This window comes from Loxodonta africana, chromosome 4, assembly GCF_030014295.1.
Source record: "Loxodonta africana isolate mLoxAfr1 chromosome 4, mLoxAfr1.hap2, whole genome shotgun sequence".
Classification (NCBI taxonomy): Eukaryota; Metazoa; Chordata; class Mammalia; order Proboscidea; family Elephantidae; genus Loxodonta; species Loxodonta africana.
The window spans coordinates 25,347,343-25,482,544 of record NC_087345.1 but is presented as its reverse complement, the minus strand read 5'-3'; the positions used below and the strand labels follow the sequence as shown (position 1 = coordinate 25,482,544).

The following is a 135,202-nucleotide window of genomic DNA, read 5'->3' as shown; positions in this document are numbered from 1 at the left end:
GGCGCGCGAGAGAGGAGGAACGGGGTTATTTTCAGGGGAGCCGCCGCAGGAGAGAAGGGCTGCGGTTTTTAAGCAGTCCTCCTCATCCTGGTAGGCAGCATACTCCACCCTGCGCCCACGCACAGCCACGCTTCCCGCTTCGCATGAGTCCGAGCCCCCAAATCTGTGACTCACGATTTCTGTTCTCAGACCAAGGACCTCCTTTTGGCTAGGCTTGTGTTCTCTTCTCTCAGACTGAAATTAAAACCGAGGCACAGACTGTGGGCGTGCACCGACCGAGGTCTGAGGGACGGGCTGGACCACTACGTCCAGGAGATCTGGGACAGCTGGTTGCACCTTCCCCGTGGGAAGAGCGGTTTACGTGCGCTGTGCAGGTGGCTGGAGTGTCGGGCTTTTCAAGTTTTTCCACAGTTGCTCTTAAATTTAGGTAAAAGTAAGCCATATTTGCAATGTGAAGCCTAGACATCATTTATTTAATATTTATTGAGCATCTATTTACAGTAGCCCTGGTGGTGCAGTGGTTAAAGCAATCAACTGCTAACCGAAAGGTCAGTGGTTTGAAACCACCAGCGCCTCCGCGGGAGAAAGATGTGGCAGTCTGCTTCGGTACAGATTTGCAGCCTTGGAAACTCTGTGGGGTCACTATAAGTCAGAATCTACCCCCAGCAGTGAGTTTTTTGGGTTTATTGTATATAGTTTGGGTAATGAACAATACCGAGGGATCCACTAGTGATGAAAAGAGGAGTGTCAGTCCTCAGACAACTTATTCTATGCAGGAGACGTCTAATTACACTCTTTGCTCAGGTCAAAGCTTCCACCAATATCTAAGTCACACCAGTGACTTAGCCGCAGTTTTCAGGTGCTGGAGCCCTGGTGGCACAGTGGTTAAAGCACTCGTCTGCTAACCAAAAGGTCAGCCTTCAAACCCACCAGCCGCTCAGCAAGATAAAAATGTGGCAGCCTGCTTCTGTAAATATTTACAGCCTTGGAAATCCTATGGGGTGCCCTGTAGGGTCCCTATGAGTCAGAATTGCCAGGAAGGCAGTTGGTTTGTTTGGTTTGTTTTTTTTTAGGTGCTAAAGGACACCAAACCAAAACCAGTGCCATCGAGTCGATTCCAATTCATAGCGACCCTATAGGACAGAGTAGAACTGCCCCCATAGAGTTTCCAAGGAGCGCCTGGCAGATTCGAACTGCCAAACTTTTTGTTAGCAGTTGTAGCACTTAACCACTATGCTACCAGGGTTTCCTAAAGGACACCAGCATACTTTTGTCTACAGTGTCCCCCCCCCCCCATTTGCCTCACAATCAAACTTTGAGTTTTAAACTTCATCTTCAGGGTGAAGGGTGCTTCTGTATCACTTTTGGCCGTCGGTAGTAACATTTTTTTATAGTAGCCCGTGCTGGTGTTCTTCACAGCCTTATCACGTTTAAAAATGAAAGTACAATATTAAAAAAAAATGTGTTCTGACTACATTTGCAGCTGCTTTTTGTTCTTGTTTTGAATTACATGATAACTAAGGAGCCCTGGTGCACTGGGTTTTTTTTTTTTTTTTAAGGAGCCCTCGTGGCACAATGGTTAAGCACTGGGCTGCTAACCGAAAGGTTGGCAGTTCCAATACACCCAGCCACTCTGTGAGAGACTTCGCTAACTGCTCCCCTAAAGATCACAGCCTAGAAAACCCTATGGGGCAGTTGTACTATGTCACATGGGTCACAGTCGAGTCCATGGCACCTAACAACAACAGAAGGTAATTAGCTACTCTTGAAAATTTGCCAGAAGTTCCAACTGATAGGTGTTCCTCACCTGGCTCAGACAGTCTTTCAAGAATTCTAAGCAGAGAATGTGTAGGAGAGGCCAGCCACTCCAGGTTTTGAAAATTCTACCAGTTTTTTTCATTTGAGAGGCCTGATGGTTTCAACAGCCTTTGATTTCATTAGTTGGCACATGGCTGTGGAAGGCGACTTTCACACGGTGGTTTTTACTCTATGGCACAATGCATGTATATTTTTGAGGCGTTTTAAGATTCAAGTTGGATCTTAATTAAGTCCCAACCCTGAAAATAACTAACTCTAAGTGGAATTGGATGAAGAGATAAAACCAAAACCTACTGCCGTCAAGTTGATTCCAACTTATGGTAACCCCATGTGTTACAGTGTACCATTGCTCCCTGAGTATCTAGCTTGAGTTTGTGCCATTCCATGAGGTAAGGAACCTGAAGGAGGAGACCTGAAGGGGACAATTTAAAGTTGTCTTGATATGTGCAACTGGATGCCCCTATGAGACATCCAGGTGAAGATGTAGAGTATATGTGTGGAATTTAAATCTGCAGCTCGAAGTAGAGATCTGGCCTGAAGATGAAATCAAACCTAAATTTTAAGACAATGAGTAATGTGACTTGTTCGTAAGAATTAACCTCTAAACTTTAGAGAAAACTCGAGCAGAAGCAAAGGGAGCCTAATTTTTGCTATGTGTGAGACGCTTCACAGAGATTATTTAATCCTTACACCCTGTATCAATCAGGATTCTCCACTGAAACAGAACAAATAAATATATATTTTGGACATGTTATCAGGAAGGACCAGCCCCTGGAGAAAGATGTTATGGTTTGGTAAAGTAGAGGGTCAGCAAAAAAGAGAAAGATCCTCAATGAGATGGATTGACACAGTGGCTACAACAACGGGCTCAAACATAGTAACTATGGTGACAACGGCGCAGAACCAGGCAGTGTTTCATTCTGTTGTACATAGGATCTATGAGTCAGAATCGACTTGGTGGCACACAACAACATAATTATATATCTTTTTTTTTTTTTCCTTTTTAACCAGTTATAGTCAAGATGATTCAGACTCATGGCAACCCCATGTGTGTAAGAGTACAACCATGTTTCATAGAGTTTTCAGAAGTAGAGTGCCAATCCTTTCATCCCAGATGACTCTGGTGGACTTGAGCCTCCAAATATTCACTTAGCAGCCAAGCACTTAACTGTCATATAAAGGTACACACACATGTACATGGAGATATAGAGAGATAGTGATATATAAAGAGATTAACTCATGTGTTTATGAGGGCTGGCAACTCTGAAATTGGTAGAGCAGTCTGGCAGGATGGAAACTCAGGCAGTAATTGTTGCAGTCAGAAATCCTTCTTCTCCAAGAAACCTCAGTTTTTTTGCTCTTAAAGCCTTCAACTGACTGGATAAGGCCCACCCGCATTATCAAGAGTAATCTCCGTTACTTAAAGTCAACTAACTGATTGTAACGTAGTGTTGATCGCCTCTAGAAAATGCCTTCACAGCAACATCCAGACTAGGGTTTGACCAAACAACTGGGCATTGTAACCTAGCCAATTTGACACATAAAATTAACCATCACATGCCCTGTGAAAACGGTATTATAAACCCATTTTTCATATGAGAAAATGGAGGGTGAAATACCAAGCTCTACCTCAGGCAGTGGGTTTTTTTTTTTTTTTTTGGTACCTCAGACTAATTAAATTGGAATCTCTGTGGATAATTCCGATGATCACGGAGGTCAAGAACAACTGTGTAGATTACTTAAAAGTGGTCCCACAAACCATATAAAATGCACAAAAAGAGAAAGGATTAGAGGAAGCCAGAGACCATGCGGCCCATGCAGCAAATGTTGGAGATACATGTCCCAGATTCTGCCTCCAGCTCCCCATTATCAACACCCTTCCTGGGAATTTCCCGACCAATCATTTATTCATTCAGTCACTAAGTCATTATTGTGAGCCTACTGTGTGCCAAATAATAGTCATTCATTCATTTATAAAGGAGCCCTGGTGGTGCAGTGGTTAAATCTATCAACTGCTAACCAAAAGGTCGGCGGTTCGAAACCACTAGAGGCTCTGAGGCAAAAAGATGTGGCAGTCTGCTGTCACAGAGATTTACACCCTTGGAAATCCTATGGGGTCACTACCAGTCAGAATCAACTCTATGGCAGTGGGTGGGTAATGGTGATAACTACTATGAAGACAAATGAAATGGAATAAGGAGTTGGAGAGTGCTGGGGCAGGGGTGGGAAGGGTGTGGAGAGGAGGAGGGACACTGTTTTATAGAAGGTGATCCAGGGAGGCCTTGCTGGTTTGAGCAGAAAGAGTGAGGGAGCAGCTATATCTGGGGGGAAGGTTGTTCCAGGCAATAGCAACAAGTGCAGAGGAAACAGCAAATGCAAAGATTCTGAGACACAGTATGTATGTTATGTTTAAGGGGCAGCAAGGCATCCTCTGTGCCTGGAGTGCAGTCAAGAAGAGGAGCATGGTAGCAGGTGCAGTCAGGGGTTCCGAAGGGGCAGGTCCTGAAGTTTGTGGGTCATTGTAAGTTCCTGGACTTTCGCTCTGGGTGAGATGGAGGCCACTGAAAGGATGAGTGGAGAAGGGCCCCACTCTGACTTAGGTTTCAGTGGAATAACCATGGAGAACTGACTGGAGGGAGAAGGTAAGAGTGGAAGCAAGAAGACCAGTAAAGACACAGTAATCCAGGTGAGAGGGGATGGTGGCTTAGACCAGTGCAACTGGTGAGAGGGGTTTAGACTCTGGATACATGTGTTTAAGAAGAAAGCTGAAAAATAGGATTTGCTAATGGATTGAATGTAGGATTTGAGAGACAAAGTTAAAGATGCTGTCAGGGTTTCTGGGTGGAGGAATGGGAAGAATGGAGTTGCCGTTTGCTAAAATAGAAGAACTATGAGAAGAAAGTCAGGAGATTGTAAGAGATCAGCCAGCGAGTATTTCCAGGTCTAACTAGTGTTTCAGGTCAAATTTATTGCTGAGTAGTATTCCATTGTATGCACGTATCACAATTAGTTTTGCCATTCTCTTGATCAACTTTTGGGTTATTTCCAGTTTGGACTATTATAAATAAAGCTGTTATGAACAGTCCTATACAAGTCTTTCTACGGACGTATGAGCATCCTTTGAAGGGAATAGTTACAAATGTTGAGTTTGCCTGGGCCTTAAACCAAGCAGCATCAGCAAGATCATAGCCTCATCCCCAGAAGAGTAGTCAGTGCCCCCCGCCAAAAAAAAAATTCAACTGCCATCAAGCCAATTCTGACTCATAATGACCCCATAGGACAGAGTAGAACTGCCCCATAGGTTTTCCAAGGCTGTAAATCTTTAAGGAAGCAGAACCCCACATTTTTCCCCCAAGTCAATGCCCAGGTGTCTCGAAACAATATCTCAGCTGTCAGCCTTCCAGTGTTGCAGAAAGCCTGTCTCCCAGCAAACCCAACGAAGCCAGATTAAGGAAGCCAGAATGATGCAACATATAATTTTTTAAAAAATTATAAAATAATTCTGCTAGGGGCGGAACCAGAATGAGGAATCAAAATACCAGTAGCAGCTCCTCTAAAAGTAAAGAAAGATAAATTAAAACATATGTATTCATTCATTTCAGGGAAAAAAATTGAGCACTAAGGGCTAAGAACATAGTACTAGCCTGGGATACAAGCAACCTGTTGACAACCTAGTTGAGAGATGGCCATGTTCACATGTATATGTTTACAATTTGGTATTTTTAAGTGCTATGATCATGCTATTCACTGACTGTCACAGCAGCAAAAAGGAGAGACCCTTAAGTCTATGTGGTGGGTGTGGATTCAGGAAGGTTTCTGAGAGGATGGAGTGTCCTAGTTAAATCAAACACCAGGTTCAAAGCCCAGAGGCAGGAACTCGTGGGCATGTCTGAGGAACAGCTAGGACCGGATGAGTATTCAAGTGTAGCAGACCGCAGCCTTCTCAGAGACACAAACTAAAGGCACCAGAAACAGGGAAACCTTGAAACATTACCATGTGTTTATAGAGAAAAGGCATTCAAATAGGGGCCAATCTATAAGGTGCTCTAAAAAAGACACAAACATCAAACTGAAATTCTTTCAATTCCTCCAAATTGTCTCCTCCCGTAACCCCCCAAGTAGTTCTCTCTATTGGAATATCCTTTCCTTCCTTTCCTATTGCCCCTCCTAAAATTCTTTGTAGAGTGCCTGTTGATCCTTTGGAGCTCTGGTGGAGCAGTGGTTAAGAGTTCACCTGCTAGCCAAAAGGTCTGCAGTTTGAATCCACCAGCCACTCCTTGGAAACCGTAAGGGGCAGTTCTACTCTGTCCTAAGGGTTACTATGAGTTGGAATCGACAGGATGGCAACGGGGTTGTTTTTTTCTTTTATCGATCCTTTGGGAGTAACTGAGCAGTACAGCCGATTAAGGGCTCTGCTACTAACTGAAAGATTGGTGATTCGGGTCCACTCAGGGGCATCTCAGTAGAAAGCAGACCTGGTGGTCTGCTTCCAAAAAGTTCATAACCTTGAAAATCCTATGGAGTGTAGCTCTACTCTGCACACACGGAGTTGCCACGAGGCGGAATCAACTCGACAGCAACTGGTTGGATTTTTTTTTTCTTGGTTTATTTTTCCTTTACAGTTCACCTTAAGTCACTTCCTCCAAAAATCTTCCCTGAACTCTCCCGGTCTCCGCTACCCTCAAACTTCTTTGATGCTTCTGCTTTGTACAGATATAGCCCCTCAGACTCTCCTAACTGTAGCTTTATATATTGCCACAATTATTTATTTAATTACCTGTCTCCCCTGAGAGACAACACAGTGATAAACCCAGGAGTGTTATTATACCCGTTTTACAGATACAGAATCTGAGTCACATTGTAGAGTAAGGCTTCAGTCCCTCATCTATAAAATGGGATTAATAACAGTGCCTACCTTAGAGAGCTGTAAAGAGGACTGAATAAGTTCATACGGACAATGAGGAACTAGGTGAATTACTGGGCAGTAAAATGAAACAAATTATTAATATGCTCAGCAAAATGGATGAGTCTCACTGACATTATGCTGTGAGAGTACTCTGACAGAAAATAAAATAAACATATTATTTGTAGTAGTTTCCCATTGTTGCTGTAACAAATTACCACACACTTAGTGATTTAAAACAACACAACCTTGTTATCTTACAGTTTTGTAGGTTAGAAGTTCAACTTGGGTCTTGCTGGCTAAAATCAAGGTATCAGCATGGCTGCTGTGTCCCTTCTGGAGACTCTAGGGGAGAGTCCATTTCCTTGACTTTTCCAGCTTCTAGAGGCTGCCCATATTTCTTGGTTCGTGGCCACCATCCTCCATTTTCAAGGACAACAACATAGCACCTCTGACCCTGGTTCCAACACCGCATCGTTTTCCCTTACCCATTTCTTCTGCCTCCCTCTTCCACTTTTAAAGATCTTTGTAATTCCATTGATCACATCTGATGACCCAGGATAATGTCTGTATTTTAAAGTCAACTGATTAGCAACCTTAATTCCAACCGCAAGGCTAATTCCTTTTTGCCTAACATGTGTAACTTGACATATACATGAAACAACAGCAACAACAAAAAACCAACCCAGTTACCCTCAAGTTGACTTCAACTGATGCGGATATCATATTTGCCAGAGTACAGCTGTAATCCACAGAATTTTCTTTTTTTTTAATAATTTTTATTGTGCTTTAATTGAAAGTTTACAAATCAAGTCAGTCTCTCACACAAAAACGTATATACACCTTGCTACATACTCCCAGGAAAACCTAGTGGCATAATGGTTAAGTGCCACCGCTGCTAACCAAAGGGCAGCAGCTGAAATCCTTCAGGTGCTCCTTGGAAACTCTATGGGGCAGTTCTACTCTGTCCTATACGGTCGCTTTGAGTCGGAACCGACTCAACGGCACTGGGTTTGGCTTTTTTTGGTACACACTTCCGATTACTCTTCCCCTAATGAGACAGCCCACTCCCTCCCTCCACTCTCTCTTTTTGTGTCCATTTTGCTAGCTTCTAACCCCCTCTACCTTCTCATCTCCCCTCCAGGCAGGAGATGCCAACATAGTCTCAAGGGTCCACCTGATCCAAGAAGCTCACTCCTCACCAAGCATCCCTCTCCAGCCCATCGTCCAGTCCAATCCATGTCTGAAGAGTTGACTTCGGGAATGGTTCCTGTCCTGGGGCAACAGAAGGTCTGGGGGCCATGACCACCAGGGTCCTTCCAGTCTCAGTCAGACCATTAAGTCTGGTCTTTTTATGAGAATTTGGGGTCTGCATCCCACTGCTCTCCTGCTCCCTCAGGGGTTCTCTGTTGTGTTCCCTGTCAGGGCAGTCATCGGTTGTAGCCAGGCACCATCTAGTTCTTCTGGTCTCAGGATGATGTAGTCTCTGGTTCATGTGGCCCTTTCTATCTCTTGGGCTTGTAATTACCTTGTGTCCTTGGTGTTTATCATTCTCCTTTGATCCAGGTGTGTTGAGACCAATTGATGCATCTTAGATGGCCGCTTGCTAGCGTTTAAGACCCTACACGCCCTTCTCCAAGGTGGGATGCAGAATGTTTTCTAATAGATTTTATTATGCCAATTGACTTAGATGTCCCCTGAAACCATGGTCCCCAATCCCTGCCCCTGCTACGCTGGCCTTCAAAGCATTCAGTTTATTCAGGAAACTTCTTTGCTTTTGGTTTAGTCCAATTGTGCTGACCTCCCCTGTATTGTGTGTTGTCTATTCCCTTCACCTAAAGTAGTTCTTATCTACTATCTAATTAGTGAATACCCCTCTCCCACCCTCTCTCCCTCCCCTCTCTCGTAACCACAAAAGAATGTTTTCTTTTCAGTTTAAACTATTTCTCAAGTTCTTATAATAGTGGCCTTATACAATATTTGTCCTTTGGCAACTGACTAATTTCACTCAGCATAGTGCCTTCCAGGTTCCTCCATGTTATGAAATGTTTCACAGATGCCCCACTGTTCTCTATCGATGCCTAGTAGTCCACTGTGTGAATATACCGTAATGTATTTATCCGTTCATCCGTTGATAGGCACCTTGGTTGCTTCCCTCTTTTTGCTGTTGTTAACAGTGCTGCAGTGAACATGGGTGTGCGTATATCTGTTCAGATCCACAGAATTTTCAATGGAGGTTTTTTTGTTTGTTTTTTAAGTAGATCACCAGGTCTTTCTCCTGAGGCACCTCTGAGTGGACTCAAACCTCCAAACTTAGTTAGCAGCTGAGCCTGTTAAATGTTTGCACCACCCAGTGACTTCAGCATATACCTAGACTCTAGGAATTGATATGGACATGTTTAGGGGGCCAGTATTCTGCCTACTACACTGTGATTTCATTTATATGAAGTTCTAGAAAAGGCAAAATCATCTATTGATTAAAAAAAAAAAAAAAGAAGAAAGAAAAGAGAAGTGAGTGCCTTTAGGTTACATGCAGATCGACTAGGAGGAAGCATGAGAGAACTTTCTGGGGCACTGGAAAAGCAAAAGCAGGGGCTGTTATAATTTATATTGTTTTCCTGGTTTCCTTTTCCAAGTTCTTTTTGTTATTGTATAGAAATTCCACTGATTTCTGTATGTTGATCTTGTATCTTGCTTCTCTGCTGAATCTTTCTATTAGTTCCAGTAGTTTTCTTGTGGAATTTTTGTGGTTCTCTTCACGTATACTTTTATATCATCTGCAAATAGGGATAGTTCTCTTCCTTGGCTGCCCTTACTTTTTTTTTTTTTTGCCTTATTGCTCTAGGTAGGACTTCTAGAATAATGTTAAGTAGGAGTGGTCATAAAGGGCATCCTTGTCTAGTTCTTGTTCTCAGGGATGATAAAGGGCATCTTTGTCTTGTTCTTGTTCTCAGGGGAAATGCTTTCAGCCTCTCTTCTTTGAGAATTATGTTGGCTGTTGGTTTTGTATAAAAAATCCTTTGCCGTCCATCAAATTCCAACTCATAGTGACCCTATAGGACAGAGTAGAACTGCCCCATAGGGTTTCTAAAGAGCAGTTGGTGGATTCAAACTGTCAACCTTTTGGTTGGCAGCCACAGCTCTTAACCACTGTGACACCAGAGCCCCAGTTTTGTAGGTTTTATTCTTGTCAGGTGCCGTAAAACTCATAGCGACCCATGCACAACAGGATGAAACACTGCCCAGTCCTGCGCCATTCTCACAATTGTTGCTATGCTTGAGCCCATTGTTGCAGCCACTGTGTCAATCCATCTCATACAGGGTCTTCCTCTTCTTTGCTGACCCTCTACTTTACCAAGCATGATGTCCTTCTCCAGGGACCGATCCCTCCTGACAACATGTCCAAAGTACACAGTCTCGCCATCCTTGCTTTCAAGGAACATTCTGGCTGTACTTCTTCCAAGACAGATTTGTTCATTCTTTTGTCAATCCATAGTATATTCGATATTTTTTGCCAACACCACAAGTTAAAGGCATCAACTCTTCTTTGGCCTTCCTTATTCATTGTCCAGCTTTCACATGCATGTGAGGCAACCAAAAAAGCCATGGCTTGGGTCAGGTGCACCTTAGTCCTCAAGGTGACATCCTTGCTTTCTAACAATTTAAAGAGATCTTTTGTGGCAGATTTGCACAATGCAATGTGTCTTTTGATTTCTTGACTGTTGCTTCCATGAGTGTTGATTGTGGATCCAAGTAAAATGAAATCCTTGACAACTTCAGTCTTTTCTCCATTTATCATGATGTTGCTTATTGGTCCAGTTGTAAGGATTTTTGTTTTCTTTATGTTGAGATGTAACCCATACTGAAACCTGTGGTCTTTGATCTTCATCAGAAAGTGCTTCAAGTCCTCTTCACTTTCAGCAAGCAAGGTTGTGTCATCTGCATAACGCAGGTTGTTAATGAGTCTTCTTCCAATCCTGATGCCCTGTTCTTCTTTATATAGTCCAGCTTTTCAGATTGTTTGCTCAGTTTGCAGGTTGAATAGGTATGGTGAAAGGATACGACGCTGATGCACACCTTTCATGCCTTTAAACCACGCAGTATCCACTTGTTGTGTTCAAATGACTGCCTCTTGGTACATGTAGAGATTCCTCATAAGCACAATTAACTGTTCCAGAATTCCCATTCTCCGCAATGTTATACATAATTTGTTATGATCTGCACGGTCGAATGCCTTTGCATAGTCAATAAAACACAGGTAAACATCTTCCCGGTATTCTCTGCTTTCGGCCAACGTCCATCTGACATCAGCAATGACATCCCTGGTTCCACATCCTCTTCTATATTCGGCTTGAACTTCTGGCAGTTCTCTGTTGATATACTGCTGCAGCTGCTTTTGAATGATCTTTGGCAAAATTTTGCTTCTATGTGATATTAATGATATTGTGTGATAATTTCTGCATCTGGTTGGATCATTTTTCTCGGCAAAAGGCATAAATATGGATCTTTTCCAGTTGGCTGGCCAGGTAACTCTCTTCTAAATTTCTTGGCAAATACAAGTGAGCACTTCCAGTACTACATCTGTTTGTTGAAACATCTCAGTTGGTATTCCATCAATTCCTGGAGCCTTGTTTTTCACCAATGTCTTCAGTGCAACTTGGACTTCTTCCTTTAGTACCATTGGTTCCTGATCATATATTGCCTCCTGAAATAGTTGAACGCCGACCAATTCTTTTTGGTATAGTGATGCTGTGTATTCTGTCCATCTTCTTTTGATGCTTCCTGTGTCATTTAATATTTTCCCCCATGGAATCCTTCAGTATTGCAACTTGAGGCTTGAATTCTTCAGTTCTTTCAGCTTGAAAAATGGTAAGCACATTCTTCCTGTTTGTTTTTGCATCTCTAGCTCTTTGCACATGTCATTATAATACTTGGTCTTCTCCAGCTGCCCTTCGAAATCTTCTGTTCAGTTCTTTTACTTCATCATTGTTTTCCTTTTGCTTTAGCTACTCGATGTTCAAAAGCAAGTTTCAGTCTCTTCTGACATCCATTTAGGTCTTTTCTTTCTCTCCTGTCTTTTTAATGACCTCTTGTTTTCTTCATGTATGATGTCCTTTATGTCATTCCACAACTTGTCTGGTCTTAGATCATTAGTGTTCAACGTGTCAAATCTATTCTTGAGATGGTCTCTAAACTCAGGTGGGATATACTCAACGTCGTACTTTGGCTCTCATGGACTTGTTCTAATTTTCTTCATTTTCAACTTGAACTTGCATATGAGTAATTGGTGGTCTGATCTGTAGTTGGCCCCTGGCCTTGTTCTGACTGATATTGAGCTTTTCCATCATCTCTTTCCACAAATGTAGTCAATTTGATTTCCACGTATTCCATCTGGTGAGGTCCCTTGTAGAGTTAACATTTATGTTGGTGAAAAAAGGTATTTGCAATGAAGAAGTCATTGGTCTTGAAAAATTCAAACATGCAATCTCCAGCATGGTTTCTATCACCAAGGCCACATTTTCCAACTACCAATCCTTCTTTATTTCCAACTTCTGCATCCCAATCACCAGTAATTATCTGCATCCTGACTGCATGTTTGATCAATTTCAGGCTGTAGAAGTTGGTAAAAATCTTCAATTTCTTCATCTTTGGCCTTAGTGGTTGGGGCATAAACTTGAATAATAGTTGCATTAACTGGTCTTCCTTGTACGAGTATGGATATTATCCTATCACTGACAGTGTTGTTCTTCAGAATAGATCTTGAAGTGTTCTTCTTGATGATGAATGCAATGCCATTCCCTTCAAGTTGTCATTCCCGGCATAGTAAGCCATATGATCGTCCAATTCAGAATGACCAATACCAGTCCATTTCAGCTCACTAATGCCTAGGATATTGATCTTTATGCATTCATTTCATTTTTTACTATTTCCGATTTTCCTAGATTCATACTTCGTACATTCCATGTTCCGATTATTAATGGATGTTTGCCGCTGTTTCTTTTCATTTCAAGTTGTACCACATCAGCAAATGAAGGTCCCAAAAGCTTGTCTCCCTCTACCTTGTTTAAGTTGACTCTACTTTGTGGAGGCAGCTCTTCCCCAGTTGTATTTTGAGGGCCTTCCAATCTGAGGGGCTCATCTTCTGACACTATATCAGACAATGTTCCGCTGCCATTCATAAGGTTTTCACCGGCTAATTCTTTTCAGAAGTAGACTGCTGGGTCCTTCTTCCTGGTCTGTCTTAGTCTGGAAGCTCAGGTGAAACCTGAGTGGGTGATTCATGGGTGACCCTGCTGGTATTTGAATACTGGTGGCATAGCTTCCGTCATCACAACAACACACGAGCCCCCAGAGTACGACAAACTGACAGATATGTGGGGAGATGCTCTTGGAGAGCCCTAAATATTAGTCTTTTAAATTCCATATCAGGTAGTTCCAATGCCTTTTCTTTTACTGAAAGTTTGTCTGATAATTTTTGTCGCTTGCTGGAGACACCTTGTTCTGCTTTTTTATGTTTCAATATTGTCTTCTGTCTTCGAGACATTAAGTTATTACTTTATTTATTGATTGATTTTATGTTCGTTTGTTTCATCCTGCTTTTGTTTTGTTCTGATATGTCAGTGCAGACAGGCCAGTGGTGCTTTGCTGCTTGCTTGTCTGTGGGCAGATGGCTCTCACTACCTCATTCGGGTGGGCAGGTCAGCAGCAGGCAGGGTAAGCCTGCTTCACTGTACATTGGCTTGGTGAGGTGGCTGCGGGCAAACTGGATGGATTCTCTCTGCCTCTTGATGTTGGTTCAGCAGTGTGGGAGTGTTCACAACTCCTCACCAGATGGCGAAGGGTGTCAGCTGCAGCATGGTATAAGCTCACTTCCTACTGTTCAGCAGCTGGTTGACTGGCAGAATGTGAAGGGCAGTGTGGACTCAGTGCAGTGGCATGCCTGAGCACTGGAGGCTCTGTAGCCATGGGAACACATTGGGGGTTTGGGGAGGGAGGTGGCATATGGGGCTAGGTGTGAGAGAGAAAGAAAATAGAAAGGAAGAAAAAAGAAAAGGGCAAAGTGGCAGGAGCTGGCATGTGAAGATGCAGCAGATCCAGAGTCAGGCAGGAAGCAGGGGAGGTGGCATGTGGGCCTAAGTGCAAAGTAGATAGAAAAGAAGGAAAGAAAAAGAAAAACAATAAAAATGAATAAATTTAAAAAATAGTGGCGTATTGGGGGCTGGTGGGTGAGGGCTGGGCAGCAGCAAGCTGATGCTCCAGTGGCATTTTATCCACCGTGGTACTCTAGGGGTTGGTGGGAAGAGGAGGAAGTGGCATGTGTTGGTAGGCGGGAGGGAGGGAAAAAAAAAAGGAAGAGAGGAAAAAATGGCAGCACAGTGAAGGCTGGTGAGTAAGGGTGGGGCAGATCCAGGGACCGGTGGGAAGGAAGGGAAGTGGATTATGGGGTTAGGAGGGAAGGAGAAGGAAAAAAAAGAGAAAAAAAATGGCAGTTAGGCAGGAGCCAGCAGGTGGGGGCAGGGTGGGCCTGGGGCAGGGGTGGGCCAGTGGCAACTTGGCCATGGTGCCCTGGCAGGGGCTGGTGGGAAGGGAGAGGAAGGTGACCTATAGATGTATTTGGGAAGAGTCCTGTTGCCATGGAGTGGATTCTGACTCGTAGAGACCCTGTAGGACAGAGTAGAACTGCCCCATAGAGTTTCCAAGGACTGCCTGGTGGATTCAAACTATAGACCTTTTGGTTAGCAGCTATAGCACTTAACCACCACCAGGGTTTCCTGGGAGGGAGTAAAAAAGAGAGAAAAAAATGTCAGTGTACTGGGGGCCAGCAATTGAGGGCAGGTAGACCTGGGGACTGGTGGGAAGGGTGGGGAGTTATGGTCATATGGGACTAGGTGGGAGAGAGAAAGAACAGAAGAAAGAAAAAAAAAAATGGCAGTGAGGTGGATCCCAGCAGGAATTGGGGAAGGTGGCCTATGGGGCTAGGTGAAAGGGAAATAGAAAAGACAGAAAATTTTTTTAAAAGGCCATGCCTCTTGAGGGAGTGGAGTGGGCCTGGTGGTATGGCAGGCTTGTGTTGTAGACCCCAACAGTGCGGGGCTGCTGGGGTTAGGGAGTTCTTGTTTCTGTTCATCAGAAGGCTGATGGGTAGGAAAGCGTGTTTCTGTGTTTACTGGATGCGCTGTTTCCTGTGGGAGTTCCTTGAAGTTGCCTTCCTGTATTCCCTGGCCGGGGTGTTGCTAGCTGTGTCTCAAGATGGTGATGCTGTGCTGTTTTAGTTGCCAGGGTACCTCCACTCTGAATCCCTCCTCTTTCTCTGTTTTCTGTCAGTTTCTTCTTCCAATGATGTTAGATGTAGTTCTTTGTTCCCTCATTTGATGCGCAGTTTCTAGGATTGACATTTATATCTTTTACTTAGTTTTATGGATCTTTGCTGAGAGGGACAGCATGGTGCATCTGTCTAGGATGCCATGTTGGCTCCGCCTCCTCAGATAATTGAAATTTGATTACTGACAATGGATTGCTGTTGTTAGGTGCCATGGAGTCCGTTCCAACTCATAGTGACCCTATGTACAACTGAATGAAATGCTGCCTGGTCCTGTGCCATTCTCAGAATCTTTGCTATGCTTGAGCCCATTGTGGTGCCACTGTGTCAATCCATCTCACTGAGGGTCTTCCTCTTTTTTGCTAACCCTCTACTTTACCAAGGATGATGTCCTTCTCCAGGGACTGGTTCCTCCTGATAACATGTCCAAAGTAAGTGAGATAAAGTCTCACCATCCTTGTTTCCAAGGAGCAGTGTGTATGTATTTCTTCCAAGACATACTTATTCATTCTTCTGGAAGTCCATGATATATTCAGTATTCTTCACCAACACTATAACTCAAAGACATCAATTCTTCTGTCTTTCTTATTCATTGTCCGGCTTTCACATGCATATAAGGCTACTGAAAACACCATAGCTTGGGTCAGGTGCACCTTAGTCCTCAAAGTGAAATCTTTGCTTTTTAACACTTTAAAGGGTCTTTTGCAGCAGATTTTCCCAAATGCAATATGTTTTGGATTACATACTGTGGATTAGATGTTGTTATTGTTAGGTGCCATCGAGTCAATTCCGACTCATAGCGACCCTATGCACAACAGAACGAAACACTGCCTGGTCCTGCGCCATCCTTACAATCGTTGTTATGCTTGAGCTCATTGTTGCAGCCACTGTGTCAGTCCACCTCGTTGAGGGTCTTCCTCTTTTCCGCTGACCCTGTACTCTGCCAAGCATGATGTCCTTCTCCAGGGACTGATCCCTCCTGACAACATGTCCAAAGTATGCAAGATGCAGCCTCACCATCCTTGCCTCTAAGGAGCATTCTGGTTGTACTTCTTGCAAGACAGATTTGTTTGTTCTTTTGGTAGTCCATGGTGTATTCAATATTCTTTGCCAACACCACAATTCAAAGGCGTCAACTCTTCTTTGGCCTTCCTTATTCATTGTCCAGCTTTCACGTGTATATGATGTGATTGAAAATACCATGGCTTGGGTCAGGCGCACCTTAGTCTTCAGGGTGGATTAGATAGGAAAATTGTATTCATGTTAAAATTTCTGATTTTGATACTTGTACTCTGGTTATATATGAGAATATGCTTGTTCTTAGGAATTACACATTGAAGTATTTAGGAGTAAAAAGGCACAAAGTTTACAACTTACTCTCAAATGGTTAAAAAAAAGTGCATGTGTGTAGAGAGAGATACAGATGGAGAGAGAGAGAATATGATAAAACAAAAAGCAAATGGGACAAAATATATTAAATCAAACTACTCTGGCAGGATCCCAGCAGTGCAGAGAAAAACCACACAAAGATGTGTCGTTTCTGCTCCTGTTCTCTGTAGCCATCTGTCCTCTGCTACGGTCTCCATCTTTTGGTAAATAAGCCAGCAACTCACAGCAGATGTGTATATGGTCTGTTTTAGCATCTTCAAAAGGGAAGACAGCTTTGTGACCACATTAAGGTATTCACTTAAAAATAATTGAAATCTCCCTGTCCTGGGTAGCAATTTGGGGGCCATGGTAACAGTTTGTTATCAGAATGTATAAACTTGCAAAACGTGTTTTACATGAGATAGATAGAAGAGGCAGTGTAGGACAAGAAAAAGAACAGAACAAACTGTACTTGCTTTACCAATGTGAAAAAAAAAATAGTGTTTCCTTCCAGCTCTTTCCCATGATTTAAGCCTTTATGTAGTCCCTCTTCTGAGAGTTTCTAACACTTTTCCCATCATCAGTATGGTTATCACTGTGCAGAACACTATCATTATAATGCAGTTATTGGCTTGTTGTTGTTGCTATTAGGTGCCGTTGAGTTGATTTTGAGTCATAGTGACCCCATGTGACAGAGTAGAACTGTCCTATAGGGAATTCTTGGCTACAATCTTTACAAAAGCAGATTGTCAGGTCTTTGTCTCACAGAGCTACTGGGTGGGTTTGAACCACCAACATTTTGGTGACAGCTGATCACTTGACCATTGAGCCACCAGATTTCCTTACTTACTGGCCTAAACCAAAAACCAAACCCACAGCCATCCAGTCGGTTCCCACTCATAGCGACCCTACAGGAAAGAGTAGAACTGCCCCATGGGGTTTCCAAGGCTCTAATCTTTAAAAAGCAGACTGCTATATCTTTCTCCCCCTGAACAGATTTTGTGTTCAAATCACCAACCTTTTGGTTAGCAACTGAGTGCTTAACCACTGAGCAACTTCTTGGCCTAATTATGTATATATCTTCTTAAATATTTTGGGGATGACACCAGCACCCTAGCCATACCTGTTACCGGTTGTGGTTGAGTCAACTCCAACTCCTGGGGCCCCAGGCCCATGGGTGTCAGAGTAGAACTGTGCTTCATAAGGTTGTCAAAGGCTGACTTTTCAGATGTAGATTGCCAGGCCTTTCTTCCGAGGAGTCTCTGGGTAAACTTGACTCTCTAAACTCTCAGTTAGCAAACAAGTGACCGTTTGCACCACAGGGACTCCTAACCTGACTCTAGATGCCCTTTTTTCGCTTGAGCAAGAACCTCGATGGCACTAGTTTTTTAAGAACCTAGAGACTTGATCCAGGTAAAGAATTAAAATATCTAAAATTGGAAAAGTCCTTTAGCATAAAAACCAATGAATTATATAATGTGAAATAGCTTTTTCTCATGAACATTTTCACCCCTTATTAAATTGCTATGCTATCACTTCTGATTCATTGATATTTAGTAGAATTTGACACAGATCTTTTTAGTGCCATGCTGCAGGTAGTACTTTGAGGAAGATAAGGTGCCTTGCATTATTTACAAAATCCTACTCTCTAAAAAATTAATAACAAAATTTTCAGCAAATGAAGCACAGAATCAAGGTAACTCCTGTTTAAGATGAATATTCTTCAGGCAACTAATCTACCAGAAAATCCGATTTCTCCTCTCTCTCTGAGTGAAAATCTTATGTTGCTAGAAAATAAAGTATTTCTTTTGACACAAATGTTTAGTTTTATCCATACAATTAAAATAGATGAATTAAAAGGCTAACCAAAATAAGTTATATGCAATATAATTATACCATATTTTTCAACATTAAGTATGAACGTCTCTAGAGATAAAATAGTTCTGATGTGCAAAATTGGGCAATTAAATTAAGTAGATAATTGTTGCTAAGGGCCTTGGAGCCAGGTAAAAGCACTTGATTTGAAAACTTACAGTATAAGTAATCAGTTGAGTTAGTCTGCTGAAGATAAAAATGAACCTAAGAGAATAAAATTACATTGTAGAAAAATTTTATAATTATATCAAAAACTCAAAACTGTTGCCGCTGAGTTGATTCCATAGGACAGAGCAGAACTGCCCCACAGTTTCCAAGGCTATAATCTTTATGGAAGCAAACTGCCATATCTTTCTCCCACAGAGCAGCTGGTGAATTCAAACAGCTGACCTTTCAGTTAGCAGCCTAGCCCTTAAGCATTGTGCCATCAGGGCTCCTTTTTGTAATTATAAATCCCAGTTGTTACTTACTGTAGTAGACATTGTGGGTGTCTTTCTAATTTTCTTTCCCCCTTCCTTCCAGCTTACCAGTTCTGCCTTCTAGGCAACTATAAAAAACCCAGTACCCAGTGCCGTCGAAGCGATGCTTAAGCCATTTAGTATAACTCCATTCCCCTTGTCATAGCAGGAGCCGTGGTGGCACAGTGGTTAAGAGCTCAGCTGCTAACCAAAAGATCGGCAGTTCAAATCTACCAGCCGCTCCTTGGAAACCCCATGGGACAGTTCTACTCGGTCCTATAGGGTTGCTATGAGTCGGAATCAACTCAACGGCAACAGGTTTGTCACAGCTAGTTCAAGGGAGGGCTCATGACACAAGTTGGTTAATATTACGTTTAACTTTTGTGTGGCAATCTTACTTCCTTCATTTCCAATTTCTTGAAAAATGTTTCAATTAGCAAATAAAATTGAGATCAGCACTCACATGCTGCTTTAGTTCTCTCATGAATGTTGTTGTTAGGTGCTATAAAGTCAGTTCTAACTCATAGCGGCTCTATGTACAACAGAATGAAACACTGTCCACTCCTGTGCCATTCCCACAACCTTTGGTATACTTGAGCCCATTGTTGAAGCCACTGTGTCAATCCATCTCATTGAGGGTCTTCCTCTCCTTTACTGACCCTCTACTTTACCAACCATGATGTCCTTCTCCAGGGACTGATCCCTCCTAATAGAATGTCCAAAGTATGTGAGACATAGCCTAGCCATTCTTGCTTCCAAGGAGCACTCTGCTTGTACTTCTTCCAAGACAGATTTGTTTGTTCTTCCGAAAGGCCATGGTATATTCAATATTCTTTGCCAACACCACAATTCGAAGGCATCAAATCTTCTTCTGTTGTCATTATACATCGTCCAGCTTTCACATGAACATGAGATGATTGAAAACACCATGGCTTGGGTCAGGCACACCTTAGTCTCCAAGGTGACAGCTTTGCTTTCCAAAGCTTTAAAGAGGTCTTTTGCAGCAGATTTGCCCAATGCAAAGCGTCTTTTGGTTTCTTGACTGCTGCTTCCATGGCTGTTGATTGTGGATCCAAGTAAAATGAAATCCTTGACAACTTCAATCTTTTCTCCATTTATCATGATGTTGCTTATTGGTCCAGTTGTGAGGATTTTTGTTTTCTTTATGTTGAGGTGCAATCCATACTGAAAGCTGTGGTCTTTGATTTTCATTAATAAGTGCTTCAAGTCCTCTTCACTTTCAGCAAGCATGTCACCTGCATAACGCAGGTTGTTAATGAGTCTTCCTCCAATCCTGATGCTGTGTTCTTCTTCATATAATCCAGCTTCTCGGATTATTTGCTCAGCATACAGGTTGAATAGGTATGGTGAAAGGATACAACCCTGACACACATTTTTCCTGACTTTCAACCACACAGCATCCCCTTGTTCTGTTCAAATAACTCTTGATCTATATACAGGTTCCTCATGAGCGCAATTAAGTTTCTGGAATTCCCGTTCTTTGCAATGTCATCCATAATTTGTTATGATCCACACAGTCAAATGCCTTTGCATAGTCAATAAAACACAGGTAAACATTTTTGTGATATTCTCTGCTTTCAGGCAAGATCCATCTGACATCAGCAGTGATACTCCTGGTTCCACATCCTCTTCTAAACCCAGCTTGAACTTCTAGAAGTTCCCTGTCAATATACCACTGCAGCCACTTTTGAATGATCTTCAGCAAAATTTTGCTTGCATGTGATATTAATGATATTATGTGATAATTTCCACATTCGGTTGGATCACCTTACTTGGGAATAGGCCAACCAGTCAGTTGGCCAGGTAGCTGTCTTCCAAATTTCTTGGCATAGACAAGTGAGCACTGCTAGCACTACAGCCATTTGCTGAAACATCTCAATCGATAATCCATCAACTCCTGGAACCTTATTTTTCACCAATGGCTTCATTGCAGCTTGGACTTCTTCCTTCAGTATGATCGGTTCCTGATCATATGCTACCTCCTGAAATGGTTGAACTTCAACCAATTCCTTTTGGTATAGTGACACTGTGTATTCCTTCCATCTTCTTTTGATGCTTCCTGCATCGTTTAATATTTTCCATGTAGAATCCTTCAATATTGCTACTCAAGGCTTGAATTCTTCTTCAGTTCTTTCAGCTTGAGAAATGCTGAGTGTGTTCTTCCCTTTTGGTTTTCTATCTTCAGCTTTTTTGCACATGTCATCATAATACTTTACTTTGTCCTCTCAAGTCGCCCTTTGAAATCTTCTGTTCAGCTCTTTTACTTCATCATTTTTTCCTTTTGCTTTAGCTGCTCAACGTTCAAGAGCAAGTTTCAGAGTCTCTTCTGACATTCATTTAGGTCTTTTCTTTCTCTCCTGTCCTTTTAATGACCTCTTGCTTTCTTCATGGATAATGTCCTTGATGTCATTCCGCAACTCAACTGGTCTTCGGTCATTAGCATTCAATGTATCAAATCTATTCTTGAGATGGTCTCTAAATTGGGTGGGATATACTCAAGGTCATACTTTGGCTGTTGTGGACTTGTTCTAATTGTCTTCAATTTCAACTTGAACTTTCATGAATAGAGCTTGACAATAATAATTATATTGTATTATGTAATACATGGTACATGCAAATCAACCAAGTTTCTTATCTTTATATGCCTCCAGTATCTTTAAAATTTGTAATAAGTCATCTTCTTTTTTTAAAATAATTTTTATTGTGCTTTAAGTGAAAGTTTACAAATCAAGTCAGTCTCTCACATATAAGCTTATATACTCCTTACTACATACTCCCATTTACTCTCCCCCAATGAGTCAGCCCACTCCCTCCTTCCAGTCTCTCCTTTCGTGACCATTTTGCCAGTTTCTAACCCTATCTACCCTCCCATCTCCCCTCCAGACAGGAGATGCCAACATAGTCTCAAGCGTCTACCTGATGCAAGTAGCTCACTCCTCATCAGCATCCCTTTCCAACCCATTGTGCAGTCCAATCCATGTCTGATGAGTTGGGTTCAGGAATGGTTCCTGTCCTGGGCCAACAGAAGGTTTGGTGACACAAGTCATCTTCTTAATATCATCCTTTTTCATATCACAATTCTGTTGAATAAAACAGTTTATTTAACCTGTGAGATTTCTCACATCCTAAATTTGAAGTCTAGTTTGAATTTGCTAAGTATTTCATTCTACTTGGAGTAACAATCAATGCGCATGGAAGCAGCAGTAAAGAAATCAAATAATGTATTGCATTGGGAAAATCTACTGCAAAAGACTTCTTTAACGTGTTAAAAAGTGAAGATATCGTTTTGATGACTAAAGTGCACCTGACCCAAGCCATTGTCTTTTCAATCCCCTCATATGTATGTACCTCATTTTGCTTGGATCCACAATCAACGCCCATGGAAGCAAAAATCAAGAGATGAGAGGATACGTTTCATTGGGCAAATCTGCTGCAAGAGATATCTTTAAAGTGTTAAAAAGCAAAGATGACACTTTATGGACTAAGTATTTTCAATCGCCTCATATGCATGTCAAAGTTGGACAATGTATTGTTGTTGTGGTTGTTAGGTGCCGTGGACTCGGTTCCGACTCATAACAACACTATGTACTACAGAACAAAACACTGCCCAGGCCTGCACCATGCTCACAATTGTTGTTACACGTGAGCCCATTGTTGCAGCCACAGTCAGTCCATCTTCTTGAGGGTCTTCCTCTTTTTTGCTGATGCTGTACTTTACCAAGCATAATGTCCTTCTCCAGGGACTGATCCCTCCTGGACAATGAATAAGGAAGACCAAAGAAGAATTGATGCCTTTGAATTATGGTGTTGGCAAAAAATATTGAAAATACCGTGGACTGCCAGGAGAACAAACAAATGTGTCTTGGAAGAAGTACAGCCAGAATGCTCCTTAGACGCAAGGATGATAAGACTTTGTCTCACATACTTTGGACATGTTGTCAGGGAAGACCAGTCCCTGGAGAAGGACATCATACTTTGTAAAATAGAGGGTCAGCAAGAAAGAGGAAGACCCCCAACAAGATGAATTGACACGGTGGCTGCAACAGTGGGTTCAAATGTAACAACGATTTTGAGGGTGGAAAAAGACTGAGCAGCGTTTTGTTCGTTGCACATGGGGTTGCTATGAGTTGGAATCTACTTGACGGCACCTAACAACAACAATATGTATGTGAAAGCTGTATGTAAAAAAGGAAGATCAAAGAAGAATTGATATGTTTGAACCATATCTGTAGTGCTGTAGTGTTGACAAAGAATATTAAGTATTCTTCTGGACTGCCAGAAGAATGAACAAATCAGTTTTGGAGGAAGTACACCCAGAATGCTGTTTAGAAGTGAGAATGTTGAGACGTCTTTCTTACTTTGGACACATCGTCAAGAAAGACCAGTTGCTAGAAAAAGACATCATGCTTGGTAAAGTAGAAAAAAGGGAAAACAAAGGAAACCCTTCATGAGATGGATTGACATAATAGCTGTAGCAAGGGGCTCAAACATACCAACAATTATGAGAATGGCACAGGACCAGGGAATATTTCATTCTGTTATATATAAGGTTGCCACGAGTCAGAGCCCACTTGATGACAACAAGATTTGGCTGATTGCTGTCTTGAGTAGTTTCCCTTGTCCTGCTGTTGGTCATATTTCCTATAAACTGGTAGTTAACAGTAGGGGTTTGGTTAGAGAAAGGTTTAATTTTGGGGGTGGGGTGGGGAGGTAAGAAAACTTATTAGTTGGCGCTGTGTACTTCCTGATGCGTTACAGCAGGGACACACAGTATCTGGTAGTTACACTTTTCATGATGTTAGGATGATTGGTGGAGCCGGATTTTCTCAGTGTGATATATTCATTATGAATTTTGCAGTCAAGTTTTCACTAAATGGTTTTAGCATCTGTCTCAGTTATCCAGTGCCACTATAACAAAAATACCACAAGTGGATGGCTTTAACAAACAGATGCCGATTCCCTCACAGTTTAGGAGGCTAGAAGTCCAAATTCAGGACGCAAGCCCCAAAGGAAATCTTTATCTCTTTGTCGGCTTTGGGGGGAAGGTCTTGTCATCAATCTTCCACTGGTCTAAGAGCGTCTCAGCACAGGGACTGGGGTCCAAAGGACATGTTCTGCTCCCTGTGGTTCTTTCTTGGTGGTATGAGGCCTTCATCTCTTTGTTTGCTCCCCTCTCCTTTTATATTTTGTAAGATAAAAGGTGATGGAGACCATACCCTGGGGAAACTCCCCTTAGATCAGGGCTGTGACCTGAGTAAGGGTGTAACATCACTCCCTAATCCTCTGTAACATAACCTGTGTTGTTGTTGTTGTTAGGTGCCATCAGGTTGGTTCCGACTCATAGCAACCCAATGCACAACAGAACGAAACACTGCTCAGTCCTGCACCATTCTTAGAATCGTTATGTTTAAGCCCATTGTTGTAGCCACTGTGTCAATCCACCTTATTGAGGGTCTTCCTCTTTTCCGCTGACCCTGTACTCTGCCAAGCATGATGTCCTTCTCCAGGGACTGATCCCTCCTGACACCATGTCCAAAGTATGTAAGATGCAGTCTCACAATCCTTGCCTCTAAGGAGCATTCTGGGCGCACTTCCTCCAGGACAGATTTGGTCATTCTTTTGGCAGTCCATGGTATATTCAATATTCTTCGCCAACACCACAATTCAAAGGCATCAATTCTTCTTCAGTCTTCCTTATTCATTGTCCAGCTTTCACATGCATATGATGCGATTGAGAGTACCATGGCTTGGGTCAGGTGCACCTTAGTCTTCAAGGTGACATCTTCGGTTTCCAGCGCTTTAAAGAGGTCCTTTGCAGCAGATTTGCCAATGCAATGTGTCTTTTGATTTCTTGACTGCTGCTCCGTGCATGTTGATTGTGGATCTAAGTAAAATGAGATCCTTGACAACTTCAATCTTTTCTCCTATCATGATATGGCTTATTGGCCAAGTTGTGAGGATTTTTGTTTTCTTTATGTTGAGGTGCAATCCATACTGAAGGCTTTGGTCTTTGATCTTCATTAGTAAGTGCCTCAAGTTCTCTTCACTTTCAACAAGCAAGGTTGTGTCATCTGCATAAGGCAGGCTGTTAATGAGTCTTTCTCCAATCCTGATGCCCCATTCTTCTTCATATAGTCCAGCTTCTGGGATTATTTGCTCCGCATATAGATTGAATAGGTATGGTGAAAGGATACATAGCCTAATCTTACCTAATTAACCCATGCAGAAGTTAGGATTTACAACACACAGGAAAATTACATCAAATCACAAAATGGAGGACAACTACACAATACTGGGAATCATGGTCTAGGCAAATTAACACATATTTTGGGGGGACACGATTCCATCCAGGACAGCATCCATTAATAACTGTAGCCTTGATCCACAATGTCATGGATTGAATTATGTCCCTCCCCAAATGCGTGTATTAACTTGCTTAGGCCGTGATTTCCAGTATTCTATGATTGTCCTCCATTTTGTGATTGTATTTTATGCTAAAGAGGATTAGGGTGGGATTGTATCACCCTTATCAGGTCACATCCTTGATTCAACCTAAAAGGAGTTTCCCTGGGCTGTGGCCTGTACCACTGTTTATCTCTCAAAAGATGAAAGGAAAGGGAAGCTAGCAGAGAAAGAGGACCTCATATCACCAAGAAAGCAGCACCTGGAGCAAAGCCCATTCTTTGAACCTGAGGTTCCTGCGCTGGGATGCTCCCAGACCAAGGGAAGACGATGACAAGGACCTTCTTCCAGAGCCGACAGAGAGAGAAAGGCTTCCCCTTGGGCCCTGAATTTGGACTTCTAGCTTACTGAACTGTGAGAGAATAAGCTTCTCTTTGTTAAAACTATCCACTTGTGCTATTTCCGTTACAGAAACACTAGATGCCCAAGACACATGCCAAAGCAAAAAAAACTAAACCAGTTGCTGACGAGTTGATTGTGAATTATGGCGACCCTTTGTGTTGTAAAGTAGAACTGTGCTCTGTAGAGTTTTCAAGGCTTTTAGAAATATGGCCAGGCCTTTCTTCCTAACTGTTGTTTGGGTGTGTTCGAACCACCAGTCTTTCGGTTAGTAGTTGAGCACTTAGCCACGTTGCCACCTAGGAACTCCTGCTTGATGCATGAGGGTTGCAAAATGGTGTTATTCTAACTCTGCATGTATTGATCAGTTAGAATTATCCTCTAAAAAGAACTTTCCCACATCAACTACTTGGTTGTCTGAAACATAGTTTTTGCAGTAAAGATTAAGAAAAATGCTTAACGTTTGCCTTTATAATTTTCAGAGTAGAGGTGGTGGTCTAACAACCAGCAAAGGCAACTAAAGAGAGGTTTTTAATTTTTTTTTGTTCATTTATTTTCATCATTGTCACAGACTTATGCTTTTTTTTTTTTTTTTTAATGTATTTGATGTATTTCAACCATCTATATTCTTCTTGGTGTTCTAATTGTCCCAACTTTGGCTAGTAGGAATCTCTTGGAGTTCGCTTCTGGGTCCTTATGACATGCCCTAAATAGTCTTTGAGAGCTTCATTGCTTTCTGATACACAAGATGTCCCAGGTTCATCGTTCCTCTAAAATTTAGTGTTCCTCATCAGTTTATTTTTGCTGTAAACAGTAATTATCTTTTAAAAAGATAAAAAGTGAGAAAAGCTATCTTTTATATTTACCACCATATTTTATAAAGTTGTTTTTCTGGTTAACATCATTTGCTAGAAGGAAGACTGATTTTTGCCAGTGCATCTACTAGCCTGACTTGGCCAGATGTGAATGTCTAAAATTCTAAATTATTGTTAAGAACCAGAGATGCCCCCCTGAGGTGATTCTGGTCTCAGTCAATCAACAATTTGCAAAAGAGATACGGGGACATTCCCAGAGGCTAGAACCCCAGACTACCGAGGTGGGAAGATTTTCAGTTGGTCAATGGATCAATGAAAGAGCCAGTTAGCAAATACACATTTGTTCAACTTCTCTCTCAGTACCTACTGTCATTTCTCCCATAATTATTTGTGCCCTACGTTTTTTAATTTGGTTACATTAACTAATTATAATAATAACAATAACGTGGCTGCCTGTGCCCTTACGTACATTTCAGTCCTCTTCCTTTTTATCCCTCACGACAACCCTGTAAAGTAGATATTATTATCTCCATTTTATAGAGGAGGAAACTGAGGCTCAGAGAGTGATCTGCTGAAGGTCACAGGTAGCAAGCAAATGGTTGACCTGGGACTGGATTTAACTCTGGCTGACTGTGGAGCCCCTGCTCAGAAACGAGTAGAAAAAAAGATTGGTTTAAGATTTTTGCTTTTGGGAACTCCGCAACGTCTAGAAGAGTCTGGGCATACTGCAGGTGGTCAATAAATATTGTTAAAAGCATGAAGAGGCGGGTAGCCCCATGCTGCGCTCTTCATGTCACCATTTACATATTTTGTTTAAATAGAGCCTTGCCAGCTCTTTTTTCCCCAAGGGGCTTCATGGTAGGAATGCCTGAACGCTCCTGCGCTGCCTGGTAGCTCCGCCAGGTGTCGCTCCGCTAGGTGTCGCCCTCGCCCACTCCCCCCCTCGCGCCCCGTCCCCCTCGCCCCGCCCACCTCCGAGTTTCTTCCAATGGCGGCCCTGGTCCCGCCTTCTACCCTGGCCTCTTCCCTACATCCGGCCTGGCCGGCTCGATCTGAGGGTTGCGGGAAGCATGGAGATGCACGGTCAACCCGACCCCAGGCCGAACTGTTCTTTGTCCACCCCGGGCTGCTCGGGGGTGTCGGTGTCCAAGGAGCTGCTGACGGCCGGGAGCGGCGGCCTCGGAGGTGACGGGCGGTGGCGGTGGCGGAGTGGGGCGCGCACGTGCGGCGGGGCGGGGGGTGGCGGCCGGAGCAGCCCGGGGCCGGCGGCTGCCTGCTCAGGCCCGTAACCCTGAGGGGAGCCCCGTGGGTGCTTCAGGGCTGGGTCAGTCCCGCCATCGCGGAGGTGGGGGGCACCCAGCACCGGGCCGGGTCCCAGAGCCGTGCGGGCCCTAGAGCTTCTCGAGCCGGTGGTTCTTATATTTGCCACGCGCCCTCCCCGGCCCCCGAAGCTGGGGCGCACCCGAATTTCTCGAAGGAGAGGGCCTTAGGGTCGCCTGTGTGGGATGAAGGAGTTGGCTGATGGGGGACCGGCCAATGGATATTATGGATAATAACCCACCTCCCCACGCCCCCAATATACCACAGAACTACTTGGTGCTGCTCTCTTGTAGACGGTGCCAGGAAATCTACACAGCATTTCAAACAATACAGAATTCAAAATCAAGGGTTCGAATCCCAGCTCCATGAGTAATTAGCTGTGGAACCTTAAGAGGGTTATTTACATTCATTAAGCCTCACTCTTAACATTTTGAACATGGAGGTAGTAGTGACACAGTGGTTAAGCTGTTGAGCTGATAATGGAAAGGTCGGCGGTTTGAACCCACCTTTGGCTCCGTGGGAGAAAAGACCCTGTGGGGCAATTGTGTTGTTAGGTGCACTCGAGTCGGTTCTGACTCAGAGCGACCCTATCCTGAGCCATGCTCAGATCATTGCTCAAGTGTCAATCCATCTAGTTAAAGGTCTTCCTTTCTTTCACTCACCCTCTGCTCTACCAAGTGTCTTAGTTATCCAGTGCTGCTGTAACAGAAATATGACAAGTGGATGGCTTTAACAAACAGAAGCCAAAGCTTATGTAGTGTTTACTGTACTCCAGGAATTATCTAATTTAATCCTCACAACAATCCCATGAAGTAGGCTCTGTTATCTACATTTTATAGGGGAGGAAATGGAGGCATGGTTTATCATACAGATAAGTAACTTGCTGGAGATCATTCCGCAGGAAAGTAGTAATACTGGGATTTGAATCCAAGCAGCCTGGCTCCAGAATCCATGTTCTTAATACTAATCCAATTGCTAGGCTTTCAGTAGCAATTTCAATAAATGTTTGAAAGCTTTGCTTTGAGGATGAACAGGATTTTGGTATCAGAGAGTGAACAGATTTTCCAGGTATTAGAAATAGGGTGTGCAAATCCTTGAGTTTTGAAAGACAAATCTTGTTCTAGGATTGCTGATGGGCTGGAGAGTTGGGTTGATTTGAGGAGTAGTGAGAGATGAAGCTGAAAGGTGGAGGTGGAAGTAGACACAAAATTTCTCCAAAGGGCTATTTTGTTGAAGCTGGACATCTTCAGGGGAACTAACCAGGCAGGCATGTCTTACAAATGAAAAAACTACGTAATGCCCAGAAAGGTTAGGTGACTTGCCCAATATTACACAGCAATGCTTTCTGGCTTCACTTAACAGTTATTGTATTCTTTACTGCTTTCTCCATTCTGTCATTACAGACCCACATCTGTCTACTGATGAACTTCTGATCCAGAAAGATAGTTTAGTGTGCATTTATGTCACTTAGCCTTGGGGTATAGATGTGTGTGACAGGCTTAAGAAAGGGGTAATAGATAAATATAAAGAACTAAACGATGAGAAACAAGTTGTAATGGAGCTTGGAGCACCTCTTTTTAAAAAAATATCTCAGGGGATGTGGAGCAGTCAAGACTTGAGACTGGTCATGGGAGGTTTGCTGATAGGCCCTTATTTTTTATGACATAGTAAATCATGTGCATGTGTGTTTTTCCAGGAATATGGGACAGGTTGCTTATCAACTCCAAGCCTAATTCCAGAAAGAACTCTAATCTTCAAACAGTTCGGATAGAGAGGAGTCCCTGTAAGTACTCCTCTGTTTTCTTTCTTAAGAGTCTTCTCTGATGTTTGCTCAGTTTTGCCTAATTAAGCTGTTACTTGATGGGACACTTTCTGTCTTCATAATCAGATATCAAGCCATAGAGAGTCCCTTGAAGCAACTCTTACTTGGAATTTCTGTTGCCTGAAGAGGGAAACTTTCTCCTGAAAAAGATGCTTGTAGGATGAATTTTTGGAAGTAGAAAACAATTATTATTACTCTCCATAGGAGGTATTTTTAGAGGTTAAACACACAAAAACCAAACCTGTTGCCATCAAGTTGATTCTGGCTCATAGCGACCCTAAAGGACACAGTAGAACTGTCCCACAGTGCCTGGTGGATTCGAATTACCGACCTTTTGGTTAGTAGCCATAGCTCTTAACCACTCTGCCACCAGGCTCATAAAGATTACAGCCTGGAAAATTCTGTAGCGCATTTCTCTGTCACACACGCGAGGTCACTATGAGTTGAAATCCACTCGCCATCACCTAACAACTACGGGATAGCTCTCTTCATTAATTGCTCCGTAGTATGTTGCTCTACTGCACAGTCATGAGTGTACACGCTCAGACAGTATTTACATGGCCATTCATGTAATACTCAGTGTCTGTATAATTCAATCTTAGTGTTAACAAGAGAGAATAAAGACAAGAATTCAGTGAAAACAGTGTAAATGATGCATGAGGTTATTGCTTCTGTAAACTAAGAAAGCACCAGTACTCCGAGAGAACTTAGCATTTCTGATGAGAAGCGTGCCGTCTTTTTTATCTTTGTTATCCTGTATGTAGTTTCTTTTTCCCTCTGGGCTGCTTTTCGAAATTTTTTCTGTATCACTGGTTTTCACACATTTGATGATATCCTTGCAGATAGTTTTCTTTGTAGTTGTGGAGCTTGGGATTTGTTGAACCAGATCTGTGAGTTTATAAAAAATAGTTTTCGTCAAATCGGGAAAAATTTTGCCCATTCTTTCTCAAAATACTTTTCCTGTTCCTCTTCTCTGTCTCCTTCCCTTCAGTGACTCCAAGTACCCATAATTTTGTGTTTGGAGTTGCCCCACAGATCACTGACTCTTGGTTCTTTTTGGGGTGGGGGTGCCTTTTTTTCTCTGTTTCATTTTGGATAGTTTCTATTGCTGTGTCTTCAAGTTGACTGTTCTTTTGTAGTGTGTAATCTGCTCTTAATTCTGTTAATCGTACCCAGTGTGCTTTTCATGTCAGATATTGTAATTTTGATCTCTAGACATTTCATTTGTTTCTTTTTCCATGACTCTACTTGATACGCTCAGTCTTCTGAACTCCTGAGCATATGGAATCTACTTATAACAACTGTTGTAATGTCCTTGTCTAATTCTGTGACCTGTGACATTTGTGGATCTGTTTCATTGATTGATTTTTCTCATCGCGGGTTGAATTTTCCTGCTTCTTTGCATGTCTGTTAATTTTTTATTGGATGCCAAATGTGAATTTTACCTTGTTGGATGCTGGATATTTTTGTATTCAGGTATTTTTTAGCTTTATGTGGGGTGCACCTAAGTCACTTGTGAAACAGACTGAGCTTCCAAGCACTGTTTGGTGGGAAGAGAGCAGCATTTAACCTAGGATTAATTCGTGCCCGCCATTTAGGCAATACCCTTTTGAGTACTCTACCTGATGTCTTGTGAATACAAATATTTGGTGTGAACGTGAACCATTCCTGACCTTTTGTGAGCTCCAAGAATTGTTCTCTGCCCCTTTCAGGTGGTTTTCCCCCCAGTCCCGGGTCGTTTCCTCCCACGCATGTGCTGATCACTAGCCCAAGACTTGTGGGGAGCTGTTAGTGGATATTTGGAGCACTCTCTCTGTGCAATTACGACCATCCTTTTTTTATTTTTACATCTTAGCATTAGTAATGTGTACTACATACAGTGTTGCAGCATGTAATTTGCTGATGTTCTTGTTTTCAGATATTCACTCACAGATGCTCCACATTATGATTTACTGATCAAAAGCACTGTCATATAGCAGGCTATGGCCTGGTCTACAATGAAGTCTGTGTCGCTGTTGGTGTCGGGAGTCATAATGGATAGAAAGTTGGGCAGTGTTCAACTCTAATGACATATGACAGTTGAACTGTGTATGCGCATGACAGCTATTAGGACTCCGACTTCATTGTTAAGACACTGATGCCGGCAAAGATCAGCTTTATAAAGATACTGATAATAAAAGGCAGTAATAATAAAATAATAAAAACTAAAAAGAAAAAGAGGTATTCGACTTGCGTCGGAACTAACTTAAGATGGAATCGTCAGAATGGAAACCCATCTTAAGTCGAGGGCTACCTGTACAGTATGAGAAGTTAAATGCAAACAAGCACTTCCCAATATGGCTCTTGGATCGAGGGGCTCTAGAGTGCCTTTTGAGTGACTTATGACAGTGATTTCACTGACTGGCTTTTGTGTAGTCAGCTGTGGAACATGATGGCTGGAATAGAGAGCTTCTCATGTCATGACCACATTATTGTATATGTGATTATTGTTAGTGTTGCTAGCTGCTGACCCCAACTCATGATGACCCTGTGCACAATGGAATCAGACTGTTGTGATCCATAGGGTTTCATTGGTTGATTATTTGGAAGTAGATCACCAGGTCTTTCTTCCTAGTCTGTCTCAGTCTAGAAGCTCTGCTGAAACCTGTTTAGCATCATAGCGACATGCAAGTTTCCACTGATGGACAGATGGTGGCTGCACCTGAGGTGCATTGACTGGGAGTCGAACCTAGGTTTCCTGCATGGAAGGCGAGAATTCTACTACTACACTACCACTTCCCCCATATTTATGATTTAGACAAGATTATTTAAGTATACCACCTCATCTCTCAGAATTTGAGTCTAAAAGTAAATGGCCAGTACTTTTGAAAACTAAAACTGGCCTAGCTTCAGGGCTTAGCATGTACTCTTCCCACAGCACCAGAGAAATATTTGGCTTCTCAGAATCATGGTTCATACTACACGTGCAGATCAGTAGGTACTTGTTTTGTTCCACATGATTCATTAGTTAAAAACAAAGGCAGAATAAGATCTGACCTGCTCCTGTCTTTGGTAATAGAGAGCATAGATTTAAATTTGTAGCATGGAAATATCTTTATTTTTATCAGTCTTTTTTTTGTCCTGTGTATGTGAAGGGGGTGGGAGCTGACATGTTCTCACCATCTAGTGTGGGCCAGACGTTGTTTGGGGCTTTGTATGTATGTGATTTCATTAATCCTTTCAGCCCTATTTTACAGTCAAGTCTTTTGCTTGGTCTTTACCACCATTTTGTTTTCATCTTCCATACTCTGGACATCTTACTCATCTGTCATGTAGCAATTTCAATTTAACAAGTTTTTGAAAGCCCATTATTTGCATGTTTATATGCTGCGCCACTTTTGAGAGATAAAGAAATTAAATACCCCTTGTTCTTGTTAGGTGCCATTGAGTTGGCATCCTATGTACAGGAGAACAAAACAGTGCCCAGTCCTATGCCATCCTCAAAATGGTTGCTTTGTTTGAGCCTGTTTTTGTAGCCACTGTGTCAGTCCATCTTGTTGAGGGTCGTCCTCTTTTTCCCTGACCTATTACTTTGCCAAGCATGATGTCCTTTTCCAAGAACTGGTCCCTCCTGATAACATGTACAAAGTAAGCGAGACAAAGGCTCACCATCCTTGTTTCTAAGGAGTATTCTGGCTGTACTTCTTCCAAGACAGATTTGTTTGTTCTTCTGGCTGTCCATCATATATATTCAGCATTCTTTGCCAGCACCATAATTCAAAGGTGTGAATTCTTCTTTGGTCTTCCTTATTCATTATCCAGCTTTCACATGCATATGATGTGATTGAAAATACCGTGGCTTGGGTCAGGTGTACCTTAGTCCTCAAAGTGACTTTGCTTTTTAACACTTTAAAGAGGTCTTTTGCAGCAGATTTGCCCAGTGCAATATGTCGTTGGATTTCTTGACTGCTGCTTCTATAGGTGTTGATTGTGGATCCAAGTAAAATGAAATCCTTGACAACTTCAAACTTTTCTCTGTTTATCTTGATGTTGCTTGTTGGTCCAGTTGTGAGGATTTTGTATTCTTTACGTTGGGGTGTAATCCATACTGAAAGCTGTAGTCTGATCTTCATCAGTAAGTGTTTCAAGTCCTCTTCACTTTGAGAAGCAGGGTTGTGTCATCTGCATAACGCAAGTTGTTACTGAGTCTTCCTCCAATCCCAATGCTGCGTTTATCACCTGTTTTACAGATGGGTGATTAAATTGAATGTGTTAGTCAAGACTCCTTTGGTTGCAAGTGACTGAAACCCTGCTTAGTCTGCCTTAAGCATAAAAAGAAATTATATTGACTCATTTTGAATTGACTCGACGGCACTGAGTTTGGTTTGGTTTATTGAAAAAACAAAACAGAAGGGCTCAATGTCATCAGGGGTCTGCTGCTCTGTATCTCCCAGCACTGCCGTCCTAGGTGCTGCCATAATCCAGAGCAAGCTCTTCCTCCAGGTGTGGCAAGTTGGCCAGGTTATCAGTGGCTCCTGGCTTACATTCTGCAGCTCAGGAAGCTACCACAAAGAAGGGTTCTCTTTCTCAGCAGTTCAAACCGAAGTCCTAAGTTGATCTCTTACTGGCCTGAACTGATCATTGTCACTGTGTATGCCACTGAACCAAATTTTGGTGGCCAAGGTTGTGGAATATGTAGGTGCACAGTGTGGGGTCAAGAGTGACTAAGTCACAGAGGGTTAAGAGGAAAGTCAGGGTTTTGTTGTCAGAAGAAAGGGGACTAGATGGTGGACAGGCAGAAACAACCACTCATAATTAACTTGCCCAAGGAAATTCAGATACTTGAAATATTGATTATTGTTCCTAGATTCAGAAGTGCTTTATGAAGTTTGGCCAAATGCTAACATAAATGTTGATATATTTTCTCTCCTTAGTATTGGACCAAGTACAGACCTTTCTCCCACAGATGGCCCAGGCAAATGAAAAGTTAAGAAAAGAAATAGCAGCTGCACCACCTGGTCAGTTTGATATCGAAAATGTTGATGAGACTGTTGGAAAAATTATACAAATGGTAATTATACTTTGTTTTATTTTTTAAAGTAAAACTACTAGTATGCCTTGTCACTTAAAAAAAAAGAGCTTTTTCATTTTAATTCCAAATGTTATTTTCCTTCTTGGGGAGTCAGTTCATGTTCCCAGTATCCCATAGGTATTTATGTCATTTTACGAGCAAGAACTTAAAGGTCTGTAAGCTTCCCTGGGTGAAGTTTAGCGATTTAGTAGTATTGGAGTCATGGGAGGCTTTTTCAAGTCATATATTACATTTGTTATCTTGAAGCATTAATTTAGTAAATGTCCTGGGTTTTTTTTCCCCACCCAAACCCAAGAGAGGTCATCATAGTCTGATTCATTGATTGTGCAAAAATAAATGATGTGTTAAACGGAATGACTGATTATATAAGCCGTAAGTGAAAATTGTCTCTCAATTTATGTTTTTACACTGCAGTTTCCTTTATAACACTTGTGTCTGGACAGGGCTGACAGGGTTGTTAACAATAATATCTAACTCATCAGCGAATGTGGTCAGCTCTACCTTCAGGATAGATCCCAAATCCAACTTCTTCTTATGACCTCCACTGCTACCCGCCCTGGTCCAAGTAATTATGGTCCTTACTTTGGACAGTTGCAGAAGTTTCCTGGCAGATCTCCTTTGCTTCCACTCTCACCTCCCTAGGCTGCCCTTCACATAATGTGTGTGGTACACAGTTTGGGACCCCCACGGGGCTTCCCATCACATTTCTAATAAACGCAGAGTCCTTCAGGGGCCTGTGTGGCCCCGTCTCCAGCTCACTCTCTGGCCGTTCTCCTGCCCAGTCTCCCCATTTACTGCACTCTAGCTCCAGCCCCCTTGTTCCAGACCTTTCTCTTGTGGTTGGTGCCTGTTTGTAGAATGCTGTTCCCCAGATTTCTGCATTTGAATCCTTTGGTCTTTGTCATCTCATCAACAGGCTTTCTCTGATGACTTTATTATCTTATCCTGCTTTCTTTTTCTTTATTGTCACTACCGGACACTGCCTTTCAGTATGTATTTGTTTATTGCCTTTCTTTCACCACTAGACCAGGGGTCAATAAATGTTTTCTGGAAGGGGCCAGATAGTAAATACTTCATGTTCTGTGGTCCATACGGTCTCTGTTGCAACTGCTCCACCCTGCTGTTGTGGTACAAAAGTGGCCATAGACATTACGCAACTGAAGAAGTACGGCTTACAGACTTTATTTGTGGACACTGAAATCTGAATGTCGTAAGATTTTCATGTTGCACAAAATATTCTTTTGATTTTTTAGGCATAAGGAAATGTAAAATCTATCCTGAACTCATGGAGCTAAACACAAAAAACAGGTAGCAGACCAGATTTGGCCCAAGGGCTATAGTTTGCCAGCTACAAGGGTTTTGTTTTTTTTTTGCAAGGGTTTTCTTTTTTTTCCCTATTGAGTCTCTAGGACTTACTGTCTTGCTTGGCTCATTTTAAGACTTGTTAATATTTGTTGAATGAATGTTGCCACATATATTCAGGATATGTAAAACTAGGTTGTAGGAGACTCCTTACCTACAATAAATATGAATCGCTATTTTGGACTGTGGCAACTGAAATAATAAAAGTGCCAAATTGTGTCTGATATAAACACTAGAAATTAAAAACATTTCTTGCCCTCGTGCTTCAATATTTGTGCTGAATGTTCATTGTTCCCAACCAAAACCGAAAACCCATTGCCATCGAGTCGATTCTGACTCCTAATGACCCTACAGCACAGAGCAGAACTGCCCTGTAGGGATTCTAAGGCCGTAATCTTTATGGAAGCACACTGCCACATCTTCGTCCCACAGAGCAGCTGGTGGGTTTGAACCACTGACCTTTCGGTTAGCAGCCAAGCTCTTAACCACTGTGCCACCAGGGCTTCTTTATTATTCTCCGTGTTGTTTTATTATAGCTTACAAGGGAGGGGCCCTGAAATAAATTTCCCGCCTGGTGCTTTTTGCAGGATGTGGCCTTGTTTGAGATGAATCAGTCTGACTCAAAAGAAGAGAACAGTTCAGAAGAAAGTTCTCAAGACAGTTCAGAGAACAGCTCAGAATCTGAGGATGAAGAAGTCAGCATTCCTGATCAAGTCACCATAGATAACATTAAACTTCCTAATTCAGAAGGTGGAAAAGGCAAGATAGAAGTTCTGGATAGTCCTGCCAGTAAAAAGAAGAAACAATGAAATACATGATCTGGAAAGATGCGTGATGCACGCCTGCTAATTCTGTCATAAAGGTTGTGATTCCCGGTTATCTTGTGTTGCAGGTACCCATGGTTTTAGGTAGTATTGTATGTATTTTGTTTCTCAGCAAAATGAAAGCTGGCATTTAAGGACGTGGACTACATGCAGATTAGACTTGTCTTTGGTCTCATGCTGAAGAGACTTAGGGTTTAGAAAGCTTAACTTCCTGTGTGGTCATGACTGAACTTGTTGGTACCTTTCTTCAACATGGATTTCAGAAATACCAGTTCATTTTAAAAAAGAAGTAAATTACCTGTTTTCTGTTTAGTTTTGTTTTTAAAATTACTGCACTGGAAAAAACCTAATATTTTTAGGTTATTATAACATCAAACGATTTTGTCACGTCCAAGATAGAGTCAATAAAGGAGACATTTTTTTAGAAGAAAAAAGATTTTTATAAGGAAAAAATTTACATGTATTTTTAGCTACCCTGAGGTATATCTATTTTCATTTGAAAACTATTCCTTTCCAGTTTGGCCTTGGAGAGCGAACCGGGGCTCTGTGATTGGATCACTGTCAGTGACTCTGCAGCCTCTGAGTACATACAGAACTTACTAGTTGGGAGCGTTGGGGGGTTTGTTGTTTTTTTTTTTTTCATAAAGCAACACTTTTTGTCTGTTATTAAAACTGTTCCAAACTGCTCACAGTTTGAGACCTGTCAAATGTAGAAAATAGAGACATCACAAGAAAAATAAGAGGGAATAATACAAAGACAGGCAACAGGTGGTTTTCCCTTTCAAAAGTCAGAATGGTCCCAGGCTAGAGTTTTTCCTCATTCTTAACATTATTAAGCTTGTTTGGGATCTCATCTGCCAGCAGCCTGACTTTTGCAGAGGAAATAAATCTAAGAATTTAAATGACTGCCTGTCTGTTGAACTGATGCCGCTTGGTTGCCTTATGTTTTAGGGCTCTCTTTGAACCTTTTTTTTTTGAACCTTAGTCTTTCCTCCTCTTTTAAGACACTTTGTAAATACTCTGAAGATTATTCTCAAGGTCCTTCCTGGTCTTCCCGTTGGAAATTGAAACTGAACACTATGTACTAGCTTTCCTGTGCTGTGCCTTAATGTGTGAGGAGGATGAACAGATCTGGAAATGAGATTTCTCAGCTGGAAAGGGTATCATGCTATACCGTGTAGCAAAGAACACAACTGTGGTGCATGATTGGCTTAAATATGTAAAGATTGTCTTCAACTGAATATTATGGTACATTGTGAGAAGAGGTAAATTTGTTTGGTTTACTATTTAACCTGGTACATGGCACACAATAGGCACTGAATGATATTAATAAATGAATTAATGGCTGTACAGGACATTTTAAGCCATGGTAGATTGTTCCAGTCAGAGGGATATAAAAATGTAACTTTTCAGGGAATACTGAAATATCCATGCAGAAATAAGCTGAGTGATGAGTGAAAGAGAATAGTCAGTCTAGAAATAGATTCCAGCATGTAAACATTTTAATTTTCTTTCGTGCCCTGGTTAGCTCATGTAATACAACTAACTAGGCTTCCTATACAGATAAAGGAGTCAACTAAATTCAGTTCCTCTCTGGACATTGTTGTGATACAGGAGAATAAAGGAAGACATAAAAATTCAGTATATGGTGAGGATAGCATTTCAAGTCAACATGTAAAATGGATGAATTATTCAATATACAATGTGAAAACTGGCTGTTTCAAACCAAGTTAGATTCTAGCTTCATACCATGTGCCCAGATAAGCTATATATAGATTTAAATCTAAAAAAAATAAAATTACAAGAGTACCATACTAAAATATGGGTGAAGATTTAATCATGAAGTTGGGAAAGGTTCTTTTAAATATGTAACATCAAAGCCTGAAATCACAAAGGAGAAGAGCAGAAAATTTGTTCCCATAAATATTAAAAACCAGCAGGTGGCAAAGAAATTTAAAAGGCAAGGGACAAGCTGGAAAAATATTTACAATATATGAAAAAGTGAGAATCATTAATAAAGAGCTCTTACAAACTAATAAAAAAGGACCAATATCTCTACAGTAAAAGGCCATAGGACATGAACAAATAAGTTACAAAAGAAAAAAGAAAAAATTTAACGCTATTTATCAAAGAAATGCAAATGAAACCAAGACTTTTTTTTTTTAAATCTATCAAATTGGCAGGTGAAACTAGCTAGTACTTAAGGAGCACTTCCTATATCTGCCGGGCACTGTTACTTCAAGAATTACCACAATCCATAGAGATGTAAAAATTCATCATGCTGTACATTTAACATTTGTGTACTATAAGTATGTTATACCTTAATAAAGATTTATTTTTATTTTTTAAAGCAGTTTACCCTGCAGTTTGTTGGAAAGTAAATCACTGCTGTGCTTTGACTAGTCCAGCCTGTGCTCGCTGTGAGGACTGCCCAGGTGTGATGATGGCAGCTGTGTGGAGAACTGTTCCTGCGGAAACTGATAAAATCTCTTCACACTGTGGAGCAATATCTTCCTATGGCTTTATGACAGTTTCCTGTCAGAATATTAGGTGTAATGTCTTTGAAGCAAAAATTTCATTCAATCTATCCCATATTTTTATTGTGCATCACAATGGTACTTATGAAAAAAAAACTGCCTTGCAATGTAGTTTGTATTACTGTGCCTGTATCCACTGCTGTGGTAAGAAAGGCAGGAAGGGGTTGCATCTTACTTTCATTTGTGTTTCCCGCAAAGCCTAGCATAGTGCCTTTCACGCAGTTGGAATATACAATAAGTGTTTCTTTTCCTTCTCTTTATGTCAGTTAAAGCAGCTCGGCTTAAAAGTCAGTGGTTCACCATTGTGAAGAAAAAGGACAATTTTACTGGTAGCCTTTCCCTAACAGTTTAATCTTGCATTCTTTGTGTTCACTCTTGCAGTGACTGGCTTAAGAATGGGTATGCAACTCAGACCTTCCCAGTGAGGCATGAGGAAAGTCTTTTTAGACTTTTGAATGGGAAGAATTTCTTGTTCCTAAAAAGGCACATGAAGAGATGGCTTTTTTTGGAAGACAGGACTGGGGATCCATCATAGCTTGACTGGATAGGATTCCTAGAACTGCTGCCATCTAGTGGTCACACGTGGAGCCAGCCTGTGGGTAAAGTCTGTACCCAAGGATAGAAGCAAAGAACGTCACTAAGTCCCTCACTCCACCAAACAATCCTGCAGACTGTACTATTACAGCACTTCGTATTTCATGACATAATACTTTTTTTATTGTTAAGAAAAGACCATAACCTTATGAGATATTCTGCTTGTATCCATTTTACAGAGGAGTCAAATGGCATGAAGATACTCGACAATTTCCTAAGGTCTCACAATAAGTAAGTAGTGGAGCCAAGAGCTGAGATCAGTCAGCCACACCTAGTCATGGTCTTCCCAAGCCCAAGCTCTGGAGCTGTCTGGATCCAAATCCCAGTCCAGCCATTTTTCTCAGCTTCTCCATCTATAAAATGGGGATAACAGCATTTCCCTCATAGGGTTTTTGTGAGGAATTAATGAGTTAATACACATCAAGTGCTTAGAACGGTGCTCACGAAATGTGAGGTGGTATGCTATGAGAATAGTACACGTTAGTTGCAAACATTTGGTGAAACTTGGTGAGGTTATAGACCGATACACCCTTGCAGTCAGGAATTCCACTTTTAGGAATTTATCCTAATCTAAGTAAGTATGACTTTGTTCACAAATTTGTATATAACATTTATCGCCACATTTAAAACAGCAAAAAGCAAATCTAAATGTCCAGCAATACAATGTTGAATAAGAGTCACAAAAATATGCAGAAGTGTGTTTATTGACATAGATGCTCATGATACATTGTTACTTGAAAAAAGGTAGCAAAACTATGCATAGGATTGTACTAATTCTGTGAAACAAAACCCCCAGTATATAAAGAGAAAAAAGTTCAGAACAATCCCAAATATCATCTGTGGTTACTTCTGTGTGGAAAGATGATGGTCGAGTCCTACCTTCCCATTTTATGTATTTTTTACATAATTAGGTATTATTTAATCACTTAAAAAATCCACTGAGGTATTATTTGTATTACAATAATAATGATGAAAATCCCCCTTATTCAATACATCTTGTGTCTGACAATATCCTCCTTCTAGCCCAGGATTCCCTCTATAGCTTTTAGTTTCTGGGGGACAGATATAGGGAACTAAATTTGGTTTCTCATCCTAGCTCTAGCTACTTCCACAGACGCTCTTGTAGATAATACCCATTATTGCTAACATTAGCTTTTTAACTAACATAGTTTTTTTATTCACTTAGGTTTTTAGTTTGACAGATATTCCATGTGTGCCTGCTACATGCTACCCAGAAACTGATTTAAAACCAGTTGCCATCAAGTTGATTCTGACTCATGGTGGCCTCGTGTGTTTCAGAATAGAACTGCACTCCATAGAGTTTTCATGGCTATGGCCTTTTGGAAACAGATTGCCAGGGCTTTTCTTTCGAGGCACCTGTGGGTGGGTTTGAACCACCAATCTTTTAGTTATTAGCCCAGAGCTTAACCATTTGTGCTATTCAGGGACTCCTAAGAACTTAGGCACTGGGAATAAAAATTTTCTCAGCTTGGTTAAGACCATCAACTTCATTGCTTGAATACTCATTTTGCCACCTAGTAGCTGTGTGATTTTGGGCAGGCTACTGAACCTTTTTCATTTGAAAGCAAATTTTTATTGTGTTTCTCCTAAGTATCAGGCACTGTATTAGGCACTGGAGATACAGCATTGTACAGAACAAGCGCCTGCTTACAAAGCTTACATTCTAATGGGACGAGATTGATGATAAACACAGAATATGCCAGGTAATGACAAGTGGTATGAAAACGGGGGTAAGGGAGATAAAAGGATGACAGGGCAGAGGAGGTATGAATGTGGGGCTTAGGTGGTACCTTAGGATGGTCTGTGAATGTGTCTTTGATAAGATGATGTTTGATGGGAGCCTTGAAGGATGTGAGGCAGCCAGCTGTGAGGTTGTGTATGGAGAAAGAGCTTTAAGAAGAGGCAGTGGTGTGCTGGCACCTGCTGCACTGGCTCTGATTGCGGGCAAATGTTCCCAACTCCGTGTTCGGTGAAGCAAGCTGGTAGCTTGAAATAGACCTTGGTGAGAATATTTAGACACAGAAATTAGAAAAGGCTACAGATCAGGGCTTTCCCCCCACAGAGGGTTGGTAAGAATTTACCAGCATATCTGGGTTACCACTGTCAAACTAAAACCTGAGTTAGTGCAAAAGCCCTGAGGCAGGAGCATGACTGGTATGTTTGAGGAACATCGAGCAGCCACGGTGGTGAGAACAGAGAGAGGGAAAATTACAGGAGATGAGGTCAGAGGTAACTGGGAGCAAGACCACATAGGAGTTTGTAGGCCATGGTGAGACACTGGGCTTTAGTCTAGGTGAAATCAGGACCATTAGAGGTTTTGAGCAGAGCTCTTAACTGCTATCCCACCAGGGCTCTGACAGGACCATACAAGGGAGGAATCAGGAAGACCAGTTGGAAGACGTCAGTAATAATCTAAATAAGAGGTGATGATGGCTTTGCTCGGGTGGTAGTGGTGAACGTAGTAAGAAGAGTACCTCAATTTCTTCATTTTTTCTGATGGCGTTGTTGAGTGCTTGGCATAGTGTCTGGCACACAGGAGGCTCTCAATAAATGATAGCAGCTGTTATTATTACTGACAGACTGCCTACCTTAGGAGTGGAAGGAGGGTGCTCATTTCTACTTACCAAAACCCATTGCCATCAAGTCAATGCTGACTCATAGCGACCCTATAGGATACAGTAGAATTGCCCTCCAGGGTTTCCAAGGAGCAGCTGGTGGATTTGAGCTGCTGACCTTTGGGTTAGCAGCTGTAGCACTTAACCACTGCACTGTCACGGCTCCACTTATATCTACTTAGGAAGGCAAATAATTTCTTTCAGTACCAAGTGGTAGGTGCTATTTTCAAGACAAGTGGGAGCGTAGAGGAGAGATACTTAACCCAGCTTGGGGAAGGGGAGGGAGGAAAAGTCTGAAAGAGTGAGCAAAAAGGGGCTGCTTTAGCAAAGGCTGTGCAAATGGTTGATATGCTCAGCTGCTAACCAAAAAGTTGGAGGTTCAGGTTCACCCAGAGGCACCCTAGAAGAAAGACCTGCCTGGTGATCTTCAAAAAAATCAGTCACTGAAAACCCTATAGAGCACAGTTCTATTCTGACACGAGGTTGCCCATGACTCTGTGGCAATTTGTTTAATTTAGCAAAGGCATGCAGATGGGGTCGTGTGATACATCGCAGAGAATTATACAGAATGTAGAACCAGGGCTTCAAACCAGTTCCTCTGGTTCAAACCACTGCTGAGAATTTGCATTTCTAACATCACAGGAAGTTATAGGTAAGAATTGCCTGGGGATTTATTACAATGTAGATTCTGATTCAGTGTATCTGCGGTGGAAATGCAAATTCTCAATAGGGAACTTGTTTGAAATGCAAATTCTGGGGGAGGGGCTCAAAGCAGAACAAACTGGGTCAAAGCCCAGTATAGAAGTGCTTTCAAGTGTCATCACCTCCCCATGATAGCTGTATCCTGTAGTTTAACAAAACAGTGATCTGAAGGAACGGTGCTACTTTAATTACCCAGTGTGTTGACCGAATCACCCAGCAGGCTGTGGCCCCTTCTGTTACCATTTGGATTCACTGGGTGATTTTATGAATCTTATTTTGTTATGGAGCTTTTCATCCTGATCAGCAGTCAGCTATAAAAACTTGTTACAAAAAGAAGCTCTTAACCTGAGGCCCGGGCATGGGCTTTAGGGTGTATGAATTCTCTGAAGCCAGTTGTGGAATGATGTGTCTGCACATGAATCCTGGGGATAGGAGAGGGACAGAGGCGCCCATAGATTTATCATATTCTTAAAGAGGTTTGTGGCCCAAGGAAGATTAAATAAAACCACTGCTATGGAGATTAACATTAGAGAGTAAAATCAGTCCAGACGAGCAGGTATGCTTTTGTCTGCCATTCCATCTATTGTTAAAATATTTGGTAAAGTGATATTTTCAATCACACGAAATCAGCTAAAGCACTTCATTTAAAAGTGGTTCCTTTATAAGGCCTTTGTCATTTTATTCAAATATGAACTGTCACCTTGGACCCTGAGAGTATTCAAATGCTTAGAGTTAAAGTTGGCTCTGTTGATGATGCCAGGATCACAGCTGGTAGCTTTCCCTCTGTGTTTTCTGCCTCTGATGGTGTTTTGTTGTTTATTGATTCCCTTCATTCCCCTCCTGATGAGCTGCTGAGTCACCGAAGTAATAAGTACTCCCTTGAGGGTTTCTTCAAAGCCAAAGAGATGGGAATGTTCACTGAAATTTTCCTTTAAAAGGAGGATTAGTAGAAGTTCATTGCTTTGACCATCTTTCAGAGATTTCTGCAACTTTGAGTCATAGGTGGATGGTGCTATTTACCCACCTAAGTACTTTTGTCTGACAAAGGAAACCCTGTGAGTGCTGCATGGGTACCACAGTCCCCATTCCTTGAGTGCCAGCTGTGGTCCCAACACCTCGATAGGTGGATGATGGATATTATTGAATCCTTACAACATCTTATGAAGAGGAATTTTATCCCCAGTTTTTAGATACCAAACCTAGGCTCTGAGGTCTTTAGTAACCAGCTTGTCCCAGATCTCACAGGCAGTAAGGGGCAGAACCATTAGGTAGAAAAATGAAAAGAAGATGTCCTATGAGGGATGTGTGAGCCACAGAAGGAAAAGCAACCCTTCTCCATACCGCTGCCATTTTTCACTGAATGACATTTTTCTGCATCAGGCATTGGGCCAAAATGATGGATGAGAGAAATAGTCTAGCAATCAATGATTAATGAAAGGGGTTGTGGGAAAATGAATAATCCAACTAGTTAATTTATTTCAATATATATTTTTAAATAGTGATAGGAGAAACAATTTTGAGTGTTTATGATGAGCAAAGCACAGTGAGAGGGGCTTTACTTCTGTTATTGCATTGAAGGCTCATAGCTCCACTGAGGAAGGTATTACTATCTCCATTACACACAAGTAAGCTGAAGCTCAGAGAAGTCATCTAAGTTGCCCAAAGTCACATAGATAGTAAGATGATCTCAACCAAGTTGAGCCTTCAAAGGCCATCTACTTTCTACTATATCATACTGTAAAGTTAGTTTTAAAAGCTGAATATTTACTAGAATTTAAACCATGCAGGAAAAGAGATCTCATTAAATTCTGTATATTCCTCAGAATGTAATATAGTACCTTGTACCTGTACCTAGTAGGTACTGAATAAATGTTTGTGGGTTGGTCACCTATCACAGTGTGTTAAGAAATAGAACATCAAAGGCACAAAGATGCATCATTCCATAGTAATAATAAAAAGAATTACCTTCACATTCCTTACAAAGTATACTGTTCCTTGAGAGCAAAATGATAGAAAATCTTTTTTATAACTCTGTATGTTTGGTTCAAAGGTTAAAATCAGTATATATTGTACGAAGGTTTCAACAAATGTACCAGTATCTTATAATTTCATGATTTGGTGTTTTCAAATAAACAGCCATGGCTAGGTTAATCTTGGAAAAAAAGCAGCTCAGTATTTTAGAAATATATATAAAAAGCAATATAGCCAAAATCAGCAACTGCCAACTGCAAATCATTTAAGGTATAAAAAGTATATTAGAAAATACTCTGGCATGTAAGTCAATGCATAGACGTGTGGCCTGACCCTCTTGATGGTATTTGTGTGTGTTTTTGGTTCAAGGCTGATACCTCTTCCGCAGCATACCAAGGCTTCTTAAGTGTCAAGAGCGCAGGACTGGTGCTGTCTGCCAGGGGTTTCTTGATGATGGCACTGTTCTAATATTCCAGTGTCACCGTCTTGATTTTGAGGTATTCGTTTAGAGCTTCTTCACCTAGGGAAGAGAATAGCAGCTGATGGACCACACTGAAGGTAGATGTGACGTCGCCAGTCTTTCGGACACAGATCTGGGTGTATACGTCACTCAGCAACTGGAATGTGGCCTGGACCCGGGCTTCTCAAACTTTAGAGTTCATGTGGATCATGTGGGGACTTTGTTAAACTGCAGGTTCTGATTTGATTAAGTCCAGGGTGGGGCCTTATACATTTTTAAGTATTCTTTGATGGAGCTGATGCTGGTGGTCCCTGGGCCACACTTTGTAGTAAGGCCAAAATCAACTAGCTGGCCTTCTAAAGACCGGAGTGTTGCTTTGGTCAGCTTGCAACCCTAAACCTTCCTCCTTTATTTCCCTGCTTGAGGATAAACCCTCCATCTCTATCCTTTGTCTACTTAGCTGAATAGAAGTGACCAAGAAACTACCCTTAGATATATTAAAGGATGCAGAATTGAGCATGGGAAAGAAAGTTTGAGGTGATTTGATCTAATCCTATTTTAAGATAAGGAATATGCTGTTTTCCTGGTACATATAGTAGGTTAGAAACACAGAAAAGCATGTCCAGACAACAAAATAAATAGGTCTGCCTCTCTTCAGCTCTTTATTTTGACCTAGTACCATTGTCTAGTACCGTTTCTAGATGAGTTAAGGGCATGAATACCACAGGTAAACTAATAAGTATATGATAATGGACATTGAGTTAAAACAAGGGTTCTCAACTTTGCTCCCACATTAGAATCACTTTTAAAAATCCTGATCCCAGGTCATACCTCAGACCAACTAATTCAGCCATCTCTGTAATTTTCAAAGCTCCCAGGTGAATCTATCTATTCCAGTATGCAGCTAAGGTTGAGAGCCATTGGGTTAAGGAATTTTAAAACTTGGTCGATTATCAAAAGGCGAGTAGACCATGGTAGCCTCACTTTATTAATAGTACTTTCTCTAAGAAGGTCTCCCACCATGTTTTGGATCTAAGGATAAAAGCCCAATTGAAGACATAGGAAAAAAAAATTATCTTCAACCCAATGGAATTTAAAACAAAAATTACATTTATTGCTGCAAATGCATTGCCAAAAGTCATCAATCAGGAAAGAAAATGCAAAAATATCCCAAATGCATCACATTTATATTAGCAGAGTGTAACTTCAGGGGATCACAAACATTTCTGTTTTTAACGCAACATCTCAGACTGCCTTGACTGTAAAGAGTGGGCTCCACAGCTAACCTGCAAGGGATTTGAATTCTCACTTTCAGTTACTAGCTGTGTGATTCTGGGCAAGTTACATAACCTCTCTGTGCCCCGTTTTTCCATGCCTGAAACAAGGATAATAACAGTAGCTGTGTCACAGGGCTGTTGTCAGAATTCCTTGTGTTCATGCAGGTGAAGTGCGAGGAACAGGGCCTGGAAAGTATTTAGTGTTCCAAGTAGGTTAGTACTTCAAAGGGGATACTGTCACTGCCAACAGGGAATTACATTTTGGGCTTTTTACAAACTAAATCTGAGTTTCCAGACTCTCAGAAAACCCCAACAATTATCATGTTGACTCTGAAAGACTGCCAAACAATTCAGACAGAATTTATTCCTGCAGCTAGCTGGTTATTGCCTTCCACTCATTTTCTTGGTTTTCTTAGCTCCATGAAAGCTAAACCAAGCCATGCTGAATATCAGATGAAAAAACAAACATATTTTAGCCAAAAATTTATTCTCAGAACTTTTTCTTTCAAAATTAATCTTTTTCTTTAAAAAAAAAATACTTTTCTGTGATTTGTGTACTTTATTCTTTATAAATGTTAAATAAAAATATTTTAAGATTTTTCAAAATTAAAAACTTGTTGCTGTCAAGTTGATTCAGACTCATAGCGACCCTGTAGGACAGAGTAGAACTGCCCCATAGGCTTTCCAAGGAGCGGCTGGTGGATTCCAACTGCTGACCTTTGGTTAGTAGCCAACCTCTTAATTACTGGACTACCAGTACCCTTTTAAAGCCAGATCCAACTTTCTGCAAGTGGTTAAGAGCTACGGATGCAAACCAGAAGGTCGGCAGTTCAAATCCACCAGCCGCTCCTTGGAAACCCTATGGGGCAGTTCTACTCTGTCCTATAGGGTCGCCATGAGTTGGAATTGACTCAGTGGCAGCAGGTTTTTTGGGTTTTTAGTTGCCATGTTGGAAACATCCTTCAAAATAATACCCAAGTGTTGCTCTAAACATAGTCTTTTCTGTAATGTGGCAACAAAAGAACATAGAGTAGAAAAACAAGGCCATACCTAAGTCTTTTCCAAAACCAGATTGTTTGACTCCACCAAACGGTGCTGCCACATCCGTCTTGTTGTATGTGTTGATAAAAACAGTTCCCGCTTCTAGTTTTTCGCTCACATACATAGCTTTATTTATGTCTCTTGTAAAAACCCCTGAGGCCAAACCGTACTCTGTATTATTCGCTCTCTTCAACACTCCATCGATGTCCCTACAAGATGTTTTTAGGAGAACATACAACTTCATTAAATGTAAAGCAAAACAGTCTCATTTTGTCGTCATCTTTTTTTTTTTTCCCTCCAAGCTATTTCATCTGGTAGAAACAGCTAAACATTCCTGCCAGACTGCTTAATTTTTCCAAATAAGATGTTCCAGGCTTACACCAAAACAAACTCTCAATGAAATATTACAGTTTTGTATTATATTTTCCATATATACCATGAGACATCTTTTAAAATTGGATCCAAAGTCATCTTTTTAATGTTCTTCAATGCATCTCACTCATGATCTCCCCATTTCTCCCCTCTCCTTCAGCCCCCTTCTAGATATATTCTCGGAGCATCCCCTTATTTCCCTCCAGCTATTCAGGTTTTGCACACACAGGTTAAAGCTCATTCGGTGCTTCACTGTGAAGCCTTTCTAGACCCCACCGGCTCCACTGGAAGAGATATGAGAGTGCAGTGGTTAAGTGAGAGGCCAGGCTGCCGGGCTGACCTTGGGCAAATGACTTCCTCTCCTGTGCCTCTGTTTACTCTGGTGAAAAATGGAAGTACCTACCTAATTGTGGTGAGGATGAAATGAACTAATAGTGTCTGGAACCTGGTAAATGCACAATAAATGTCAGATATAATCAGGGTACGCATATTCTTCCAAACTCAGTATTTTGGTAGAATGAACTGTGTGGTACTGGCTTCGCTTTCTGGGTATTTGTGGTTCACCTCCCAACGAGACTTGAAGCACCCTGAGGACAGGGACTACAATGTCTTATTACTTTCGTCAAAAAAAATTTTTTTTTCTGAAGCTTTTTTATATGGTGATGTTACATCATTGTAAGGGAGTGAATCCAATGACATGTGCCCATTGAGTTAAAAAGAGTAAAGGTTCCCCTGCCTTTTGACTCAGTATGTGTGTGCTCAGGGAAGTGGAAACAGGCACCTGTTGTTCTTCAGTCAGGTGTGGTTTCAACCAATGTGCCTGTTCCCCCTTTTTGAGTGTGATTCTAATGTTTAAAAATACATATTTTTTTTTTTTTTTATGAGCATGGCCTATAAATGCAAGTCAAGTATTTTATCTGGTGTCCCAGCAAAGAAACAGACTCTGTTCCAAAACTGGAGGGAAAATTAGTTGTGTTGAACTTATTGAAAAATAACATAGGTTTCACAGTAGTGTTTCCTAATGGATTTTCAAAGGTGATCTCTACTATAAAACAAAAAAAACTAAATCCATTGCCATTAACTCGGTTCCAGCTCATGGTGACCCCATGGGTTACAGGGTAGAACTGTTCCATAAGGTTTTCTTGGCTGTAAATTTTACAGAAGCAGCTTTCCAGAACTTTCTTCTGCAGCACTGCCGGGTACGTTTGAACCACCAACCTTTAGGTTAGCTGCTGATTGCAAACTGCTTGCTCCGCCTAGCGACCTTATCTTAACTGTGCCTAATTATAAACTTGCACAAGAAATTTGGAACCTAGCTTGGAGAAAACTGAGATGCTGCTAAAACTCTCACATTTCTTAATGCCTGGTACATGAGAAAGACTCAAATATTTATAGACTGAATTGGAGGCAGAAAGATGGCTTTATACCACTTCTTGAGGATGATTGAGGTGCCATTGTCCCATGCCACACCTTGGCTACTGCTAGAATAAGAAGCGTGAGGATGACAGTAGCAGCAGCAGCAACTACCTAACTTATTTAGTCCTCAGAATGACCCAAAGAAATAGTTATTATTCAAATTTTACAAATAAAGAAACCGAGGCCCACAGTGATTGAATAACTAGCCCAAGGTCACAGAGATCTTAAAGTGCAGAGGCAGAGGAGTGCTCCTACTCATTGCATCACCTTACCTTTGGCCCTCTGTGAACTAACTGCCTGTCTCCTTATTATACAGTAAGCTCCTTAAGGTCCTAACCAAACCCAAGCTCATTGCCATCAAGTCAATTCTGACTCATAGGGACCCTATAGGATGGAGTAGAGCTGCCCCATAGGGTTTCCAAGGCTGAAATCTTTATGGAAGTAGACTGTCACATCTTTCTTCTGTGGAGCAGCTGGTGGGTTTGAACCACCAACTTTTTAGTTAGCAGCCAAGCACGTTAACCACTGCACCATTAGGGCTCCTTTCCTTGAAGACAGAGACTGTGAATTATCCATGTTTAGGGTCACTATGAATTGGAATCGACTCCATGGCAATGGGTTGGGTTGTTTTGTTTTTTTTATAACCCCCAAATCTGGCTTCTAATGCCTGCATATTTAGCATAAAAACTATCCTCTAGGAGAATTTAAAATGAGAAATAAGGGATAGCAGGGCATCCTTGGGGGCCCTGGTAGCACTGTGGTTAAGAGTTTGGCTGCTAACCCTTTTGTCAACAGTTCAAATCCACCAGCCACTCCTTGGAATCCCTATGGGGCTGTTCTACTCTGTCCTATAGGGTCGCCAGAAGACAGAATCGACTCAATGGCAACAGGTAGGACATCCTAAAATCAGGAAGTCAAAAGGCTATTCATTACAGCTTAGTGTTCCTAGAAGCCTCTTACAATGTGCCTATTACAATCCAAGAAACCCTTCTGAACTCTGTATCTGTTTTTTTTTTTTCATCTTCTCATTGGTTGATGTAAATCTAAAGCCAGAATTCTGAAGACTTGTGGGTAGTACACCATGAGACTCAATTGTATTAAATATTGTTTTATGACCTCAGTTACCATATGGGCCTGTTTGATATGGAGAACACTTTACGAAGTTTCCTATCAAATAACAAACCAATATATAATTTACAGTTGATTATATGGTGACTGTGGACATTTTTGGAGCCCTGGTGGCACTGTGATTAAGAGTTTGACTGCTAACCAAAAGGTCGGCAATTCAAATTCCAAGGAGAGCCTTAGAAACCCTATGAGGCAGTTCTATTCCGTCCTATAGGGTTGCTATGAGTTGGAATGGACTTGATGGCAATGGGTTTGGTTTTTTGGTGTGGACATTTCTATTAAAAGCTGAATATCAGGCTCTTTGGGAAGCACCGTCCTATGATAGCAGCAGTCTTTCTTTGGGAAAATCAGATTTCACAGAAGCTGCCTTTCCCAGGAATGTAAGCTTGAAAACCAGTTCTCTTATTTCTCAGTTATGTATTTACCTTTTTTCACATACATTTAAAATGTCAACTATACAAAACTAAAATTTAACCAGCTAAAAATCCCATCATGCTAGCTATTAAAGCTAAAAAGCAAAAATCTATTATGATCTATACTGGTTAGCAAAGTATTCTCTTCTAATTGTTTAAGTCAGCTATACTTATGATTTTATGCTTTTTTTTTTTTTATATAGCACAATGGTAGAGGGAAATTCTTTAACCTAATCAAAGCCCAAGTTAAATTGTACCTGAAGAACGTACCCATTTTGGAATTTAGAAATGACCATAATAGGCCCAAAGGATTCCTCCTTGGCAAGGTACATGTGGTCGTCTACGTTTGTGAACACAGTTGGTTCCATAAAAAAGCCTATGTGAAAAAGAGAAGAAAAGAACTTCAATTACTGGCAATTTTCAATTAATAGTTCTCTTGCTTAATTATATTATTATTTTTCTTCCCCTCAAAAAAAAAAAAATTTTTTTTTTTTCTGGGTCAGTAAAATCAGAAAGACTTTCATTTCTCTATCTGGAGCTAGCATTCCTAGGTTATTTTTTCATGTCTTTATTATGAAAATTTCAATCTATGTAAAAGTAGAGAAAATAATACAGTTGTCAAATAAATAATTATTTGTATATTTTGCTGTATTTGATTCACTTTATTCCTTGCTGAAAAATTTTAAAGCAAATTCCATAGATTATAACTTTCACTCTCAAGTATTTCAGTACAAATCTGTAAAAAATAAACTTTTTTTAGATAACCATAATACATTTTTTTATCACACCTAACAAAAATGCTAATTCTTTATCCATAGTTTATATTTCAATTTCCCTGACTGTCTCAAAAATATCTTTTTTATACTTGATTTTTTTGACTCAGGATTCAAGAAAGTTCTACATACTGCATTTGGTTGTGCTGGGAGGGTGGTCTGCCTTTAGGATTCCCATCCAGGCTGCCTAAGCTGAGGCTTTGGGCTCAGAGCATTCTCTGATAGGGAGGCTGGGAACTGGGCCTCTTTCTCCCTGCCAGTCCCTTCTCCTTGTCAGAGACGCCTTCCTCCCTGTTCTGACCCAAGGTAACTTTCTCTGTGTCTGTGACTACCTAGGACTGCTTAATTGTACCAAAGTAATTAATCTGGTAGCTAGTGGTGACACAATGGTTAAGATTTTGGCTGCTAACCGAAAGGTCAGTGGTTCAAACCCACCAATGGCTCCATGGAAGCCGATTTGCTCCTGTAAAGGTTACGCCTTAGGAAACGCTGTGGGGGAAGTTCTACTCTGTTCTATAGGGTCACTAGGAGTCAGATTGACTTGACGAGGGAACCCAACAATAACAGCTAGTGGGGAAAGTGTTCTTTCTGGTCACGTACCCATGGTGACAGGGCTGCAATGCTATTTGAATTTAAACAAAGCTTGGCAAGTGGGTTTGGGTTTTGGCAACAGGATGGTCAGGAGAGGTGCAGCTGAATAAAGCCTCCTTCCACTTAGTCCTTTTCCCTGTTCCCTAGACCCCTTTGCCTGCAAGGTAAACCTGGAGCCTTACATGCACAGAAGAGATTTCCTGTGTCAACTCACCCTGGAGGAGGGTTTGAGGGAAGCCAACCCACAATGAATCTTAAAACATTCATTTGCATCCTAACTGCTGTGTAAGAAAAGAAAAGCCTGTGATCTCACCTCTGGGTAATTAACTACTGAGAGCTACAGCAGTCTCTGACCCCACATTTCATCGCGGCTCTTTTAAACTAGAACCTTTTCCGGTCTCCTCTTCCCCCTTATTTTTTCATGCCATTGATTTGTTAAAGAGACTGAGTCATTTGTCCTGTACAATATCTTACGTTTCAGATTTGTCATTGCTTCTCTGGGGTGATATTTAATTTGCTCCCCTCCCCCCTCAAATTTCTTGTAAATGGAAAGTCTGATCTAAAGGCATGATTAGATCCAAATTCAACATTTTTGGCAAGCGTACTTTATAGGTGACACTGTGTATTACACACTGCATCCCATTGGGAAACACATAACATTCAGTTATCCCTCCTTCAATGATGCTAAGATTGACCAATGTTATCAGGTGGTAACAGCCCGACTCCTCCATCATAAAGCTATGTTTTTCCCCTTATGACCGGCAAGTAATCTCAGGGGTGATAATTTGATACCTTGCAGATACTTAGATCCCTATCAACCCTTGAACTAATAATTAACTTCCACTGATGATCATTACCTGGATCAATTATTTCATTAAATTATGGATGCAAAATGGTGATTTCTCTAATTCATTCTATATTAACGAGCAGGAATTTTTCTGTAAAGAAGAGTCTCCTTTATTAGCTGTTTGGTTATCCTGAAATTCAGTTCTTACAGGAAATCCCAGATAAATGTTGATTTTTTTTTTGCCCCCTTGTAGTTAACAATGTCGGCGTAAGGTGTTGGTGCACAAACTACCTACATAGTGAAAAATGGGTTTTTGTAGTCATTTGTCTTTCTCTCCTTTTGAGTATCATGACGTTGAGCCTTTCACATATTTCAGTAACAAGTCTTGCTTTAGGTAACAGGAATAAATCCGTCCCAGGCTATGATTTCTAAGATTATATTTCCCAGTGCCAAGAATCAAGATCCCCAGAGCCTGAGTAACATAGTTCTCCATCACATTTGTTTCCTCTGCAGCTAGGGACCTACCACATCCATTTTGCTATTTGATTTTCACATCCTTGTAAAGCAGAGTATGCACATTTCATCCCATTTTATGGAGGAGGAAACAAGCTCAGAAAAATTGTGCAGTCCAAGGTGCCACAGCTTAGAAGTAGTCAAGCAGGATCTAGAAATTAATTTTTCTGACCATAATATAAACACCACCATTTGCTTTTGAGGTAACACGGTGCTGCAATGAACACTGTTCCCATCCATTCCAATTTAAGAAGCCAAACGCCCTGTAAACATCCTATGGAGGTGATCTTACCTGGCCTTTGGACTTGTCTTCCCCCATACACCAAGGTGGCCCCCTCTTTCACTCCAGCTTCACAGTATTGCAGAAGCTTTTCCAGATGGGCCTTATGATTTTGGGGTCCATGATCAGTAGATCTGTCAAGTGGATCACCGATTTTCATCTTTTTAATTTCTTCTACCTGTACGTCACCCAGTTCACAAAACATAATTCACTGTTAGTAACAATGGCTACACTTGACTGAGTTTCTACCAGGTAGTGGGGGTGTTTGGAGTCGGGGTAGTACTAAGCTATTTATAGATGTGTTGTCATTTTCAGTCTTCATAGCAACACTGGAGGTAGGTACTTACTATTTTCATTTTACAGAGAAGAAACTGAGACTTAGAGAGGTTAAGCGACTTGCCCAACGGTAGGCAGCCACTAAATACTGTAGAGTTTTCCTGACTTGAAAGGCCAAGCTTTCTCTGTGCTCTAACAGAACATAAACTACATTTGCTACATGAAAATTACCCTGAATGTTAATCCATTATAATCGCAAACTGACATTCTGGAATTTTTGTTAACACTGCATACTTATTCTCTTCATAGCAAAATAAAAAATGGCCACATGGTTAATCTTGTTTCTCCACCCCAAATGTGGCCAACTGTTCTTTTGAAATTCTCATGGTATAGCCATGCCAGAGGAATTGCTAGAATCTTCAGAGGAAAACCAGTCTTTATCACACGATGTTCATCGCTGACATGTCTCTGTAATTGCTTCTTGTGTTCCTCAGTTATCTTAATTTGTTTCTGTATTTTCTAATGTTAAGTCCAATTCTAGCAAAAGGAAAGAATGGGAGTTTCCGTGACCTAGCAGGGCCATGAATTTGAATTTAGGCCTAGCAATAATCCCTCAGTGCCCTGCACAGGGCCCTGTGCTGGACTAGAAGCTCTAAGCAGGCAGGGACCCTATCTGCTTTGCTCACCTTTGTAATCCCAGCACCTAACACAGCGTGCTTGGTACTTGGTAGGTGCTCAAGAAATAGCTGTTGAATCAGTGAATGAATACAAATAGCATGTATGCAAAACATGTTTGTTAATGGACTGATACATCAAATCCTTGACATTTCTGGTCTCAGTATTTAAAGCTCCCAACAAAGTGCAGGTGACCCTGAAAGCCCATGACATGTAGTCCTGTAAATCGTGATGTTCAGGAGGCAGCCGCTGCCTACCTGACTGCCCCCATGTGTCTGTCTGTATGGTTTCCTCATTCTCCCTTCTCATGAAGGAAGGACACCTTTATTTTGGGGGGAGCGCAGGAGGTGAGGAATTGGCTCTGAAAAAAAAAGCTGGGTTCTGGTTTTGCAAATATAAGCAAATTTGTGCTTAATATTATCATCCTAATGACATTTTATACTGTAGCTCAGAATTTATTTTAGCCACAGAATTCCTCTTAGTAGTCCTATAAGTGACTTTTAGCCTCATATTTATGGAATCATCATCAATCTACAGGGACTATTTATTAATTTGCTTGTTTATTTATTTTAGTGGAGGGAATCATATGCTGCACTGCTGCCATGGATTGAATTGTGTCCCCCAAAAATATGTGTATCAGTTTGGCTAAGCCATGATGCCCAGTATTATGTGATTGTCCACCAGTTTTTTCCTATGTGTTGTAAATCCTATCTCTATGATGTTAATGAGATGGGAATAGTGGCAGTTATGTTAATGAGGCAAGACTCAATCTACAAAATTAGATTGTGTCTTGAGCCGATCTCTTTAGAGATATAAAAGAGAGAAGCAAACGGAGAGACAGGGGGACCTCATACCACCAAGAAACAAGAGCCAGGAGAATAGCGCATCCTTTGGACCTGGTGTCCCTGTGCTGAGAAGCTCCTCAACCAGGGAAGATTGATGACAAAGACCTTCCCCCAGAGCCAACCGACAGAGAAAGGCTTCCCCTGGAGCTGGCACCCTGAATTCAGACTTCTAGCCTCCTGGACTGTGAGAGAATAAACTTCTGTTTGTTAAAGCCATCCACTGGTGGTGTTTCTGTTATCGCAGCACTAGAGAACTAAGACAGCCCCTAACCGTGAATTGAGGATTTGTAAGGATCTAGTATCTCCCATAGTCATTTTAGAGATTTATAAAAATCTAGGAGTATACCTCCCACAAATGTCAAGGATTTCATACATTATAAATGCAGAGTAAGGTATAGGTAATAACAACTTTTAAGTGTACTTTATCAAGTTTTTATATAGATCTATAACTTTTTATTATAAAAAATTATAAAAATATACAAATAATGAACCACCCATGTACCTATAACCTAGCTTCAAAAACTACCAACTCCTTATCCCCCTCAACTCACTTCCTCCCCTCCTCTGTTATTTTGGAGCAAACTCCAGACACCTAATTTAATCTACAAATATGTCACCATAGAGCTGTAAAAGGAGGACTATTTTCTAAAACATAACCGCAATACTATTATCAGACCTAAAAATGTATTAATAGCCCAGGAAGTACTTTTCAGGTAAAAACCGTTTCTCTACAATTCACAGAGCTGCTGAGATACTTTACCACTCTCGTCACAAATTCATCATGGATGGATTCTTCCACAAACAACCGCCCAGCTGCAATACAGTTCTCTCCTTTATTGAAAAATACTGCTCCCATACCCTTTGGATGCAGAAGAGAAAATATATTGTTAATATCACTTGGGAAGGTCAAGATTGTCATAAAATTGTACACACACAGAGTGTGGAAGACAGCAGACAACACAGAGAAGTTGTGGAAAAACGTAATCACCTCAGCCTAATTAGTGATAGAAACAACTTTGAGATATTCGGTTTTGATCTAGCATGTTTTTTTCGGGGCTTTGTTTCTTCTTTCCCCCCTTCTGGTTCACTAGCACTTAAAAAAACTGTGTGTAATGATAAGGACTTACCATTAAAGACAAATCTTGTGTTGCTAGAAAACCTAGATTGTTCTATCAATTTAAATGTAATCCTTGGTACCAAATTTTGCTTTTAAAATGTCTAAGTCTGTCGGTATAAGTCATGAATGTTTAGAAATCCTCCACACCACACACAAAAAAAGGGGAAATCTGTTTTTCAAGGAGAAATTTGAAAAAAAATCTTTGAAATGAAGGCTGTCGTAAATGACAGATCTGAAAGAATGAGGGAGTTTCGTGCATCTTCCTTTCCAAATCTAGTTTCTAATTCACCTCCAGGAAACCTTTCTGGACCAGGTAAAAATTATAATAGACTTTTTGAAATAACATATGTTTTCCCTGTATATACATTTTACTATCTTTAAACATTTCAAAAAATATGTTAATTATCTTGGATTATGGGTCCCTAGTTGTTAGAAAGGAATCCCCCCGGGATGGCACAAATGGTTAAGTGCTTGACTGCTAGTCAAAACCTTGGCAGTTTGAACCCACCCAAAAGTACCTTGAAACCAGGGCTTCCAGCCAGTTTGAACTTCTGCTGAGAATTTGCCTTTCTATCAAGTTCCTGGCTGAGAATTTGCATTTCCACCCCAGGTATACAGAACCAGAATCTACATTTAACAAGATCCCCAGGTGATTCATATGTATAACTTCCTGGGAAATTGCTAGAAAGGCCTGGCAATCTGCTTCCGAAAGGTCTCAGCCTTGAAAACCCCACGAAGCAGTTCTACTCTGCACACAAGGGGTCGTCATGAGTCAGAATCCATTCGATGGCAGCTAACAACAGACGGTAGGAGTTAGGCCTCTTTAAGGTTACATCTTTCCACCCTATGGTGCTTAGTATAAAGCTTCTCTTTCAAGAGTGTGATGGTGGCTAATATCAAACTCACTACTCTGTGAATACTCAAAATTAGGGAAAGCAAAGAGGGGTTCTCTGTAGTCACTACACTGGGATTTTCTTCTTGCTTTCAATTATTTCACCCTTAACTCATTGCCATCGAGTCAATCCCAACTCACAGTGACCCTATAGGACAGAGTAGAACTGCCTCATGGGGTTTCCAAGGAGCAGCTGGTGGATTTGAACTACCAACCTTTTGGTTAGCAGCTGTACGTCTTAACCACTGTGCCACGAGGGCTCCTATTTCACCCTTTGCAATGTTTATTCATTCCTTTTTATTTATGTTGTACAATTAATGGTGTAAGATATCTAGTGAAGACTAACGTTCAGCTTGATGTGCTAAGAATGTAATGGACTGTGGTAGAGTAAAAATCCCTATTCCCTTTTTTGTGTTTTCCCCAGGCACCTCTCTGGAAGGCTCTCAGAAACCCAGATATCCGAGAAAGTCCTGACTCCTGATGTTGGTCCATGCACCTACAGACATTGTCTCTGAAACCTCAGATGGGCCACCCCACAGGCTCTGGCCACAGAAGTGCTTGGCCCTTCCTTAACTCCCAGACTGCTCTGTTTCCTTTGGCTCCCTTACGTGGCAAAGTTTTGCTGTGAGTGTTCATTAAGTTTGCAGTTATGGGGAACGGTGAACAGGTTCGACTCAGTGCATAGGCTAGAAGATACATAGCACAGAACTTGGAAGACCATAAGCTTCCACCAGAAGTTTAAGACGCGTTGGCACAATCTGTATCCAGCATCCGCTCATTGTATGCTCATATCTCAGAAATGAAGAATGAGGTCTAGGTGAATGATTTTTATTTTAACCTTTAAGTTTTTGAAAAATAATTTTTTATACTTTGAAATAGTTTAAGACTCATAAGGAGTTACAAAAATAGTACAAGAGGTCTTTTGTACCCTTTACCCAGCTTTCCACATGATGGTATCTTATAAAACCATTTTACATTGTTAAGACCAGGAAATTGACATTGCAGTTATGTTTTTATATGGAACTCTTTGTTGTATATAGAAAATCTTACCAGAAACCCAATTTGTAAAAGAGAAAGCAGATTGTTTTCCAAAGTGGTTGTACTATTTAACATTCCACTTTGGAAAACAATATGGCACTTCCTTAAAAAGCTAGAAATAGAAATACCATATGATCCAGCAATCCCTCTCCTAGGAATATACCCTAGAGAAATAAGAGCTGTTACACAAATAGACATATGCACACCTATGTTCATTGCACTCCTATTCACAATAGCAAAAAGATAGAAACAGCCTAAATGCCATCAATAGATGAATGGATAAACAAATTATGGTACATACACACAATACAGTACTACGCATTGAAAAAGAACAATGATGAGTCCATAAAACATCTCACAATATGGACTAATCTGGACAGCATTATGCTAAGTGAAATGAGTCAGTCACAAAAGGACAAGTATTGTATGACACCACTATTATAAAAACTCAAGAAAAGGTTTACCCGCAGGCAAAAAAAAATTATTTGATGGTTAGGAAGGTGGGGAGGGGAAATCACTAACTAGATAGTAGACAAGTGTCAATGTTGGTGAAGGGAAAGACAACACACAATATAGCGGAAGTCCGCACAACCTGACCAAAGCAAAGGTACAGAAGTTTCCTAGAAACATCTAAACGCCTTGCTGGACTGAGTTGCTGAGGCTGGGGGCTGGGGATCACAGTCTAGGGGGACATGTAGGTTGATTGGCATAACAGTTCATAAAGAAAATGTTCTACATCCTACTTTGGAGAGTAGCATCTGGGATCTTAAAAACTTGTGAGCAGCCATTTAAGATACATTTACTGGTCCCATCCCATCCAGAGCAAAGAAGAATAAAGAAAACAAAAGAGGACACAAGGAAAATATTAGCCCAGAGGACTAAAGGACCACATGAACCAGAGCCTCCACCAGCCTGAGCCTAGAACTAGATGGTGCTCAGCTACCACCACAGACCGCTCTGACAGGGACAACAACAGATAGTCCTGGGCAGAGAAAAATGTAGGACAAAATCCAAATTCACAATAAAAGACCGGACTTAATGACTTGTCTGACAGAGACAGGAGGAACCCCTGAGACTATGGCTCCCAGGTACTCTGTTAACTCAGAACTGAAACCACTCCTGCAGCCTGCTTTTCAGACAAAGATTAGCTCGGCCTATAAAACAAACAATAACACACGTGAACGACATGCTTCTTAGTTCAATCAAATATACAAGACCAAACAGACAACTCCTGCCCAAAAGCAAGACAAGAAAGCAGAAAGGGACAGGACTGAATGGACACAGGGAACCTGGGGTGAAAAGGGGGAGCGTGCAGTTGCATTGTGGGGATTGCAACCAATGTCACAAAATAGTGTGTGTATACCTTTTTGAATGAGAAACTAACTTGAGCTATAAACTTCCACCTAAAGCACAATAAAATTTTAAAAATAATAATATACTAGGTCTAAAACAGAATGTATCAATTAGTAACAACAACTAAAAAAAACCCAAACCTGTTGCCCTCGACTTGATTCCTACTCATAGCGACCCTATAGGACAGAGTAGAACTGCCCCATAGGGTTTCCAAGGAGCAGCTGGTGGATTCAAACTGCTGACCTTTTGGTTAGCAGCTGTCATGGATTGAATTGTGTCCCCCCAAAAATGTGTGTATCAACTTGGTTAGGCCATGTGTGGTTGTCTTCCATTTTGTGATTTTAATTTTTATGTTAAGAGGATTAGGGTGGGATTGTAACACCACCCTTCCCCAGGTCACCTCCCTAGTCCAAGGTAAAGGGAGCTTCCCTAGGGTGTGGCCTGCACCACCTTTTATCTCTCAAGAGATAAAAGGAAAGCAAGCAGAGAGTGGGGGACCTCATACCACGAAGAAAGCAGCACCAGAAGCAGAGCACATCCTTTGGGCCTGGGGTCCCTGTGCCTGAGAAGCAACTCGACCACGCAAAGATTGAGGACGAGGACCTTCCTCCAGAGCTGACAGAGAGAGAAAGCTTTCCCCTGGAGCTGACACCCTGAGTTTGGACTTGTAACCTACTAGACTGTGAGAAAATCAATTTCTCTCTTTGTTAAGGGCATCCACTGGTGGTATTTCTGTTAGGGCAGCACTAGATGACTAATACAGTGGCCGAACGCTTAACCACTGTGCCACCAGGGCTCCATATCAATCAGCATAGGTCAGTTAGTGCTGTAGTAACAAGCAATCCCCAGCTATCAGTTTCTTTAATCAACAAATCTTTTGCTACCTATCCATACTTCCGTGCTATTCTGACTCCGGGACCAGGCTGACATAGCAGCCACTGTCTAAATATTGCTAGTTCTGTGGCAGAGGAAAAGAGGGCATGGGGTACTACTCATTAGCTCTTAAAGAGCACATCACTTTCACTCACATTTAATAATTGTCCTGGGAGCACAAACAAGGGCATTACTAACTCTGAGAGGGTACCTGGGAACCTGTTCAAAGAGGAGCTGCCACAGTAAACCAATAGTATTCCCTGAAGTCTTCTTTAAACCAGACAATAGCTTACTTAATAAAGAACGTCTGCCTTGAGCACTGTGCTCTTTTAAAGAATGAGTTACATGGAATCAAATTGACAACAGCAACTTGAGAGGTTAGCTAGGAACTTAGGGGGCAGTGGATTTATGTTCATGGCAGAGGAATAATCAGGAAAAGGAAGGTGAGAATGGCTGCACAACTTGAAGACTAATCAACGTGACTGAACTGTGCATGTAGCATTGTTGAATTGGTATATGCTTTGCTGTGGATACAAAAACAACAAAAATAAATTACTAAAAAAATTTATGAAGTATTAAAAAAAGTATAGGTAATATTAATTCATATTCCTTTATATGACAGTGTTTAATCATTACAACTCAGATACCGTGTCCTTCTGAATAAAATTCAACTATCAAATATGTTTAACACCCATGCCATTTTACCAAACAGGCACATAGTTTAGAGCCGTAAGATAAACTGAAAACTTATATACATTTAACCACGCCAGTTATTAAGAGGAAACCTGGTGGTGCAGTGGTTAAGTGCTATGGCTGCTAACCAAAGGGTCGGCAGTTCGAATCCGCCAGGTGCTCCTTGGAAACTCTATGGGGCAGTTCTACGCTATCCTCTAGGATCATTATGAGTTGGAATCGACTCCATTGCACTGGGTTTGGTGGTTTTAGAACTATTAAGAATACTGATTTGTTTCCAACCACACTTGGAATAATTCAACTTGCATCCCCTTAATATACTAATAAAACTAATTTCATTAAAAAAAAAAAGATAAAAGCAGAGCTGTTTAGGTGGATGGAGTAGGATACTGAGGGGAACAAAAGGAAAAGGAGTTGGAACTCTCATCAAAATATCTTTTGAGCTTTTTGACATGGCTGTTATGACTTATATTCCATTTTAAAATGAACTTTAATCAGACAAATTATAAAATACTGTATTTTAAAAATTAAGTGCTCTGAATATTCCCAAATCTAAACATAAAAAGATTTTTATTTATAACTAGACAAATCCAAATCTCCTTTCAAGACCTCGGATAAATAAAGAGGTGAAATGCGTTTTAGAAGGAGGCACCTATTTACTTGGATTTGACCCTCTCTTACCATTCGCACTGCCTTGTCAATTTCACAGTCATTGAAAATGATAAGCGGGGATTTGCCACCAAGCTCGAGGGAAACTTTCTTCAAGTTACTTACAGCACAGCTGGAAAAAAAAAAAAAAAATTAGTAAAAATCTCTGTCTTGCTTGCTTACTTGCTTTTTTAATGATAGATTACCACTAGGTATTAAGTGCATAAGGCTGTATCTAAAAGGGTATGGCATTATGCCTGCAAAGAAGTAAACACTGTGATAAACGTTATAATAACAATAGTTACTATTTACTGAGCACATGCTATTCTGAAGAGACTTTTAAGTTGTTCCTAGATTTTATCTCATTTAATCCCCACATATACTGGATGATATGTAAACTATCTCTTTTACAGGTAATGAGATTGCAAATCAGAAATTTTAAGAAAGTTATTGAAAGATAAAGCACAAATGCTGGAATGGTGCTGACTATTCACACGGGGTGATGAGCACATGGGAGTTCAGTATGCTACACTGTGTGCTCTGTATACCTTAGAATTTTCCATAACAAAAAGTTTTTGAAAATTCTGTAGTCAAACAATAGAAGACTCTCATGGAAAAATCCAGTTTATAAATATAGGAATTTTGGTAACAAAGACCTGGCAAGAGAATTCCACCTCCAATCAGATTATTGCAGCACTGGGAAACAAGTATTAATTTTTTTTTTTTACAACCTGATGACAATTTTTTTTTACAACCTGATGACAATTTTTTTTTAATTTATATTGTGCCTTAAGTGAAAGTTTACAAATCAGTGTCTCATATGAAAATTAATAAATACCTTGCTATATACTCCCCGTTGCTCTCCCCCAGTGAGATAGCCCACTCCTTCCCTCCACTCTCTATCTTCCTGTCCATTCACAGCCAGTTTCTAACCCCCTCTGCCCTTTCATCTCCCTTCCAGACAGGAGCTGCCCACATAGTCGCATGTGTCTACTTGATCCAAGAAGATCAGGTCTCACCAGTATCATTTTCTATCCCATAGCCCAGTCCAACCCGTCTCTGAAGAGTTGGCTTTGGGAATGGTTCCTGTCTTGGACTAACAGGAGGTCTAGGGACCATGACCTCTGGGGTCCTTGCAGTCTCAGTCAGACCATTATGTATGGTCTTTTTATGGGGATTTGAGGTCTACATCCCACTGCTCTTCTGCTCCCTCAGGGGTTCTCTGTTGTGTTCCCTGTCAGGGCAGTCATTGTAGCCAGGCACCATCTAGTTCTTCTGGTCTCAGGCTGATGTAGTCTCTGGTTTATGTGGTCCTTTCTGTCTCTTGGGCTCATAACTACCTTGTGTCTTTGGTGTTCTTCATTCTCCTTTGCTCCAGGTGGGTTGAGACCAATCGACACATCTTAGATGGCTGCTTGCTAGCGTTTAAGACCCCAGATGCCACTCTCCAAAGTGGGATGCAGAATGTTTTCTTAATAGATTTTATTATGCAAATTGACCTAGATGTCCCCTGGAACCATGGTCCTCAAATCCTTGCCCCTGCTACACTGGCCTTCGAAGCATTCAGTTTATTCAGGAAACTTCTTTGCTTTTGGTTTAGCCTAGTTGTGCTGACCTCTCCTGTATTGTGTGTTGTCTTTCCACTCACCTAAAATAGTTCTTATCTACTACCTAATTAGTGAAAACCCCTCTCCCTCCCTCCGTCCCCACTCTCATAACCATCAAAGAATATTTCCCTCTGTGTTTAAACTATTCCTGGAATTCTTATAATAGTGGTCTCATACAATATTTGTCCTTTTGCAACTAATTTCACTCAGCATAATGCCTTCCAGATTCCTCCATGTTATGAAATGTTTCACAGATTCATCGTTGTTCTTTCTCAATGCATAGTATTCTATTGTCTGAATATACCATAATTTACTTATCCATTCATCCATTGATGGGCACCTTGGTTGCTTCCATCTTTTTGCTATTGTAAACAGTGCTGCAGTAAACATGGGTGTGCATATATCTGTTCGTGTAAAGGCTCCTATTTCTCTAGAATGTATTCCAAGGAGTGGGATTGCTGGATTGTATGGTAGTTCTATTTCTAGTTTTTTAAAGAAGCGCCAAATTGATTTCCAAAGTGGTTCTACCATTTTGCATTCCCACCAGCAGTGTATAAGTGTTCCAGTCTCTCCACAACCTCTCCAACATTTATTATTTTGTGTTTTTTGGATTAATGCCAGCCTTGCTGCAGTAAGATGGAATTTCATTATAGTTTTGATTTGCATTTCTCTAATGGCTAATGATCGTGAGCATTTCTTCATGTATCCGTTAGCTACCTGAATGTCTACTTTAGTGAAGTGTCTGTTCATATCCTTTGCCCATTTTTTAATTTGGTTGTCTTTTTATAGTTGAGTTTTTACAGTATCATGTAGATTTTAGAGAACAGACACTGATCAGAAATGTCATAGCTAAAAACTTTTTCCCAGTCTGTAGATAGTCTTTTTACTCTTTTGGTGAAGTCTTTGGATGAGCACAGGTGTTTGATTTTTAGGAGCTTCCAGTTATCTAGTTTCTCTTCTGCATTTTTAGTAATGTTTTGTATACTGTTTATGCCATGTATTAGGGCTCCTAGGGTTGTCCCTATTTTTTCTTCCATGATCTTTATCGTTTTAGATTTTATATTTAGGTCTTTGATCCATTTTGAGTTAGTATTTGTGCATGGTGTGAGGTATGGGTCTTGTTTCTTTTGCAGATGGATATCCAGTTATGCAAGCACCATTCATTAAACAGACTGTCTTTTCCCCATTTAACTGCCTTTGGGCCTTCGTCAAATATCAGCTGCTCATATGTGGATGGATTTATATCTGGATTCTCAATTCTGTTCCATTGGTCTATGCATCTGTTGTTGTACCAGTACCAGGCTGTTTTGACTACTGTGGCAGTATAATAGGTTCTAAAATTAGGTAGACTGAGGCCTCCCACTTTGTTCTTTTTCAGTAATGCTTTACTTATCTGGGGCCTCTTTCCCGTCCATATGAAGTTGGGGATTTGTTTCTGCATCTCATTAAAAAATGTCGTTGGAATTTAGATCAGAATTGCATTGTATCTATAGATTGCTTTCGGAAGAGTAGACATTTTTACAATGTTAAGGCTTCCTATCCATGAGCTAGGTATGTTTTTCCACTTATATAGGTGTCTTTTGGTTTCTTGCAGTAGTGTCTTATAGTTTTCTTTGTATAGGTTTTTTATGTCTCTGGTAAGGTTTATTCCTAAGTATTTTATCTTCTTGGGGGCTACTGTAAATGGTATTGATTTGATGATTTCCTCTTCCACGTTCTTCTTGTTGGTGTAGAGGAATCCAACTGATTTTTGTAAGTTTATCTTGTATCCTGATAATCTGCTGAACTCTTCTATTAGTTTCAGTAGTTTTCTTGAGGATTCCTTAGGGTTTTCTGTGTATAAGATCATGTCATCTGCAAATAGAGATAATTTTACTTCTTCCTCACCAATCTGGATGCCCTTTATTTCTCAGTCTAGCCTAACTGCTCTGGCTAGGACCTCCAGCACAATGTTGAATAAGAGTGGTGATAAAGGGCATCCTCATCTGGTTCCCAGTCTCAAGGGGAATGCTTTCAGACTTTCTCCATTTAGGATGATGTTGGCTGATGGCTTTGTATAAATGCCCTTTATTATGTTGAGGAATTTTTCTTCTATTCCTATTTTGCTGAGACTTTTTATCATGAATGGGTATTGAACTTTTTCAAACACCTTTTCTGCATCAATTGATAAGATCATGTGCTTCTTGTCTTTTGTTTTATGTGTATGATGGATTACATTAATTGTTTTTCTAATGTTGAACCATCCCTGCATACCTGGTATGAATTCCACTCGGAGTGGTGAATTATTTTTTTGATATGTTGTTGAACTCTATTGGCTAGAATTTGTTGAGGATTTTTGCATCTAAGTTTTTGTAATATTCTTTTTTTGTGATATCTTTACCTGGTTTTGGTATCAGGGATATGCTGGCTTCATAGTAAGAGTTTGCGAGTATACTGTCCTTTTCTATGTTCTGAAAGTTTGGTAGAACTCTGCAGGCCATCAGGGCCAGGGCTCTTTTTTTGTTGGGAGTTTTTTGATTACCATTTCAATCTCTCCTTTTGTTATGGGTTTATTTAGTTGTTCTACCTCTGTTTATGTTAGTTTAGGTAGGTACTGTGTTTCTAGAAATTCATCCATTTCTTCTAGGTTTTGTAAGAGAACAATTTTTTCATAGTAATCTGATATAATTCTTTTAATTTCAGTTGGATCTGTTGTAATATTTCCCATCTCATTTTTATTCAGGTCATTTGCTTCCTCTCCTGTTTTTCTTTTGTCAGTTTGGCCAGTGGTTTATCAATTTTTCTAATTTTTTTCAAAGAACCTGCTTTTGGTCTTGCTAACTCTTTCAATTGTTTTTCTGTTCTCTATTTCTTTTAATTCTGCCCTAATTTTTATTATTTGCTTTCTTCTGGTGCCTGATGGTTTCTTTTGTTGCTCTCTATTTGTTCAAGTTGTAGAGATAATTCTTTGATTTTAGCACTTTCTTCTTTTTGTATGTGTACATTTATTTATACAAATTGGCCTCTGAGCACTGCTTTCGCTGTGTCCCAAAGGTTCTGATAGGAAGTGTTTTCATTCTCATTGGATTCTATGAATTTTGTTATTTCATCCTTCATGTCTTCTATAACCCAATCATTTTTGAGGAGGGTATTCTTCAGTTTCCAAGCATTTTGATTTCTTTTCCCTGCTTTTTCTGTTATTGATTTCTACTTTTATGGCCTTATGGTCAGGGAAGAAGCTTCGTAATATTTCCGTGTTTTGGATTGTGCTAAGGCTTGCTTTATGACCTAATATGTGGTCTTTTCTAGAGAATGTTCCATGTGCACTAGAAAAGAAAGTATATTTGACTGCTGTTTGATGGAGTGTTCTATATATGTCTATAAGGTCAAGTTGGTTGATTGTGGCATTTAGATCTTCCGTGTCTTTATTGAGCTTCTTTCTGGATTTCCTGTCCTTCACCCAAAGTGGTGTGTTGAAGTCTCCTACCATAATTGTGGAGCGGTCTATCTCACTTTTCAATGCTGTTACAGTTTCTTTTATGTATCTTGCAGCCCCGTCATTGGGTGCATAAATATTTAATGTGGTTATATCCTCCTGTCTTATCTTCCCTTTAATCATTACATAGTGTCCTTCCTTATCCTTTGTGGTGGATTTAACTTTAAAGTCTATTTTGTCAGAAGTTAATATTGCCACTCCTGCTCTTTGTTGATTGTTACTTGCTTGATATATTTTTTTCCATGCTTTGAGTTTTAGTTTGTTTGTGTCTCTAATTCTAAGGTGTGTCTCTTGTAGACAGCATATAGATGGATCATGTTTTTTATCCATTCTGCCACTCTCTGTCTCTTTATTGGTGCATTTAGTCCATTTACATTCAGCGTAATTATGGATAGACATGAACTTAGTGCTGCCATTTTGATGTGTTTTTTTGTGTGTTGTCGACAGTTTCTTTTTCACACTTAACTTTTTGTGCTGAGTAGTTTATCTTTATATATTGTCTCTTCCTCTTATTCGTTGCTGTTGATTTTGTTTCTGCTGAGTCTATTTTTTTCTTGTATTTTATTTTGATGAGTAGGATAGTTAGTTTCCTTTGTGGATGCCTTAATAGTTACCCCTATTTTTCTAAGTTTAGACCTAACTTTTATTTCTTTATATCACCTTATCTTCCTCTCCATATGAAAGACCTATGACTACATTTCTTAGTCCCTCCTTATTATTTTAATGCAGCCTTCTTTTACGTAATAACATCACTGTTTCCCTGTTTTGAGTGTTTTTTTTATCTTGATCTATTTTTGTGATTTCTCTATCTGGGTTGACATCTGATTGCTCTGTCTAGTGTTCTAGTCTTGGGTTGATATCTGATATTATCGATTTTCTAACCAGAGAACTCCCTTTAGCATTTCTTGTAGTTTTGGTTTGGTTTTTATGAATGCCCTAAACTTCTGTTTATCTTGAAATGTGCTAATCTCACCTTCATATCTGAGAGACAGATTTGCTGGATATATGACTCTTGGCTGACAATTTTTTTCCTTCAGTTCTTTACATAAGTCATCCCATTGCCTACACAGTTTCTGCCGAGTAGTCCGCGTTTATTCTTATTGACTCTCCTTTGTAGGCGACTTTTCATTTATCCCTAACTGCTCTTAAAATTCTGTCTTTATCTTTGATTTTGGCAAGTTTGGTTATAATATGTCTTGGTGACTTTCTTTTAAGATCTACTTTATGTGGAGTTTGATAAGTATCTTGGATAGGTATCTTTTCATCTTTCATGATATCAGGGAGGTTTTCTGCCAACAAATCTTCAACAATTCTCTCTGTGTATTCTGTTGTCCCTCCCTGTTCTGGTACTCCAATCACTCATAGGTTATTTCTCTTGATAGAGTCCCACGTAATTATTAGGGTTTCTTCATTTTTTAAAATTCTTTTAGCTGATTTTTCTTCAAATATATTGGTGTGAAGCACTTTATCTTCAATCTCACTGATTCTGCCTTCTACTTGTTCAATTCTGCTCCTCTGACTTCCTACTGAGTTGTCTAATTTTGTAATTTTATTGTTAATGTTCTGAATTTTTGATTGCTGTCTCTATGGATTCTTGCAGATTATTAAATTTTTCATTATGTTCTTGAATAACCTTTTTAATTTCTTCAACTGCTTTATTTGTGTGTTCCTTGGCTTGTTCTGTATATTGCCTCATCTCCTTTCTGATCTCCTTCTTGACGTCTTGAAGAGTTCTTTATATTAACATTTTGTATTGTACATCCAGTAATTCCAGGAAGGTGCCTTCATCCAGAAGATCCATTGACTCTTTGTTTTGAGAGCTTGTGAAGCAATCATGGTCTGCTTCTTTATGTGATTTGATATTGACTGTTGTTTCTGAGCCATCTATAGGTCATTGTATTAATACTGTATTAGTTTATTTTTGTTTGCTTTGTTTTGTTTTGATATGGCCAAATAGGTTTTTTGAGTGAGCTAGCTTGATTATTTTTGCCTTTGAAGCTCTAACATCCTGTCACCAGATGGCTAGAGCTGTTTTCAGGTATATCACCCTAGGAGTCCATTCACTTTTCTTGTATAGATTCAGCTCAGGTGTGCAGGTTATTGATCATCAAGTGTGTGGTACAGGATCTGTCCTACAGTTTTAGAGGGGCAGGGATGATTGGTGTAGGTACTGGTATCTGGTTGCAGCAGGGGGTCACACTCTGAACAAGACAGGTGGCTGACAACTGTTCCCCGAGTGTCTGTGAGGAACGTGCTTCCCTGTTCCCTACAGCACACAGGTGGGTGGATTCTGCAGATGGACCACAGGCACCCAATGCTTTTGGTTGTAAGGACTGGGAGGTACCCATTATCCTTTGGACCCCTGTCACGGGTGGCTAGGTGACCTGAGTGAAGTCACCAGTCCTCAAGTCCTTGATGTGGGTAGGTGAGGACCCTGTTTAATAGGCAAAGTGGTGTCAAACATTAAACACCCACCTCTCCACCGCACAGCTGAAACAGCTGTAGTCTTCCAACAAGGGCCTATTCTCCTGAAATAGGCCCACACAGGTCCATGCAGGGGGGAAAGGTATTCAAAGTCCACAGACCATTTATGCCTGGACAGAAGCCACCTCTGTCATGAGCTCCCCAGGTTAGTAGAACTGGCAGATTATCTTTTCCCCCAATTGTGAATTTATTCCTTCTCCAAGACCAGGAGAATGGCTCAGAGCACTCAGCAGAGCCTATCTCAAGCCCAGGGAAATCAAGAGCCACTCAAGACAGCTTGGGGACAGGGGGCATGGTAAAGTATACACAAGTACTTAGCTCTTGTTGTGAGTGCTGTTCTTCTCTGGTTCCAGAGGTGTGAGTAGGCTGTGCGGCTGGCTGTCTCTCCCTGAGGAAACTGTGGCCAAATGCTACCACCAGCCTCCACAGTCGCTCCCGGGAATGGTGCCTGAGGGTTCCCAGCAATTCAGGTCTGGCAAATCCTTTCTGCTTCTGAACTGTCTCTCCTGCTCTCTGCCGCTCGGTCTGTTTTCTAACTTTGCCTTTGATATTCAGGGATCCTAGCTTGTCATAAATATAATTGTTTCACTTGTTTTTTCAGGTCTTTGTTGTAAGAGGGATCATTGGAAGCATCTGACTACTCTGCCATCTTGGGCCTGCCTCCAATTATTAAATTTTTAAAGTGTGTCGGTCATTTTTCCCTTCTTACAAAAGTATTCTTGTTTAAAACATCTGGAAAATATCCCCAAAAATGGAGAAAGAAGAAAAAAATCACATAGTTCCATTCCATGGCTCAACAATAATTGTTTCTACCATTTTGATATACTTTGATATGTTTTGTTTAACATGGTTGGAACTACCCAATATATACAATTTTATGCATTATTGTTCCTTCTATTTGCCATTTTAATAACAATTTTTCTATGTTATTTGACACTCTGCATGAATATAGTAACTCCACAGTATTCTATTACATTGACATACTTTAACCACAGTCTTATTTTGGATGTTTAGGTTGTTTTCAATTTTTTTTTAAACTAACGTTATTGCTTTTTAGGAGTTCATTTTATAAATAATCCAGACTTGTCATGTATATGCCTTTTTAATTCCTTACCTATGCTCTCAAAAATAATTTGGGCTGCAACTTCAGTGCAAAAAAAATTCTTTGTGTGTGCTGGAATGTTCAAGCTACCAGTGGAGTGTAGAATTTTGATATAGTTCTAGTTTTAATGACCGTGAGCTTTAACATTTTAGAAAGTGCTTTTTTTTTTTTAATTATTATTATATTTAAATACGCAGCAGTGATCAATAGATTTCTCTTCTAAATTTGATGTGGTTTGTCTCCCTGCAAAATCACCGTATTTTAAAAAAAAATTGTTAAATGGTATCTGCAGCAAATTGACACATTAAAACAAATACCTTTTCATGATCTGTTTGCCAATAAGAGTGGAACCAGTGAAACCAAGTTTGCGGATGTCCGGATGCTCAGAAAGGCGTTGTCCTGCTATGCCACCTGTACAAGTAGGAAATAAAACATAAATGAAAACACCACTCAAGTTCTATCCATGGTGAGGGTGGGTTTGAATTCACTGACATGCATTTCTAAGCTCTCACTGAAACCTTAAGTTTTACAATTTCCGTATTAATTGCAAACTGAAAAAAATCTAATGTGACATCCTCCATGCAACTGTCAGCCCAAGAGATGATGGGTAAGCCTTGGTTTTTATCTTCCAAAGTATTTTTTGAAAACTAAAATGGCCACCTTAGGGTAGTTTTATAACGTTGTATAATCAGTGCCACCCTCCGATGTATGTTCACTTTAAGATCCTAGCATACCGTAAGTGTCTTTATTCTCAAAGTCACCTGTTTGGTAAGCTGTATTTAGTTCTGATATAGTTATAATTCAGGAGACGACTGTGGTGGGAAAACAGCCATTCAGCACCATTCATTGGTCATAGCAAAGTGGGTTATTTGATGGTTACCTGAGCCCGGAATTATGTTGACTACCCCTTTTGGAAAGCCAGCTTTAGCAGAGAGTTCTGCGAACTTCAAAGCAGTCAAGGGTGTAACCTGAATGGAAACAGACAACAATGACCTTCAGAATCTGCCAGTCCTGTCTTTTAGTCCAGAACTCAGTTTTCACTGTATAGCTGCATTAGAGTGCATTTTATTTTTTTACTTCTTAAAATTTTGATTTAATTTCAAACCGACAGCAAAGTTGCAAAAAATGCAAACAATTCTTATATACCCTCCCCCCAAATTCTTCAAATGTTAATATTTTAGTACATTTGCTTTATCCTCTTTCTGTACATACACTTATATACGTTCTTCTGAATGGTTTAAGAGAAAGATGTAGACAAGCCCCTTTGCCTCTCAATACTCCATGCGCATTTCCTCAAAACAAGGAATTATTACATAACCACAGTACAATCATCAAAATCAGGAAAATTAACAGCTGATATTTTACTATTACCTAATTTACAGACCTTATTCAGATTTCACCAATCTTCCCAATAATGTCCTTCATACCAAACCAAACCTGTTGCTATCGAGTCAATTCCGACTCATAGTGACTTTATAGGACAGAGTAGAACTGCCCCACAGGGTGCCCAAGGAGCAGCTGGTGGATTTGAACTGCTGACCTTTCGGTTAGCAGCTGTAGCTCTTAACCACTGCGCCACCAGAGCTCCAATGTCCTTCATAGGAAAAGAAAATCCAAGATAATGAACTGCATTTAGTGAGCCACATTTCATTACACTGACATGTCTGAAGTGCACAGGCCAGTTAATTTGTACAACATCCCTTAATTTGGATTTGTTTGTGCTTCCTCATGGTTAGATTCCGGTCAGGCACTTTCTGCAGGAATACCACTGAAGTGATGCTGAGTTCTTCTCAGTGTGTCCCATCAGGAGGCACATGCTGTCAAATAGTCCTCATACTGGGAATGGTGACTTTGATCTTTTGGTGAAGATGATCTGCCAGGTTCACCACTGTATGCTTTCAGGTTATTTAAATATCTGGTTACTCTTCAAACTTGCATCCACTATTTTTAGTATCCTTGATATTCTTGCCTGAGTCAGTTACTATTATGACAGTTGCCAAATGATTTTTTCATTAGTATCTTTCCACTCCCTTCTTTTAATTAATTAATTAGCTAATTAATTCATTAATATTAGTGTGGGTCATGGATTCTTACTTTAGTCTAGAGATTATAATTTTGTCTACTGTTATTTATTTAGATGTTCAAATTGTTCCATTTTTGGTCAGTGGGAACCCTTTTAATCTGGTTCCTGTGTCTTTCTGACATGCCTTTATCATTCTTTAAGCGCTTTCTTACTTTTTAGCCCAAGAACCATTCCCAAGGCCCACTCTTCAGACAAAGATTAGACTGGACTATAAAACATAGAATAATACTCATGAAGGGTGTGTTTCTTAGTTCAAGCAGATACATAAGACCAAATGGGCGACTCCTGTCTGGAGGTAGGATGAGAAGGCAGGAAGGGACAGGAGCTGGTTGGATGGACACAGGGAACACAGGGAACACAGGGGGAGTGTGCTGTCACATTATAGGGATTGCAACTAGTTTCACGTAACTATATGTTTATAAATTTTTGTATGAGAAATTAACTTGAGCTGTAAACTTTCACCTAAAGCATAATAAAAAAAAGAAGTTCCAGGCTCATTCTGTACTTTCCCTGCTCCAGCCATTTCTCCAAGGAGTCCAAGTTCCCTTTAGTGGATGACAGTATTTAGAAACAAAGATCTGGGCACTATTGAGGTATCATTGCTTCTAGGCCCTCTTAGCAGACAGAGCTGGGAAACAGACCTCTGTATATACATAGACACACATATTAAAAACAAAACAAAAACCAGTTGCCATGGATTGTGACTCATGACAACCCTATATGTGTCAGAGTAGAACTGTGTTCCATATGGTTTTTAATGGTTGATTTTTCAGTAATAGATCACCAGGCCTTTCTTCCGAGGTGCCTCTGAGTGGAATCAGTCAACCTTTGGTTAGCAGCCAAGCGCATTAGCCATTTGTACCACCCAGAGACTCCAGACACACATATATCCATATCTACATCTAGATACCCACACACATATGTCTATATCTATTTCTTTACCTAGTTATACAAATATATTAAAATCCATGAGTTTACACTAATACTTCCATCCATTACTTCAGGGTTCATTCTATCACTCTTTCTTGTCATATTTATAATTCCCTCTCCAACAGTGAGAAAAATGGCTCCCATTATCCATAATATATTTACTTATTTGATCAACCCTAAAATGTATAGAAAGTACTTTCAGAATTGCTAAGCCATCCCTATGAAAAAAGAAGCCTACTAACTAGAGGGCAATATTTCTTCAGAGTAGGCCTTTAGCCTGAGGACATATAGCCAAATGCCACTTTCAAAAGTTACTTGGGTTAGCTCTTTCCTACCCCTTTCAGTGTGGTTACATTACTCATTTCAAATATGGTTTGATTAATTTGTTTCTGTTTGTATTCAATTTTAAGGTTTTTGCCCCATCTGTATTGATTATATTTCTTTTTTTCTCTTGTGGTTGTTTTGATTATGGGAAACATATATTCCAATAAAAAAATATAGTTAGGGCTAAAGGTACTTTCAGAGAAGTATCATTCTCCTGCCTCCTTCCCTCTGTGCTTTCCACCTCTTTGCCCCCATGTCCTGTAGATAATCAGTCTCACTAGTCTCCAGTTTATTCTTCCTATGGTTCTTTTCCCCCCACATGTCTGTCAGTTTGTCATACTGTGGGGGCTTGTGCGTTGCTGTGATGCTGGAAGCCATGCCACCGGTATTCGGATATCAGCAGGGTCACCCAAGGAGGACAGGTTTCAACTGAGCTTCCAGACTAAGACAGACCAGGAAGAAGGACCCAGCAGTCTACTTCTGAAAAGAATTAGCCAGTGAAAACCTTATGAATAGCAGCGGAACACTGTCTGATACAGGCCGGAAGATGAGCCCCTCAGGATGGAAGGTACTCAAAATACGACTGGGGAAGAGCTGCTTCGTCAAAGCAGAGTTGACCTTAACGGTGTGTACAGAGTCAAGCTTTCAAGACCTTTGTTTGCTGATGTGGTACAACTCAAAATGAGAAGAAATAGCTGTAAACATCCATTAATAATTGGAACATGGAATGTACGAAGTATAAATCTAGGAAAATTGGAAATCATCAAAAATAAAATGGAACGCATAAAGATCGATATCCTAGGCATTCGTGGGCTAAAATGGACTGGTATTTGTCATTTTGAATCCGACAATCATACAGTCTTTACGCACCAACCACTAAGGCTAAAGATGAAGAAATTGAAGATTTTTACCAACTTCTGCAATCTGAAATTCATCGAATATTCAATCAGGATGCACTAATAATTACTGGTGATTGGTATGGGAAAGTTGGAAACAAAGGATCAGTAGTTGGGAAATATGGCCTTGATAAAAACAATGCCAGAGATCGAGTGATTGAATTTTACGTACATACATACTACATACTTTGGACATGTTATCAGGAGGGATCAGTCCCCGGAGAAAGACATTATGCTTGGTTAAGTAGAAGGTCAGTGAAAAAGAGGAAGACCCTCAATGAGATGGATTGACACAGGGGCTGCAACTATGGGCTCAAGCACAGCAATGATTATGAGGATGGCGCAGTACGGGGCAGTGTTTTGTTCTGTTGTGCATAGGGTCACTGTAAGTTGGGACCGAGTTGACAGTACCCAACAACATGGTTCTTTTCATTAAATTGAGAAGATATATATTTACTCCTTTTCCCTTCTTTCTTTCACAAAAGGTGGCATAAAATACATCTCATTTTAAACATCTATTATAACAGTACATATCTCAGAAGCAAAACGAAAGCAATATTTTCACTCTCTTAAAAATCCATGCTGATTGGTGGACACTTGAGACTATGTTGGCATCTCCTGCCTGGAGGGGAGATGAGAGGGTGGAGGGGGTTAGAAGCTGGCAAAATGGACACGAAAAGAGAGAGTGAAGGGAGAGAGCAGGCTATCTCATTAGCGGGAGAGTTACTGGGAGTGTGTAGCAAGGTGTATACAGGTTTTTGTGCAAGAGACTGACTTGATTTGTAAACTTTCACTTAAAGCACGATAAAAATTATACCAAAAAAAAAAAAAAAATCCACGCTGATTAAGCTCTTGCTACCTGGGTCTGGGAAACCCTGGTGGCGTACTGGTTAAGTGCTATGGCTGCTAACCAAAAGGTTGGCAGTTCAGATCCACCAGGTGCTCCTTGGAAACCCTGTGGGGCAGTTCTGCTCTGTCCTGTAGGGTCGCTATGAGTCAGAATTGACTTGATGCAGTGGGGTTTTGTTTTGTTTTGTTTTTTTACCTGGGTCTGTAAACATGGAAAGTGCAAGAAGATCCACTGAGGTGTGAAAAGAAAACAGTAATACTTTTATTTATATACCCTTAACTGACAGAGATATGAAATAAATTAAACATAGCTAATATTTACTATATGGCTGGGTAATGGTGCTCTCAGTGTGAATGAAGGTCACAAAGGGATACAGGGTCCTAGGAGAGAAGAGGTACTCCAAGGCCAAGGGCACGGCAGTGTTTCATCACTTGCATATTTGCTTTCGAAATATTGCCATGTGTTGAAGTTCACAGTCCTGGCTACGTGGATTCACAGATTATCTTGTTATTTTAACTAAGCCAACCTTCATAAAATGGACAAGTGGCCAAAAAAGAATCCTGCATAAAAACTGCACAATAAACGGTAATACTAACAAGGCAAATAACAAGAAAAAAGCAGGGCTAACACTTTTCCTCCTTCTAGTTACAGGTCCATGATAGCCACATTATAACATTTGAAAAATGTCAATCTAATTAGACTCAATGAGAAGTTGGCCAAAACATCTGAAATTATCAAGAAGACTATCTGAAATAGTGGATTTATATAAATGGAACCCTGGTGGTGCAGTGGTTAAGAGCTCAGGCTGCTAACCAAAAGGTTGGCAGTTCGAATTCACCTGCTGCTCCTTGGAAACCCCGTGGGGCAGTTCTGCTTGGTCCTATAGGGTCATTATGAGTCAGAATCGACTCGATGGGAACTGGTTTGGGTTTTTTGTTTAGTAGAGTGCAATGGGTTTATAGTTAAAAACAGGAAGAAAGGCCTGGCAATCTACTTCTGAAAAATCAGTCACTGAAAACCCTATGGTGCACAGTTCTGCTCTGACACTCATGGGGTCATCATGAGTTGGAACTGACTCCATGGCAACTGGTTATAGTTAAAGATGACCCTTTCCCAAAGTGTATATTAGCATGCCTTGGCACGAAGTCATTGTGATTAGGAAAAGACATATAAAAAGTAACTATCTTGAATTAATAATAATTTCTTTTTAAGTAAGAATAAAAAGGGCTTTTATACCTTAATTTATATAATAAAGCAAATTGTTTCATCCTTATTTTATCCTTTTTAACTTCTATTAGTTTTATGTGTTTTTAATGGACATGATAGGAATCCCTAGATTCAAACAGTTAGTGCTGCTAACTGAAAGACTGGAGGTTGGGGTCCACCCAGGCACCCTGGAGGAAAGGCCTGGCTATCTACTTCTTAAAAATTAGCCATTGAAAACCTGATGGAACACAGTCTTACTCTGACACACATGGGGTCACCATGAATCGGAATCAACGTTAACAGCAACTGGTTGGTTTACCAGACATAGTATAGTAGTACATGTATATAATTTACAAATATTTTCCTGACAGGAGTACATGATCTCAAAGTTAAGAGACCGTCATATAAATGAATGGGACCTAACCTAACAGCATGAAAGGATGTTTCATTCCTAATTTATAATCAGGAACCATTTTAGCTCAGGGAGTTTCTGGCTCAGTGTCCTCACCTCAGTATATAGACTGCCTATTTTAAATAGACTGGTATCACCATGCTTGATGATGTAGGATGCCTCAGTACAGAATCAGCACAGTCTAGAAGGGGAAGGAAAACAAGCTTAACATCACAAGACTCAATATTGAATCACGAGTCCACTGACCACTCACTACCCAGGTGGCCTTGGGCAGGTCACTTAACCTCTCTGAGTGTCAAACTCTTTAGTTACAAAAGTAGGCTAATATTCCCTGTATAGTGCCTATCTCAAAGTGTTGTTGAGATGAGATAAGGTGTAAAAAAGCCCTTTATAAAGTTTTTAACAAGATGTAAAAGTTTAAAGAAAGTTAGTACTTGATAGCATTTTTTAACAGGCTTCCCTAACTCTTTTTGGATGCTTATTGGAAAGCTTCTCCAGGACTATAGCAAAAGCAGCAACAGGAGGAGAGAAATTCAGCCCATAAGACAAAAAATAAACACTAGGACCTCTTCTATTCTTTCTCCTTGCCTTCCTGGTCCCCCGTCCACCTGTGCTTTAATAATCCTTCGCGTAGAACTGAATTTACTAACCCTTGCCACAAATTAAACAAGTAAAAGAAGACTGATGATTTCTCAATTGCTGCATTACAGAAGGCTTTAGATATGGGAGGCCGTAACCTCTAGGGGGAGCCCATTTCCCTGCCTCCTTGTTGCCTGCATTTGTGCTCACTCACTCTCACTCCTATCTATGTGTCATGTCTAATTTGAAAGGCCTTACCATGTTCACATTACAAAAGCAATTGCCTATGATTTTCCCTAGTACTTTCATAATTTAATATTTTTAAGCTCAACCTTTAATCCATATGAAATTTATCTTGGTATAAGATGTAAGATATGATTCCAACTTTTCTTTTCTTCCATTTGTTTATCCAGTCGCCCCAGCAAGATTAAAGATTTAAATGATATATGGGAAAGCATCTAACACTGTTCTGGGCAAGAGTAGGTCATTGCTAAATATTAAGTTAATATACTTGGGCGAGCCCACTCCAGGCATGGGGATCTGTACCTTCTTCTGTGTGAAGCCAGGAAGTAATCTTTCATACACATAACAAAGCAGACTATCAGACTAAAGAGGAAGAGCCATCTAAGGCAATCCTCCTAACAGTCACACAGGGCCTTAATACTGAATATGATTTCATCATTTGCTAATATTATCCAACAAAATAAAAAGATAATTCCAACATAACAATGACAACTTCCTGGCCTTCTCAGGATTAAATCTATCATCAGTTCATTAAACTACAAGTTTTAAATTGCAGACAAAGCCAGTAAATCATAAAATGGAACATCTGAGAGTGAACATCTGAAAATTACAACATCAGCAAACTATGCGCTGCAACACTGTATGTAGTGCAAAAAGATGTACCAAAAAAAAAAAAAAAATTCCATGGGGACAGAAACTTTGTGTGTCTTCATCCCTGATATATGCCTAGCATAGTACCTGACAACTAGTATGCACTCAATAAGTACTTGTAATTTTTGGAAAACAGCCATTGAAGATCTTTGATGATTAGCATTCTCATTGGATACCATTTAATGGTTCTCAGTCCTGGTTGTACCTCAGAAACAAATGCAAAGCTTTTAAAAAATATCAGTGCCTGAGCTCCAACCTAGACCAATTAAATCAAAATCTCTGCCAAAGGGACCCCGGTACCAGTATTTTTAAAAAATAATTCTACCCGTTGTTGTCAAGTCAATTTTGATTTGTAGTGACGCTATAAAAGAACTCTAGGTGATCCTAACGTTGTGAACCGCTGAATTAGATTATCTGTCTCCTCTGTCTCTTCACTCTACTAAACCAAAAACCCAAACCTGATGCTGTCGAGTTGATTTCGACTCATAGCGACCCTACAGAACAGAGCAGAACTGCCCCATAAGGTTTCCAAGGAGTAGCTAGTGGATTTGAACTGCCAACCTTTTGGTTAGCAGCCAGGTTCTTAACCAGTGCAGCACCAGGGCTCCATTCCCTCTACTAGCTTCTCGCTTTTTTTAAAAAAGTAGTGCTCTCTCAGGGAAAGAGCACTCTCATACAAGGCTGGCGGAAGTACAAGTTGGTACAACTTCTACAGAAGGAAATTTGTCAATATCTATCACAACTGGTAGGCAATTTGAGTCCACCAGATATATAACACATGGGGGTGGTGGTGGTTCAGTGGTAGAATTCTTGCCTTCTATGCAGAGATCCAAACTTGATTCGAGGCCACTGTGTCTCAGTGCAGCCACTACCTGGCTGTCAGTGGAGGCTTGCATGTTGACATGATGCTCAGCAGGTTTCAGTGGCGCTTCCAGATTAAGACAGACTAGGAAAAAAGACCTGGCAATCTACTTCCAAAACATCAGCCAATGAAAACACCATGGATCACAATGGTCTGATCCCATTGCGCACGTGGGGTCACCATGAGTTGGGGGACAACTCGACAGCAACTAACAACAACAACAACATATATGTGTGTGTGTGTGTGCGTGTGTGTTTGTATATGCAATAACTATCTCTCGAAAGATACCTAAGAAACTAATAGATAAGAGTAAATAACACTGATTGCCTTTGGGGCAGTAAGCTGGTTAGCTTGGGGAATAGGGATAGGAGGGAGACTTTTCACTATCTACCTCTTTATACCTTTCGATTTTTTGAAAATTTTTAATGTATTAACCTAGTTTTGAAAAGAAATTGTTTTTAATGAGTAAAACCAGAGAAGACTGGCCCCATGGCCATGTAGCTATGCCAAATAAAATTGTATTCAAGTAATAAAAGACGACATTGAAAAATGTTAATAGGCGCTGAATTATAAACTCTTCTAAAATAGAGACCAAGCTTTCTCCACGATTGGTGCACCCTGGACTCCTACTACTGTGGCCTGTGCATAGTAAATGCTCAGCCAGTGTTACACTGGCTACCATACTTTTTTTTCATTGAAAAGCTATTACATGACTAAAACATTTTTTTTTTTTTGAGAAATCTGCCACCTGAATACATGGAGTCGCCATGAGTCAGAATCAACTTGATGGCAACTAACACCACCACCTGAAATATTTTTTAAGTTAGTTCCTTGTTACCCAAGTGCATACATTTTTACACAGCTGCCACAATTATATAAATTCTTTTGCATCCTCTTCCCTCTTGTTCCATATATTTAGAATGGTTTTTTTTCTTAATTTTTATTGTGCTTTAAGTGAAAGTTCACAAATTGAGTCAGTCTCTCATACAAATATTTATATATATATACCTTGCTATATACTCCTAATTGCTCTCCCCCTAATGAGACAGTACACTCTTTCTCTCCATTCTCTATTTTCCTGTCCATTCAGCCAGCTTCTGACCCCCTCTGCGCTCTCATCTTCTCTCCATACAGGAGATGCCAACATAGTCTCATGTGTCTACTTGATCCAAGAAGCTCACTTTTTACCAGTATCATTTTCTACCCCATAGTCCAGTCTAATCTGTGTCTGAAGAGCTGGCTTTGGGAATGGTTCCTGTCTTGGGCTAATAGAAGGTCTGGGGACCATGACCTCAGCAGTCATTCTAGTCTCAGTCAGACCATTAAGTCTGGACTTCTAACGAGAATTTGGGGTCTGCATCCTACTGCTCTCCTACTCCCTCAGGGGTTCTCTGTTTTGTTCCCTGTCAGGGTAGTCATCGGTTGTAGCCAGGTACCATCCAGTTCTTCTGGTCTCAGGCTGATGTAGTCTCTGGTTTATGTGGTCCTTTCTGTATCTTGGGCTCATAATTACCTTGTGTCTTTGGTGTTCTTCATTCTCCTTTGCTCCAGGTGGGTTGAGACCCATTGATGCATCTTAGATGGCTGCTTGCTAGCATACAAGACCCCAGAAGCCAGTCTCCAAAGTGGGATGCAGAATGTTTTCTTAATAGATTTTATTATGCCAATTGACTTAGATGTCCCCTGAAACCATGGTCCCCAAACCCCTGCCCCTGCTACACTGGCTTTCGAAGTGTTCAGTTTATTCAGGAAACTTCTTTGCTTTTGGTTTAGTCCAGTTGTGCTGATCTCGCCTGTATTGTGTTGTCTTTCCCTTCACCTAAATTAATTCTTATCTACTATCTAATTAGTGAAGACCCCTCTCCCTCCCTCCCTCCCTCCCCTTCTCGTAACCATCAAAGTATATTTTCTTCTCTGTTTAAACTATTTCTCCAGTTATTATAATACTGGTCTTATACAATATTTATCCTTTTGCAACTAATTTCACTCAGCGTAATGCCTTCCAGATTCCTCCATGTTATGAAATGTTTCATGGATTCATCATTGTTCTTTCTCAATGTGTAGCATTCCATCGTGTGAATATACCATAGTTTGTTTATCCATTCATCCGTTGATGGGCACCTTGGTTGCTTCCAACTTTTTGCTATTGTAAACAGTGTTTCAGTGAACACGGGTGTGCATATATCTGTTTGTGTAAAGGCTCTTATTTCTCTAGGATATATTCCAAGGAGTGGGATTGCTGGATCCTATGATAATTCTATTTCTAGCTTTTTAAGGAAGCACCAAATCGATTTCCAAAGTGGTTGTACCATTTTACATTCCCACTAGCAGTGTATAAGTGTTCCAGTCTCTCCACTACCTCTCCAATATTTATTATTTCATGTTTTTTTGATTAATGCCAGCCTTGTTGGAGTGAGATGGAATCTCGTTGTAGATTTGATTTGCATATCTCTAATGGCTAATGATCGTGAGCATTTCCTCATGTATCTGTTAGCTACCTGAATGTCTTCTTTAGTGAAGTGCCTGTTCATATCCTTTGCCCATTTTTTAATTGGGTTATCTGTCTTTTTGTAGTTGAGTTTTTGTAGGATCGTGTAGATTTTAGAGATCAGATGCTGATCGGAAATGTCATCCTAAAAACTTTTTCCCAGTCTGTAGGTAATCTTTTTACTCTTTTGGTGAAGTCTTTGGATGAGCATAGGTGTTTGATTTTTAGGAGCTCCCAGTTATCTATTTTCTCTTCTGCATTGTTAGTAATGTTTTATATACTGTTTATGTCATGTATTAGGGCTCCTAGCATTGTCCCTATTTTTTCTTCCATGATCTTTATCGTTTTAGATTCTATATTGAGGTTTTTGAGCTCATTTTTGTGCATGGAGTGAGGTATGGGTCTTGTTTCATTTTTTGCAGATGGATATCCAGTTATGCCACCACCATTTGTTAAAAAGACTGTCTTTTCCCCATTTAAGTGTTTTGGGGCCTTTGTCAAATATCAACTGCTCATATGTGGAGGGACTTATGTCTGGATTCTCAATTCTGTTCCATTGGTTTATGCATCTGTTTTTGTATCGGTACCAGTACCAGGCTGTTTTGACTACTGTGGTGGTATAATAGGTTCTAAAATCAGGTAGAGGGAGGCCTCCCACTTTCTTCTTCTTTTTCAGTAATGCTTTACTTATCCGGGGCCTCTTTCCCTTGCATATGAAGTTGGTGATTTGTTTCTCCATCTCGTTAAAAAATGGTTGTTGGAATTTGGATCAGAGTTGCATTAAATCTATAGATCACTTTTGGTAGAAGAGACATTTTTACAATATTAAGGCTTCCTATCCATGAGCTAGGTATGTTTTTCCACTTATGTAAGTCTCTTTTGTTTTCTTGAAGTAGTGTCTTGTAGTTTTCTTTGTACAGGTCTTTTACATCTCTGGTAAGATTTATTCCTAAGTATTTTATCTTCTTGGGGGCTACTGTAAATGGTATTGATTTGGTTATTTCCTCCTCAATGTTCTTTTTATTGGTGTAGAGGAATCCAACTGATTTTTGTATGTTTATCTTATATCCTGACATTCAGCTGAACTCTTCTTTTAGTTTCAGTAGTTTTCTTGAGGATTCTTTAGGGTTTTCTGTGTATGAGATCATGTCATCTGCAAACAGAGATACGTTTACTTCTTCCTTGCCAATCTGGATGACCTTAATTTCTTTACCCAGCGTAACTGCTCTGGCTAGGACATCCAGCACAATGTTGAATAAGAGTGGTGATAAAGGGCATCCTTGTCTGGTTCCTGATCTCAGGGGGAATGCTTTCAGACTCACTCCATATAGGATGATGCTGGCTGTTTGCTTTGTATAAATGCCCTTTATTATGTTGAGGAATTTCCCTTCTATTCCTATTTTGCTGAGAGTTTTTATCATGAATGGGTGTTGAACTTTGTCAAATGCCTTTTCTGCATCAATTGATAAAATCATGTGGTTCTTGTCTTTTGTTTTATTTATATGATGGATTACTTTGTTTTTTCTAATGTTGAACCATCCCTGCATACCTGGTATGAATCCCACTTGATCATGGTGAATTATTTTTTTTGATATCTTGTTGAATTCTATTGGCTAGAATTTTGTTAAGGATTTTTACTTCTAAGTTCATGAAGGATATATAGGTCTGTAATTTTCCTTTTTTTGTGGAGTCTTTACCCAGTTTTGGTATCAGGGATATGCTGGCTTCAGAGAATGAGTTTGGGAGTATTCTGTCCTTTTCTATGCTCTGAAATGCCTTTAGTAGCAGTGATGCTAACTCTTCTCTGAAAGTTTGGTAGAACTCTGCAGTGAAGCTGTCCAGGGCAGGGCTTTTTTTGTTGTTGTTGTTGGGAGTTTTTTGGTTACCTTTTCAATCTCTTCTTTTGTTATGGGTCTATTTAGTTGTTCTACCTCAGTCTGTCTTAGTTTAGGTAGATAGTGAGTTTCTAGAAATTCACCCATTTCTTCTAGGTTTTCAAATTTGTTAGAGTGCAATTTTTTGTAGTAATCTGATATAATTCTTTTAATTTAAGTTGGGTCTGTTGTAATATCGCCCATCTCATTTCTTATTTGTGTTATTTGCTTCCTCTCCTGTTTTTCTTTTGTCAGTTGAGCCAATGGTTTATCAATTTTGTTAATTTTTTCAAAGAACCAGCTTTTGGTCTTGTTAATTCTTTCAATTGTTTTTCTGTTCTCTATTTCATTTAATTCTGCTCTAATTTTTATTATTTGCTTTCTTGTGGTGACTGTGGGTTTCTTTTGTTGCTCTCTTTCTATTTGTTCAAGTTGTAGGGATAATTCTTTGATTTGGGCCCTTTCTTCTTTTTGTATGTGTGTGTTTATTGATATAAATTGGCCTCTAACCACTGCTTTCCCTGTGTCCCAAAGGTTCTCATAGGAAGTGTTTTCATTCTCATTGGATTCTCTGAATTTCTTTATTCCAGCCTTAATGTCTTCTATGACCCAGTTGCTTTTGAGCAGGGTATTGTTCAGTTTCCAAATGTTTCCTTTCTTTTCCCTGCTTTTTCTGTTATTGAATTCTACTTTTATGGCCTTATGGTCAGGGAAGATGCTTTGTAATATTTCAATGTTTTGGAATCTGCTAAGGTTTGCTTTATGACCTAATATGTGGTCTTTTCTAGAGAATGTTCCATGTGCACTAGAAAAGAAAGTATGCTTGGCTGCTGTTGGGTGGAGTGTTCTGTACATGTCTGTGAGGTCAGATTGGTTTATTGTGGCATTTAGATCTTCCGTGTCTTTACTGAGCTTCTTTCTGGATGTCCTGTCCTTCATCCAAAGTGATGTGTTGAAGTCTCCTACTATAATTGTGGAGCGGTCTATCTCACTTTTTAATGCTGTTAGAGTTTGTTTTATGTATCTTGCAGGCCTGTCACTGGGTGCATAAATATTTAATATGGTTATATCCTCCTGGCGTATTGTCCCTTTAATCATTATATAGTGTCCTTCCTTATCCTTTGTGGTGGATTTAACTTTAAAGTCTATTTTGTCAGAAATTAATACTGCCACTCCTGTTCTTTTTGGATTGTTGCTTGCTTGATATATTTTTTTCCATGCTTTGGGTTTTAGATTGTTTGTGTCTCTAAGTCTAAGGTGTGTCTCTCATAGACAGCATATAGACGGATCGTGTTTTTTATTCATTCTGCCGCTGTGTCTGTTTACTGGTGCATTTAGTACATTTACATTCAAGTGTAATTATAGATAAGTATGACTTTAGTGCTGTCATTTTCATGTCTTTTTTATGTGTGTTGACAGTTTCTATTTCCCACTTAATTTTTTGTGCTGAGTAGTTTATTTTTATATACTGTCTCTTCCTCTTATTCGTTGCTGTTGATTTTGTTTCTGCTGAGTCTCTATTTTTTCTTGTATTTTATTTTGATGAGTGGGATAGTTAGTTTCCTTTGCGGTTGCCTTAATAGTTACCCCTATTTTTCTAAGTTTAAACTTAACTTTTATTTCTTTATATCGCCTTGTCTTCTTCTCCATGTGAAAGATCTATGACTACATTTCTTAGTCCCTCTTCATTGTTTTAATATTTTCTTCTTTTACATAATAACATCGCTGTTTCCGTGTTGTGAGCATTTTTTTTTTTAATCTTGATTTATTTCTGTGATTTCCATGTCTGGGCTGACATCTGATTGTTTTGTCCAGTGTTCTAGTCTTGGGTTGATACCTGATATTATTGATCTTCTAACCAAAGAACTCCCTTTAGTATTTCTTGTGGTTTTGGTTTGGTTTTTACAAATTCCCTAAACTTCTGTTCATCAGGAAATGTCCTAATTTCACCTTCATATTTGAGAGACAGTTTTGCTGGATATATGATTCTTGACTGGCAATTGTTTTTCCTTCAATGCTTTATATAAGTCATCCCATTGCCTTCTTGCCTACATGGTTCCTGCCGAGTAGTCTGAGCTTATTCTTATTGACTCTCCTTTGTAGGTGACTTTTCGTTTATTCCTAGCTGTTCTTAAAATTCTCTCTTCATCTTTGGTTTTGGCAAGTTTGATTATAAAACATGTTGGTGACTTTCTTTTACAATCTACCTTATGTGGAGTTCAATGAGCATCTTGGATAAATATCTTCTCATCTTTCAGGATATCAGGGAGGCTTTCTGCCAACAAATCTTCAACAATTATCGCTGTATTTTCTGTTGTCCCTCCCTGCTCTAGTACCCCAATCACTCATAGGTTATTTCTCTTGATAGAGCTCCACATGATTCTTTAGGTTTCTTCATTTTTTAAACTTTTTCATCTGATTTTTCTTCAAATATATTGGTGCCAAGTGCTTTATCTTCAAACTCACCAATTCTGTCTTCCACTTTCTCAATTCTGCTCCACTGACTTTACACTGAGTTGTCTAATTCTGTAGTTGTTAATCTTCTGAATTTCTGATTGCTTTCTCTCTATGGATTCCTGCAGCTTCTTAAATTTTTCATTATGTTCTTGAATAACCTTTTCGATTTCTTCAACTACTTTATCTGTGTGTTCCTTGAATTGTTCTGTGTATTGCCTGATCTACTTCCTAATTTCATTCCTGATGTCTTGAAGAGTTCTGTATATTAATCTTTTGAATTTTGCATCCAGTAATTCCAGAAAGGCACCTTCATCCAGAAGATCTGTTGATTCTTTGTTTTGAGAGCTTGTTGAGGCTATCATGGTCTGTTTCTTAATGTGATTTGATATTGACTGTTGTCTCTGAGCCATCTATAAGTTATTGTATTAGTTTATTTTATGTTTGCTTACTGTATCCTATCTTCCTGCTTTGTTTTGTTTTGATATGCCCAAATAGGTTGCTTGAGTGAGGTAGCTTGATTATTTTTGCCTTTGAAGTGCTAAAGTCCTGTCACCCGATGGCTAGAGCTGTTATCATGTGTATCAGCCTAGGAGTCCATTCACTTTTGTTATATGGATTCAGCTCAGGTGTCCAGGTAGTTGGTCATTAAGTGTGTAGTACAGGCTCTGCCCTACCATCTTAGAGGGGTAGGGGTGATTGGTGTAGGTACTGGTATCTGGTTGTAGCAGGGGGTCATGCTCTGAACAAGGCAGGGGGCTGAGAACCAGCCCCCAAATGTCTCTGAGGAAAGCGCTTCCCTGTTCCCTAGAGCATACAGGTGGGTGGGTTCTGCAGACAGAACATGGGCACCCAATGCTTTTGTTTGTAAGGATTCGGAGGTACCAGTTATCCTTGGACCATGGTCGCGGGTGGCTGGGTGACCTGAATGGAGCCACCAGTCCTTATGCCCCTGATGAGGGTAAGTGAGGACTGTATTTAATAGGCAAAGCAGTGTCAAATATTAAACACCCACTTCTTCACCGCACAGCTGAAACGGTTGCAGTCTGCCAACAAGGGCCTAGTCTCCTGAAATAGGCCCACACAGGTCCACGCAGGGGAGAAACGTATTCAAAGTCCATGGACTGTTTATGCCTGGACAAGAGCCGCTTCTGTCCTGCGCTCTCCCACTTATTGGAGCTGGCAAATTATCTTTTCCCCTAATTGTGAATTTATTCCTACTCCAAGGCCAGGAGGATGGCTCACGGTGCTCAACATGGCCTTTCTCAGGCCCAGGAAAATCAACAGCCACCGAATCCCACTTGGGGGCTGGGAGCACAGTAAAATATACGCAAGTACTTAGCTTTTGCCAACGGCACTGTTTTTCTCTCATTCTGGAGGTGTGAGTAGGCTGTGCAGCTGGTTGCTGCTCCCTGAGGAAACTGTGGCCAAACACTACCATCAGCCCCCCACAGCTGCTCCCGGGAACGGTGCCTGAGGGATCCCGGCATTTCAGGTCCAGTTTCTTTAACACTTTCCGCTACTGAACTGCCTCTCCCTCCCCCTTTCACTCAGTCCGTTTTCTAACTTTGCCTTTGATGGTCAGGGCTCCTAGCTTGTCATAAATATAATTGTTTCACTTGTTTTTTTTGGTCTTTGTTGTAAGAGGGATCACAGGAAGCATCTGGCTATTCTGCCATCTTGGCCCCACCTCTAGAATATTCTTGATAATTAAAATTTGAATGAATGCATAATACTTCTCTTTCGATGTCTTATAGTTAAATAATTCCCTGGCTTTTGGGCATTTGACATTTTATGAGAATTGAATTGGTTCATTGAAATTCAATGCACTTTAAATTCAATATAATTGAATATATTTCACTAAACTGTGCTTGGTTCCATTGTTAAGGAAGTTTCAAATTATGGAATAGCCATACAGTGTAATAGGTAGCTATTAAAATGAACATTTACTAATATGAAAAGATGTCTATGATATATATGAAAAGAGGTTATAATACACAATCCCATTTTTGTTTAAAGACATAATATTTATAAACGTATGTCTCTGTTTTTAAGTATATAGGAGAGGAGGAGATTCTGCCCCTCTGCATTTTACCTGTGCAGGCTTGAGCACTAAGGTATTGCCCGCTGCCAAACAGGCAGCACTCTTCCACGCTAGCATCATCAGTGGGTAATTCCAGGGGATGATAATGGCACAGACTCTGCCAAGGAAGAAATAGGACATTCTTAGTTGTCTCAAATTAACCCACCACATACAAGTCACTCAGAGGTACTCCTTTTGTCTTACCCAAGTGGCTCCTTCTTGGTGAAGGTCAGATTGTAATTCGGACGGGCTTGGTTAATTGGAATCGTAGAGCCCTAAAGCATAAAAAAAAATTGATATTTTAATTTAAATTAGTTTCTCAAAGAAAAAATCCATTTACTGTTCTCTTCTATTATTTTTTCTTAGTGCTGTGAAAAGGTAGTGTTCTGTTTCTAAGAAATATATCCATACCAAAAAGGAACTGCTGTTTCTTTCTTGAAAGAACTATGAAACCCAGGAGAATGAACATAATTCAAATTTAGTCATCCTCCATTTATAATTTCTTGGTATGGCAGAAAATGTTACTTGTCTGCTTAAATCCATTCTCTCCTCTGTCTTTAGTAACTGAACCCCTATATTAATACTGGGGACAGCAATGTGCCCAGATAAAACACTACATTTCCCAGTCTCTCTAGCAGATAGGGATGGCCAATGGAAGATGTAAGCACAAGGCACTAGAGATAGATTGCTTTTTAAAGTAGGCTGACTCAGCTAAAAAGAGTGTGCTCTTATCCTTCTCCTCGACTTCCTTCTTCCTGCTGGGAGTGTGATGGTGATGGCTGGCACTGCAATGGCTGTCATGAGACCATGAGACAATCTTGAGGATGGAGGTCATGTAGTATTAAGGATGGCAGAGCAGAGAGAAAAGAGCTTGCATCTCACATATGAGCCCCAACTGTCTGCCTTTGGACTCCTTGAAAGTGAAAGAAAAATAAACTTCTTATTTGAGTTTTTTGTTATATGCATCCAAACTTAATCCCAACTGATACATGATGATAATCTTTAACTGAAGCTATTTATTTGCTTTGCCACATAAAATATTATTGCTGTTACTAATATAAGGAGCCCTGGTAGCCAGTGGTTAAGCACTCAGCTGCTAACCAAAAGGTTGGAGGCTTGAGCCCAGCAGGCACTCCATGGGAGAAAGATGTGGCAGTCTGCTTCATTAAAGATTTGCATCCTTGGAAACCCTACAGGGGCAGTTCTACTCTGTTTTATAGGGTCACTATGAGTCAGAATCGACTCTACGGCAACAGGTTTGGTTTTGGTTTATTACAAGTGACACTCTATTGTCTGAAACCCAAGGGCCAGATGTGTTTTGGAATTCAAAATTTCTTAGATTTTTAAAAACACAGTGCATATACTTTACATTTATTATATATTATGAATACCCCAGTAGGGTTTGGGGCAATCCCCCATAATTAAACACATTAATATGTATTCAGTGAAACATAAATAATTCACTCTAAGTTATAAAGGTTATAAATAGACTCACATTGGTTCACGTCAGGTTTGGGTACCAAATGAATTTGAACCAGTCAAATAAATACATTTTCAGGTTTCAGAGTTATCTAGGTTTCATAATTGAGGATAAGAAGTGGACATAAGTGAATATTACTAAATACCTATATATGCCTGATTTTGTGGCTGAACAAAAATAAAAGCCACATATATGCACACACACAAAAAAATGTTTTTTTTTTTTAAAAAAAATGCACAAGCTCTACTATATTGCAGACTTCTCTAACCCTGTAATATTATAAACACACTTTCTAATCCTCGTAGCACAACTTGCAAGGTATGTATTACTGTGACCATTTTATAGATAAAGAAAGTAAGGTGAAAGAGGTAAAATAACTTTCACAACATCGGCTGGTAAGTGGCAAAGCTCAGACTTGAACCCAGGTGTTATGGATTGAACTGTGCCCTCCAAAAAAGATGTATTGCAGTCCTAACCCCTGCACTGGCAAATGTGACCTTGTTTGGGGAAATAGGGGTTTCCTCGTAAATATTATCATATTATCAATTAAGTTAACAAAGTCATACTGAGCAGGGTGGGTCCTAATCCTAATCTCTTCTGGGTGGTGTTTTATAAAAGACACAGCAAGAGAGTCACACACAAGGAGATACACCACCTGAGGATCTATCTACAAGCCAAGGAATACCAAGGATTGCCAGCAGCCCCTAGAATCTAGGACAGAGACATGGAACGGTCCCTCTCTCAAAGCCCGCAACGGAATTAACACAGCCTGATTTAGACTTCTAGCCTCCAGAACCAACAGAAAATAAACTTCTGGTCTTTAAAGCTGCCCACTTTGTGGTATTTTGTTATGGCAGCCCTAGGAAACTAAGACACCAGGTGTCTGGTTCTGTATTAATATTGGTGGCAGCAATGGGCCCAGATAAAATACTATGCTTCCCACTCTCCCTAGCAGGTAGAGATGACCAATGGGAGATGTAAGCACAGGGCCTTGGGAGGGTGAGGACACTCTTTAAAGTCCTTTTACCTTTGTCCCTCTGACCCATTTCCTCTTTCTTCCAGCTGGGAACGTGGCTGTGATGGCTGGTATTGCAGTAGCTATTGCGGGTCTGTGAGTAGCATGCACTATGCTGTTTGCCACACGCCTTGTCTTTCCCTTTTGCATTCCCAATGCGGAGGCCAAGTATTGTTGCTATTTATCATACCCATGTGCTATTTATTTTTTTAAACTAAAAGGGAAAAGAAAATGTTTATTGTACCTGTGTCTTTATAAAAAATTTCCTTACACCCAGTCTGCTTCACCCACCTACATTAGCTCTCTGGCTTCTGTAAGCATTTGAGTTTGCAATTCCTATATGACACCAGGCATCTTGCTAAATGTCTAGGAGACTATTACATGCCCTCAGGAGACATTATAGTAAAGTGCAAAGAATATCATTAAGCCCTAGATTCAGAAAATGTTGAGTTCAAATGCTGGCTCTAAGGTTTATTTGCTATGTAATCATAGGAAAATTATTCATTATACTCAAGCCTCTGTTTCCTTACCTGTAATAAGAGGATAATAGCTATCCAATGACTTCACATGGTTGTTATGCGAATTGGATGAGAAAACCTACATAAGAGGTGGCCCTGACACAGTGTACAAACTAATAAACGTTCAGCCCTTTTGCTTTTGGAGTGATCTACATGGGGACAACATTTGTGGTCACCTGAATTTTGTCACACCAGCCAGCAAAGTATCTGAATGTTTGCACAGACATTCCAATGTGAGTCTTCAGAGCTAAGGTATAGACAGCCCCTGAATCGAGGGCTTCAATGGTCGCCAGCTCTTCCTGGTTCTCTTCCAATAGGTCTGCAAGTCTGTAAGGCCAATGAGAAATTCATTCAACAAATATGATTGTGTCCCTATTGCTTGTAAGGCACTGTCCTAAGAGCTCAATATTTAGAGGTAAGCACAAATGGACCAGGTCTCTGTCCTCATAGAGATTGTGATCCAATAGGATTGCTATGAGTCGGAAGCAACTCGAAGACAATGGGTTTGGTTTAGGGAAGACAGATATTAAACAAATAATTCCATAAATACTTTGTTTCAAGGGTTACAAAGGAGACCTAGAAGATGCTGGGAGCATTCGTACCTTGCCTCACAAATGCATAAGAAGCAACAGTTATAGCCACAGTAGTCCAAAGAGATCAATGACAGAAATCAGTGGGACTGTGGACCGTTCCATGAATATACATGGAGATGTTGGCGTGAAACCCATGAGAGTCCATGAACACTTGAGAATTTCTGATTGGTCCACTAACTGAAGAGGAGAAGATAGAATTACATGGACTGAGTCACAAATACCACAACAGATTTCTGTTTGGTGTCCAGTTTCTATGGGAGGATAAATGCAGAACTGTATCGTGAAAAAATAAACACCTTTTGTATTCACTCCGTCCATTAGTTTTCCTTCCTTTCTTCCTTTAGTGGATCATTCTAGAGATGCGTTCAAAGTCTCCCTCCCTAATGTTTCTTCCAAGTCCTCTTCTAAGAGATCTTTTGACCAAGGTCAGATATTTGGCTTTAGGTAAGTAGAAACTGAACTTATGGCTGAAGTTAATTACTCTCGGTATACTTAGTTATTGATTTATAAAACTCCCTCCAGTATTTTCCCTCCTTGGTCCTACTCACTATCCATCAAGTAGATTTAAATTTTGTCTTTGTAAACAACAGAGGACTGGGTATTCTCCATTTGCTGCTCCATGTCCACTCTCCACGCTGCTGGGTGTCTCAGGGGGATGACCTTTATAGGCTAAACTCTCCGGGCTCCCTTGCTGTCTGGCTGGGTTTGGCCAAGGAGAGGCCAATGGGAGGCTCATGCAGGAGATGACTGCGCCAGAGGAGAGTTTGGGAAATTCAATTTCCTTGGCTCCCTTACATGCAGGCTGTGGCTCTCCACCAAAGACCGCCAGTGTGGTCCTCTCGTACAGATACAGATCTTGCCAGATTCCAGTAACAGCTCCCTCTTTGTCTCTTTAGACCTTGAAGTAGTAGCACCTTCTGCCTGCCTGCTGCTAGCCCTGCATAGGGTGCTTCATTATCCCTTATTGGGTTCCCTTGACTTTGCCCACATCTTTGTAAATAGTCCCTTCATTAAACTTCTTTTCCTAGTGGGACCCTGACGGACAGAAGCAATAATGCAAAAATCAAGAACTCACATGCATGGGATTTTATATGATACAAGTAATAAGACGTAATTTATAATAGGCACATATTAGAATGTTTTGAAGAAGTCTCACTAGTCTTGGCAATGGTAGCCAATACTCAAAAGTAACAGACTTGCTCTTAAAAAATATATATATATGTATATATATACCTGTACATCAGTCTTCCCCTTTCTCTTGCATTCATTCGTCCCCATTCACCATTTTCAAAAGCATCTTTTGCTGCTGCGACTGCTTTGTCGACATCCACCAAAGAAGCATAGGACACTTTGCATATTGTCTATTTCAAGATAAGCAAACATGGGTTACATAAGAGATATACAATAAGCTTCCTGGAATTATTGTTACATAAATAGAAAAAATACAGTTTTACTTATAAAATTCAAAATTTTACAACAGAAAATTAATACACCTAGTAATATCGCACAGAAAAAGATACAATTTTAACATGCAAATTATGAGCCTGCAATTTGGCGCTTCTCATGTTATACTACACTCTGGAAGGACACATTTAGGAAGACTCTACCTATTTCTTTTAGCGCCTTGATGTTGTTGTTAGTCTCCGCAGAGCAGACTCTGACTCACAACGACCTTACATATAACAGAATGAAACATTGTATTAGGGAAGCAATATTTCTTGCCATAAGTTAGAAAGGTCTGAAAGTTTTCTCCACAGACATCTCTATGTGGAGGTGTGCCTCTCATTTTCCTAGGTATAGCTACCTATTTAACTTCTTCGCAAATATTTGTTCTGTAAAATAGTTAACAGCAGCAATGCTGGAATTGAAGACAGGCAGTCCCCAGATCACGAATGAGTTCTGTTCCTAAATCTGTCTTCATGTCAAATTTGGAAGTAAATTGGAACAGTTAGGTACGGTTTGTATCTAATGTCAGTTAATCAAATGTTTGTCTTATACATAGTACATATTGTACCATTCTATGCACAAAACATTAAAGAAAAAACATTAAAGAAACACTTCCAGTTACACTAAAACATCTTTAACATAGTAATACAGTAATAACAATGTTTTGATGCACACTGCAAAGTAGTGCCCATTTGTTATTATGAACCATTTTATGTATCTTGACTGGGACTGCCTGTAGTTGAAAAAAATGCAAGAAGTACATTTATACTAAGTGCTTAGAGGCAGGGTGATAGAGTAAAATAGCTTCTAAAGACTTCTTGTTTCATACTGTGTGAAAACCAAACACCAAGCCTGTTACTGCTGAGTAAATTCCAACTCACAGCGACCCTACAGGATAGGAGGAGAACTGCCTCACAAGGTTTCCAAGAAGCAGCTGGAGGATTCTAACTGCTGACCTTTTGGTTAGCAGCCAAGCCTTCTTAACTACCGCGCCACCAGGGCTCCACCAAAATCCATGACCGGTGGCCACTGCACACACTAAATAATTACTCACAGATCCGTCTGTTGGGTTGATAGTGTCGTAAGTCTTTCCATCATCAGCATCTATGAACTGTCCATTTATGAAACATTGATATGGCATATTTACTGTCATTTCATTGACCTCCTTTGAAACCTGAGAGGAACATATTAATAATTTCAGTGTATTTCTGTGCTTATCCATTTGATAACAATAGCAATAAAGAAGCATAGTCACCAAAGCAGGGAGAGAAGTTACATCAGTGGGATTCTAGTTCCTACTCTCAGAAAAGACAAGCCTATGTGAGATGTGGACCTCAGCTTGGCCACTGAGGGCAGGAGGTAGCATCTGTGATGACATAAGTGCTCCACTCTGGGCTTAATAAAAGATCTGGTATTTTCTTCCTTACACAGGTGAAAGATAAAGCAAAAGACCTCCAGAAAACGAAAACACCACCATCTAGTGGCAGCATCGATGAGATGCAACCATTGGTTTCATTTTTAAAAACAGCTGCCAGTGAGTCCACTCTGACTTGTGGCAACCCCCGTTGCGTTAGAGTAGAAATGTGCTGTACAGGGTTCTCAATGGCTGACTTTTTGGAAGCAGATCGCCAGGCCTTTCTTCCAAGGTGCCTGGGTAGACTAGAACTTCCAACTGTTTGGTTAGTATCCAAACGTTTTAGCCATTTGCACCACCCAAAGACATTTAAATCCTTGAAATCCTTGAAAATGCCTTTGTAAGTAGGTTTTTTAAACACTGATGCCATTTTGAGGTTTTTTTCCTTAAGTTCCTCCCCATTCTCTCTTTCTCTCTATTACCTGTTGCCTAAACTGACTGTACTCTCTACCATTGGCTAGTAAGTGGGCTTAGGTTGGTCAATTAACTTCAATGAGCCTCAGTTTTTCTTTAACAGTAAAACAGGGATACTAATACTTGCTGCATACAGTTATTGTGGGGATAAACTGAGATAATATTTGTGAAAGGGCATTCATTACTGGCATAAAATTCCATATCAATGCAAGGTATTAAAAAGGAAATTAAATGATTAAAAAAGCATTTCATAGAGAGAAATTGAAAATGCTTTAGAAACAAGCAAACAAACAGAAAAATAGCAAGAGGACATCTTGCCTATCCCACACTAAGTATTCATTTTCCACGATATATTTTCAAATAAATGAAAAAGAGAATAGGAAAACAATAGAGAAAACCAACAAAACCAAAAGTTGGTTCTTTGAAAAGTCAACAAAATTGATAAAGGAACACTTCCCAACTCATTCCATGAAGCCAGTATTACCTTATACCAAAACCAGACAAAGACATCACAGGGAAAAAAAGTACTAAAGACTAATATGCCTTATGAATATAGATGTAAAAATCCTCAACAAGATATTATCAAGCCAAATCCAGCAACGTATAAAAAGGATGTACAACATGGCTAACTGTGATTTATCCCAGGAACACAAGATTGGTCTAATGTGAAAATCAATCAATGTAATACTCCATATTCATAGAATAAATAATAAAAAAAAAACACATTACCATCTAAATAGACACAGAAAAAGCATTTAACAAAATCCAACACCCTTTTATGATTTAAAAAACACTCAAGAAACTAGGAAATAGAAGGAAAACTTCCTCAACCTGATAAAGGGTATCTGTAAAAAACTTATAGCTAACAGCATACTTAATGATGAAAGAATGAATACTTTCTCCTAAAATCAGGAGCAGACAAGGATGTCCTCTTTCGCCATTTCTATTCAACATTTTATTGGAGTTTCTAGCCAGGGCAATTAGGCAAAAGAAAAGAAATAAAAGACATCCAGACTGGAAAGAAAAGAAGTAAAACTATCTCTATTTGCAGATGATATGATCTTGTATTCTAAAGAATTCACACACACAAAAAAACACCTATTAGAACTATTAAGTTTGCAGAACACAAGGTCAATATACAAAAATAAATGCTATTTCTATACACTAGCAATGAACAATCCTAAAATGGAGCTAAGAACACAATTCAATGTATAATAACATAAAAAAAAAAATACCTAGGAACAAATTTAACAAAATAAATGCAAGACTTGAACACTGAAAACTACAAAACATCATTGAAAGAAATTAAAGAATATTTTAATAAAAAAAAATGAAAAGACATCCCATATTCATGAATTGGAAGATTCAATATTGTTAAGATGGCAATACCCTCCAAATTGTTCTAAACATTTAACTCTATCAAAATCCCAGCTGGCACTTTGGCAGAAAAAGCTGACCCTAAATGTATTTCATTTGGAAATTCAAGGTATCCAAAATAGTCAAAACAATCTTGAAAAAGAAGAACGAAGTAGGAGGACTCACATTTCCCAATTTCAAAACTTACTACAAAGTTACAATAATCAAGACAGTGTAGTACTGTCATAAGGATAATAATACAGAGCAGTGGAAGAGAAGAGTCCAAAACTAAATGCTTCCATTTGTGATGAGTTGATTTTCAGCAAGTGTGCCAAAACAATTCAATGGGAGAAAGAATGGCCTTTTCAACTAACGCTTCTGGGACAGCTGGGTGTCTACATGAAAAGAATGAAATTTAACCCCTATCTCATACCGCATATAAAAATTAACTCAAGATGGATCATACCTCTATCTATAAAAGCTAAACTATAAAACTGTTAGAAACATATCAGTAATCTTCATGGTCTTGGATTAGGCAATGGTTTATTAGGTATGATACTAAAAGTGCAAGCAGCAGAAAAAAAAATTGATAAACTGGACTTCATCAAAATTAAAAACTTCTGTGTATCAAAGGGGACTACCAAGAAAGTGAAAAGGCAACCCATAGAATGGGAGAAAATATTTCCAATATATGCAATAGCACTATTTGCAATAGAGCTGTTACTTAAAAAAGAAAAAAAAAAAAAAAGTAAAACCAAATGGATGAAAGATACAGCTTTCTTTTATCGTATATGGCTCTTAATGATTTAGATTTTAAACACCAAGGAAAAGGCTTACATAATCTACTACCAGCTCCGCTTCTTGGTCTTCTCCCCTCAGTTTCCTCACGATCTTTTGGATGAAGTCTTTAAACTTGGTGGCCAGGTAAACATCTTCACTCTGTAACTGAAGTCCACCACATTTCTGTCTGATCTCTTCAATCAACCTTAAAGTTAAGAACCAGCTCACGTTACTTACATTTGTAAAAAAGAGTTTAGGGGAATTGTGTTATTAGCATTTGTCAAGCTGTTTGGAAGTAAGACTTACGTCATATGCCTTATTTATACCCTATGAGATTTTCTGGGATAATAATCAGAAAATCTGATAAAATGGAGGGAAAGAGAGAAATTTTTTTTTTTTTTTTAATTTGGCTTGAAGGGCAATGGAAAATTTTATTTGTTTTGTTTTTAACTTTATACATGGCTAAAAACAATTCCAGGCATAAAACAATTACTTGCAAGCAAGATTCTGAGAGGCACATAAGGTCAGTTCCTTTTCTTCTAAATATACCCAAGAAATAAGACGTAAAGGAAATTTCTTAACTATATGAGGAACTATGAGAAACTAAAGTCATACTGTAGAATGTTTTCTCTAGATCGTATGTAGGAATAAAACAGACATTTGTTTGTAGTACATGGCTCAAGTAAGTACAAGCTAGAACCATGCAGTAGGACAATACAACTTTTGGGAGGCCTTTCTAATCCTTGATTTTCACTGTTACAGCTGTTATTTCACATTTCTTAAATGGCAAGAGTGTGCTAGGTAAAGCATAGAAAGCTTGACACAGTTACTGTCCAATCATTTATTCTCCAAAAGAGATGAGGTGCCTTGATCATTCAAGGTAAAAATATCAGATGATTATGGTAAGTCAGACACTAAGCCAGAAAATGGGTAATTCCTGCAGTATATCTTGCTAGGAAAGAATAGTTATTAATAACACAGTAAGTTAGGTAAGTTAGAAGTTTCTGGTAACTTATGAATCATAGCTGAGAAAGCTGTTTATTTGAGGAACTAAAACTCTTGATTTTTGATTATACTGTTTGTTCTTGAGAAGACTGCTTTCAATTACTGGAGTAAAAGCTTCATGAATGCAGAGACTTAGTCTTGTTCACGATGCTATCTATCCCCAGTGCCAAAACCTGTTCCTGATATGTAGTAGGTGTTCAATAAATTTTGTTAACTAAATGAGTGAATGGATGTAGAAACAGAATATTCATCAGGAACACTCACTTTGCTGACATGAAAGATGTCAGGAGGAGGAAGATTCGTTATCTTGTTTAAACAGTGAATGGCCCTGGTGTGGCCTTCTCTCCCCTGCCTGGGATCAAAATCCCCTTACCCTATATTCTCTGCATCCACCACCAAGGGACTTCACAGCCCCTGGTTAGTTCTCAATAGTGTCATTATCCCACTTGCTCAAAGGAAAAACACCTTTGAAAGATTCTGCATGATTAAGGTCCTGGAATACTTTTCTTGGAAACCCTGGTGGCGTAGTGGTTAAGTGCTATGGCTGCTAACCAAAGGGTCAGCAGTTCGAATCTGCCAGGCGCTCCTTGGAAACTCTATGGGGCAGTTCTACTCTGTCCTATAGGGTCATTATGAGTTGGAATCGACTTAATGGCACTGGGTTTGGTTTTTTTTGTTTATACTTTTCTTGCCATGCCAGTTGCCATCAAGTTGACCTCTTGTGTGTCAGAATAGAACTGTACTCATTTTTTAAAAAAATGATTATTGTGCCTTAAGTGAAAGTTTACAAATCAAGTCAGTCTCTCACATATAAACTTGTATACACCTTACTACATACTCCCATTTATTCTCCCCCTAATGAGTCAGCCCACTCCCTCCTTCCAGTCTCTCCTTTCGTGACCGTTTTGCCAGTTTCTAACCCTCTCTACCCTTTCATCTCCCCTCCAGACAGGAGTGTACTCATTTTTAATGGCTGATTTTTTTTCTTTCAGAAGTAGATTGCCCAGGCTTTCGTCCTAGGCGTCTCTGGGTGGATTTGAACTGCCAACCATTCAGATAGTGGCCGAGCACATTAACCATTTGCACCAACCAGGGATTCCTTTCTTGCCCCATGGGGGCCCTTCCTAGGACTCTAGGCCTTTCAACTTGCTGTAAGCCTTTGTACAGAAATTCTGACTAAAGGGTGATTATCCTTACTCTTGCAAGTAGCTTGTAACCCTCCTTTTAGCTCTGTCTTACTGGGTAATTTGGGGGGAGAGGAGAAAATAGATTTGGGGGAAAATATAATCAACAACAGGTATCCTCCTGGATCAGACTGCATATGATATTCGTGATTTACACTATCACCCATCTCACTTCAGAGCTTCCCAATTCCAGTGTCATGCTGGAGGAAAAATCAGCTGAGAAATGGGAGGATAAATTTAAAAGAGAAAAAAAAAATTAGAGGAGGAGGTTTCTCAGTGTACAGGGTATACGGAATCAACTCCTGGTCAACAAAAAAGAGAAGGAAACAAACGTGTGTGACCATGGAAGAAAAAAAGAAAAAGAAAAGTGTAGCAGACATGTATGATAGAGAGATAAAGCCCAGAACAAAGAATTTGGATCCAATTTTCAAAGTCAAAGAGGAGCTAGTGAAGGGATGCGAGTCAGTATGGTATTGGTTTTACCTGGCAACATCCATTGATCTGCCTCCAGATTTAAAGAAATCTGTTGAGTCTTCAATAACAGGGATGTTGCTTAAAATTCCAGCCCAGATGGCCTATGCAAAAAGAGAAGCTTTTTGAGGGAAGTGTCAGGTAGAATGCAGTGGTAGAGTGGCTAGCTCTTCTCCAAACTTGTTTCTTCTTCTTCTTGGATACACAGCTTGACTATATTTCCCAGCATCCCTTCAATTTGGGTCTAGCCACGTGACTGACTTCTGGCCAATGAATGTGAATGGGAGTGATTTACACACTCCAGGCTTGGCCCATGAGAAACTCCCTCCTCCCAGCAATTCTCTGGGCTCTTTTTCCTTTCTGGATCTCTGGAATGGAGATGACCCCCAGGGTAACCTTGAAGATATAAGAGCCTGGGCCCCTGAATGACTCCACCACTAACCCCCCATGTCCCAGCTCCACCCCTAACCCTCATGCCAACCTAGAACTGCCTTGGATTATCTATATGAGTGAGAAATAAATTTGCATATACTATGTTTGTGCCATTTAGGTTTTGGGGTTGATTTCCTACAGCAGCTAAAAAAAAAAAAAAAAAGGAAATAAAGTTCTATGCCCACTACTTTGAGGACTGATGGTGCCCGTTACACATAAACTTCAGTTTTCCAGGGCAAGAGAAACATTAAGGGACCACCAGTATAGACATCTCATGTTCACCTTGATGGTCTCCGCCACCTTCATTTCCTCAGGTGTAAGTTCTACCACTGATGTCTCACCCCCTGAAAAGTACTGAGAGGCAGGAATCATTTTTCCATCTTCAAACTGCAGATTTCTCACCATCAGCTACAAAATAGCAACAAAACAAACACGTAAGTTTAAGATTAACCAAAAAAAACCCAAAGCAAAACCCAAACCTGCTGCTGTTGAGTTGATTCAGACTCATAGAGACCCTATAGGACAGAGTAGGACTGCCCCAGAGGGTTTCCAAGGAGCACCTGGTGGATTTGAACTGCCATCCTTTTGGTTAGCAGCCATAGCTCTTAACCACTACACCATCAGGGTTTCCACAGTTTAGGATTAGAACAATTTAAAAGTGAGCCTGGTGGAAGAAGGAGCCATATGTTACATAGATATAAGGACCATTTTATTTGGAAAATATAAAAATATGGGTTTAAAGCACTCATCATAATGTGTAAAAGCAATAAAATGGCATTTTAATAATGGCAACAGAAAGGAGAAAGTTAAGTCTTGGTGTGGACACATCTTAAAATGGATAAAGCCCATGAAAAATTGACAGTTGGATGCAGATATTTGGGCTAATGACAATGACAGCAACAATAGCAGCCATCGTCTGGGGACTTACTCTGTACCACAAACGGTGCTTTAACCTCATAAATCCTATGGAGCCAGGTGCCTTATTATTCCCATTTTATTGATGAGAAAATGGAGACTTAATAAATTTAAGTCATTTGTGAATGCCACATGGCTAGTAAGTGACAGAGCTGGGATTAGAACCCAGAACCAGTTTAACTCCAAAGCCTACGATCTTAATGATGGAGCTATCCTGCAGCTGTAAGATCCAAATTCCCTTTTGTACTCTCCAGTGGGAAGCTGACCAGGAGCCCACTGAGCCCAGGTCCAAGGCTGCCATGCATAGGCAGTATAGGTGCAGCTGAAGAGGGCCATATCCATCATTTCATTTGACTCTTTCAGATGCTGGCAGTAGGAAGGCAGAGAGACATGGTTACTTTCTTTCTTATGTAGGGGAGGAAATTGAGACTTAGAGCAGAGAAGCATCCTTCCCAAGATCATGGCCAGTAGGCGATAGAGGGATTCAAACCCCTGTCTCCTGGCTGGATCCCGAGCTCTTTCTCCTGTATTACAAAGTTGACTGTGTCAGCCCTTGGAGCCCATGCTAAGGAGCTGGAGCTCATCCCCAGAGGGAAATGGGGCCCAGATAGCTTGGTCTTCCTCATACCCACAGCAAAGCCTGATTCCCTCAATAGCTGGAATTATAGAAGGAAACCAAAAAAGTTATTTTATCATTGACTATATTGAACACTCACTGCTTTTCCATCGTTACCAAAAAGAACAAGTCCATTTTTGGTAACAAGACCAGGCTTCTTGGCACCTTTAATTTCCAGTGGTTCTCCAGGAGGCACGGAGCTACTCAGTAATGATGAGCCATAGAAAGTAACCATCTGATAAAGAGATCAAACCCAGGTTTTGAAATCAGAAAATGAATGCAAGCACCTCTCCCTGAAAAAAAGCCTAAGTCACAATTCTTATCTAGAATAAAATCAGGACACCACAAAGTGTGCAAGGCTGTACTGGCATCTGTAGAGATAATACAAAGTAAGAGATGATCAGCGAATGTGTGACTGACAAGTTTCAAAAATGTCCCACATCCAGAGGACGTAAGTGTACATTTATTATTTATTCACATTGAGATAAATGTGATTGAGATTAAAAGCTCTCACAGACTTTACCTACCTTTAGGCTAAAGGTAGGGGTTGGAGTTGGGGAGTAGAGGTGTTGGGGAGGAGGGAAGATGCAGAGTATTTACAATATACAGTGTGATAGGTGATGGGAAAGTACAAGGTGCTTTGAAGGTCAGTTCAAGGAAACAAGATTAGATCTAGACTGTAACTGAGAAAGCCTGACCGTGATGGAGTTTATTATTATAATTCTATGCCTTCACTATCATTTATTTAGCACAATAGTAACTAACATTTACTGAACACTTACTCTGTGCCAGGGACTAAGTACTTAAATGAATGAACATGTATTAACTCACAATAACCCATAACCTATAAGGAAGGCACTATTATTAGTCCCGTTTTAAAATGAAGAAAGCAAGGAACCCTGTGGTTTAGGATCCTGCCCAAGGTTGTACAGAGAACAGTGGCAGAGCCAGAATTTTAACAGAAACATTCTGCCTTCAGAGTCCACACTCTTAACCACCCTGCTAAACTTCCTTTCTTGGTCCTTCATGAATCCCACCCACTCTTATTGGAATCCAATATGCACTAAGAATCATGCCTGAGCACTGAAGTGATCAAGACAATAACATGAAGCCCTTGCCCCAAGGGCTTCACAGTCTAGTTGGGGGTATGGAGGCAGATAAATAAAGAGACCCTTACAGTATACAATATTCAATAGGCTATGTCAGGGGTAAGGCAAAGCATTGTAGGAATAGAGAAGAGGGACACCCAACCCTGCCAGACTAGACATGTGAGGAGGTCAGGAAACTTTCTAGAAGAGGTGGAACCTGAGCTGAGCCCAACTCCCCACAGAGCAGAAGGCCCTTCACACTCCTGCTCCTGCCCATCCTTCCTGCTTCATCTCTCCCCACACCCCACCTCAGTCCTGAGGCTCCCACTTCATTGAACTGTTTTGCAGTTCCTTGACTGGGCCATACACTCTCCCATCTCTGGGTCACCTGACTTCACCTCTTGCACCTCTTTGTCTTACTCTTCACCTGGCTAACTCTTCTCAAAGTGCAAGCACAGTGGTCGGCTTTTCTAGGAAGCCTCCCCTGACCAGCCTGAGTCTAGACCTCAATTACAGCATTTATCTTGAGTGTTTATTTATTTCTCTGCCTTCTCTATAAAACAGGAAGCTCCTTGAAAGCGGAAGCTATGCCCAGTGTCTGCCTCACAGTAAAAGTTCAATATAAGTCAAGTGTAGGGTGTTTTGTCTTTATCACGCAGCCACAGATCTCTTAGCTAGTCACAAATACCTAGACTCGCAGACCCTCATTACCACCAAGGAAAGATCCAGGGGGGGCTGTGACTTAGTTAAATTCATTGGAAAAAAAAAAAAATTGATCCCTAAAACATAAAAAAAAATACCTGTCCATTTATCTCTGTCCAAGCTCCAGGGACTTTATCGTGGCCTCGGATCCAATTATGTAAAACTTCAGCAGACTGATCCCAAGAAATCTAGGAGAGCACAAAGCACAGGCTGAGCCCCCTAATGCTGTGAGTCTCAAAGGCAATAGAAACATTTCTCTCCATCAGTGGCAGAGGTAGGTAGAGGGGACTGGCTTGGAGATCTACATTTTGGAAAGGGAATGATATACTGGGAAGACTTAAAGCCAGAAGGCTAGATGTGTTACTGAGTTGCTATAAATACCTTAGCATTTTCCTTTTTCCGGGTATGTTCATATGTTGCCCCTTCTTCTGGCTGGGGAGTACGAGGCGCTTTTCCATCAGCTATGAGTTGGACAGCTTCTACCTAAAGCCAAAAACATTACCTATGTTACAGCCCAGTGATCAACAATGGCATAGTCTGTTTAACTGAAGTTTCTGCTTAACAGAATAATTACATATGAATCTGTTCAGAGAGTCAGATTATGATGGTAACTTCCATTTCTTCGGGCCGTTTTATGTGTCAGGCAGTTTGGTAGGTCCTTTATATAAAATACCCCTTGCAAACAGCACACCAATCCTGTAAGGTGGAAATTATTATTCCTGTTTTACAGATGAGGAAACTGAGGCCTAGAGAAGTTAGCAACTAGCTCAGATCACAGAATTTGTAGGTGTCAGAGGCAGAATCTGAATCCAGGTCTGTCTACCTCCAAGATCAAGCCTGTAGTCTTTTTTAAATGACTCCCTTGTTTGAACAAACTTTACTCTCCTTTTGGTGATCCAATGGAAATTTCAGGAATATAAATGTAAAATAAATTATTGTGGGTTATTTTTGCTCATCATGATGATTCTGGAAAATGATACATTACTGTATTTAATTAATTTAACTTGCTTTCTAGCTCAGGACACCTGGAATAAAAAAAGTTAAAATCCATTCATGAGATTGATTGCTTTTGGGATGTTTCCTTCATTCTCTTCCATGCCATATTTGTTTGCCTTGAGTTGAGAGCCTCCCCGTTTCACTGGGAGGCCGATGTGAGCTTAAATCTGAGTTTCTCTCCAAGTACTCCCACCTGCTTACTAACCTACAGGTGAGCACATAGAGGGAGCCATCTGGGAACAGAGCCAAGTTGACAGCTTGTTCTACCCACCTCTAGATATAACGCCACCAGGCATAGGATCTAGGCCTGAGCAAATGCCACTGAGCACACATAATATTATGTTTATTGTAATTACCACAGCATTTACTACGCTTTGCATAAATAATGGCATTTGATTCTCACAACGACCCTACAAATCAGGCAGTATTAGCTACATTTCATAGATGAGGAAATCTAGGGGAAGGGGCTAAGTGACTTATCTATTGCCATACAACAAATAAGTGGTAAAATGAGGGTTTCAGCTCAGGTCTTTCTGACCCCAAAGCCCTATGCTCTTAAGCATCGGATGATACGAACAAAGCAATGTCCTCCTCTCTCCTAAATCAACATCTGCTGCTTTGTATAATTTTACTATCTACCTCTGTGTTGACACTTCCACCTTACAAAATTCTCGGAAACATTAAATGGTGTCAAAACCATCTGCTGAACTTTTCAGTATTTTTACACGCTAATATTTTTACTTTGTGGTGTACATGCTTTGGGCTTTTCAACCAGGGCACATCGGAATAAGTTAAGCAACACCAAATTTCAAACATTTTTAATAGAGTTCAGAATTACACAGCTGTAGCAAAACAATCAGTCATTACAAACAGGGCTGCACATTCAAATACTTGAAAAAATAAACGGAACCGTTTAATTGCCACTTCATTTGATCACTGCTCTCAGTGGAACCACAAGTCAGTTTCATAGACTAAGAAATTTTTAAAAGTTCAGATTTCTACTCTAAATATACCATCTTACTGGTAAATATAAAACCTAATTTTGTTTTTCAGCTTTATATTTTTACCGAAAATTCATATGGGCAACTTCTCAATAGAAGAAAAATATTTATGCTTTAAAGGTTCGCTAAATTCTTGATGGCATAAATATACTGACCATGGCCTTGATTCCTTCAGGAAAAAGAAATCGATTATAAAGTGCATCCACTGTATCATTGGGTTCGACGTCACACGACCTCTGAAGAAGGATGGGTCCTGTGTCTAAACCAGCATCACCCCAGAAAACAGAAAACCCAGCTTTCTTATCTCCCATAATTAGAGTCCTGAAAAAAGAAAAAATTCAATTAAAAATGCTGGTTAGCTGAGAGATGAGTTGCTGATATTAAAATACATGGGAGCTACAATGGAAAAGTAGATGGTGAACAAAGCTACTGTGAGAAATTAACTGCAGTGCTGGGAGATAGAGAAGACAGGATGCAGAGCTCATAAAAAACAATACCTAACAGTACTGCTGTTTACACGTCTTCATAACCACAGTCTTCCTAGTAAGCACACAGTAGTGACTTAGAGTAAACCAAAAAAGGCGCTAGAGTCCATCATTACTGCCTGTCACGACTTGACTCCCAGATGCCAACTGGGAGGAACAAGTAATTTGCCCGCCTGGGTCCAGTTCCTACATTGTGCTTGAATAATGAAAAATAAAGTAGAGGATACTTGGTATGATGTGAAGAGAGCTGATTATTAACACAGGTTGTGTAATTCATGTATAAGCTCTTTTAGGATTAGCTCTAGGTTGTCTAAACATTGTAGTGAAAAATAATTAATTTAACTATTTGTATTGTGTGCTCTATAAAGCTTAGCCTAAGAAAAAACGCCAGCCCTACAGGAGCTTATAGTAAAAAATGATAAGCAGTGTATAAAGACAAATACATAAAAATGCATACAGAGAGAGTATGAAATGGGAGGTCAACCACACCCAAAATTGAAATTATTTTTATTTCACTGAGTTGCTGACCAGGCAAGACATCAATGGATGAATTAATTCTTTTAAGAAATAATGAGGAATTAATTGGCATTGTGTTATCAAGAATCTTAAAAATATTCATACACTTTGACCCAGTGATTCCACATGTGGGAACAATGTGAACAAAACAAAACAAAACAAAACGTAAGTTTAAGTGTATAGGTATCCATAACAGTATTATTCACAAGACCGAAAAGGCAATCAATTCATGTAACAAAACTTTAAATACAATGAAATATTTTTTAAAATCACATTTCAACAAGTACGGACTTTCTGCCTATTCAATAATTTGAGGGATACCAAGGAGATGTGCCTGTAAAAAAGAGAAGGTAGTGAAGGTGTGAAAGGCCCATTTCAACCCACAGCAATGGCCAGGAAGCCTATAGTGTGCCTATAGTGTACCTATATTATCGGATACTATAGTGTATCAGGCGCTGTTCTTGATGTTGGGGAATACAGCAATGGCAATGTTGAACAAAGTCCCTTCCCTCAGGGAGCTTAAAGTCAACGGGGGAAGACAAACGATGAAGAAGAGAATTTCAGATAACTCAGTGTTTCTCAAACTGAAGTGTAATTGAGATGTTCTATGCAAAAAGAGTTCTGTGGTCAAATAAATTTGGGAAACTGTGTACTTGGACCATCTCTTGGAGAATCATGACATTCACATTCAGGTACATGTCAAAGGCTCTGAAAAGTCCTGCACTAAAGAAGCCCATCATAAACCAAACTTGTCAGACTATAGAACCTTTGTTTGCTCAATACCTAGTTACATTCAATGGAACTAGTGCTCCATGGACTATTCTTGGGAAATGCTATCTTGGTTCATGAAGCGCCTCTGGATTTCAGAAGCCTTCATGCTATAGTAGCAATCAGGACCTCACAATTGTTCAAACAAATTAATTTTCTTGATCACCTAGGTAAAAAGCAGAAAGATTACGAGCAAGGAAAATAGGCTCATATTTTCTGTTATTAAAAAACTCACCAGTTGATAGCAGAGGGTCCTCTGTGCCTGGGAAGGATGGATGGGTGATATATGATGGAGCCATGCTTTGGGCTATCAATGACATCCATGGGGATGAACTGTGTGCAGAAGGGAAGCACGTTGAGCTCGGCATCCACAGATCTGTAGGCTTCCACCACTTCCTTGATGGTCTTGCCCTTGACTCTCCATCTAGGGAACTTGAACACAGGGGTCCCATCTTTTTCTGCAGCCAAAGCTAAGCATGAAAGAGAAGATTATTTTCATTAAAAAATTTCATTGCTATGGATTCATATAAAGTCCCTGGGTGCTTCAAATGGTTAATGTGTTTGGCTGCTAACCAAAATGTTGGCAGTTCAAGTCCACTCAGAAGTGCCTCAGAAGGCTTGGTGATTCACTTCCAAAAAACCTGTCATTGAAAATTCTGTGGAGCACAGTTCTACTCAATTACCTTGATGCAACAGGCTTTTTTTTATGGATTCACATTATTCACAGCTTCATGAAATATTTACAAATAAAACATTGTGAAGAACAATTTAGATGCTAACCAAAAATTGTTACAATTTTATCATGATCCATCCATTTTCTAATGTGATCTCTATCTACATATTTAAAGCATAATGCATTTGAATTTAAAAGATTATGGCTATACAGTATTTTGATATTTTACCTGAAGCTCTTTCTTTTTTTAGATAAAAATGATACCATTTTTAATGCAAGTATCTTATTATTCCTAAATAAAGCTGACTTTTAGTCATATATTTCCAGCTTGTCCTTTGCATTGTTCAATTCTATTTTTTAGTGGATTTCATTGTTGTTGTTGTTGCTCATTTTCTTTTTTTTTTTTTTATTGTGCTATAGGTGAAGGTTTACAGAGCAAATTAGTTTCTCATTAAACAATGCACATATTGTTTTGTGACATTGGTTGCCAATCCTGTGATGTGTCAACACTCTCCCCTTCTTGACCTTGGGTTCCCCATTTCCATTCGTCCAGTTTTCCTGTCCCCTCCTGCCTTCTCGTCCTTGCCCCTGCACTGGTGTGCCCATTTAGTCTTGTATGTATGGTTGAAAAATGTGTATTATTGTTTGTTTTATAGGCATGTCAAATCTTGTGGCTAAAGGGTAAAATTCAGGAGTAGCTTCGGTACTGAGCTGAAAGGGTTTCTGGGGGCCATACCCTCAGGGTTTCTCCAGTCTCTGTCAGGTCAGCAAGCCTGGTCTTTTTTTTTTTTGTGAATTAGAATTTTGTTCTACATTTTTCTCCAGCTCTGTCCACAACCATCTATCGTGATCCCTGTCAGAGCAGTCGGTGGTAGTAGCTGGGCACCATCTAGTTGTGCTGGACTCAGTCTGGTAGAGGCTGTGGTAGTTGTGGTACATTAGTCCTTTGAACTAATCTTTCCCTTGTGTCTTGGTTTTCTTCATTCTCCCTTGCTCCAGACAGGGTGGAAAGAGTGGAGTATCTTAGATGGTTGCTCACAAGCTTTTAAGACCCCAGACGCTACTCACCAAAGTAGGATGTAGAACATTTTCTTTATAAACTGTGTTATGCCAGTTGAGTTAGTTACCCCCCGAGAGCATGGTCCCCAGCCCTCAGCCTAGTAACACGGTCCCTAAGAGAGCTTGGATGTGTCTATGAAGCGTCTATGATTTTACCTTGGTCAAGCTGTGCTGACTTCCCCAGTATTGTGTGCTGTCTTACCCTTCACCAAAGTTACCATTTATCTATTGTCTAGTTAGTGTTTTCCGCTCCCTCATAACCATCAAAAGTTGTTTGTTTCTGTGTGTAAACTTCTTCATGGATGTTTTTATAATAGTGGTCTTATATAGTATTTGTTTTTTGTGATTGACTTATTTCACTTAGCATAATGTCCTCTGGATTTATCCATGTTGTGAGATGCTTCCCAGATTCATCATTGTTCTTTATTTTTGTATAGTATTCCACTGTGTGTATGTACCATTGTTTATGCATTCATCTGTTAATGGGCACTTAGGCTGTTTCCATCTTTTTGCTATTGTGAATAATGCTGCAATGAACATGGGTGTGCACATGTCTACTTGTGTGACAGGTCTTCTTTCTCTAGGATATATTTCTAGGAGTGGGATTGCTGGATCGTATGGTATTCCTATTTCTAGCTTTTTAAAGAAGTGCCATATTGTTTTCCATATGGCTGTATCATTTTGCATTCCAATCAGCAGTGCATAGGATTTCCAATCTCCCCACAACCTCTTCAACATTTGTCATTTTGTGCTTTTTGGATCAGTGCCAGTATTGTCGGGGTTAGATGGTATCTTAAAGTAGTTTTGATATGCATTTCTCTAATGGCTAGCGATAGTGAGTATTTCCTCATGTGTCTGTTGGCTGCCTGAATGTCTTATTTGGTGAAGTGTCTGTTCATATGCTTTGCCCATTTTTTAATTGGATCATTTGTCTTTTTGCTGTAGAGGTGCTGGAATATCCTACCGATTTTAGAGATGAGACCTTTGTTAGATATGTCACAGCCAAAAATTTTTTTTCCCAGTCCGTAGATTCTCTTTTTACTCCTTTGGTGAAGTCTTTTGATGAGCATAAGTGTTTAATTTTTAGAAGATCTCAGTTATCTGGCTTATCTTCTGGATTGTGTGTATTGTTAGTTATGGTTTACATCCTATGTGTGCTGTATATTAGGGCCCCCAGCATTGACCCTATTTTTTCTTCCATGATCTTTATAGTTTTTTTTTTATATTCAAGTCTTCGATCCATTTTAATTAGTTTTTGAGTATGGTGTGAGGAATGGGTCCTTTTTTGTTTTTTTTACAGATGAACATCGCGTTTTGCCAGCTCTATTTGTTAAAAAGACTGTCTTTTCCCCATTTAATGGACTCTGGGCCTTTGTCAAAGATCAGGTGACCACATGTGGATGGATTTACATCTGGGTTCTTGATTCTGCTCCATTGGTTAATGTGTGTCAGTTGTTGTACCAGTACCAGGCTGTTTTGACTACTATAGCTATGTAGTAGTTTCTGAGGTCAGGTAGCACAAAAAGCCTCCTATTTTGTTGTTCTTCTTCAATAATGCTTTCCTTATCTGATGCCTCTTTTTTTGCATATAAAGTTAATGATTAGTTTTTCCATCTCGTTAAAGAATGCTGTTGGTATTTGGAAAGGGATTGCATTGTATTTGTGGATTGCTTTGGGTAGAACTCACATTTCAGTATGTTCAGTTTCCCTATCCATAAGCATGGTATGTTTTTCTCATTTATGTAGGTCTCTTTTGGTTTCTTGCAGTAGTGTTTTGTAGTTTTCTTTGTATAGGTCTTTTACATCACTGGATAGATTTATTCCTAAGTATTTTATTTTTTTTAGGGGGTATAATAAATGGTATTGTTTTCCTGATCTCTTTTTTTGTAGTTCTCTTTTTTGGTGTATAGAAATCCAACTGATTTTTGTATATTTACAAAAATTATACCTTTATTGCTCATCCAGCTACTTAAAGAACATAGATAGCTTTGAATCTGGAGCCAAATGCCAACACCAAGAAAAAAAAAAAAAAAAACTTAGACGCTGTTGTGTCAATTTCAACTCATAGTGACCCTGCAGGACTTCATGTCCAAATTAGACATAGCCTCTGACATAGTTGGAAAAATCAAGCTTCTTCTCCCCGTATCTCTCAGGGGTAGGTCCCTTTTATCACAAGGCAAATTGTAGACCTAAACATATTGTCCATGCTAAACAGGCAGATACCAGAGGATGAAGGGAAGAAGTTGCTGAACTGACCTGAGCTGAGGTGGTCTAGTTCCTTCTTCCAAACTCACCAATAAGGTAAGTCAGTGGAGAATACATGCTCTGTGTAAGGTTGTGCCATACTGAAGCAGATCTGAGGCTCCTTCCTGAGGAAAGTGTCTCTTCCCCAGAAATGACTCCCTCCTATCTTCTTTTTTTACCTTCACGTGGAAGTGTGATGGCCTTCCAAAGTACACCCAGCAAAAGCCCTTTTTTTCCATAATAAAATGTCATTTTTACTACCCTTTTGGTTAGCAGCTGTAGCTCTTAACCACTGTGCCACCAGGGTTTCCTTTTACTAAGTACATACCTTATATACATAAAATACATATATATAAATAGATTTAAAATAAACTTTATATGTATTTATTTATTTATATTTATTTTCCATCGATAACACAAAACAACTACATTTTAGGCATTTTCCAGAAGTCTTAACTAAGGCATTTTTATCCACATTTTTTGTTTCCTTTCCCATTCTCCCCACCAAGCACCAACAATTACTGGTTCACCATGTGATGATGCCTCCATGAAAAAGCCTAAACTCTGAAGCCTAAGTAAGACCTGCAGGACTCTGGCCATGAAAGCTACGCCTTAATCGATCCATTCAGAAGAATTTGAGAATTTGTGAACAACAATGATTACAAAATGTAAATGATCGTAAAATGTTCAAAAACCTGTAAACAACCCAAATGTGAAATGACAGGAAAATGGATAAATGATTGATTTTAAAACATGTGGGGGAAATTAGGAGAAAATTGTGAAAGAAGTTCTCATTTTAAAAATGTGCTCCACTGAGACAGGCTTGAGGCATCCAGCTGTTGGGTTCTTCTGTTGATTTTTGGCTGCTCCAGGGAATAAGAATATTCACTGATGTGATTATTGATTATTCATTATGAGCCAGAAGCAGCGCTGAGCACTTTATACATATTATCTCATTTAATCCTCGCAGTAGCCATGTGAAATAGGTACCACTGAACTGAAGCTTAGTGAGTTTAAGTCACTTGTCCAAGGTCACATAGCTAGTAAGTAAAAGAGTCAGCATTAATTCCCTGACTCCAGACCATATGCTGATAACAATATACTGCACCACTTCCCAGGTTCCTCTATAAGTCAGGTTGGTACTTTGTCTATTTCTAAGTCCTCCCAAGAGCCCAGTGACCATAACCAAAGGAGAGGTGGTCCTGGCCCTGTGAGCAGTCACTTGGAAAGGGTTTATTTCCTAGAATCCACTCTGAAAGGAGGCTGAAAAGTCACATGCTTGCAATTCCTCTGAAGTGCACGTACCTGTTAGAGGCTGCTAGCTGTGCCCTATTCTTCCTTTAGCAATGGACCTCTCTGACTCTAGTTGAACCCATACCCACCCTGAATAAAATCTATTATGTCTCAGCCTCTCTTGCAAATAGATTTGGGCTGTGACCAAGTTCTGGCCAATAGGATATGAGTGGGAGTAATATGTGCAACTTCTGGATTATGCCATAAAGGGCTTGCCCTCTACTTCTCCTCTTTACCTTCTTGCTTGCTGTAGTGAAGACTAGATGGTTGGGACTGAAGCAACTACTTTGGACCAGAGATGGAAGCCCAGTGTTGACAACAGCAAAACAACAAATAGAAGGAATCTGCACTGGCTCTGGATAGCCAACCCAGACTTGAGAAATGAGCATCTATCTAATTTAAGCCAATATTATTTGGGGTCTCTCTGATTTAAAGCCAAACTTATATTCCAAATATCCCCCACAAAATGCTGTTAGGAATACATAATGATGGGTCAAACGGTGCCAGCAACAGGAATCTGTCCCCTTCTTCCTTCAGAGCTGGGAATTCATGAAGCAGGTCCCCTTGGAATTCCCCAGGCTGAGATAACCTTCTTCTGAAACAAGAATCATTTCTAGTTCAAGCGATTAAATTCAAGTCCATATGTGCTCTTGGCCCAATTTTGTTTTTAGCTTGGCTCTTAAAAAATAATATTAAGATATAATAATTTTTTTTTCTTGGCTGTAATCATTTTAATTTTTCTTGTGCTTTAAGTGAAAGTTTACAAGTCAGTCTCTCACACAAAAACTTATATACACCTTGCTACATACTCCCAGTTGTTCTCCCTCTAATGAGACAGCCCGCTCCCTCCCTACACTCTCTCTTTTCGCGTCCATTTCACCAGCTTCTAATCCCCTCCACCCTCTCATCTCCCCTCCAGGCAGGAGATCCCAACATAGTCTCAAATGTCGACTTGATCCAAGAAGCTCACTCCTCACCAGCATCCCTCTCCAGCCCATTATCCAGTCTGATCCATGTCTGAAGAGTTGGCTTTGGGAATGGTTCCTGTCCTGGGCCAACAGAAGGTCTGGGGGCCATGACCACCGGGGTCCTTCTAGTCTCAGGCAGACCATTAAGTCTGGTCTTTTTACGAGAATTTGGGGTCTGCATCCCACTGCTCTCCTGCTCTCTCAGGGGTTCTCTGTTGTGTTCCCTGTCAGGGCAGTCATAGGTTGTAGCCGGGCACCATCTAGTTCTTCTGGTCTCAGGCTGATGTAGTCTTTGGTTTATGTGGCCCTTTCTGTCTCTTGGGCTCATAATTACCTTATGACCTCGGTGTTCTTCATTCTCCTTTGATCCAGGTGGGTCGAGACCAATTGATGCATCTTAGATGGCCACTTGCTATCGTTTAAGACCCCAGAAGCCACTCTTCAAAGTGGGATGCAGAATGTTTGCTTAGTAGATTTTATTAAGGATATAATAATTTTTAAAGTACTTACAAAGAATTAGAATAAACCCTAGAGCTGCTTCTTCTGAGAATAAAAAAAGTATAATTCTGATGTTATCACAGATCACTATTTTCCAATCAATGTGTTGCACTTTACCAGTCATTTATGAAGATCCAAGTAATAAGCCAAGATTTCTAGTCTCTCCTTCTTATTCCCTACCTGTAGTATTTGTGGATTTTTATCTGTCTTAAACCCATTTCTCAACATAACTATGGCTTACAAAACAGGATCACACTGTGGCTTGCTTTAGGGTTGGCCATCTTCTCAACCCACCAAGCAGTCCCAGCCATAATTTGTAATAAAATAATAGCATATCTTATGACCCCATATCAATTTTTGTTACTGGGACTGGCATTTCCTTCATTCCCACTGGCATCTCTGCATTAGGCATTATTCTGCATGTGCCATAGCACCTTTGGAAAGTCATAAGTGTGTTCCAGAAAAAAAAAAAATACAAGCCTAGGAATTCTTCTGATGGACCTGATGGAGACTAATGGGAAACCTCTTAATACAATAAGGACTTGTGCCTTTGTCTTGGGACCCATAGAGAAGAGAAGTCTGGGGTGTCCACATCTACTATGAAAATAGACTTGGCATGAGAAGGCCTTCAATAGGTGATGTGGAGGAGGAAAAGCCAAGAGGGGGGTGCACAGTCTGGGTCTTTGGTGCCTGTGGCAAAGAAGTGGGAGTACAGCTCATATCAGGGCCCTGAGATTAAACAGCTGAAATACCAGTATAGATTCCCTGACCCAGTTGTCCCAAGATACACTCACCCAGTGGGTCAGCTTTTCCATCCATGTCTGGAACCGTGAACACTCCCACTACACGGTGGCCCTCTTTCCGGAGGTGGCTGTAGACTTCTTGGCCAAAGAGGCTCTGACCGATAAGTGCCAACTTCAACTTGTTTTTGAAATAAACCTGCAGAACAATTCAATGTTAGCATGGATAGGAGACATGAGGATAATAAACCTTTTTTTCAGTCATACAGGATGACTTGAGGACTACGAAAGGCTCAAAGCTCTATAAAATAAAATTTTTATTCATCTGCACTGAACTGTGGATCTGAAAAAATTATGGATGACATTGTAAAGAACAGAAATTCCAGAACACTTAACTGTGTTCATGAGGAACCTATACTTAGACAAAAAGGCAGTCATTCAAACAGAACAAGGGCATACTGCATGGTTTAAAGTCAGGAAACGGGTGTGTCAGGGCTGTAGTCTTTTACCATACTTATTCAATCCAAGAAGTTGGAATGGGGCATTGGAAGACGATTCATTAACAAGCTGCAATAGGCAGATCACACAACCTTGCTTGCTGAAAGCGAAGAGGACTTGAAGCATCTACTGATGAAGATCAAAGACCACAGCCTTCAGTATGGATTACACCTCAACATAAAGAAAAAAATCCTCACAAATGGACCAATAAGCAACATCATGATAAACAGAGAAAATATTGAAGTTGTCAAGGGTTTCTTTTTACTTGGCTCTGCAATCAATGCCCATGGAAGCAGCAGTGAAGAAATCAAATGACATATTGCATTGGACAAATCTGCTGCAAAGGACCTCTTTAAAGTATTGAAAAGCAAAGATATCACTTTAAGGACTAAGGTACGCCTGACCCAAGCCATGGTGTTTTGAATCACCTCATATACATGTGAGAGATAGACAATGAATAAAACCCACTGCCCTTGAGTGACTCATAGCGACCCTATAGGACAGAGTAGAACTGCCCCATAGAGTTTCCAAGGAGTACCTGGCGGATTTGAACTGCGGATCTCTTGGTTAGCAGCTGTAGCTTTTAACCACTATGCCACCGGGGTTTCCAGACGATGAATAAGGAAGACCAAAGAAGAATTGATGTCTTTGAATTATGGTGTTGGAGAAGAATGCTGAATATACCATGGGCTACCAGAAGAATGAACAAATCTGTTTTGGAGGAAGTACAGCCAGAATGCTCCTTAGAAGCCAGGATGATGAGACTTCGTCTCACATACTTTGGACATGTTATTAGGAGGGATCAGTTCCTGGAGAAGGGCATCACACTTGGTAAAGCAAAGGAGCAGCGAAAGAGAAGAAGACCCTCAATAAGATGGATTGACACAGTGGTTACAACAATGCGCTCAAGCATAACAATTGTGAGGATAGTGAAGGACCAGGCAGTGTTTCGTTCTGTTGTACACAGGGTCGCTATAAGTCAGAAGCGACTCGATGGCACCTGACCTGTCTCAGACCTTGGTGGGAATTTTATGTAGTGTATTATCTATGCACCATACTAACTTTCTAAAATGTAAATAGTTCTAAAACCCAAGACACATTTGGCCCCAAAGGTTTCGGATAAGGAATCAAGGCCTGCAAAAAACCCACTGTTGTTGTGTCAATCCCATCTCATAGCGACCCTGTAGGACAGAGTAGAACTGCCCCATAGGGTTTCCAAGCCTGTAATCCTTACGGAAGCAAACCACCATATCTTTCTCCCGCTGTTGAGTTTAAACGGCCAACCTTTTAGTTAGCAGGGTTCCTTCAAGGCCTGCACATCATATCATTTAATTTAATCCTCACAACTCCCCTGTTTTATTATCCCCCATTCTGTACCATTTTAATGGATGAATAAATTGAGACTTAGAAAGGTCAGATAACACCCTCAAGTCACAGTGCTAGAAAGGGGGATGGCTGAAATTTGTCTTCAGATCTGTCTGACTCCAAAGCCCATGTATACATTTTAAAAATAAATGAAAATGAGCTACTACCACCCATCTCATCATCTTCCCTTGAAAAGATTAATACCAATCCCAAAAATACAGTGATTATTAAGAAATGTGAATACCACTGAACCAAGAACAATCAAATCCACTGTCGAGTGGATTCTGACTCATAGCGATCCCATAGGGTTACCAAGGCTGTAAATCTTTATGGAAACAGACTGCCACATCTTTCTCATGTGGAGCCCCTGATGGTTTCCAACCACTGACCTTTCGGTTAGCCGTCAGTCACTTTAACTGTTGTGACACCAGGGCTCCCTATAAACACCATATGATTAAAAATCCACACCAGTTGCCATCAAGACAATTCTAACTCAAGACAACTCCACAGAGGCACTAAAGTCATTAAACTTTTTAAAGATTGTCTTTAAGCAATTGTTGTTGTCGATAGGTGCTGTCGAGTCAGTTCTGACTCATAGCGACCCTATGTACTACAGAGCGAAACACTGCCTGGTCCTGCACCATGCTCACAATCATTGTTATGCTTGAGCCCACTGTTGCAACCACTGTGTCACACATATCTTTGATGGTCTTCCTCTTTTTCGCTGACCCTGTACTTTACCAAGCATGATGTCCTTCTCCAGGGACTGATCCCTCCTGATAACAAGCCCAAAGTATGTAAGATGCAGTCTCGCCATCCTTGCTTCTAAGGAGCATTCCTGGTTGTACTTCTTCCCAGACAGATTTGTTTGTTCTTTTGGCATTTCATGATATATTCAATATTCTTCGCCAACAGCAAAATTCAAAGGTGTCAATTCTTCTTTGGTCTTTCTTATTCATTGTCCAGCTCTCGAATGCATATGATGCAACTGAAAATACCATGGCTTGGGCCAGGTGCACCTTAGTCTTCAAGGTGACATCTCTATTTTTCAACACTAAAGAGGTCTTTCACAGCAGATTCACCCAACACAATACATTGTTTGATTTCTTGACTGCTGCTTCTATGGGGGTTGATTTTTGATCCCAGTAAAATGAAATCCTTGACAACCTCAGTGTTTTCTCTTTTTATCATGATGTTGCTCATTGGTCCAGTTGTGAGAATTTTTGTTTTCTTTATGTTGAGGTGTAATCCATACTGAAGGCTGTGGTCTTTGATCTTCATTAGTAAGTGCTTCAAGTTCTCTTCACTTTCAGGAAGCAATGTTGTGTTATCTGCATAACGCAGGTTGTTAATGAGTCTTCCTCCAATCCTGACGCCATGTTCTTTTCATACAGTGCAGCTTCTCAGATTATTTGCTAAGCATACAGATTGAATAAAAAAATGAATAGGTATGGTGAAAGGATACAGCCCTGACGCATACCTTTCTGGACTTTAAACCACGCAGTATCCCCTTGTTCTGTTCAAACAACTTCCTCTTGATCTATATACAGGTTCCTCATGAGACCAATAATGTGTTCTAGAGTTCCCATTCTTCCCAATGTTATCCCGCATTTGTTAAGATTCACACAGTCGAATGCCTTTGCATAGTCAATATAACACAGTTAAAAATCTTTATGGTATTCTCTGCTTTTAGCCAGGATCCACCTGACATCAGCAATAATATTATCCCTGGATCCATGCCCTTTTCTGAATCCAGTCTGAATTTCTGGCAGTTCCCTGTTGATATACTGCTCCAACTGCCTTTGAATGAACTTCGGCAAAATTTTACTTGCCTGTGATATTAATGATAATGTTCAATAATTTCCACATTTGGTAGGATCACCTTTCTTGGGACTAGGCATAAATATGGATCTCTTCTAGTTAATTGGCCAGGTTGCTGTCTTCCAAATTTCTTGGCATAGATGAGTGAGCGCTTCCAGCGCTGCATCCATTTGTTGAAACATCTCAATTGATATTTCCTGGAGCCTTGTTTTTCGCCAATGCGTTCAGTACAGTTTGGACTTCTTCCTTCAGTACCATCGGTTCCTGATCATATGCTACCTCTTGAAACGGTTGAAAGTCAACCAATTCTTTTTGGTATCAATGACTCTGTATATTCCTTCCATCTTATTTGGATGCTTCCTGCGTCATTTAATATTTTCCCCATAGTCTCCTTCACTATCACAGTTCGAAGCTTGAATTTTTCCTTCAGTTCTTTCAGCTTGAGAAATGCCGAGTTTTTTCTTCCCTTTTGGTTTTCTATCTTTAGCTCTTTGCACATGTCATTATAATATTCTACTTTGTCTTCTCAACCCACCCTTTGAAATCTTCTGTTCAGTTCTTTTACTTCATTTCTTCCTTTTGCTTTAGCTCCTTGACTTTCAAGAGCAAGTTTCGGAGTCTCTTCTGACATTCATTTTGGTCTTTTCTTTCTTTTTAATGACCTCTTGCTTTCTTCATGTATGATATCCTTGATGTCATTCTACAACTTGTCTGGTCTTCAGTCATTAGCGTTCAACACATTAAATCTATTATTGAGATGGTCTCTAAATTCAGGTGGGATATACTCAAGGTCATACTTTGGCTCTCGTTGACTTGTTCTATTTTTCTTCAGTTTCAACTTGAACTTGCATATGAGCAATTGATGGTCTGTTCCGAAGTCAGCCCCTGGCTTTGTTCTGATCGATGATATTGAGCTTTTCCATATCTCTTTCCACAGATGTAGTCAATTTGACTTCTGTGTATTCTATCTGGCAAGGTCCATGTGTATAGTCACCGTTTATGCTGGTGAAAAAAAGGTATGTGCAATGAAGAAGTTGTTGGTCATACAAAATTCTATCAAGCGACCTCTAGCATTGTTTCTATCACCAAGGCCATATTTTCCAACTACCAGTCCTCCTTCTTTGTTTCCAACTTTCGAATTCCAATCACCAGTACTTATCAATGTATCCTGATTGCATGTCCAATCAATTTTAGACTGTAGAAGCTGATAAAAATCTTCAATTTTTTCATCTTTGGCCTTAGCGATTGGTGTGTAAATTTGAATAATTATCATATTGACTGGTCGTCCTTGTAGGCGTATGGATATTATCCTATCACTGACACTGCTGTACTTCAGGACAGATTTTGAAATGTTCCTTTTGACGATGAATGCAATGCCATTCCTCTTCAAGTTGTCATTCCCAGCATAACAGACCATATGATTGTCCAATTCGAAATGGCCAATACCAGTCCATTTCAGCTCACTAATGCCTATGATGTTGATGTTTATGCATTCCATTTCAGTTTTGATGACTTCCAATTTTCCTAGATTCTTAGTTTGTACATTCCACGTTCTGATTATCAATAGATGTTCGCAGCTGTTTCTTCTCATTTTAAGTTGTACCACATAAACAAATGAGGGTCCCAAAAGCTTGACTCCATCTACATCATTAAGGTCAGCTCTACTTTGAGGAGATAGCTCTTCCCCAGTCATCTTTTGAGTGCCTCCCAACCTGAGGGGCTCATCTTCCAGCCTATATCAGACAGTGTTCTGCTGCTATACATAAGGTTTTCACTGGCTAATTCTTTTCAGAAGTAGAGTGCTGAGTCCTTCTTCCTAGTCTGTCTTAGTCTGGAAGCTCAGCTGAAACCTGTTCGCCATGGGTGGCCCTGTTGGTATCTGAATACTGGTAGCATAGCTTTCAGCATCACAGCAACACACAAGCCCCCATAGTACGACAAACTGAAAGACCCTAATTAAGCAATTACTCCTGTAAATTCTCCCCAAGTGGAGCCTTTTCACAATGTTCAAGGTCAATACACTGATACCACAATTGTTAAACTGAAGCTGGGAAGCCATCAGAGAAAGTAGGGTACACGCAGGTTTGTGGGTGTAGAGATGATCATCAAAGGACTACAACTTTCTTGTGTGGTTTCATGAGTCTGAGTCCACTTGATGGCAACTGGTTTACTGGTACCTTCTTGGCAACAGACCAACTCCAGTTCTCCAGAACTCTCTCCACCTTTTACTCCTCCATGTCAGAATATGGCTCCACAGGGTTTGGACTTAAAACTTTTTTTTTCCCCCTTCAATCTGAATGGGGCTCTCTAATGTTCTGGAAAGTCATTCTAAATAAATAGAGTCTCACTATGAAAATGTGTTTATGAAAAAACCTACTTTTTCCTCACTTCCTACTTTATTACTGGGCATAGATAGTATCCCATTTTAGGCAAGAAACTTAAAAGAACACCAGTTGACACTTTCCCTATAATTAAGCTGACAATTAAACAATTATGATTTTGGTTTAAAAACTCTTTCCCGGGGCCAGTTGAAGGTTATATCCCAAAAGAGCTTATTTAAGCTTCAACTTCCAAAAATGCTTCCAGCAAACTGATTAACTATAATAGCAGCATAATCTGCCTACAGATAATGAATGTGGACGATTTCATTTCCTCTCATCTACAAACCAAAATGTGCTGTAAATATTCTATCTTCAAATCCTATATTTAATGCCGTTGCTTGAAACAGGACCCATGTGTTGGCTATCTTACACATTTTGGCTTTACCTCATACCATTACCAATGCCAGATACTTTTACGACATTTAAATACTACTTTTGAAACACACAAGAGCCAAGAGGCTGAGCTGACTCAAATGTAATGTACTGCTTAGCTGTCATGTAGTTAGTTGGAGTTCGAGTCCTGATTCAGCAGTCTCCAGAATGACAGCTTTTAAAGAAACCATGTCAGTATCTTTGGGAACACTTCATTCATTCAAACACCTTCTGAGCTGTATGCTAAAACTGAAGCTACAAAGGTGAGTGTTTCACACTGAGAAATTTTCAGATTATAAATATGTTTATAATGAATTAGCAGAATTCCAGAAAACGGGACTGGGATATTTTACCAAAGTCTTATTTCTCCAAGTGTGGTTTGAGGACTGGCTGTCTGTGAGATGGCTGAATCAGCTGGGAGGACTTGTTAAAATGGGGATTCCTGGCTCTCATGCCAGATTTGCTGAGTCTGAGTCCTAAGCCTGGGAAGCTGCATTTTAATATGCTCTCCAGTGATTCACAGGGAACACTAAAGTCTGAAGATCTCTGTTCTAGGGAGAATGTGTCTCTGCCCACAACATAAAAAGATTCTGCCCTGGGGAGTCTGGGTCAGGAAAAATGGGCGAAAAGAACAGTAAACATTTTAATGAGCCCCTACTAAGTGCCAAGTATTTCATGTATCTTACCGCACTCAGATTGCTCAATTACTATCTGAGACAGGTATTCTTAACCCACTCTTACAAGTGAAGAAGTTAAGACACAGAGCGCTTAAGATGTAGTCTGGAGTCAAACAGTTGCTAAGTAGCAGGTCTGAGATTTGAACTCTAGTTAGCACCCCAGCACCCACTGTTTTTCCGTAATACCAGCTGTGAAATCTTGAGCTGGGCCTCATTTTTCCTTATCAACTAAAACTGGAATAGTAACAGTACTTATATCACAAGGTTCTTATGAGGAACTAATGCAATAAAGTATATAATGCAATATTGGGGTATGTGGCAATAGTAAATGTTTAACAAATGTTAACTATTATTATTATTGTACCACAAGTAACACCTAGGCAAATAAACACGATGAGAATAGTGATCTCCTATTAGAAATCAACTCAACGAAAACTCTTTGGAGTCCACTGGTGATACAAAAGGGTTAATGCACTTAGTTGCAAATGGTAAGGTTGGAGGCTTAAGTTCACCCAAAGAAAGGCCTGGCAATCTACTTCTGAAAAATCAGCCACTGAAAATCCTATGGAGCTCAGTTCTACTCTGACATACATGGGGTCACCATGAGTCAGAACCGACTTGACAGAAACTGGTTTTATTGGGAATTACCATGAAATGGAAGGCATAAAGATCAATATCCTAGCATTAGTGAGCTGATATGAGCTGATAATGGCCATTTTGAATCAGACAATCATATGGTATGACAAATTGAAGAGGGATGATGCTGCACTCATAGTCAAAAAGAACATTTCAAGATCTATCCTGAAGTATGATGCTGTCGGTGATAGGATAATACCCATACACCTACAAGGAAGACTAGTTGACACGATTATTATTTAAATGCACGCACCAACCCCTAATGCAAAGATAAGGAAACTGAAGATTTTTACCAACTTCTGCAGTCTCAAGTTGGTCAAACATGCAATCAGGATGCACTGATAATTACTGGTGATTAGAATGCAAAAGTTGGAAACAAAGAAGGATCAGTAGTTGGAAAATATAGCCTTGGTGATAGAAATGATGCCGAGGATTGCACGATAGAATTTTGCAAGACCAATGATTTATTTATTGGAAATACCTCTTTTCAACAACATAAACTACAACTATACTCATGGTCCTTACCAGATGAAGTACACAGGAATCAAATCAACTACATCTGTGGAAAGAGACCAAGGAGAAGCTCAGTGTCGTAAGTCAGAACAAGGCCAGGGGCCAACTGTAAGACAGACCTTCAATTGCTCATACGCAAATTCAAGTTGAAGCTGAAAAAAAACTAAGTCCGTGAGAGCCAAGTACGACCTTGAGGATATCACACCTGAATTTAGAGACTATCTCAAGAACAGACTTAACACACTGAACACCAATGACTGAAGACCAGATGAGTTATGAAATGACATAAAAGACATCATACATGAAGAAAGGAAAAGGTCATTGAAAAGACAAGAAAGACCAAAATAGATGTCAGAAGAGACTCTGAAACTTGCTGTTGAATGCAGAGTAGCTAAGATAAACTGAAGAAACAATCATGTAAAAGACCTGAATAGAAGATTTCAAAGGACAGCTCAAGAAGACAAAGTAAGGTATTATAATGAAATATGCAAAAGACCTGAAGTTAGAAAACCAAGAGGGAAGAACATGTTCAGCTCAAGCTGAAAGAAATGAAAAAGAAAAGAAAAAAATTCAAGTTGCAGTACTGAAGGATTCTATGGGCAAAATACTGAACAACACAAGAAGCATCAAAAGAAGATGGAAGGAATACACAGAGTCACTATACCAAAAAGAATTGGTTGACATCAATCATTTCAGGTGGTAGAATATGAGTAAGAGCCAATGGTGCTGAAGGAAGAAGTCCAATCTGCACTAAAGGCACTGGCAAAAAACAAGGCTCCAGGGTTGATGGAATACCAATTGAGATGTTTCAACAAAGAGATGCAACGCTGGAAGCACTCACTTGTCTAAGCCAAGAAAATTGGGAGACAATAACCTGGCCAACTGACTGGAAGAGATCCATACTTGTGCCCATTCCAAAGAAAGGTGATCCAATGGAATGCAGAAATTATTGAACAGTATCATTATTATCATACGCAAGTGAAATTTTGCTAAAGATAATTCAAAAGCAGTTGCAGCAGTACATCGACATGGAACTCTTAGAAATTCAAGTCTGATTCAGAAGCGGACATAGAATGAGGGATATTATTGCTGATGTCAGATGAATCTTGGCTGAATGCAGAGAATCCATAAAGATGTTTACCCTATGTTTTATTGACTATGGAGAGGCATTCGACTGTGCGGATCATAAGAAGTTATGGACAATATTGTGAAGAATGGGAATTATAGAACACTTAACTGTGTTCATTCAGAACCTGTACATAGGCCAAGAGGCCTACCCCCAGAAAACCAAACCCACGGCCATTGAATGGATTTCAACTCGTAGTGATCCTATAGGACAGAATAGAACTGCCCCACAGGGTTTCCAAAGAGCGCCTTTTGGTTAGCAGCCAGAGGCTTTAACCACTATGCCACCAGGGTTTCCAGACCAAGAGGCATTCGTTCTATAATCAGGAAAGGGTGCATCAAGGTTGTATTCAGTCTATATACTGAGCAAATAATTTGGTAAACTGGACTATATGGAGAAGTACAGGGCATCAGGATTGGAGGAAGACGGGTTAACAATCTGTGATATGCAGATGACACAACCTTGCTTGCTGAAAGCAAAGAGGAATTGAAGCACTTACTGATGAAAATCAAAGACTACAGCCTTCAGTACGGATTACACCTCAAGATAAAGAAAACAAAAATCCTCACAACTGGACCAATAAGCAACATCATGAAAAATGGAGAAGAGATTGAAGTTGTGAAGGATTTCATTTTGCTTGAATTCACAACCGATGCCCATGGAAACAGCAGTCAAGAAAGCAAACTACATATTGTATTGTGGAAATCTTCTGTAAAAGACCTCCTTATAGTGTTAAAAAACAAAGATGTCATTTTGAGGACTAAAGAGTTCCTGACCCAGCACCATGTTATTTTCAATCACCTCATATGCATGCAAAATTTGGACAAACAATGAATAAGGAAGAGCGAAGAAGAACTGATGCCTTTAGAATTATGGTGCTGGTGAAAAATACTGACTATACCATGGACTGCCAAAAGAATGAACAGATCTGTCTTGGAAGAAGTATAGCCAGAATGCTCCTTAGAAGCAAGGATGGCGAGACTGCATCTTACATACTTTGGACATGTTGTCAGGAGGGATCAGTGCCTGCAGAAGGACGTCATGCTCGGTAAAGTAGAGGGTCAGTGAAAAACAGGAAGACCCTTAAGAATACGGACTGACACAGTGGCTACAGCAATGGGCTCAAGCATAACAATGATTATGAGAATGGTGCAGGACCAGGGATTATTTCATTCTGTTGTACATAGGGTCACTACTAGTCAGAACTGATTCCATGGCACTTAACAACAACAACATGATGTTAATGAGTCAGGATTAGAGGCAGCTATGTTAATGAGGCAGGACTCAATGTATAGGATTAGATTGTATCTTGAGTCAACCTCTTTTGAGATATAAGAGAATTGAGCAGAGAGGAAAGGGGCCTCATTACTACCAAGCAAGAAGAGCCAGGAGACGAGTGAGTCCTTTGGATTTGGGGTCCCTGTGCTGAGAAGCCCCTAAGCCACGGGGAGATTGATGACAAGGACCTTCCTGCAGAGCCAACAGGGAGAGAAAGCCTTCCCCTGGAGCTGGTGCCCTGGTTTCAGACTTCTAACCTCCTAGACTGTGAGAGAATAAATTTGTTTGTTAAAGCCATCTACTTATGGCATTTCTGTTATAGCAGCACGTGATAACTAAGACACTGACCCACAACAACTAATTCTAACTCTTATCCGTGACACGAACTACAAATGCAGTACTTCTTCCTCTAGCTTTGACCACCAGAGCTAGGTCATACCTCAAAAGTTAAAAGGCATAGTTCTCCAGACTGGAAAGACTGCCAAAGACTTCAGACTCCAGCCACAAGCTTGAGAGGCCCCACAATACCATCACTTCTGATCACCTGCTGGCTGCAAATTCAGGGGTTCCCTCTACCTCTCAGGTTGTCAGCCATAAGCTCAGGGGTCCCTGAGCCCCCCTTACTTCTGACCTGGTGGCTACAAATCTGGGGATTCCCATTACCTCCTTGGATCTGACAATTTGCTTAGAATAACTCACAGAACTCAGGAAAGTGGTACAGTTAGGATTTGTTTTATTATAGCAAAAAATGATACATGAAGAGACACATAGGTTGAGGTCTGGGAAGGTTCCCAAGGCAGAGCTTCCATGCCCCAAAGGATGAGCTACCTCCCCCCATGCACTGATGACTTTCACCAACCAGGAAATTTATTACGCTTCAGTGTCCAGAGACTTCATGGAGGTTCCATTATACAGACATGATTGATTGAATCATTGCCCATGTGGATGAACTCAATCTACAGTTTCCCTCCCCTGAGGTCAGGCTGATATCACCTGGTGGGTCTTTCTGGCCCAGACAGCCCCCATCTAAGAGTTATCTTGTCAGCATAACCTGTCAGGTAGGTGTGGTCTGGAACCTCTTCGTGAATAACAAAGACTCCAAACACTGGAGAAATGCCAAGGTTTTAGATGTTAACTCTCAGGAACAAAGGACAAAGGTCAAATTCTTTGGATAAAGTTCATTGTAAATCTCACAACACACAAGGCAAGTTAGTAACACATTGCTAGGATAGGAGAAGAGCACAGCGTGGGCCCAGAAAGGGGAAGACTTCCCAAGAAGAGAGCTTCTTGGCTGCATCTTATCTTGGGAGTTGGCCAAGACAGGGGAGGGGATTATGGGGCCCCCATGTGAAATTCCAGACAGAAGGAGCAGCATTTACAAAGAAATGAATGAGGGAACACAGTGTGTCCCACACTGGAGTGGGCAAATGACACTCTAGAGAGAGGCGAGGGACCTGTTGGAGGGCCTAGCCCATGCCAAGTGACGTGGAGCTTATTGTGTTATGAAGATTCAGTTGGTATATGTCTAAAGCATTTGCAACAGTGCCTGGCACATAGTAAGTGCTATGTAACGCTATAAAGCAGAAAACAAAACCAAACCCACTGCGGTTGAGTCGATTCCGACTCATAGCGACCCTATAGGACACTGTAGAACTGACCCATAGAGTTTCCAAGTGCCTGGCGGATTCGAACCACCGGCCTTTTGGTTAGGACCCTTAGCAGTTAACTACTATGCCACCAGGGTTTCCATGTAATGCTATAATATTATTATTTCTTCAGGATTTAGACATAGTGCTTAGTAAATAATAGATGATTAAACATGGTTTGAAGTTTAATTTGGAGGCTCTAAAAACAGAGCTAGACACCAAAACAGGAAGTTGGGCAATGAGAAAACAAGTTGGGATCTGGTTGTTAGAACTGGGCTATATGGCAGGTACTTGGTTCCAAAGAGCAGGGAAGGTTCCAACCTCCTGAGCTGGATAAGGTAACCCCACGTCCTACAATTGGGCTATGAACCCAGAGCCACCAGCCAGACTTGCTGAGCCTGCATATGAGGGTAAACAGCCCCCATGGGAGGAAATTAAGAAGCAGTGATCCAGGCAGGATCATGGGGCTGGACAGTAATAACTAACTGACAGAGTTTTATTGCCGTAAAGCAGATAGTTGCTCTAGCTAAAAAGATTCTGGCCATAATACTAAGCTGAAATCATTAAGTATTTCTAAGACTATTTCTTTAAGAATGATGATAGAAACATTAATTCTATCAGGAAGAGTGTTATAAACAAAACTTTCTCTCAGGTTTTGCTAGGTTCTGAGAGATCTTTTTCTGTTCTTCCTTCATTCTGCTTTGCCACCAAATTTTTTTAAAATAATTTTTATTGAGCTTTAAGTGAACGTTTACAAATCAAGTCAGTCTGTCACCTATAAGCTTATATGCACCTTACTCCATACTCCCACTTACTCTCCCCCTAATAAGTCAGTCCGCTGCCTCCTTCCAGTCTCTCCTTTCGTGACAATTTTGCCAGTTTCTAACCCTTTCTACCCTCCTATCTCCCCTCCAGACAGGAGATGCCAACACAGTCTCAAATGTCCACCTGATACAAGTAGCTCACTCTTCATCAGCATCTCTCTCCAACCCATTGTCCAGTCCCTTCATGTCTGATGAGTTGTCTTTGGGAATGGTTCCTGTCCTGGGCCAACAGAAGGTTTGGGGACCATGACTGCTGGAATTCCTCTAGTCTCAGTCAGACCATTAAGTATGGTCTTTTTGTGAGAATTTGGGGTCTGCATCCCACTGATCTCCTGCTCCCTCAGGGGTTCTGTGTTGTGTTCCCTGTCAGGGCAGTCATCGGTTGTGGCTGGGCACCATCTAGTTCTTCTGGTCTCAGGATGATGTAAGTCTCTGGTTCATGTGGCCCTTTCTGTCTCTTGGGCTCATAGTTATCGTGTGACCTTGGTGTTCTTCATTCTCCTTTGATCCAGGTGGGTTGAGACCAATTGATGCATCTTAGATGGCCACTTGTTAGCATTTAAGACCCCAGACGCCACATTTCAAAGTGGGATGCAGGATGTTTTCATAATAGAATTATTTTGCCAATTGACTTAAAAGACCCCTTAAGCCATAGTCCCCAAACCTCCGCCCTTGCTCCGCTGACCTTTGAAGCATTCAGTTTATCCCAGAAACTTCTTTGCTTTTGGTCCAGTCCAGTTGAGCTGACCTTCCGTGTATTGAGTATTGCCCTTACCTTCACCTAAAGTAGTTCTTATCTACTAACTAACCAGTAAATAACCCTCTCCCACCTCCCTCCCTCCCCCCCCGTAACCACAAAAGTATGTGTTCTTCTCATTTTATACTATTTCTCAAGATCTTATAATAGTGGTCTCACATAATATTTGTCCTCTTGCCTCTTACTAATTTCACTCAGCATAATGCCTTCCCGGTTCCTCCATGTTATGAAATGTTTCACAGATTCGTTTACTACCAAATTTAAGCATCATTAGATTTTTAATTTTTTTCAAAAATTAAAATATAACTTACAGACAGTAAATTCACCCTTTTCAGTGTAGAGTTTTGTAAGCTTTGCCAAATACATACAGTCATGCAACAGCCCAGAACAGTTCCATGCTCCCCAAAATTCCTTCAAAAGGAACAATTCCTTCTGGGACCTGGAAGTGTTCTAAATCTTGATTGTCGTGGTAGTTACATGACTGCATTTGTCAAACTCACAAATCGATTGTACTCAGTCCTTTCCCCTGTCTCCGGTCCCTGAACACCGCTGATCTTTTTCTGTCCCTATCCTTTTACCTTTTCCATATGATCATATAAATGGAGTCATATAATATGTAGTCTTTTGAGTCTGGCTTCTTACACTTAGCATAGCATACTTGAGTTTCATTCATGTTGTTGCATATATCAATAGTTTGCTCCTTTTTGTTACTGAGAATTCTATTGTACGAACGCATGTACCACAGTTTGTGTATCCTGTCACCAGCTGAAGAACTTTTTTTTTGCCCCTAATTTTTGGCAATCATGAATAAAGCCTCTATAAATAAAGCAACTGATCATGGGAACGGCCCAGGACTGGGCAACATTTCCTTTCATTGTGCACAGGGCAGCTAACAGCAACCACCATTTGAGAACAAGTTTTTGTGTAAACATAAGTTTTCATTTTTCTTGGGTAAATACCCATGAGTGTGATTTCCAGGCCCTATGGCAGCTGTGTAACTTTATAAGAAACTGCCCGTTTTCCAAAATGGCTGTACCATTTTGCATTCCCACCAGCCATGTAGCTGTTTGATTTGGAATAATTTGTATAGAATGCAGTCCAACAGATGGATTTCCATTTCTACAAAGTATCCTCAGTTCTTCACTTATCATTAAATGTCTTCATTTGGCCACTGAAGAATTCATATGGCTGTCTTCTTCCAGCCATACCTGCTGCTGCTCTCCCAAATGTACCCCAGGTCACAGTGAGACTCAGCCCCTGACCTCTGGGATATACCAAAAAAAAAACCAAACCCAGTGCCGTCGAGTCGTTTCTGACTCATAGTGACCCTACAGGACAGAGGAGAACTCATAGAGTTTCCAAGGAGCACCTGGTGGATTCGCATTACCGACCCCTTTGGTTAAAAAAAAAAAAAAAATTTTTTTTTTTCGTTGGCAGCCATAGCACTTAACCACTATGCCACCAGGGTTTCCACCTCTGGGATAGTCACCTTTTATTAATGAAATCTTATGCAAATTCCACAGCTGAAATCTTCCAATCCTTCAAGTCTTCCTTCTGCTCTCCAAAAGAGACAATTTAATGAAAGGTGGTGACAAAAGTGGCCCATAAAAGAGACAGGCACAAGCCTCTTGCTTTCTGTGCCAAGCAAACCAGATCCCCACGTACCACGTGGCAGAGAAAGCTGAGGAGGAGTCCGAAGCGCTGCTTAGGAGGGCAGGCAAAAGCCCTAGAAGAGCAGGGAACGCTCCCCAAAATAACTGAATTGTCATTATTTGCGGTCATGGGGCTGTGGGTGTAGGGAAGTTTTTCCTTTTATGCGAGTTCGAGCCAGTTGTGGTGATACTAAGGCTTTTCTCTGCCTCCTGATTCTCTTACATATGGATACACAGGCGTTGGGAAAGGAACCCCAAGGGGAGACGAATAGTAAAGCAAATCCTTTTATAGCGCAGCAAGCGTGTACTTGGCTGTGAAAGTGATAGTGTACGTGGAATGGGTAGTTTTCCTTCCCTGAACAGCTTGGATTCTTCCCATTCCCACACACAGGGAGGCATCTCTCCCGAAGACCCCCGAAGTGCTGAAGGAAGCGTCACATGCGACGTGTTCGCTCTCGTCCCATTTCTGGAGAAAAAACCAAAATACCACTGCCGTCGAGTCGATTCCGACTCATAGCGACCCTGTAGGAAGAAGCTGATGCAATTCCGAGCCACGGGGCTGGACGAGAGTTCGGTTCATGCGCTACAGATTAATAACGTCCTAGCGTGGCTGTCCCTGCAGCGCCCGGTAATCCAAGAAACCCTGCCGCCTGCAGCTCTGCAACACAGCTTCCAGCACCAGCGCTGAATGCCATTATCTGAACGGGCCCTGCATGACATTCTGGAGAACTCATACCCCTCAGGCCGCCGAGGAGGACCCGGCTGATTTGACACCACCCTCTTCCAGGAGAAGGTCTCAGTCCTTTACGGCTCCACCAGGGATCTCACGATTGAAATGCAAAGAAAAGGAAGCAGAGCCTCTGCCCCTTGCCAAGGGACCGTTCCCACCCTGTCAGTCCCAGCCAGACCTTGGATGTTCAAAAACCGCATTCGCAGCCCCGTTCCCGTAGAAGACAATGGTTTGCTTGACAAGACCGATGGGGCCATTTCCCGATTCTTCCCTGCAGGCTCCCAGTGTTAAAAACGCTCCCTTGGCTTCTACAAAGTCGGAACGTCGCTACCCAACGCAGCCCCGTAGGCCCGGGCCTCCCACCCCGGGGTCAGGCTAACAGGGCGGGGTGACAGTCCGGACGCTCGCCCGGGCCGGACTCACCCGTCCGGTGGAGAAGCGCCGGAGCGCCTGGCTGCCCCGCCGCAGCATGGTGGAAAGGAGCGCTCCGCTCGGACAGGCGGGCGACCGGGAGCTCAGCCTGGGTGCAGTCTACAGCCTCGCGGTCCCGGGCGACCCAGCTCTCTGCTCTCGGCCTCGGCGACTCTGGGCACCCGGCCCAGCATACCCGCCCGCAACAGCAGGCGGAACCCCGCCCCCTCCAGCTGGCCGGGCTCCGGCGGCCAATCCGTGCGCCCGGGCGGGGCGTCCGCCTAGCCAGGCTCGAGAGACCACGCCCCGCGGCTGCCTGGGGTTCACTCAACAGGCCGACCCCCTCCCTGGATCCCAGCCCTGGCCAAGGTACTAGCTGTGGAATCTTCTAAGAGTTACTAGTTACGTATATAGGGGTCTGCCTTAGTAATGGCCAGTTTGACACCCTAAATCATGCCCTTAACACAATCCTGAAAAAGCTGCAGATACGCCTGTGTACGTTCAGCTACCGGCTCCTAAAGAACAGGGATAGGGGCGCGTTCCCTATACAGGAATCCTGGCAAGCCGTTGAGAGGATTCAATGAGAGAGTGTAAATAAAGCACTTGGCAAAAGGGCCTGGCACAGAGCTGGTCTCTAAGAGGTGATAGGTTCATGCCCTTCTCCTTTTCCTTTCTGGAAGAAGCGCTCAGTCATGCTTCACTGAGCTCTTGTCTCAAATAGGACTCCTGCGCCTGGCATTCAAGGTCATCTGCAATTCTGGCACTTTAGCACATATAAATTCAGCTTGACAGAACTATCTGCCAATGTTTGTCACCGGTCACTTGTCATGATCTTGGTATAACCAATGTCCTCCTTTTCTTAAAAGTACAGATCAAATGTTTCTTCCTGGACGTATTTTTCCTGTCTTCACTGTCCTTCCTCCCTGCCAGTAATCTTTGCTCCTCTGAAGGATTTTTTTTATTATTATTATTTTTATTGTGCTTTAAGTGAAAGTTTACAAATCAAGTCAGTCTCTCACACAAAAACTTATATACACCTTGCTACATACTCCCAATTACTCTCCCCCTAATGAGACAGCCCGCTCCCTCCCTCCACTCCTCTGAAGGATTTTTGTCTATACTTCTCTTATGGGATCCCTGGGTAGTGTGGAATGGTCAAGCATTTGGCTGCTAATCAAAAGGTCTGGCAGTTCAAATCCACCAGCCACTCCTTGGAAACCCTTTGGGGCAGTTCCGCTCTGTTGTATTGGGTCGCTATGAGTTGGAATCCTCTAGAAGGCAATGGATTTTTCGGAGTGGTACAAAGAGTTTGCACTGGACTACTAACTTAAAGATCTGTGGCTCAAACTCACTCACTGATGCTGTTGCAAAAGAAAGGCCTGGTGATATGTTTCCATAAAGATTATGGAGTGGGGAATCACCCTCTAGACAAGTAGACACTTGTTATGTTTGGTGATGGGAAAGTTAACACTGAATATGGGTAAAGCGCACACAGCTAGACCAAGGTAAATGATGTCACCAACAAATACACAAGAAAAAAGAACACTTTTGGTAATTGCTATGACATATAATTTTGCCCTCACGTATCTGTCAGTTTGTCATACTGTGGGAGCTTGCGTACTGCTGTGATGCTGGAAGCTATGCCACCGATATTCAAATGCCAGCAGGGTCACCCAGGTTTCAGCTGAGCTTCTAGAAGACAGATTAGGAAGAAGGACCCAGCAGCCTACTTCTGAAAAGAATTAGCCAATGAAAACCTTATGAATAGCAGCAGAACACTGTCTTATACAGTGCCAGAAGATGAGCCCCCCAGGATGGAAGGCACTCAAAAGATGACTGGGGAAGAACTGCCTCTTCAAAGCAGTGTTGACCTTAATGACATGGGTGGAGTCAAGCTTTTGGGACCTTCGTTTGCTGATGTGGCATGACTCAAAATGAGAAGAAACAGCTGCAAACATCCATTAATAATCAGAACATGGAATGTACAAAGTATGCATCTAGGAAAATTGGAAGTTGTCAGAAATGAAATGGAACACATAAAGATCGATATCCTAGGCATTAATGAGCTGAAATGGATTGGTATTGGCTATTCTGAATCAATCATATGGTCATTTTGAATCAATCAATTTACTGCTGGGAATAACAAATTGAAGAGAAATGACATTGCATTCGTCATTAAAAAAAATTTTCAAGATCTATCCTGAAGTACAATGCTGTGCATGATAGGACAATAGCCATACATCTACAAGGAAGACCAGTTAATATGACTATTATTCAAATTTATGCACCAACCACTAAGGCCAAAGATGAAGAAACTGAAAATTTTTACCAACTTCTGCAGTCTGAAATTGATCAAACATGCAGTCAGGATGCACTGATAATTACTGGTGATTGGAATGTGAAAGTTGGAAACAAAAAAGAAGGACTGGTTGTTGGAAAATGGGGCCTTGGTGACAGAAAAAATGCCAGAGATTACATGACAGAATTTTGCAAGACCAACGACTTCTTCATTGCAAATACCTTTTTTCAATAACATAATTGGTGACACGTGGACCTCACCAGG

At 40.5% G+C, this 135,202-nt stretch overlaps 2 protein-coding genes across 2 annotated transcripts; one reads left to right on the top strand and one right to left on the bottom strand.

Moving 5' to 3' along the window:
* Window positions 1–27,396: 27,396 nt before the first annotated feature.
* Window positions 27,397–37,356, top strand: NOPCHAP1 (NOP protein chaperone 1). Its single transcript, XM_003405639.4, has 4 exons — window positions 27,397–27,564; window positions 29,396–29,482; window positions 34,435–34,571; window positions 36,542–37,356. Exons 1-4 carry the CDS (start codon window positions 27,450–27,452, stop codon window positions 36,761–36,763), a joined length of 561 nt encoding a protein of 186 aa, XP_003405687.1. The 5' UTR covers window positions 27,397–27,449; the 3' UTR covers window positions 36,764–37,356.
* A 24-nt stretch (window positions 37,357–37,380) lies between these two features.
* On the bottom strand, window positions 37,381–132,819 carry ALDH1L2 (aldehyde dehydrogenase 1 family member L2). The gene is made up of 23 exons (XM_003405640.4): window positions 132,652–132,819; window positions 116,007–116,151; window positions 108,713–108,947; window positions 106,864–107,029; window positions 105,093–105,194; window positions 104,810–104,899; window positions 103,022–103,156; window positions 101,673–101,798; window positions 100,971–101,062; window positions 98,356–98,503; window positions 95,389–95,508; window positions 94,122–94,249; window positions 92,472–92,622; window positions 89,487–89,557; window positions 89,295–89,400; window positions 72,228–72,315; window positions 71,665–71,758; window positions 62,713–62,812; window positions 56,826–56,924; window positions 54,282–54,447; window positions 51,596–51,701; window positions 48,006–48,205; window positions 37,381–45,738 (listed from the first exon to the last, which is right to left on the bottom strand). Exons 1-23 carry the CDS (start codon window positions 132,697–132,699, stop codon window positions 45,683–45,685), a joined length of 2,772 nt encoding a protein of 923 aa, XP_003405688.1. The 5' UTR covers window positions 132,700–132,819; the 3' UTR covers window positions 37,381–45,682.
* Window positions 132,820–135,202: the final 2,383 nt, after the last annotated feature.

What these genes read in the sequence shown, in the direction of transcription:
- ALDH1L2 (XM_003405640.4), bottom strand. Translation starts at nt 132,699, where the DNA reads ATGCTGCGGCGGGGCAGCCAGGCGCTCCGGCGCTTCTCCACCGGACGG. An exon ending in TGGAAAAGCTGACCCACTGG is followed by an intron (nt 108,948 to 116,006) that starts GTGAGTGTATCT and finishes TTTCATGCTTAG; the next exon opens with CTTTGGCTGCAGAAAAAGAT. An exon ending in GCTGGTGTGACAAAATTCAG is followed by an intron (nt 89,558 to 92,471) that starts GTGACCACAAAT and finishes TTTATGCTTTAG; the next exon opens with GGCTCTACGATTCCAATTAA.
- NOPCHAP1 (XM_003405639.4), top strand. Translation starts at nt 27,450, where the DNA reads ATGGAGATGCACGGTCAACCCGACCCCAGGCCGAACTGTTCTTTGTCC. An exon ending in CGGGAGCGGCGGCCTCGGAG is followed by an intron (nt 27,565 to 29,395) that starts GTGACGGGCGGT and finishes GTGTTTTTCCAG; the next exon opens with GAATATGGGACAGGTTGCTT. An exon ending in TCGGATAGAGAGGAGTCCCT is followed by an intron (nt 29,483 to 34,434) that starts GTAAGTACTCCT and finishes TTCTCTCCTTAG; the next exon opens with TATTGGACCAAGTACAGACC.